Genomic DNA, 117,514 nt, shown 5'->3' with positions numbered 1-117,514 from the left:
GAGTGTTCTACTACTCCTCAGACACTCAACCTTTGCAGAAGATACACGTATCTTCTATTTAATGTGTGCTTTCACTTTCCTTATTTGCAGCTTTTCACAGGGAAAGTTCATTGCTGCCTTCCATCTTTGCACAGCTTTTTTTTTTTCTGTTTTGTCACAACTTTTTAGTCATAACTCTTTAATACTATTATCATGTTAAGTAATTCAACCTGACTCTACCTCTGCCATGAGCAGCTCCATGGCAGGGTCTTGCCTTGAGATGTAGGACAAAATAATGGCTCCGGAGTCAGAGAGACTCTAGCTCAAATCCTTCCTCAGCTACTTACTATCCTGTATGACCTTAGACAGGTCACCAACCTTTCTGTGTGTCAATTTCTTTGTAAAATGAGAATAATAAGAGTGTCTACCTAATGATACTGTAGCGAGCATTCAATAAACTAATCTGTGCAAAAAGCATAGTGCCTGGCACAACAGAAGTACCCTATGTAGTAAACAACTACAGAGTTTTGCTGTTATGATTATCATTATATTTCTCTGTGAACAGAGTATAAGCACCATGATTGAGATAAATCCTTGTCGAATTAATAACTTTGTTTTATTAGGATACAGGTGTGGTTACTCTTACAAAGAAACCCAAAAATGTACTGGTTTAAATGAGATACAAGTGTATGTCTCATGCAACACCCTGAACATTTACATTCCAGAGCTGATATAGTATCTCCACAGGGTCTGTTACCCAGGCTCCTGAGATTTGGATGAAAGGCCATATCTAGAGTGTTGCCCTGGTCCACACAGTTTAAGAATCCTCACCACCAAATCTGATATAATTGCATTCTGGCCAGCAATATCAGGAAAAAGGAGTCGCAGAAGGTTTAAAAACAAAATCCACAAGTTGTACACGTCACTTCTGCTCACATTCCACTGCCTAAAAGATAATCACAAGGTCACAGCCAGGTGCCAGGGAGATTAGGAAATGTAGGGTTTATTCTGGTCAGCCCAGCTAACATCTGAGTATCTCAAGGCAGGAGGGAATGAATATTGAGAGAGCCAGCAGTCTTTGCCATAATATGCTTTCTTTATGCTTCTAAACTTTGTCTTATAAGCAGGAATTACTCTTTAAATTGGAAAAAATAGATCATATTTTTTAAATATATACAATTTCATGGTAAAGGCTATAAAAAAGGATACGGTTTCAGAGGAGTAGGAGGTGCGCAGACCCAGATTCTGACCTACAAACTCCAGTGATCTGGATGTGGAATAAATAAGAGATGCACTCAAGCCAACAGCCAATGAAATCAGAATGTTAAAGGGCAGGGGTTTGGAGGAGGAACACATAACAAAGGAAAATACTAAAAAGGGCCACGGATATGAAAGGGGAGATTCAGTAAGTCTATAGCACACAATACAGTCAGGTTTAATATCGAAAGGGGCTTTTATTTTTTATTGGTGGAGGGGGTATTTTAATGCTCAATATTAAGAGCTAGAAGAAAAGGAAAGATAATCCCACTGCTTGAGACCACATGATATGACATGATATGATCAGACAACTGAAAGAAAACAGAAATTCCCAATGTCTATTTTGCTTGCATTTTCTCTATCAAAGAAAATGATCCTCAAGCTGTAAAGAATAAAAAAAGAAAGAAAATAACAGTAAAAAGAAATTAAAGCCAAGATAGGTGCAGTGGTAGAAATTACCAAGTTGCCCTAAGTGGATTAAAAATGTTTAGACTCAGATAGCATACTGAAAGTGCTTTAGATTATGACCCCAAAGCCTTTCTTAAGAATCTTTGAGAAAATATGTTGGAAGAGATGACATAAGACTAAATATGAATAGTTACTATCTTCAGTTTCATAAAAGGAAAAATACATATATTCTAGACACTATACCCTGATGAATTTGATGTCTATTCCCAGGCTGATTTGTGACCATGAAAAAAAGGTGATTATTTAGAGGCCTCTACTGGTTTGCCAAGCCCACTTCAAGCCAGATGAACCTCATTTCATGCTGTTGGAAGAATTAATTGATCATTAGAATAGGATTATAGCACAAACAATATAATTTGATTCTAACAAAGCAGCTGTCCCAGTTGCAGTAGTCATGACTCAATCAGTTAAAAGTCAAGGCAAGAGAGGCTGTTTATTAGCCCGTTGAACAGGAAGGACACTGAAGCGGCTCTCACAGTTAAAGGATGAGCTGCAGAAACCAGGATCTCAAGGGACCAGAAGCAGAACTCACTTCCCCAGGCCTTCTCGCTCCCCGTCTCTGCTTCTCAGTGGTTGGCTTCATTCTGTGACTTCACTGCTTGCTGTGGGAGGATGGCCACTGGCAGCCCCATATTTATATTTTCCAGGCTTGGCAACCCTAGTGGAAACAGAAAACTTTTTCCTCATGGCAATCACACAGAGTGACTTGTATCTTTATTTTTTACATTTCCCACTGCTTAAATTTTTCACATGGGTCACTTTCTAATAACGAATCTTTTATGAAACATTTCTAAAAAATCAAATTTATCAACATCAATATAAAAAGCTACATGGACAGACTATTGCTTACCTATCTTTTTCCCAACTGTTTTACATTTAGTTTGTTTTCAGATCCTACTATTATAAATAAAGGTGCAATTAACATCTTTGTACATAAATCTTGGTCCATGCCTCTGATTATTTTTGTTTGGAGGGAATCCTAGAAGTGGAATTCCTGGGCCAAAGGTTTTAAATATTTTCCAGGTCTCTTGATACATGTTGCTATATTGTTTTTAAGAAACAAGCCTATATTCCTCAATATCACATTGAGTATTGTTATTAAAAAACAAAAATATAGGCAAAACAAAACTGGCATTCCCATTGTTATTTTATTTTCCACTTATCTGATTACCAGTTTCCTGTGTTAAAGGGATAATTTCAACATAAAGCAGTAAATGCTAAGGCAGCAATGTGCTGTGTGAGCTCTAGGGGTGGGGGTAAGCATCTCATCATTCAGGGTAGGGAGCTGGGCTGGGTTGGAACACAATACTGTTATTACTAATCTTACTTAGAATGGGGTGAGAGGGAGGCAATAGTCCCAGGGCCCATGCCTGTGGTATTAGACTCAGGGCTATGTACCACACCTTACATGGGAAAATTGATAAACACAAGTATATTCAGGGGAGGCTGATGAAGAGGTACAGTCTGAAAACCCCATCATAAAATTATGTTGTGTCTTCCCGGCTCACTTCCTATGCCCACACATCCCCCCCTCCTAGTCCTCCATCCTCCAGATCTGATAGGGGTATCTGTCTCACACGGCAGTGTCCGTTATAGGAAACCAGTGGTGAGGGACTTCCCTGGCGGTCCAGTGGTTAACATTCCACACTTTAATTGCAGGGGGCACAGGTCTGATCCTTGGTCGGGGAGCTAAGATCCTGAATACCACCAAAACAAAACAAAAAAGGAAACCACTGGTAAAATTCCCTTTTCTAATCTGAAACCTCTATACCAGATAGACTTCTTGGCTGCAAAAAAAACCAGAAACCATCTGTGGCTAACTTAAACAGGAAGTCAAATTTACTAAAAGAATGGGGAAGGCGGAGGTTGGGTGGGACTTGGAGGGGAGAAAGCACAGCCAGGTCACACTGATAAAATGCTCTAAGAATCCAAAAACCAGCTAGTGAGAATGCCACCATTAAATGCCCCTGCCTCTGTACCCTCTGCTGCTGTTACCATGAATAATCTCTGCCGCTGCATCTTTGGGTCACTTCTTCAAGATGTAATGAATGTCCCAGGTGGGAGCAACCTACTGATTTGAGGTGAGGTAACATGCCTGAGCCCTAGTTGCCAGATTAACAGGGAAATTAAGTGTCTGCCCCTGTAGGATTTCCACTGAAAGAGGTGGGCCCTGCCTAACCGAAACCCACTCCAAGAGAACATCTCTCAAGTAGGAGCGGTGTCTGTTTAAATTTGGAGTAGCTGAAAATGGAAAATGTCAACTATGACCCCCCTCCACCTCCCTGTAATTAATGATTTTCTCCTCTTTTGTGGGAAATCAATGAGAGTAGCTATCAAATTTAAGTAAGGTCAGATATACAACATTCTTGAAAGAAATCCCTGTTCAAACTGATGTTTACTTTCTAACTTTGTTACTAAGGAACAGAAAGGAACCCACCTATGACTTCATCTCAAATGAGGTAATGGAATTGTGATTAGCTGTTACTTCAGCCCTTTTTTCTGTCACATGTGAGGTAAGAACACTTGACCCTCTTTAGGAAGCCACAGGGTATGGAAAAGAACCTCACTTTCTACTGCCCCTCTTTTCCTAAATCAAGACATTCCTATCAACACTAGCTGAGACTTCAGCAAAAGAAAGAAACATGACTTGCCAAAGACCAATTCCAGACCAATTCTATACTTTTCCTAAGGCTGCTGTAACAAAGTACCACAAATTTGGTGGCTTAAACACACACACACACACACACACACACACACACACACACACACACAGAAATTTATTATCTCACAGAAATTCAGGAGGCCAGAAGCCTGAAATCAAGGTGTCAGCAGGGTTGGTTTCATCTGGAGCCTCTGAGGGAGAATGTTCCATACTTCTCTCCAAGCTCCTGGTGGTACCTGGCAATCCCCAGTGTTCCTTGGCTTACAGGTGCATCACTCCAATTTCTGCCTCCATCTTCACGTCACCTTCTTCTCTGTGAGTCTGTGTGTCAAATCTTCCTCTCCTTAAAGCAATTATATTCCAATTAAAAAAAATTTTTTTTAAACCTTCCTCTCCTTTCTATTATGACACCAGACTTGGATTTAGGGTCCACCATATATCCAGGATGATCTCATTTCAAAATCCGAATTACATCTTCAAAGGCCCTATTTCAAATTAGGTCACGTTTACAGGTGCCAGAGTTCAGGACTTGAAGGTATCCTGTTGGGGTACACAGATCAACCTACTACAACAACTACAGGCTAAAGCAAGTGTGGTAATTCTTAATGTTGTTTGAGAGAGAATAAAGGAACAGAGAAAACCATTTGGCTGGCTCTGTCTCTTGGTGTTCTGAAATCTCTATTTCTTTGCTTATTAAAAAAAAACTAAAATGACAGCTATAACTTCTGCAGAGGTCAATTTGGTAATATCTAACAAAATCACAAATACATATGCCTTTTAGGTAGAAGTTCTTTTTATAAATGTTTATAGACATAATATACATAAAGAAAATTATGATATACATATCATAATGGCAGACTATGCTACTTTAAATATTCTTCTTTCTGCTTTCATTTATTTTGGGTAAACAAGCATCTTAAAGCTTTTTTTTTCCTATTGTAGAAGTAATACATATTTAGCACAAAAAAAAAATCAGAAAAATTGAGAAAAGTACAAAGTAACTACATAACAACCATAATATTACCATCCAGAAATTAACCATTAACATTTAGTTTCTTTTGGGCTTTTTCCAATGCAAGTATACACATACACTTTTTTTAAACAAAGATGGAACTATATGGTACCTATTTCTCTGTGCATTCCTAAGTTACAATGCACTGTGCACAACTTTCCATATAATTAAATTAACACAGAGTTGCATCCTAATTTTTAATGACTGTGTTCTTCTTAAGGTCCCACTGAGGGACATTCAAGCTGTTTTCAGCTTTTTGACATAAATAATGCTGTGGTAAATATTATTAAAAACTCTTAAAAGGCCAAATTTTAAGGGCTGAATATATAATAACTTCTGTATCTTAAATGTGCATGGAAAGGAATTCCTGATATTCCCTCCAAACTTGCTTTAGCCATAACCTTCTCTGTCTAAGTTAGGTACAGCTTCATCTTGCCATTAGCTCAAGCAAACAAACAAGCAACGAAATTTTGGAGTCATCTTCGACTCCTTTCTTTCCCTCTTGCCTAAATCAAATTAATTAGCAAATTCATGTGGCTCTTTTGTCCAGTTATACCTAGTATTTGACCATTTCTCATTACCTCCACATCTCTCATACTGGTCTGTGTCACGTCATCTCTTCCCTGGATACCTGTAGTGACCTCCTAACTACAGTTGCCAGATTTAGTAAATAAAAATACAGGACACCTAGTTAAAATTGAATTTCAGATTAACAACATTTTTTTAGCATAAGTTTGTCCCCAATATTGCATTCTTCATGCAGCAGCCAGAGGGATTCTTTCAAAAAGTCAGAATAAGTCACTCGTCTGTTCAAAACCCTGTGATGCCTTTTCATCTCACTTATAATAAAAAGCAAAAACCTGAAAGCTGAGGCCTTGCAGGATCTGCTCCTAGCAGCTTTTTCCTCTTTGATCTCATCGGCCCACTGTCCTCCTCTTCCCTCTGCCTGCATCTCTTTTCTCCCGGGTATATCTAACCTCCTTTAGGTCTTTGCTTACACTTCGTGAGACCTTCCCTAATCGCCGTTTAAAACTGCACGCTTCCCTTCAACTTCCCTACTCTATTATTTCTCTGTGACACTTACTACCTTTTAACAAACATATTTATTTAGTCTTTTTCCTTTTACCAGAATTTAAGTTCCACGAGGACATTTTTTGCTCTTTTTGTTCACAGCTGTATCCCCAGTGCTTAGACGACTACCTGGCACATAATAGATGCTGAATAAATATGTAATACATGTCGAATTAAGGAAATGTAGTTATCCAAATCAATAAATAGCTTTTGTTTCTGTTTCACTAGGACTCCTCTCACATTCTGATCATTCAGCATGTTACCTATTTCAAAGTAGTCACGTAACTGTTTTAATTTTAGAGAAGCCATTGTCTGTAATTCTCTACGAGTGGCAAACATTTATGTGTGCAGAAGGTATAACAATATCTTAGAACCTTAGGTATTATAATTAGAGTTAATTTACAGATTAGGAAATGAAGACCGGGCGAGGTGAATCATTTGCTCAAGATCGCGGGATCGGGTGGCGCTGGGTACAGAACCTGCATCTTTATAATACTCTCTGCCCGCTCTCTTTTAGCTCTCTTTCTCTTAGCTTGTTTGGGTTAGCTCTTAAGAACCAAAGTCAAAACCTGTCAAAAGCCAAGTGCTTTCCCCGCCTCCAGTCAAACCCTCGGCATTCTGCGTTTGAATCCCGCGTGGCGGGAAGCAGGAGGCAGGTGTCGGGAGGGGCGGGGAGGAGCCGCCAGGCCCCGCGAGCCAATCACAGCGGCCGGGAGCCTCCCTTCCCCCTCCTGCGTCCACGCGCCAAAATTCCAAACGGGACCTCGTGCCGCTATCCGCCGTCTCCCTCCGCCGAGCTCAGCGAGCCGGAACTATCTAAGAAAAAGGAGTGAGCGCGCTCACGTCCCTGTGCGTTCGGGTCCTCGACATTTGTCGGTGTGGGTTCTCCTCAAGTTCGGCGCTAAATCCGTCGCTCTACAGATGGGAGGAAAGTTTCGAGCCCGCTGTGGTAGGGTGGCGGCGTGGGCGGGACAGGCGGCGGAGGGATTCCGGGCGCGCGCGCTGCGGCGGTCGGCGCGGAGCTTGTGGCGCCAGAATTCGGAGCGCGGAAGAGCCTGAGCGGCTGCGGCCGGGCCTCGGGTGCGTCTGCCGCCGCGGACGCCCGGGCGAGGAGGGAGAGAAGATGGTGGTCCTCCGCAGCAGCCTGGAGCTGCACAGCCACTCTGGCGCCTCGGCCACGGACTCTCTGGACCTGTCCAACGAGTTCCTCAGTCTGGAGCAGATCGGCCGGAGGCGGCTCCGCTCTGCCGGCGCCGCTGAACAGTCCGCCGCCACCGCGGCCGCCGCGGGCGTGAGTACCGGCCTGGGGCGGGCCCCGCGGGCCGGGCCTGGGGGACTGCCGGCGGCCCTCTGCCCGGTGGGGCCTGGGCGGGGGGTGGGGCGGGCGGGCGGTCCGGGTGACAGTGGCGGGGGGGGAGGGGGGAGAGGAGCGAGTAGGTTGGGAGGAGTATTGCCGACAAGTAAAATGGAAGGCTTCTCGGTATCGGAGCCCGAAGGGGTGTGCGTCGTGTGGAGAGACGGACTGCCTGCGGGAGGGCGCGCGGTGTGTCACCACGTACTTTAACTCGAGGGGAAACCGCAGCCCTGGGCAGCAGAAGTGCGGTTGGAGGCCGAGCCTTCGCTTGAGGCTGCCCCGCCCCCCACCTCACACACCTCCCTGTCCAGCCGCCCAGGCTCCCGCCCTAGGTTTACAGCGATCAGGAGCCACACGCATTTACTGAGCGCTTGCTGTATGCACAACAAGTGTTTTAGGGGCCGCGGGGGGTAGACAGATTGTAACTCAGGTTCCCTGACCCTCATGTACGATCCAGAGAGGTTCGGTAATCAGAACGCAGTGAATAATATCAGGTTGCATAAGGTGGAGGGAATGGAGAGCAACGTTTCTTGTACGTCCTATTCACTTCACCTCATGACAGCTCCATGAGAGTGGATAGTTACGAAATGTATCTTACAAATAAAAAAACAGATTCAAGAAGGTAACCAGTAAGCGGCAGATCGGAAATTGGAACTTGGATTTTCTGCCTCCACCTTTCCGTTTCTTCATGCTACAGTTTACAAACAAGGTCTATAGGCTTCCAAGGAGGTGGAGCAGTACTAAAGTCTCCTAGAAAAAAGTGCTGGGCCTGAAGTACAGATAGGATGTTGGATTGGTAGATTTAAGGCACCCCAGCTGCTGAAAGAGATTAGGGTGGAGGAGACAGCGTTAACAAAAGGTTAGAGAAATTGAGGAAGCAACATTAGTAAAGTTAAGGCAGCAGGAAGTAGTTTAGCTCTGTTGAAGGGAGGGTAGGCATGGGGGTGGGAAAAATAGAACCAGAGAGAGGGTTAGAACTGGGAAGTCAGAATGAGAGGCCAAGGGGAGGTACGTGCGGTGGGAGAGAGTGAGGGAGAGATCACGATATGAAATTCGTTGTCAGTATCTTTTGTAGAGGCCCCATATGAGCTGCTGCTCTACTGAGAGGGTCCAGTCAGTCTCTGAAATTGTGATTCTGAATTGAAAAAAACAATTTCCTGACTTTTAGGATCTGTTTCTCAATCACAGGCAGAAGCTGTTAGCGATCTGGGAAGGCTGAACACTTCTTCAATGAACTCGGTTACTTGACTTATTAACCTATGTTCAGGAAAGCTAATTGTTTTAGTAAATGTGTATTGAGTGTTTATTATTTTCAGGACAGTGCTAGTTCCTGTGACTGTAATGATGTTTTGAATACTGGTTAAATAACATAGGCGCTTAAAACAGCTGTTAGTTCTTCCTGTGATAAACCATAGTGGAAAAGAGTATGAAAAAGAATTTGTATATGTATGTATAACTGAGTCACGTTGCTGTACAGCAGTAATTAACACATTATAAATCAACTATACTTCAATAAAAAACGAATTAATTAAAAAAACCAACTGTTCTGAATTTCAGCTTACCAGTATTAGCAGGTTTCTAATACATACATTTGATTGATTGATTGATTGGCTGCATTGGGTCTAGCTTCGTGCTGGCTGTCTCTAGTTGCCGCGAGCGGCGGCTACTCTTCGTTGTGGTGCGCAGGCTTCTCATTGCGGTGGCTTCTCTTGTTGCGGAGCACAGGGTCTAAGCGCTCCGGCTTTAGTAGTTGTGGCGTGCGGGCTTACTTGTTCTGTGGCATGTGGGATCTTCCGGGAGCAGGGATCGAACCCGTTTCCCCTGCATTGGCAGGTGGATTCTTAACCACTGTGCCATCGGGGAAGTCCCTCATCAGGTTTCTATACTTGTTAAAAGGGAGTGATACCCACCATGTGAGTAGTGAGAATTAAATGTTATCATGCATGTAAGGAGATTACCTGAACACTTGGCTGATAGTTAAGACTCAGTCATTGTCAGATGTTAGGACAGCAGTTAATTTTAATAGCCACTCCCTCTTTTAAGTTTCTCAGGCTAAAAACCTTAGAGTCATCCATGCCCCTTCTCTCAGTTCATATTAGCAAATTCTGTTAGCTTTACTTTCAGAATATATTCAGAATCCAGCTGCTCAGCTGTTCCATTGTTGCCATGCTGGTTCAAGCCATCATCTCTTGCCTGGATTGTTAAAATAATGTTTTGCTTTTGTGTGTGTGTTTTTGTTTTGTTTTTTTTGGTTGCACAGCATGAATTGTGGGGTCTTAGTTCGCCAGCTAGGGTTTGAACCCAGGTCCTGGCAGTGAAAGCTTGGAGTACTAACCACTGGACCACCAAGGAATTCCCATGGGTTATTAAAATAGATTCTTGACTAGCCTCCCTGTTTGCTACCTTTATATGTAATGCCCTCCTTGAAAGTCAGTTCTCAGTATAGGTTACAGAGTGATCTTTTAAAAAGTCAAAACAGTTGATCACTCCTCTGCTCAAAAATCCTTGAGAGTAAAAGTTTAAAAGTTGAGAAGCAGCCCTGTACCTCCTTGCCCACTTCCCTTTATGATGACATCCTCTTCCATTCTCCCTTTTGCAAAACCCAGTTTATTTCAGTCACTCTGGCCTAGCTGCTCCTTGAATCCCAGGGCCTTTGCTCCTGCTCTACCTTCTAGTGGGAATACTCTTTCCCTGGGTATCTGCATGAGCTATTCCTTTACCTTTTACATTTTTTAAAATAAAAAAATAAAAAACAAAATCTCAGAACTCATAATGCTTAATGTGTTCCAAGAATTTTATGAACATTAACTCAATCCTTATAACTTTGTAAGTAGGTGTGATTATCTTTGTTTTGCATGTAAGAGGACTGAGGCACAGAGACTTAAATAACTTGCTCAGTTCACCTTTATAGTAAGCAACAGAGCTGTGAGTCCTACCTAGGAGAACCTACGAAACACTTTCAGATGTTTGCTAAAATTTTACCTTTTCAGTGATGCTTATCCTAACCACCCTGTTTAAAATTAAAACCACTCATTGACAGGCCCCTTTGCTCTGTTTTATGTTCCCCAGCACTTATCACCTTCTAAATATTGTATAATTTCCTACTTTTAAAATATTTTTCTCTCTCCCCAAATCAGAATGTAACGCCATAGGGATTTGGATTTTGACCTTCTGTTCAGCTGTGTATTCCTGGTACCTAAAGCATAGTTGGTGCATAATAAATATTTTGTTGTTGATTGTCTTATTATATCACTGGTATGTGGTGGTTGAGCAGTTAGCACTCAGCTGGCTGTTGTAGGGTAGAAAAGGTTTTTTTTCCAGGCTAGGATTTCCAGAAAATTGTTCCTTTTTGAGACATAGTACTCCTCTCTAAAATCCTCCATAGAACAAATTGTAATCGAGGGTTATTAGTGAGCATGGGATTGGGTCTTGGGGGTAACGTATGCATGCTGACAAAGTCTGCCAGTACCAAAAATGAAACACATGTTTGTGATTGGAATGTTTTCTAATTAGGGGCTTTTACATTCAATACATTTGATTTATTATAACTTACTTTTTTTACATCAGTCATGCATTTCAGAAACTTAACTCCTTGATCCACCCTCATTGTATTTGGGTATTTCCTAGTCAGATTCACACATTTATTGACAGAGCATTTCTTAGGGGAGGTTCCTTTTAAAGATGGTTGGATTTATTCATATTAATTTGTTAACTTGTATTTTTCTTCATCTAATCTTGGAGGCTGACCTTCAAGTTCTGAAGATACCTACAGTTCCCTACTTAATAACTACATTTTACTTTTTGTTGTTGTTTGTTTGTTTGTTTTTAACTTTTTGGCTGCACCAAGTGGCATCTGGGGTCTTAGTTCCCTGACCAGGGATCAAACCTGCGCCCCCTGCAGTGGAAGCACAGAGTCTTAACTGCTGGACTGCTGGGAAGTCCCAACCACATTTTACTTTCACATTTTGAATATGATCTTACTCAACTTAAGGATTTTTCCCCCCTGACTTGTAGGTGTTTCCTGAAAATATTTTGTTGTTGTTTTAAATCTGTTTCTTTGGTTTTTTAAGGTTTTATTTTCTTCCTACTTTATAAGTTTGGATATCTGTTTCCTCTGGAGTCATGCTAGCCATTGTCTATTTCTGTGCTTTCAAAAGTCTGAGGCTCTTTGATTCATTAAATTTAGGGTTGTTTCTCATGCTGAAGAGACACTTAAGGATGGGTGGTAGGGATTTCCTTGGTGATGATTGTATGTTGCTCTTGGGTTGTGTTATGTACGTTTTTATTCTTCTGTATGTTTTTAGGTAAAATAAAACACACTGTAGTATGTAGAAGATACTGTTTTTGTTTTGTTTTATTTTTTAATTGTGTATTTAGTCTGGAAAGATATCCCAAACTCAACACTGATATGTACAGCCTATGGGAGATTTTTTAAAACTTGAAGCGTATCACAACACAAAAATGAAAAGTGTACAACTCAGTGAAGTATCTCAAAGCATGGATAGGGAGATTTTGACTTGTGGCGATGAATGTTGCTCCCTGGAGTTGGCTGCTCAGCATTTGAGAGAGTGTACTTATTTTGTGACAATAAAAGATAGTCCATTTTTGTCAATTTGTGTTAGTCTGGCCCTTGATTTTAAGCTTAGAAGTCGCAACTTTTAGAACTGGGATCTGATGAGATAGTGTTTAGAATGGATTATAGTCAACAAATCCGGAGTTTGGAAGACCACTTAAAAGATTGTAATACTGATAGCTACAACTTGCTGTGTGCCAGGCAAGGTACCTAGTATGCACGCACACATTTCCCCTGTAAAGTAACTGTTATTATTTTGTTTGTTTTTCTCAAATTATTATTTTTTAATTTTTAAATTGAAGTGTAGTAATTTAAAAGCCTACAAGTAAAGTAATTATTATTATTATCGTCATTACAGATACAGAAACTAAGGTCTCTATGCAACTTGGAGAAGATTATACAGTTCTGACTGACTTGCCAAGAATCAATCCTAGGCAGTCTATCTTTAAGAGGTTGGGCTCTTAATTAGTACATTATTATCACAATAGACCAAAGCAGAGAAAACTAGAGCCTAAATTAAGGTGGTACTAGGAGGGACGGAAAGAAAAAGTCCAAAAGTACTGCAAGGAGTCTGAGAGTTGTTCAGATAGAGGAAGGAAAGGCAGTGTTGTTTCCAGCCAAAGAGGTAAGCTGAACATTTTTGGGAATATGATGCCAGAGTTTGGTGAGAGATTAGGAGGTTAGGACTATTTTTCTTTGTGACTCACCTGTATAGAGTTGATAGTTGAATCCTTGAAGGTGAATGAAAACATAGCAAAACACAAAAATATTTAAGAAGATATGGAGCAATGGCTTTATTTTAAGGGTGGAAAGAGTGTAAATTAGGTTAAAAAAAAAAGTATCATGTAAACAAAGGATCAAAGCAAAGAACAGAGTGATCAACTCCATAGAGGTGAATGAGGTAGAGAAGGCCATTGCATTTAGCTATTGAGAGGTAGTTTTAGATCTACTGAAAGAGCTGTAGTGTGAGAAACCAAATTGCTGGAACTTGTGGAATAGATCCATGGCGAGTAATTGACCACACCAGTGTTTAAAGATGAAGCTAAGGAGAGCTATCACAACTATATAATGTGGGTATAATGTGTATATCTTTGTACATTAGAATATACTGCTTTTCAGGCTTTCAAGAAGCCCTAAGTCTGGATGACTATATTTTTTGTCAGTATTATAACTGTGATTTTAAAAATCCGTTTAAACCTCATTTGTTGAATTGATACTTGAATGAACTCAACCAATATGACTCCCACACATATTTTTTACAAATTTAAAACTTTACTAAGCTTGATCTTTTGTGGAAAAATAACATCTTTTTGAATTTTGTCTACTTTGGGGGAAAACTTTTCTTATTGTTGCATGCTCCCTGTTCTAACTTACTGATTCTGCAGTATTATAATAGACTTAAAATCTAACAAAATGTATTTTTTTCTCCTTTTAAAACTTCACTTTTCAGAACTGTCAGTGCTCTCAATATTGAAGTAAATTTTAGCAAAAGAATAAATGAGGACACTACATCTCTAGGTTTAGTTTTCAGACTAAGTATGTTTTCTGTTTTTCACTTCTTAGGAAAATTTTTTCTGGTAATACGTGCTGCAAAAATGTAAAAAATAAATAGTGAAGGTCCCCATTTCTATCATCCAGTGTTAATTACTGTTAATAGTTGGTGTTTAACTTACCTCCTGAGAGTTCTTTTAACTACATTAAAATGTGATTTTGATATAATAACTGTATTAGGTTCCTTAGGAAACCAGATGTATGAAAAATATTCATCTAGAGGTATTTATAACAAAAATTATAGATAACCTAAACATGATACATTAAGCAGTTTGTTAAGTAGATTCATGTAATGGCTGGAATACTATTCATTCATTTAAAAAGATTTTCAGAATAACATTTCATAACATGGGAAAATGGTTGTATTACTAGAAAAAAGTTACAAAACATAAATAATATTATCCCAATTTTTAAATTGTATGAATATGTTTGCATAAGAAAAGCATGGTTTATGCACAGAAAGGTTATCTGTGGGTAGATGGAATTAAGAGTGACAGTTTCATCTTTGTACATTTCTTCATTTTTCTGATTATAATGGGCACATATTGCTTTTATAAAAAACATTTTTGAAAGTTATATTTTTAAATTCCCAGTATGTGCCTGTGTAATTCTCAAAACGCTGTTTTGTGTGTAGGTAATTCCCAAAAACCCTGTTTTGTTTTTTTCTCCATGCTGTTAAGGAGATGCTTAATGCTTATTTAGGGACTATGAACTAAGCCACTCACTATGCAAATCAAAGTTTCACTTATATCATTTATAAGATTAAATCTTCCAAGTTTCTCAGGAAATCTTTTCCCCAGTGTTTAGCAACCCCCTCCTTTCTTTTTTGCTATGGAAACAAAACTTTTTTTTTTTTATCCCCAGGAATATGGTGACATTTATTTTCTTTTTTTTTATTGTGATAAAATATAGATAACATAAAATTATCATTTTAACCATTTTTAATTGTATAGTTTTGTAACATTAAGTACATTCACATTGTTCTGCAACCATCACCACCCATCTCTAGAATTTTTCGTCTTCCAAAACTGAAACTCTGTACCTGTTAAACACTAACTCCCGTGGAAATTCCCTGGCAATCCAGTGGTTAGGACTCAGTGCTTTCACTGCCATGGCCCAGGTTCAATCCCTAGTCAGGGAACTGAGATCCTGCCAAAAAAAGTAAAACAAACTCCCTCACAAACTCCCTGTTTTCCCTCCTCCCAGACCCTAGCAAGAAGCCTCATAGGAAACCTACACTATTTGGTCTTCTGTGATTTACTTATTTCATTTAACATAATGTATTCAAGGTTCATTTGTGTTATTTCAGTGTGTTAAAAATTTCCTTTATTTTTAAGACTGAATAATATTCCATCGTATGTAGTGTGTGTGTATATATATATATACACACACACATATATATACACAGGTATATATATTTTTAATCCATTTATTTGTTGTTGAACACTGGAATTGCTTCCACCTTTTGGCTATTGTGAGTATGCTGCTGTGAACATGAGCGTTCAAATGTCTGTTCAGGTCCCTTCTTTCACTTCTTTTGATATACACCCAACAAGCAGCATTGCTGGATCATGTGGTAATTCTATGTTTAATTTTTTGAGGAATTGACATATCATTTTCCACAGTGTACACAAGGGTTCTGGTTTCTTCACATCCTTGCCAACACTTATTTTCTTTTTCTTTCTTTTCTTTTCTTTCTTTCTTTTTCTTTCTTTTTTTTTTTTTTTTTTTTTTTTGATAATAACAATCCTAATGAGTGTGAAGTGGTATCTCATTGGGTTTGATTTGCATTTCCTTATGACTGGTTATGTTGAGCATGTTTTCATGTGTGTATTGGCCATTCGTGTATATTCTTTGGAGAAACGTCTATTCAAATCCTTTGCCCATTTTTAACTTTTGTTGTTATTGTTAAAATATAGGTGTTCTTTATATATTGTGGGTATCTGTCCTTTGTACAAAAGTTTTTTAATTTTGATGAGTCCAACTTATCTATTTTTTCTTTTGTTGTCTGTGCTTTTGGTATCCTAAGAAATCATTGACAAGTCCAATGTCATTAAAGTTTTCCCGTGTTTTCTTCTGAGTTTCTAAAATTTTTTTATCTCTATAATCTCTTTCACATTTTTTAAAAATCTTTATTGAATTTGTTACAATATTGCTGCTGTTTTATGTTTTGGTTTTTTTGGCCCCGAGGCATGTAGGATCTTAGCTCCCTGATCAGGGATCGAACCCACAGCCCATGCCTTGCAAGGCAAAGTCTTAACCACTGGGCTGCCAGGGAAGTCCCCTCTTTTACATTTTTAAGCTGACCTTAGATGTAAAGTCTCCCCGGTCCTCCTCATTGGTTTAAGTACTTATAAAGGAGATCATTTCTGTCACCTTTTAAAGTTGACATTAAAAAATATATCACACTTTTGTAAGTATCCACTGGAATCTAAAAATTATAGTTATTTGATACCTTTCTTGAAACATTAAAAATTAATACATGAACAAGTTCTTTTAGCAGTCAGAAATTTTACCTTGATTCTTTTTTTTCTTATTTTAATTTGTATTTCCAATCCACTTAACCCACAGTATTTTATCTTTATATATTTTCATGCTTGAAAGTCATTTATTAATTATCTTTCATATTCCTAAAACAAAATTTGCATTTTTTCCACTTTTGCATGATGACAAAACTCTAAGAAATAAAATGTTTGTGTATTGAATTATCATAATTATTGATATTCAGTTGATCAAAACAACAAAAAAGTGTCTATTTTGATTAAAAATGATTAAACATAGGAAGTAATATTTTATTAAGATTTCATGTGGTTGAAGTCTCCCTACCCACCGAGTTAGTTTGTGTATTTGTGGATGAATCTTATTTATTGCTGAAGAGTGTTTTGGCATAAGTTTCATTGTTTTTATAACGATAAGCACTGAGAAACATTGTTCATATAAATAAGTAGATAGTAATGAAAGGAGTTTTGTTTGCATTACCACTCAGTTTTTCTGGCTTATATACAGAAAATCACTTGCCAAACATTTTTAATGGTCTCTTAGCTTGATTAGGTCTCCTTTCAATTTTGTTGAAAGCAAAGAATTGGAAACCACCTAACAAAGGAAAGGATTTGTTACCTAACTTAGTCATTCATTTTCTTAACACCTACATTAGTGTTTTTCTTTGTTTGGCTTTACGGAGGTTTTTAATGTCTTGAAGCAACCCACATTAGTAAGATTCAGAATGAGTGAGAGATATGACTTTCTTTTGTAAAATGGGAGAAAGGTAAATGAAAGAGGCTGCCTTGTGTTAAGATGCCTTCTTAGGTCTGTTTTAAGAAAAAGTACATATGGAAGTTGAGAAATTAGAAATAGATACCCTTACAATTTTCCTTGGAAAGTCTTATGTTACACTACATGCATCTAAGATGTAGGTATTCATTTAAAAAATAATACAGCTACCTAAATGTATAGGTCTTCTTTTCTGAAACATCCTGAAATATAGGTACACTGATAAAAGTGTATCAAACAGATTATACATATCACTTAATATGAAGAACGTGTCTAATTTTTTTTTAATTGTCTTCTCCTGCCTGTAAGAACCTGTTTAATTCTTACACAGATCCTCATGGTATAAATATCCTTACTTGTGAACCAATCAAATATTCTTCCTGAAACAAAATTAAGTGACAAAATATCCTAGTAAAACATAATGAAATGACCAGGTAAAGCCAGCCTAAGGAGCATGGTGGGGGGGGGGGGGGGGGACTGATATTTCATTTTTTAAAAAGAAAAACAAAACACGGCCTGTTTTTCTGAAGTTATAAATTTTTTGTTAGGTACATCTGCCTTCTCTTCTAATATAAAAGTATCCTGTATATGATTTTTAAGAGGCATATATGAAATTTTGAATACTTTATGACAGAACCTCTGTAGCTCATAAAGCAACCCTCTAACCTAGAGAGCCTGTAGTCCATTATTTCTCAAAGTTAATTAGAGCTCTGTGGTATTTACAAGAAATTAATGTGCCTAAACAGTCTCTAAATTCATTTTTTACATTATCTGGGTGAAATTATGTGAGATAGTAATAACTCCTTTTTGTCATCCAAGACAAAATTGTAATTCAGATTGTCCAGTTACTTTAAGGTTGCTGCCAGTGGTTCCATGCTGCCAGTGGTTCCATGGTGTATGTGTGTGTATCTTTCTAATTTCTGTAGCCTTAAAATAAAGTACTTACTGTTATGAACTGTTGCAACTTTTTATCAGTGGTAAAATTTCACTAGACTAGAATTTCACTTGTTACGAAATAGAACTATAAATTATTAATAAATCTTATATTAGCCACCTCATAGACATTGCTCATATTTGTTTATTATAAAATGATTATTCTAGATATTAACAGCTTTAGTTTCTTGGGGAGATGCAAAAGTGATATTGCACCAAAAGCAGTTGTTACAAACTTTTAATCAGAGAGAAATCTTAGGAGTTTAACTTGGGGATTTGCCCAAAGGAAAACTTAAATGGCTTTCTTAATTTTTTTTAAAGGATAGGTCTTCAGTTAAGGAAGTTGAAACCTACCACCGGACACGTACTTTAAGGTCCTTGAGAAAAAATGCACAAAATTCTTCAGATTCTAGTTTTGATAAGAACATGGAAATAACGGAGAAACATGCTAATGGCAGGCATTTTACAAGGTAATACAAGATGTTTAAATGCTAATTCAAAGTAGTTTTAAAGTAATAATTTAGGATTTGCATTTAATTTTTAAGTGTGTTGTTACTGGTTATCAAGAGTCCAGGTTTTAAAATGTAATTTGTTTGAAATGAAATTGCACTAAATGAATGTTATTTATTTTTAATAAATGGATGTTATTGAATTAAAAATTTAATTTGTACTCAGCCAGGTTTGTTTTTATTTTCTTGTTCAAAGGCAGTATCTGTGATATGTGTGAGTGCAGCTGACAAGGTTGGTTGTTACAGGATCAGTTCTGGGTACTTGAGTAATCTAAAGAGACTTTATAACTGTAACTTGCTTATGATATGTGGTTCTGCTTCATAGTCTATAAAAAGCCTTTATTCAGAGTAGTATTTTGATTGCTTGCTATCAAGTTTTTCCTCAATTCTAAGTCATTTACGAATATCTCTGTTGGTACGCTTCTGAAGCCGTCTTCATATAGGCAGAACATGGTTGGGGTTTTTTGTTTTTGTTTTTTGACTTGTTCAGTGGGACTAGGTGCTTTATACATATTTAAATTTTGTTTCTGAAGAACCCTGAGGTAGATGGCATGAATCACATTTTAATACTCAAAGAATTAGTTTCAGTGAATTAGGAAGTATGTACTTCATGGAACTTGGGTTTATTTGGGCCAGGGCAAATTTAAATCTAACTCTAATTAGCTCAGAACCTTCATTTTTCTCCCCATTTTGATGGGCTTAGCATGAATTGAGGGGGAGTGCCAATTATAAAAAAATTTGATAAAATAATTGTTTTTACATTAATTCTTCTCATAAAGAATTTAATCACAATGACTTAGAAAACTAGAATCCTCTTACTCTCAAATAGAATTTTGATTCTTATTTTGTGTAGCGGATTTTCCAGGTAAGTGAGGTTGTACCCTTTTAACTTTGTTTTTTGTTACTGTTATTTTTTTCAATTATTTACTTGGTATTTTATTATATGTATTTAAATCTGCATCTTATTTAATCCACTATTCATGGAACACGTACTGCTGTATTTCATGGAATCCAAGGTAGCAACAATTGAAAAATACAGCATTATTTTCTGACACAGTAAGAAAAAAAAAAAACACTGAAAGTTAAACTATGATCTACCATCAGTTGTAAGATACATCCCAATTTCAGAAATGTTAAAATGGTGGTGGGGGGTGGTGGAATATACAGTTTTTAGAATCAGTGAAATACAGTTTAAGCTGCCCCAGTATTTCTGAAACTTGAAGTCTTCTTGGGGTGGGGTTGGTGGGGTCCATGAATTCTCTATGAGAATTTTAAGATTTATTTCGTGATCTGAAGAAAAAATATTCTGAGTCATCTAAATTGCTACCTTATAGAGAATAGCCATAATTTCAGGCCCTACATTTATGTTTATAGTTTTCGCTAAGTAGTACTGCTCTGGTTATCCCAGGTTCATGAGATAATAACTGAGTCTGGCCTTAGTACATAAAGGATGCATCTACTTCCAAGAGACAGCCACGTGATGTGAGGTCATGACATGCCATTCAAATGAAGGTTTGGAACACTTCAAATAAAGAGAAATGGATGAATTGAATCATCCTGATACACAACAAACATGATACATAACGTGCCAAACTCAAGAGAAACCCATAGTAGTCTGAACCACATTCACACAGCAAATGGCTGATTTGTTTCAGCAAAACCTACAGTTTATCCTGTTAGTATTTTTTTTGGTAATTGTTTTTATAGTTTCATTTGTATAAAACTTAAATTTATATCTAGTTTGGCTTATACATAATCATGAAAAACTTAGTATTGGAAATCCTCAAAGTCTTTTAAAAGGTTCTGTGTGTTACTCAGGTTTGCAAAACATTGTGCTAGGTAATAAAGGGATATATTAAAATAAGTGCTTTTTTAATCCTGATTTAAAGATGAGTAACTTGGTATTTTTAAATTAGAGTCCTTCTAAAATTTATTGAATTCCTATCTTTATATTAATTATTTTAAAATAACTTATTGAAATATAATTCACATACCATAAAATTCATGACTTTAAAGTGTATAATTCAATGATTTTAGAATATTCACAGTATTGTGCAAGTTGCTACTATCTAATTTTAGGACTTTTTCATCACCACAAAAAGTAGCCCCATACCTATTATCCCCCCATCCCCAGCCCCTGAGAACCACAAATCTACTTTCTATCTCTGTGGATTTACATATTCTGGATTTTTTATACAAGTGGAATCATACGATATATGGGCTTTTGTGTCTGGCTTCTTTTACTTGGTATAATGTTTTGAAGGTTCATTTATATTGTAGTTTATCAGCACTTCATTCTTTTTATTGCCGAATTCGATTCTGTTATATGAATATATTACATTTTGTTTATCCACTCATTAGTTGATGAACACTGGTGTACAAATTTTTGTGTGAACATAGGGTTTTGGTTCTTTTGAGTATATACCTAGGAGTGAATTGTTGGGTTAAATGGTAACTGTTTTAACGTTGTCCAAAACAGTTGTACCATTTTACATTCCCACCAGCAGTGTATGAGGATTCCAGTTTGTCTGTATCCTCCCTAACACTTGCCATAGTTCGTCTTTTTGGTTTTAGCCATTTTAGTGGGTATGAAGTATCTCATCGTAGTTCTCATTTGCATTTCTTTGATGGTTAATAATGTTGAATGGTTTTTTCATGTGCTTATTGGCTGGCCATTTATATGTCTTCCTATCCTTAAAAGAAGAATTCCTATCTTTAAAAAAGCTCCCTGTATTCAGATCATTATTACAAAGATTATAATTTTTTATAGTGATAACATCGAGATCTGTTTGTATAAGACATATAAAGTGGCCTATAGTATTTTTTTTATTTAATTTTTAAAAAATTTTTAAAGAACTTTTATTGAGATATAATTGACATACAATAAACTGTATATATTTGAAGTGTACAATTTGATATTTTTTTCTTATAAGTACTGTATATATGGCAGTTCTAATCTCCAAATTCCTTCCACTCCAACTCCGACCCCTGCTTTCCCCCGTTGGTGTCCATATGTTTGTTCTCTACGTCTGTGTCTCTATTTCTGTCTTGCAAACCGGTTGATCTGTACCATTTTTCTGTACAATAGTATTTTTGAATTCTGCTTTATGTAGTTTTCCTATTTCTTATGGTGACCCTTTTTGCTGTTGCCAGTTTGACTACAGTAATCTCTTTACTTACTTCCTTTCTGTGTTTTTTTTTTTATCCCCCACCCCTTTGTTTTCAATCTGTTTGGAACTCAAAGACCAGGGGACCAAGACTGTTACGGTAGTATAGAAGGATTTTAGTAACTGTGCCTTGGGGGCAGGATATGTATTTGTTTGGTCCTGGAGTTCTTAACTAGGGTCCAGTAATCATGGTTTTCAGGGGGCATATGAAGCCTCTGAAATAATGTCTAAAGTTATTTATATATATGCAGTTTTCTAGGGAGAAAAAAATCCATAGCTTTCATCAGATTCACAGGAATTGACAAAAGTCCAGGCACCTGTTTTCGTAAATAGTTTCATTGGAACACAGTCATGCCCATTCATTCTATCTATGGCTGCATTCCTGCTTCAGTGTTAGAGTTGTGCAAGGAGTTATGACAGAAATTGACAAGCTGAAAATATTTATTATCTAGCTGTTTAAGAAAAAATATAGCAACCCCTGCAAGGGGGAAAAGTGCTCCTCTTCCCTTCAAGCAAAAAAACAAAACAAAAAAACAAAAGAACATTGCTTTAGTCTTTGTATACCTAGCATCTAATAGGCGGTCTGAGTTATAAAAGTATAGACCTACATGGTGTGGGGGGAGGCGGTCCTCTATGAGAAAAGTCTGTGAACAAACTAGTCCTTGATCTATAGATGGATTGCTGAAAGCTTTTTTATTTTGTTCTTGGTTCTTACCTGTGTTCCAAAAGAGGTAAGGAATCAATGATGACTTACATTGTTATGAGGACACGAGTTAGCTCTTCTGGGTAAGATGGTTTTGTTTTTAAAGTGTCACATTTGAAAGTCCATGGGCATAACCAGCCCACTTGCAAATATTGCTTGATTCATAGGTTGATTAATAGATGTAGCTTATGCAAATATGGGAAATTGAGTCTCTAAAAATAAGAAATACTGCTTTGTTGCTCAGTGGATTTGGGGAAAAAGATGAGAGGAAGATACTTTTTTTAAGCTTTGGAAGGTGTTCTTTGCAGTTAACAGATTTTGTATACCAGTTTGTGGGTGGGATATCTGATTCACAAATGTGACTGTTTCTTCATGTGAATGATATGCGTGTCATGTAAAGATTGTAGACAGCAAATGTTCTTAGAAGGAAATTAACATGTCGCTAAATTCTGTGACATGTTTATAGGTCCTCAAGAATGTGGGACCACTATATCCCTGTGGTATAAAACACATTGTCCTGTTTTTACTCAATGCTTATTAGTTCAGTTATACCTAAATACTTAGGCCAAGGATTTCATTTCTTGTTTTAAGTAAGATACTTTGATCTGATTAATTCTGTTTAGCTAAGAGTTAATGCGTACAATTGGCCCTCTGTATCCACTGGTTCTGCATGTACAGATTCAACCAACTGTGGATCGAAAATATCCTCCCCCCCCCCCAAAATTCCAGTAAGTTCCAAAAAGCAAAATTTGAATTTACCACTCATCAACAGCTGTTTACATAGTATTTATATTGTATTAGGTATTATAAGTAATCTAGAGATGATTTAAAGTATACAAGAGAATGGGCATAGGTTATATGCAAATACTATGCCATTTTATGTAAGAGACTTGCGCAAACTTGGATTTTGGTATCCATGGGGTAGGGGGGTGCAGTCCTGGTACCAATCCCCTGCTGATAGTGGGAGACAACTGTATATCATTGAATTTCACAACAGGGTTCTCAGCCTTTGTTTAGCCATAACATAATATATAAGCATAGATAACCTCAAGCTATTTTTTCACTGGTTTTTAGGTAGCTATAAGTATTTACCCTCCAAGCTGATTTAATTTTTGGTCCTAGTTTGCAGTATTATGAAATATAGGATTTAAAATTGTGTCAATTATTTTGAATTATTTACTGTATTTTTTTCATATAGGCAGTTGGCCAGACAGCAGGCTAATAAAAAAAAAGATGAGTGCAAAGAAGGTAAGTAATGTTAAAGGCATGTAAAATTTTTAAAACATGTAATTAATATTTTTACAGGCGCGTTGCACATACAATAAACTCTCCATATATAAAGTGTACAGTTGGGGGAGTCAAGGGAGGGAGGGAATACGGGGATATGTGTATAAAAACAGATGATTGAACTTGGTGTACCCCCCCCAAAATAATAAATAAATAAATAAATAAAATTTAAAAAAATAATAAAGTGTACAGTTGTTCTTAGTATAAGTGCCTGCTGTCAAACAATCACTACAATAAGGTAGTAAAGATAACTGTTACTGGCCAGAATTTCCTTAGGCCCCTTTGGAATTGCTCCTGGCTCCCCTAGCTCCTCTTCATGCCCTCCATGCCCCAAGATTCCTGGGCAGCCACCAGTCTGCTTGCTGTCACTATAGAGTAGTTTGTATTTTCTAGAGATTTATATCAGTGGAATTATACGGTATGCATTCTTTTTTGTCTGGCTTCTTTCACTCTGCACAATTACTTTGAGTATCATCCATGTTGTTGCTTTTTATTGCTGAGTAGTATTCCGTTATATGGATATACCACAATTTTTTTCCTTAACTTTATTTTAATAGCATTGACATATAACAATGTATTAATTTAAGGAGTACAAGGAATGTTGATTTGATACTTACGAACTGCAAAATGATTACTACCATGGCTTTAGTGAACACCTGCATCATGTCACATAATCAGCATTTCTTTTTCCTGCTGAGAACATTCAAGATCCACTCTCCTAGCAGCTGTCAAGTATACAATACAGTATTATTAATTTTAACTACTCTGCTATACATTAGAGTCCCAGAACTTACTCATTTTATGGCTGAAAATTTGTACTCTGACTAACAATCTCCCCCTTTCTCTCACTCTCCAGTACTTTGTAACCATCATTCTAGTCTCTGTTTCTAAGAGTTTGGTTTTTCTAGATTGAACATGTAAGTGATATCATTCAGTAGTTGTTATTCTCTGACTTACTGCACTTAGCATAATGCCTTCAAGGTCCATCCATACCACTGCAAATGGCAGGATGTCCTTTCTCATGGCTGAGTAATCTATTGTGTGTGTATTCCACATCTTCTTTATGCATTCACCTATTGATGGACACTTAGGTTGTTTCCCACAATTTGTTTATTCATCTTTAGATGGACATTTGGGTTGTTTCCATTTGGGGGGCTGTCAGAACTGCTTTGAACATTGTGTACAAATCTTTGTATTGTGTGTATATATATATATATATATATATATATGAAGACATCTATATATCTTTTCTCTTGAGAGTGGTATGACTGGATATATGGTAGGTGTATGTTGTAACTTTATTTTTTGTTTTCTAGTATTATTAAGAAGGGTAAGTTCAAGTAACGAAAATTTTATGTGAAAGTGTAGCTATTCAGTTGTTCATTTTAGAATTATTTTGTAAATGCTGTTATTTCACATCTTTCTGTTTGCTTTTTTGTACACGTCTATGAAGACAAAGTGATTCCAGTTACTCGGTCATTGAGGACTAGAAACATAGTTCAAAAAACAGAACACTTGCATGAAGAGAATGGTGATGTTGAAGTTCGCCGAAGTTGTAGAATTAGAAGTCGTTATGGTAGTGTGAACCAGTCTGTACTATTTGACAAACTTATAACAAAGTAAGTAAAAATTATTTAGATCAAGATGATTAACTGGCAAAAACTTTTTGTTGGGGACTAAATTTTGACTCGCAGGAATATTTAATGCATTCGGTTTATGTAAAGTATAAAGGAGAGTGATTATTAGAGGACTTTGTAATAATTCTGTATGTGTATTTAAATTCTTATAAAGAATATCAAATATTTTTACACTCATAAATCAGTGCTTCTTATAAAGATATTTAAAATCTCAGCACTCAAAGAATACAATGGAAGAACAATTAAGTTTTTGAAAATATACTATTTTACAATTTTAGCTTATATTTATGTCATTTCTTTTAAAGCACTGCTGAAGCTGTACTTCAAAAAATGGATGATATGAAGAAGATGCGTAGACAGCGAATGAGAGAACTTGGAGACTTGGGAGTATTTAATGAAACAGAAGAAGTAAATATGTTCTTCCATTAAGGGGATGATTTAATAATCTCCAGTTTAACCTTTTTTCTGTGGTACCTATCCATTTTTTGGTTAAGTTATTCATCATTTTGTTCAGCATTTGTTTGATCAGTCACTAGTTATTGCTGGAGTTTTAAAAGTTTATAGCTGAATATATCTTCATTTTAAGTAATACTGGAAGGTCGTACTGAATTTTTTAAAATAAACATACTAAACGTTAATGGATTTTATTTAAATATTTTTAGGGGAATCTTAATATGTACACAAGAGGAAAACAAAAAGGTATTCAAAGAACTGATGAAGAAACAACTGACAATCAAGAAGGCAGCGTGGGTTAGTCTTCTCTTGTTCTATCTTCTGGGTTTGAATTTCAGTACTTTTTATTTAGTAGGATATAGCCTTTTTATTCAGAAGCTATGACATTTATGGTAGTTTGTGATAAATTAAAGGGTTGGTCATAACTTCAAAGGAAAAAGGAAGGCAGGGAGATAAAAAGGATATGTTTCGTTGGGAAAGTACTTGAGATAAACAATTCAAAAACAAAACTGGTTTGCTTGTATAGTACATCTACAGACAGCATATCTCTACCTGTTTTAGTTAAAAGTTAATTAAAGTTAAATTTTGCGATTCTGTTTAGGACTTATTGCTGCAGTTTCTTAGAACTTTTCTTGAGTGAAAATCAGTTTTCTGAAATACGTTTTAAATGTTTGGTGAGGGTGTTTTACATTATCTTAAGTAGATTATTTGAGTTATACTGTATGTAACTCAATGACAGCCAGAAGTCCACTCTATTAATGAAATTAGCAATAATACTATAAACTTTAGTTTGGTACTTACTGACAGTAGCCTTTAAGCTATTTTTTTCCTTCCTCTAGTTGTTTTTAGTTCTATAGTTTTTTACTTCATTTTTTAAAAAATCTTCATTTAATGTTGCAGAATTACAGATTCTTTCTATGAACAATATAGAAGTAAAAACATTTTTTTAAATTTTATTTATTTACTTATATATTTATTTAGGTTGCATTATGTCTTCATTACTGCTTGTGGGCTTCTTCTAGTTGTAGCGAGTGGGGGCTACTCTTTCATTGTGGTGCGTGGGCCTCTTAGTGAGGTGGCTTCTCTTGTTGTGGAGCATGGGCTCTAGGTACGCAGGCTTCAGTAGTTGCAGTACGTGGGCTCAGTAGTTGTGGCTAATGGGCTCTAGAGCGTAGGCTCAGTAATTGTGGCACATGGGCTTAGTTGCTCTGGGGCATGTGGGATCTTCCCAGACCAGCGCTCAAACCTGTGTCCCCTGCACTGGCAGGCGGATTCTTAACCACTGCACCACAGGGGAAGTCCTGAAGTAAATAAATTTTAAAAGGAGGGTCTTTTTCTATTCCCGTACGTTAAAAATTGTTAGTATTTGGGTGAGAAGCCTGAAAGTTAATGTTTCTTAATTGTAGAGTCATCTGAAGAGGGTGAAGACCAAGAAGATGAAGATGATGGTGAAGATGAAGATGATGATGAAGATGAAGAGGATGGAGAAGAAGATAATCAGAAGCGATATTATCTTAGACAGAGAAAAGCTACTGTTTACTATCAGGCTCCGTTGGAAAGTAAGTGCTGTCTATTTCCAGGAGAAGATGTAATTAGGTTTCCTTTATCTTTACTGCCTTTCCACTGTTATTCTTATTTTTCATGTTTTCGTTTTGCAGAATACTCATGGCTGTTGTCTTCCATAACTTCCCCAAGATGTGCACGAAGTTATTTCTTCTAAAGAAAGTTAAATGTTAGCCTTGACCAAAGCAGATAATTGGGTTGTTTTGAAATTCCATGTCTGTTTTTAATTATTTTAGCTTTCACAGCTTTGTACTTAATTTATTTTATAAGTTTGTATAAATAGGACCTCTTCTGATTTATGTTAGTTGTACCTTGGTACTTATGAGCATATACACATGCAAAGCTGATTATCAACTATTATGTATCAGTATAATCATGATGGTTATTTATGGCCAGCATGTGTTTTGGTTGGTTGTTGTCTGTGCTACACGTATATATTCAACAGCAACCTTGTAGGCATAAATGATTTAAAACATGAACAGCAAAATATTCTACAGTAGGTATGTACTAGTATTTTCATGGAAGGTAGCACCTTTGTAAGTATTTAGATGAAGAGCACAATTATCTTTATACATATTTATATGTTACATACATATAATTTTTTTTCTTAGAACCTCGTCATCAGAGAAAACCCAACATATTTTATAGTGGCCCAGCTTCTCCTGCAAGACCAAGATATCGATTATCTTCTGCGGGACCAAGAAGTCCTTATTGTAAACGAATAAACAGGTTTGGTTCTGCAATAGTGATTGATTTATGACAACATAATTGTGGCTACTTAAGGTAGGATTCTAGAGTCTTAGAGTTGGGTGTATCAGGATAGAATTCTAAAATTGTATATTTGGAAGAGTTAGCTCTATGCCTTTAATGCTCTAATTCCCACTACCACTGACTAGTTTTTGGTTTTGCTTCCACTAGTAGGAATTGTTAACTACTATCATGGTAAGGTAGTTTATTCCACTGTTCCACACTAATAATAGAGAACTAGCTTTGCTTCAGTGTTTACTGTATTCCTGGCTTGGTGTTAAGCATTTTACATAGACTGTTTCATTTAATTTTCACATTGTTACAGTATAGGTTTAGTCTTGTCTTCACTTACTATCCTAGACCTATTTTCTTACCATGACAAATTCTGTTACTTAGCTTCTAGACTTCTTATGACTCTGACCATGTTTTTTGGATCTATTTTTCCCATTTGTTTTTCTTACATAATAGGAAACATAATTTTCTTTGAATATTCTTATTATTTGTGGGTTTCTTGTTGCCTGTCGGTTTTACTTAAGTCCAAAGAGGTAATTCTTGTTATTTCTTCATTCTCCTGAGTGATAAAAGGTTTTCTGATGCATTAGAATTTTCTGGGTAATAGTAGTTATACTATATTACAGTAGTTCATGAATGAGAAACTTATAGGGTGAAGACTAAAAAGGCAGAAAAAAATGACATTGATGTGGGGAATGGTGCTTTTTTCCTAACATTATTAATCTGCTCAGAAGTAAGACTGAAGTCCTGTGAGACTTCAACTATTCGAATAGTTTTTAGAAGCCTCCTCATAGAAGCAGACTATACCTGATTATGTTTTGGCCATGGAAGGCAACACCTCTGTAGATACTAACAGATTCCTCTCTTCTAGGAAAAAGATGAACTCCTACTTGTGTCCCAGGGTCTTCTAATTTCATTTTCAGAGTCTCAAAGTCACAAGTGTGTACATTCTAGCTTTCTCCTTTCATCATCCCTTTTCACACAGCCAGAGCTCAGAAGGGTAGAGGATCAGAAAGACAACCTGTCGGGGCTACCCAAGATAAATTGCGCTTGAAAGGAGGCCAGGGACTTCCCTGGTGGTCCAGTGGGTTAAGAGTCGACACTTCCAATACAGGGGGCCAAAGTTCGATACCTGGTAGGGGAACTAGATCTCACATGCATGCCACGACTAAAGAGTTTGCATGTCACAACTAAGAAGTCTGCATGCCACAATGAAGATCCTATGTGCCACAACTAAGACCTGGCGCAGCCTAAACAAATAAATATTTAAAAGAAAAGAAAGAGAAGAAGAGAAGGAGGCCACACTGTCAGTACTTTTCATAGGCCCCATGGAATATTGTTAAAGACCAATATTTTGATAGTGAAATTTAATAATCTTCAGAAAAGGAGAGTAAGGTGTAGTGCTTCCTGGAGTCACCATCAAGCATAGGGCACAGGGCAGCTGTCTTGGTTGCCTGACTTATAAGACAGGCCTATGTTGGATCCCACAGAAGTGAGAGGCTGGCAGTTACTTTGAAATTTAATTTCTTCTCCCATATTTAATGGGTTTATATTTCTGGAGGTAACATGCTTGTTGATTGACTACCTCTTTAATCACTTATACCGTGTATCTTGCAATGGATAGGAATTTCTTTGCCACTTTGTTGCTTAAGTTCCCATCTTTGGTTCACAGGCTATACTCTTTTTCTATGAGGAGTGTCTCGTTACTGCATAGCTCCTGGGGTATGGGATTTTTCCCACCTCCTATTATTTAACAAATGTGTGAGTACTACTATGTGACAAGCACTGTGGATATAAAAATGACAAAGTCACAATTCCTGCCCTTGGATCTTAGATTAGTGGAGGATTCTGACTCATTTAAAGTATGAACCAAGAGATTTAGGCTGTCCCCTGGGTCACATTATTTGACTTAATGACCTTGGTGTTGGTTTTGATAATTCCCTTTAAACTTTTTCTTTTTGATAACAACTTTATTGTAATATAATTCACATACCAAAGAATTCACCCACTTAAAGTGTACAATTCAGTGGTTTTTTTATTATATTCACTGAATTGTGCAACTGTCACCACAATCAGTTTTATTTATTTTTTATTTTATTTTTTAAATTTATTAATTTATTTATTGGCTTCATTGAGTCTTCATTGCTGCATATGGGCTTTCTCTAGTTGCGGCGAGTGGGGTCTACTCTTCCGTTGTAGTGTTCGGGCTCCTCGTTGCGGTGGCTTCTCTTGCTGTGGAGCACAAGCTGTAGGGTCATGGACTTCAGCAGTTGTGGCACACAGGCTCAGTAGTTGTGGTTCATGGGCTTTAGAGTGCAGGCTCAATAGTTGTGGCACATGGGCTTAGTTGCTCCACGGCATGTGGGATCTTCCTGGACCAGGGCTCGAACCCGTGTCACCTGCACTGGCAGGCAGATTCTTAACCACTGCACCACCTAGGAAGTCCCACCACAATCAATTTTAGAACATTTTTCTTGCCTCAGAAAGTAACCCTGGGGACTTTGCTGGTGGTTCAGTGGTTAAGATTCTGTGCTCCCAGTGCAGGGGGCATGGGTTTGATCCCTGGTCGGGGAACTAAGATCCCATATGCCACACAAGGTAGCAGAAAAAAAAAAAAAAGTAACCCTGTACTCTTTATCACTCCCTAATCCCTCCAGCCCTAAGCTACCACTAATCTACTTTCTGTCCCTGTAGATTCTGGATATTTCACATAAGTGGAATTTTTTGTGACTGGCTTCTTTCACTTGGTATAACATTTTCAGGGTTCATCCACATTGTAGACTGTATCAGTACTTCATTCCTTTTTATTGCCAAATAAGATTCCATTGTATAAATATACCACACTTTGTTTATCTCTTTATTAGTTGATGGACATTTGGGTGGGTGGCTTTTGCTTTTTGACGGTTATGAGTAATGCCATTATGAAAATTCATGTACAACTTTTTGTGTGAACAAATGTTTTCATTTCTCTTCGGTATATACCTAAAAGTGGAATTGCTGGATCAAATGCCAACTATGTTTATTGTTTTCAGGAATTATCAGGTTGTTTTTCCAAAATGGCTGCTGCACTTTACACTCCCACAAGCAATGTAATAGAGGTCCAATTTCTCTGCACGTTTGCTAACAGTTGCTATTACCTGATCTTTTGAATGTAGCCCTTTAAACCTTTTCTTTTTCCCCCAATTTTCTTCACCAAGGTGGAGTTAACATCTCATTCCTTCTAACAACTTTAATGGTAGCCATTTTGCTTGTTAGCCTTTTTACTTTTTCTTGAAGAGACCAGCTTCTGTTTATACTTTATTTTCTACTTAGGCAAGGGAACAAAGCACACATCCAAAGAATTGTTTGAACATTACTCTTAGTGAAACTTGCAGCCACAATGTAGGATCTTGGAAGGGTCTTTGGCATACTTACAAAGCAGAGCTTCAAAAATGCCTGCCTTTAAGTAGGATTTTCTTTCTTTCTTGTGATTGCTAACCTCTAGTGATCTAAGGGTTATTCTTTAGCTTCAGTTTGCAGTTTCCAGAACAAGCCTAGCCCCTTTCAAACAAGAAGGTAGGGCTTCCTAGGTGGCGCAGTGGTTAAGAATCCGCCTGCCAATGCAGAGGACACGGGTTCGAGCCCTGCTCCAGGAAAATCCCACATGCTGCGGAGTAACTAAGCCCATGCGCCACAACTATTGAGCCTGCGCTTTAGAGCCCATGAGCCACAACTGTTGAGCCCATGTGCTGCAACTGCTGAAGCCCACGCGCCTAGAGCCAGTGCTCCGCAACAAGAGAAAGCCACAGCGAGCCCGTGCACCACAACAGAGAGTAGCCCCCACTCACCGCAACTAAAAAGAAAGCCTGCGCACATCAAAAAAGACCCAACACAGCCAATATAATTAATTAATTTTTAAAAAAAACAGAAAAACAAGAAGGTAACATAAACAGCACAGTTGCTTCTCCAGTATTACAAAGTACACCATACTGGTTGTCAAGGAACTAGAACTGGCAACTCTAGACACTCTGATTAGGTTCAAAGTGCTGGTCCAGGGCTGTCTGTGCCAAATTTTTCAAAAGTTTTTAGTAAGATGGAAAAAAAAAAGTGAATGTAGGTATATGTTTAGATTTTTTTTTTTTAACCGAAAAATGACCTTTCTACAGTGTAATTTTTCCCACAAAGATTTGGGGATTTTTAAAAATTACTTATTAATTTTTGGCTGTGTTGGATCTTAGTTGCTGCGCATGGGCTTTCTCTAGTGTGATAAGCGGGGGCTACTCTTCGTTGTGGTGTGCAGGCTTCTCATTGTGGTGGCTTCCCTTGTTGGGAGCACGGGCTCTAGGTGCACGGGCTTCAGTAGTTGTGGCTCTCGGGCTCTGGAGCACAGGCTCAGTAGTTGTGGCACATGGGCTTGGTTGCTCTGCGGCATGTGGGATCTTCCTGGACCAGGGATCGAACCCGTGTCCCCTGCATTGGAAGGCGGGTTCTTAATCATTGGACCACCAGGAAAGTCCAGATACATTAATTTTATAGCAAAACATATGAATAATCATAGTAAGCAGGTCAAATAGAGATTATGAATTGCCTTTTACGACATTTCAGGTCATGTTTTGCTGCTGAGTAAATAAGGGAAAAACTTGTTTTCAGAGGTGTTTTTAGGTACAAGATTCTGGACCTCAATTTTGCAGATAATAGATTGTGAACCTTTTATATTTTTGGACATACCTAGTTAACCATGATTATACTCTGACTCAGGAAATGCTCTAGACCCTGAGCCAATAGAATGATTAAAGGTTTTCCCAGTCAGATTATTTGTTTTTATTCTGTGGGTCTTTTACAGCTGTCCAAAGGTTGAAGTGATTTTAAAACTTTTTGAGTATTTGCTACACTTAGCATCTTATTTGATACTATCAACCAGCCTAAGATTGTGGTTATTTTTATCTTGTTTGTGTGCGTGTGAGTGGGAAAATTGAGGCTTGTATGGGTTGAGTAACTCATCCACATTTACACAACTGTTAAATAGCAGTTGTGAATTTAGAGTTGAGGATATACTATAGATAAAAAACCATCTCATTTCTCACTTGTTTCTTAGCATTTTTTAACCCTTCTTGATCCCCTGTGGTTTACATAAAAATTGTCTTGTTCTCCTTTTAAGGTTGTTTGATATTTCAAAATAGGTGATTCCCTTCCAAATGTAAATTATGTGTAGTATAATATTGAAAATACTTTCTAAAATTACAGTCCCAAAGATTCTAGAACCCTCTTTATCCTGCCTTTCTCTGAGGATAACTGATTTATATTAAGACTAAAAAGTCACTCTGCCTGGACCATGTTTTATCTTAATGAAGATTTGATTGTCAGCTCTACCACAGCCTCCTATCTTTTTTTCCCTTTTCAGTTATCCAAGTCTTTTATTCCCTTCAAAAGTTTCAACCAGCAAAGCTTTACTTCATTGATTCGGCAAATGTATTAATTTTATAATAAACATTTTTGGATTATTAGGCAGTTCTGATGTTTTCACCCTATAAGATGCCCTTTTTCTTCTGCCTTCATCATGATTTCAGTTTTCCTCTTTACTTTAGGCGCAGGCATGCAATCCACAGTAGTGACTCTACTTCATCTTCCTCTTCTGAAGATGAACAACACTTTGAGAGGCGAAGAAAAAGGAGTCGTAATAGAGCTATCAACAGGTAAGTGCATATTGATCCCTTTAAAACTACCAGCTTTATTTTTTTTAAGTGGAAAGGAAGATGAATAACTTGGGAATAGGTGCAACTTGGCTCAGTTAAAAGATTATATGCCAGGCTAACATATAAACCAGAATGCCATCTTGTTTGAAATATCTGCTGTTGAAACTAATAACAGATCAGAGCACATGTTTTCTTGTAAAACCAAAATGGTGCTTGGTAAGCACTGACTTGAGGAAATAACTTTTTTTTTCATTGAAAATATATTTTTTTCTGTTTATAATGATAATAAATTCTTATTGTAGAACTCTTAAGGGAAATTGAAATGTTAACTCATTTCACCACTCCTAGTAGTATAAGTTCATTTATACTAAATCAACTCATCTGATTTTCATAATAATTATAGAAGCAGATAGGGCAAGGATTATTCCCATTTTACAGACATGGATGGATAAATGAAAAATGCAATGCTTGGATTCTAATAATATAATTTTAGGGTAGAAAACAATGCTTGATAAAGCAATTGGAACATAATAATTGAAGGGGAATGCAAACCAACCATTCCTTATATCCTAAGTTCTATGGTATTTTAATCACGTTAGCTCTGCCCCATTCAGTATGGTGGCTGCTAGCCACATGTGGCTATTGACCTGAAATGTAGCTCATCTGAATTAAGATATGCTATCAGTGTTTGTAAAAAATGCATTCTTGGATTTCAGAGACTTAGTACAAAAAAAAGAGAATGTGAAATGTCTCAATTTTTTAAATATTGATTTTGCATGATGAAATGATAATATTTTGGATATGTTGGGATATATAAAATACATTATTAAAATTAATTTTACTCTTTTTCATTGTTTAGTGTGGTTAATAGAAAATTTTAAATTACATTTTGTCTTGCATTTCATTTCTGTTGGAGAGCAATGAGTTAGATCATTCAAAAGCTGTATACGTCACCTTCATTTCATAGAAATGTGCATCTAATCCTATGGTTTTTAGAATATGCAGTTCTGTTAAGAATTATTTAAGGGACTTCCTAGGAGGCGCAGTGGTTAAGAATCCGCCTGCCAATACAAGGGACGTGGGTTCGATCCCTGCTCCAGGAAGATACCACATGCCACAGAGCAACTAAGCCCATGCACCACAACTACTCAGCCTGTGCTCTAGAGCCCATGAGCCACAACTGTTGAGCCCATGTGCCGCAACTACTGAAGCCCACATGACTAGAGCCCATGCTCTGCAACAACAGAAACCACCACAGTGAGGAACCTGTGCACCGTAATGAATAGTAGCCCCCACTCACTGCAACTAGAGAAAGCCTGTGTGCAGCAACGAAGACCCAACACAGCCATTTAAAAAAATTAATTAGTTAATTAATTTAAAAAATTATTTAAGAATAATGTTGGGTCTTGATTGCTGCGCTCGGGCTTTCTCTGGTTGTGATGAGCAAGGGCTATTCTTTGATGAGTTGCACAGGCTTCTCATTGCAGTGGCTTCTCTTGTTGTGGAGCACAGGCTCTAGGCATGCAGGCTTCAGTAGTTGTGGCTTGCATTCTCAGTAGTTGTGGCGCATGGACTTAGTTACTCCATGGCATGTGGGATTTTCCCAGGCCAGGGATCAAACCCATGTCTCATGCATTGGCAGGTGGATTCTTAACCACTGCGCCACAAGGGAAGTCCCTAAGAAACACCTTTTCAAAGTCACAATTGAAAACTTTTCCATCTTAGACTTTGCAGTATAAATTCCTTGTGGAGTTTGAGACTAGCAAGAATTATCACTTAGAGTGAGCATGGTGTGCTTTTACTTGTGTTCAATTGCAGCAGGCATTTTTTGCTTAGGTATTCTGGTACAAGTATTTTAACTTTTAACGTGTTTTCATTCTTCCATCTATAAAACAAGCAGGTTTTTCTAGGTACATTTTTTTGTAACCTACTATAACTGTTTTTGAAAGTAATTAGAAAAGTAGTGATTCACTCTTGCTTGAAAGGACTGATATGGATCCAGGGGCTGGCGGACTATGAATATTTTTCCGAGAGGTATAGTAGCAGAGTTGTTGCAGATCTGGAGACATGTTGCTTGGATGTGACTCCTAGATTTGCCACTTACTAGTTGTGTGACCTTGGGCATTACAATTAACCTTTCTGTGTCATGGTTTTCTTTTAAAATAGGGGAAATAATAATACCTACTTCATGAGAGTATTGTGAGGATTTAATGAATTTATACATATAAAGCACCTAAACTAAAACAGGGTTCAGCAAGTGGTAAACTCTCTGTAGGTCAGATCATTATAATGTATATTGGCACTTTCTGAATCCTCAACCATGAATTACTTTATGTTGCTATGGTATCTTGAAAAGTGGTGTTTTCATTTGATTATACATCTTTAATAATAAAGCTTCAGATGTAAGTATTTCTAACACTTAAGTTCTCAACCTCTAAAGAAAATGAGGAACTTGAAACATATAATCTCATGATGGCTCCATTTGGAATTTTTTTAATTCTTAAGAAAAATGTCTATATTCTAACGTGGAATTTGGGGGAGGAAGGTGGGTTGATGAATGTTTGGGTGTTTTTTTTTTTTTTAATCTTATTTAAAATAGGTGCCTCCCACTAAATTTTCGGAAAGATGAATTAAAAGGAATTTATAAAGATCGAATGAAAATTGGAGCAAGCCTTGCTGATGTTGATCCAATGCAACTAGATTCTTCAGTGAGTACAGTCTGAAATGTGTTGTTTTTTGTTTCATTTTAAAGTTAAAAAAGAAAACACTTTTTTTTAATCAGAAATTTTAATCTTTATAGATGCTTTTCTTTCTTTTTTTATTCTTTAGGCCACAACTAAGATACTGTTACTCAGTTGACTGTGTGTGGCTTGGGTATAGTTTGGGAATGGAGTAAGATTTTAATTTTGATTCCACATTTAAGGATGTCAATGTTTCCCTTCTATTACCAGGTACGATTTGATAGTGTTGGTGGTTTGTCTAATCATATTTCAGCTCTAAAAGAGATGGTGGTGTTTCCATTACTTTATCCAGAAGTCTTTGAAAAATTCAAGATTCAACCTCCAAGGTAACTTAATTACACATTCTATTTTAGCCAAAATCAGTGCTCTGCTATGTCCAGAGAGATAATGCTTCTCTGTTGAAAATTTTCAGGTCTATAGTAATTTGTTATGCTTGCCCTGCAATGTCCTGGGTGTTTCTTATATTTTTACTTTCTTAATGTTTAACATGAAAAATGGTTTCAAAATCAATGCTCCATTTAAAAAGAAATCATTTTCCATGGCTTTTTATACATTTAGTAAATAAAATTCCTCTCGTGCCTACGCTTTAGTTTTTTCTTTCAGTTTTGTAATTTAGTTTTAAATTTATATCAAAGTAATACATGTACATAATTTTTTAAAATAAATTTATTTATTTATTGGCTGTGTTGGGTCCTCGTTGCTGTGCTTGGGCTTTCTCTAGTTGCGGCAAGTGGGGGCTCCTCTTCGTTGCAGTGTGCAGGCTTCTCATTGCAGTGGCTTCTCCTGTTGCACAGCACAGGCTCTAAGTGCACAGGCTTCTGTAGTTGTGGCATGAGGGCTCAGTAATTGTGGCTTGCAGGCTCTAGATCACAGGCTCAGTAGTTGTAGCACACAGGCTTAGTTGCTCTGCGGCATGTGGGATCTTCCCAAACCAGGGATCAAAGCGGTGTCCCCTGCATTGGCAGGCGGATTCTTAAGCACTGCGCCACCAGGGAAGTCCCCATAATTTTTAATAAATTTTTGTTTTACTTTATATTGAAGTATAGTTGATTATATGTACATAATTTTTAAAGTGAAATAGTACTGTAAGTTTTACAAAGAAAAAATAGTAGTAATCCCTTCTATATTTTTTCTATTTTAGACATAAGATATAGACTTCTAACTATGAACAGTGACTATTTGGCTCTTTTACTTTCCCCACTCTCCACACATAGACATTTTGCGCGTTTCCTCAGTACTTCCAATAGTTTATTTATACACATGTAAACTTGTTGAATCAACTTTCAGTGTTTGCTTTATGACTGCTGTATATAAATATTTCTTGCAGTTGAGCCATATACAGTATAACTGTATTTCCTCTTTTACAGCTCTCCTCTCCCCACCAACTTTAATATTTGCCATTTTGAAGGCTGGGAGGTAGGGGGTTGATAATTAGTTTTATATATACTTATCCTTTCACCCACAGAGTCATTGTTACTAGAGCTGTAAAACTCTTGTCAGTACAGTTAAAGATATCAAGTAATTATTGGCTCCTCCTTACTTTTCTAAGCACATTTTTCTGGAACCTTTGTTCTCTTCCTTCCGTCTAGACTGGTTGCTTTTAGTCTTATAGCACAACTAAGTCTTGGAACTTCCCCATTACTATCGTCATGGGATTTCCTTTGTGTTTCTCACAGTGCTGGGTTCCCAGCTTCCTGGTTTATAGCTGTGTTTTGGTAGAGCACATTCTGGACTAGCCTGAGGAAAAGACTGCATGGGAGATTATTTTTATTTATTTTATTTTTGAGAATGGTCATGTAACCCACACTCTTGTTGATGTTCCCCACCCGCATTCGTTGTGCTGTACCTTTGTGATCTGGAAACGTGACTTTGATTTCTGGGAAAGTTTGTTGTTGTTTACTTCTTTCATAATTTTTTCACTCCAGTTTTTCCTCTCTCATCAATTCATGTCAGTTTAGTGTTAGACCTTCTAGGTTAATCTGCTTTTCTTACCTTTTTTCCCTGATTTTGGTTTGTCTTGATGTTAGAGGCTTTCCTTAAGTCTCTAGTAATCTTTAGCTCTCTGTTGATATTTAAGAGTGAAGCATATTTTTAAAAGCTCACTAGTCAGGCTTAACTTCTAGGGCTCTCCATAGGGTAGTTGGTGGGGATGTTTCTTTTACCAAAAGTTCTGTATCTAGGAGGGTCCCCCGCCTCCCCGCAGCCAAGAGATGAATCTTCCAGTTTTCTGTCTGACGCCTGGCTGCCAGCATTTTAGCAGTAGACCCAAGCACAGTAGTTAGGAGTCTCTACCATTAAGTATGGAGTTTTACACTTAATTCCTGCAGTAGCTTATCTTGTCCTCTGCTGGAAGGTAAATCATCCAAGCAAGTTGCCTGCACAGGGTAGGGAAAAAGGGGATCAGGGTGGTCTCACTGTTCTTTAATAATGTTTTACTCTATCCTGTTTTCACCCCCACCTTTTACTCCTGCCTTGAGATAAATTGCATCAAAATTGTGAAAGGGGTTTTGCAAATTAGCTTTCTTATTGCGTGCTTCTTTAATTTAGATTTTTAGCTTTTTCACGTCTTTAATGTCATCTGCATTCTGACTTGCAAAATTTTGTTGGGGTGTCTCAAGTACTATCCATCTCTTTTGGTTGCTCACTTTGTTTTATGCACTTTAGCAGAATTAATGGAGAGAGCACAGATAAAACCATGTGGTCATTCTGTCATGTTTAACTGGAAGTCCACTCCTGAACTTTTTATATCACCGTGCTTTTTTATCCTCTTCCTTTTTCTTCTAGTTTTTATACCTTACTTATCAACCAATTTTTAAACCCTAGCTCCTGATTTCCTTTTCCTTATGTAAAGAAAAGGAATCACCCTGAATGATTCCTTTTTTCTCCCTGAATCACCCTCTATGGAAACATTGATTTAAGTAAACTTTTTTAAATTAGTAGGCTTTTCCCCCTTTTCCATTATAAAAGTTATGTACCATAAATTCAATTACAGTTAAACATTAGTGAATTCAAAAAAATTTTTCTAACTCAAAAAGATATGAATATTAAATAATAGAATTTACTTCTTACAGGAGGTGTTGAAAGTACCTAGTTAAAGAGATTTAATGAATTTTAAGGAATTCCCTGGCAGTCCTGTGGTTAGGACTCTGAGCTCTCAGTGCCCAGGGCCCGGGTTCAATCCCTGGTTGGAGAGCTAAGATCCCACAAGCTGTGGCTTGTGGCCAAAAAAAAAAAAAGTGATCTAATGAATTTTAAAAGAAACAACAAATTAGAACATTCTCTAATATCATATACAAAAATAAACTCAAAATAGACTAAAGACATAAATGTAAGACCAAAAACCATAAAACTCCTAGAGGAAAACATAGGCAGAACACTCTTTGACATAAGTCATAGCAATATTTTTTTGGATCTGTCTCCTAAAAAAAGGAAATAAAAACAAAAGCAAATGAGACCTAATTATATTAAAAGCTTTTGCACAGCAAAGGAAACCATTGCCAAAAAAAAAGACAACATATGGGAGAAAATATTTGCAGTTGATATGACTGATAAGGGGTAAATATCCAACATATATAAACAGCTTATACAGCTCAACATCAAAACAACAAACAACCTGATTAAAAAATGGGCAGAAAAACTGAATAGACATTTTTCCAAAGGGGGTATGCAGATGGCCAACAGGCACATGAAAAGGTGCTCAGCATCACTAATCGTCAGGGAACTGCAAATCAGAACCACAATGAGATATTACCTCACACTTATCAGAATGGCTATTATCAAAAAGAACACAAATAACAAATGTTGGTGAGGATGTGGAGAAAAGGGAACCTTCATACAGTGTTGGTGGGAGCGTAAATTGGCACAGCCACTGTGGAAAACAGTATGGATGTTTCTCAAATGAAAAATAGAACTACCATCATTATGCCCCAGTAATTCCACTCATGGGTATATATCTGAAAAAAACAAGCACATTAATTCAAAAAGACATGTGCAACCCAATGTTCATAGCAGCATTATTTGCAGTAGCCAAGATATGGAAGTAACCTAAGTGTCCATCAACAGATGAATGGATAAAGAAGATGTGGTGTATATATACACAATGGAATACTACTCAGCCGTAGAAAAAGAATGAAATTTTGCCATTTGTAGCAACATGGATGGACTTGGAGGGCATTATGCTGAGTGAAATAAGTCAGGCAGAGAGAGGCAAATACTATATGATATCACTTATATGTGGAATCTAAAAATACAATAAACTAGTGAATATAAGAAAAAAGAAGCAGACTCACAGATATGGAGAACAAACTAATGGTTACCAGTGGGGAGAGGGAACTGGGGAGGGGCAGTATAGGCATAGGGGATTAAGAGGTACGAACTATTAGGTATAAAATATAAGGATATATTGTACAACATGGGGAATAGAGCATATATTTTATAATAACTGTAAATGGAATATAACCTTTAAAGATTGAGAACCACTATATTGTACACCTGTAATTTAGTTAATATTATGTATCAGCTATACTTCAATTTTTGTTGTTGTTGTTGTTGTAGCGCACAGGCTTAGTTGCTCCGTGGCATGTGGGATCTTCCTGGAGCAGGGATCGAACCTATGTCCCCTGCATTGGCAGGTGGATTCTTAACCACTGCGCCACCTAGGAAGCCCCTGTACTTCAATTTTAAAAATTAAAGTAAAAAAATTAAAGAAACAACAAATTTCTTCCATTTTTTTCTTTTCATTTTCCCTTCCTTACATTTCTGCTCATAAAAAAATCAATATATGATTACGTTAAACTATTTTCATACGGTATGTTCTCTTTCCATTTTAATGGCTGAATAATATTCCTTTTTGTGGATGTGTCACATTTTATTTAATTGATTCTGCTATTTCTGGCTATTTTGTTTTCTCCTGTTTTCATTATCACAGATGTCAATATCATGAACATCTCACTGCTTCCTCTTTATGGGAATCACTGATTTTTTTCTTAAAGATACAGTCTCACAAACAAGATTATTAGCTGAAGAGATATATTTTTTTTTAATTGATCTGTTATTTTTTATTGAATGTAATTTGTGCAGTCTTCTTGGAATGTAAGATCACTTTTCTTTTAGATCCTAAGAGTAATTAGAGATTCCACTGTGAATGTATTATACTTGGCTTTTGAAGTTAGGAAATTTAATGAAAGCTCAGTGATATTAAATTTTCATTTCTTTTGTGGTAATAAAATATATTAATTAGTGTGTAAGGGACCTTTTAGGTACTTTTTAGCTTTAATATAAAAAAATCAAATGTGCAGTATTCTTGACTATGTAATCATCCACACTCTAATTATTCACATCCATAGCTCTGTAAGGCAGCCGGTATCTTTGCAAACTCTGATGGTTAGGAAACACTTCTGTATGTTGCCTGCCTTACTCTTACCTGTTGATCTGTATTTTCTCTCCTGGAGCAGCACAGTGCTAGCTCTGCCCGCTTCTACATCGAGATATATTTTTTAAAAATCTGTTTCTGTCTTGGCTTTGTACATTGAAATCACTTGTTTATTCCACTTATTTGCCTGATTGTTTTCTTAACAATTGCTTTGTTTTTTTTCCTATCTGCATTTGATTATGTTCGTTTCTTATTATTTTTCTTTCTCTTTTGCTTGTGCCCTGTGTGGCTTGTGGGATACTAGTTCTCTGACCAGGGATTGAACCTAGGCCCCAGCAGTGAAAGTGCCAGGTCGTAACCACTGGACCACCAGGGAATTCCCTTATTTTTCTTTTATATTTTATTTTTGACTTTGAGTAGATTTTATCCATCACTTGTGTGTTTTTTTGGTGTTTTTTGTTTTATTTTGTTTTGTTTTGCCATTCTTATTTTGTCATTTCTGTTTTTCTGGTATCTTCCTTAATTTTTCAAGAGCAGTTATTTGATGATCATTTCTACTAAGATTATGAGTGTAACCCATTTTCTCAGAATAATGAATAACTTTGGAAATATGTGAAAAAGCTGTACATTACCCAATGACAGTGCAGTGATGTCACCAAAAATTATTTTGAATTCATTGTGTTGTCCTAGTCTCTGTCACCCAGCCACTGCTTCAAGTTCTCTCTTTTATCTTACTTTCTTTCATATTCATTCCCACCATTTGCTTGCAAAACTTTTGCTGTTGTGTTACTAGTATTCAGACCAAAGATTATACATGAAATCTGCTATTCTTTCCCCTGATATGTTATAAAAGTAAACTGTCAAGTCTCTTCACTCATAACTTTTAAGCAGGGTAAGATAATAGGATGAGCGTGATGAACGAATACGAGAGAATGTGTCTCACATACAGGGTTTATGTAGTTTCAATATTAATTTTGTAGTATGAATATTAATTCCCAGGCTTTTAAGTTGTGCTTTGTGAATTGAAATGATATTTAAGTTGTCATATTTACTTTGTTATTCATTAAGTGTATTCATGAAATTGGTTTCTAATTTTGTTTAGTCTATTTTTTAATGTAGTACTAAAATAATATTTTTTTACAGAGGTTGTTTGTTTTACGGTCCACCTGGAACTGGAAAAACTCTGGTTGCTAGAGCACTTGCCAATGAGTGCAGTCAAGGGGATAAAAGAGTAGCATTTTTCATGAGGAAAGGTGCTGATTGTCTGAGTAAGTGGGTAGGAGAATCTGAAAGACAGCTGCGGTTGCTATTTGATCAGGTATGATATTAAAATTTACCTTATAGATCTGTAATCAGTACAGATTAAGTATGTAAGGATTGGATAAACCTTGCATTTAATCACTTTTCATAGAAATAAACTCATAATTATACCAAATATATAATCTTTCTAGATTATTTTCATTTGTATGTTGTGATTACACCAACATATTATGAATAGCTTTATAGTAAAAAGGTGAAAGAATAATTGGGTCAAAGTTGTTTCGAGTCTTAGGTCTCATGTCTAGAGACCGAGTGGTAGTCTCATACTTAAAGAGACAACAGGAGTGAGTTATGTTTGAGTATGCGAGCTGAAGGTTAGCTCTGCCCTAGAGTGGCTTTCAGTTTCATATCCCAATTGTATTGACAGTAAGTTGTGAGATAATAATACATTCTTATCTACTGAGGCATATTGCTGCAAATGCTTTTACATCTCTTTGTAGAATTCACTGAGGTTTTTTATTTTAACTTTACTGAAATAGATTTTAAACTATGGCATCTTGTTAAATGTTTTTTTCACCCTGACACGGAGGAAGGCTGTCATGTCTTCTGTTCTTTGTCTTGTTTTGACAGTTGGTCTTCAATAGGTGTTTTTTGTTTCCCAATAATTATAGATATATGAAATCTAAGGGATATAACCAGTGGAGTATGTATTTTTAATATTTCCAGCTGAAAATGTGAATAAACTTAAACTGTATGCTGTTGTAATTTAGCTAGAATCCTTAAAACATAGTTCTTGAATTTACATTTAGATTTTTAAAAACTTCTTACAAGCAAGTAGGAATGAAAATGGATTAAAATGGTTTATATTAAGGCTGCATATTTGAAGTTTTCCATAACATGCAATCACTGGACCTGCTTTCTAGGCCTATCAGATGCGCCCATCAATTATTTTCTTTGATGAAATTGATGGCTTGGCTCCAGTACGATCAAGCAGGCAAGATCAAATTCACAGGTAAAACTTGGTTGATGGTATTTCTGCCTTTTTTCCTATATTCTGAGCAGTGTTGATGTTGCATGAGGGATAGAATGTTAAATGGTGAAAGAAATTTTATAAACCAGTTGTTTGGCAGTAGCAACCAATGTATAGTACAAAGAAAAAAGTGAACCTGTTCTATCTAAATGGTAGGGTGTTCTCAAGCACAGTATTGGTTATAGATTTGACTTGTGATACAGACTTAAATGCCCACTGGCCAGTGAGGTAAGGCAAATAAAATGAGTGAAGCAGGCCAGTGATGAGAGTGGGTTGGGAAATGTTGGCTGTGTCCAATCATAAGAGCATAGCCCGTTGTTTTTAGCTCTAGCCTGTTGAAGTGCAGAAGTTAACTCAGACTTGGAAAAAAATTTTCTGTTTCTTAAATTTTATATTCAAATTTTTGTGTTAAGTATCTTTTAGATGTTGCCAACTAATTCAGATGCTTTTTTTTTTTCTAATATTAGCCCAACTTCCTCATTTTCAGAATGGGAAAATTGCATCTCCCCTGTGATAACTGCTTACCCAAGGGAGCAGTTTTCATTACTGCCACTGCCTCAACTTTAAATTACTTTAGTCCTAGTTCATCTTCAGTTTTTCAGAGCTTCTTTTTAAATATCACTTCTTAATTCATTTGGGATACCCAAAAGCAAATGTTTGCATGCCTTCATTTTGCCAGTATTGGGGTTTTTTGGTTTGTTTTCTTGTTTGTTTTAGGAAAAAATTTTTAAACTTTTCATAATTTGTTTGTTTGTTTGTTTTTGGCTGAGTTGGGTCTTCACTGCTGCACACAGGCTTTCTCCAGTTGCGGCAAGTGGGGGCTACTCTTGGTTGCAGTGTGCGGGCTTCTCATTGTGGTGGCTTCTCTTGTTGTGGAACACAGGCTCTAGGTGCAACAGCTTCAGTAGTTGCAGCATGTGGGCTCAGTAGTTGGGGTCAGTGGGCTCTAGAGCACAGGCTCAGTTGTTGTGGTGCACGGGCTTAGTTGCTCCATGGCATGTAGGATCTTCCTGGAGCAGGGATCAAACCCATGTCCCCTGCATTGGTAGACGGATTCTTAACCACTGTGCCACCAGAGAAGTTCCACCAGTATTGTTTTTTATTGTAGATAATGTAAAAGAGGAACAAGACATAAAAATATGAGTGATAGGTAGGTTTTGGCTTTTCTAACACCTAGCAATATTTACTATATCCTGGCCCCATTCTTTGACTTGATACTATAAAAAATTTTATTTGTTGCTCTGGGTAAATTAAAATGTTCGCTCCTATATGATAAAAACAGTTGTGTGTGCACATACCCTACCAATAATCATACACACTTTTTATATATGACATATTTCATTATCAGCCATACTGCATTCATTGTGTTAATAGGGAGAAATATAACAGTACTGCCATCATTTTGCAATCAAGTAATTTATGTAACTGTATTTTGGAACAGTTCTAAAAGCAATTGGAGAAATTTTAGACAACAAATATAGAATAATTTCAGCAAGCACTTAGCATTTCAAATATGTATTTTTAAGAGAAATTTAGTGTACAAGTTTTTTGTTTTTTCCAAAGACTTAGAAAATCTGAGAGAAAAACATTTTTGTTAAAGTAAGCTTCTTTAGAAGTTAGTACATTGAACATGATTAAGCTATATTCTTTATCTTATTGTTGCTAATAATACTGTAGGGTAGTGCACATAAGTAACTGTGTGAATGCATTAGAAAATAAGAATTTTAGCTTAAGAGAAAGAGGATACAAATATAAGTTAAATTAAAACCCTCAAATCTTTACTTGAATTGGAAATAGCAGTATGAACTCATAATGAATTTTATTTTTAAAGAAAAAATGATTCTTATTTCCGGGCACAAAAAAGGCCTAGAAACAATCACAATCCAGTAGCAATTCATACCCCTAGCACTCAGAGTGTGATCTCTAAATACTAGGATTCTTTAGGAGAGGTGGTGGATAGCAGAACTGAGCAAGACAAGCCTGAAACATACTATGATGCCTGGAAGTGAAGAAGCAATCAAAGACTACCGGGGTCATATCAGAATGACATAGCCAATTTTGAAGTGGTTTCCATTGGCCAAAGACAGGACAGTTTGAGACTCAATATATTGAGTCTCTTAAACATACACAAAAATCGTCAGTTTTTAATGATCTTTTAAAAAAAAAAAAAAGACTTAAATGGTCACTCCAGAGGTTGCTAAGACTATGACTCATTACTCTGGAAATTGATGAAGAGAATAAATCAAGCATTTCTTTTTCCCGGCCTATAACCATGATTCAGAGGAATTTAACAGTATTGATAAAGAGAGCTTTGTTCTCTATAGAAAAATCACAGTTAATAAATGCAAAGGAAATTATTGAATTAGAAAAATTACCATTTTGCAGCCCCTTATGAAATAGTGGATCAAGACCTGTGATTTTCAGCTGGGAGTGATTTTGCCCACCAAGGGAACACATGTCTGGATGGAGTTTTATATATATATACATACACGTATGTATACATACACATATATATACTCACACACACATATATATGTATATATATAATATATAAAATATTTATTTATTTATTTGCACTGGGTCTTAGTTGCAGCAGGTGGGCTCCTTAGTTGCAGCATGCATGCAGGATCTAGTTCCCTGAGCAGGGATCGAACCTGGGCCCCCAGCATTGGGAGTGTGGAGTCTTGTAACCACTGCACCACCAGGGAAGTCCCTGGATATATTTTTGATTGTCACAACTGGAAAGGAGGGGTGCTCTACTGGCATCAAGTGGGTGAGGACCATAGATGCTATTAAATATTCTACAGTGGATAGACAGCTTTCCACAACAAAGAATTATCTGGCCCAAAATGTCAGTGATGCCAAGATTGAGAAAACTTGATCTAAGTAATAATCAGTGGCTGCTAAAACAGCAAATAAGGTGGAAAGGTTGATAATAAAGTTTATGATGAGTGGAGTAAGCTAACACCTGAACTAAACCCAACCCACTGATCTTAAAAATGAAAATATGGTGTTATTTGTCTTGTGAGGTATACAATAGGAAATACATGGTATCTTTCTGTGAAATATGCTATCCCAAATAGTTTAATCTGCATTTATTAAGCTTCTAGATTTAATTACCAGTTTACAGGAGATACGAAAGCTAGAGGACAAGTTGAATCAGCTCAGTCCAGAGGTGGGAAGGAAATTCTACAAAACAAATAAACCAGTTTCTTCAAAAAATAAATGATGTGGAGGAAGAAAAAAAAAAAGTGAGGGAAATGTGATGGGAACTGTTATGGATTTGAGGAATGTTTGACCAAGTGCAGTGTGTGTAGATCTTGGCTTGAACAAATCAGATGTAAAAAGATATTTTGAGACAATCAGGGAAATTGGATATTAGGTGATATTAAGGAATTTTTGTCATTTACATTGGTGTTGTAGTGTTGTGGGAGTTTTAAAAAGTCTTATGCTCAGAAATACATATGTGAAGCACTTAACATGAAATATTTATGGGTTAAATGATCTGAGCTTTTTTTGTTAAGTTTTTTAAAAAACTGTTGGGTGAAGACATAAAAAAGGAATAGTGATAATTGTTGAAACTGAGTGATGAAGATGTGGAGATTGTTTTACTCTTCTCTCTCCATAATAAAAAGTTTAAAATGTAATTAAAATCCTGTGTTCTTATGCTTTATGTATATTCTCTTTTATTTTGGGGTCCTTTGTTAATGTATACACAGTGAAACATTTTATGATTTTTAGCTTCTGTCTGCCTAGTACTTACTTGTATATTTTTGATGTTGTATCCTTGTTTGAGAACACTAAAGTTCCTATGTGAAATTATGCTTTTTCAAATGGCTTCCAGGATCCATTTGTGGCATTCTATAAGCTGTGTTTTCCATTGATTTTAAATGTCTTTGTGCCGTGTAGTATGTCATACTTTACAGATTTTCTTTTTAAAATCTATTGAAAGTAGTGGAATGCGCTGAGAAAATTCATTCACACGTGGAATGCTCTGAGAAAATTCATTCACACGTTTAATGTATTAAGTCTTAGCAAAAAAAGAAGTGATGTATTCAGCTTCCATACAATTAATCTCTTCTCTCTTATTTTTAAATTTAGTTCAATTGTTTCCACCCTTCTAGCGCTTATGGATGGATTGGACAGCAGAGGAGAAATTGTGGTCATTGGCGCTACCAACAGACTGGATTCTATTGATCCTGCTTTACGAAGGCCTGGTCGTTTTGATAGAGAATTCCTTTTTAGCCTACCTGATAAAGATGTAAGAATTTAACATCACTTAAATTTTGACAAAATTGATTGCCTTTATTATGAACAAGTCTTGGTGTAGTGAAAAATTGAAGGCTGAGTTTTGTATGTTCTGAAGCAAGGTTATATGATTAACATTCAAATATGCATGTATGTATTTTTAGGAAGGCATTATTTTATTTAAAGAAAAGAACTTGGATAATTTTTTATTCCTTTTTTTTGCCCGCACGGCTTTTGGGATCCTAGTTCCCCAACCAGGGATGAACCTAGGCCCATGGCAGTGAAAGTGCTGAGTCCTAACCCCTGGACCACCAGGGCCCCCTACCTCCCCTGCCTTTTTTTTTTTTTTTTTTAATAAAACAGTGACTTTATTAGAAATATTCTTAAAATTCTTGGAATTTGAGCACAACCTTTGCATGTTAATTTTACAACTTTATTTTGATTCAGAACTCGTGGCCTAACAGTCAGTCCTTAGCCAGTTCATTAGCCTTGGCTTTTTCATGGATACAACCACATAATCCTACCCAGTTATTTTAAAGCTGCCTAATATTTTGAGAACCAAGTAAGAAAATAGGGGTAGAGCTGTCAGTACTCTTAAAAACAATTCTTAATATGTACCAGAATAAACAATATCCAGTAGTTACTTAATTTCTCTCATACACATTTATGATGACTAGAACTTGGGCACTACAATGCAGATGTTTAACATAAAATCCTCAAGCTCTTATGAATTCATCTTTTTTTTTAATTTTTATTGTTTCATATTTCTGTTTATATTAGGTATTGATATCTTTAAAATTTTAGATAATCAAATTATTTTAAATTGAAATTAATCTGAACAGTACTTTATTATTATAGAAAAATTAAATTGTTTTTATTTGTAGGCTCGAAAAGAAATTCTAAAGATTCACACAAGGGATTGGAATCCTAAACCACTGGACATATTTCTGGAAGAACTAGCAGAAAACTGTGTTGGTAAACATTGCTTTAAGCATTAAAAGAAATATTACATTCATTTCAAAGATGAAACAAGTTGTAGTTTTGCCAAGGTTATGTTTAAAGAAACACAAGGTTATATTTGTTTCTTATTTATAGTTTGTGGCATGTTTTCTTCTTATGAAGTCCTAGATATTATATAGAGATAGTTGACAGTTTGGGTGTCAGGGAATTTGAGAATGAAGTTAGATCTTTTGCTAACTGTTTACATTTGTCTAATTATCCTGTGAAGCATTCTACATATATTATTTCAGGTAATTCTCACATTAGTCCTGTGAAGTAGGTAGCTTTATCCCCATTTTACAGATGTAGAAATGGCTGAGAGACCGTAAATGAATATAGAGAGTATAAATCTCTAAGGATCACACATCTAATAAATGACAGATTGGAATTTGAACCAGATTGTCTGATTTCAAAACTCATGCTCTTGACCCCTGCGCTCTACTTAATGCTTGCATATGTCATTCTCAAAAGTTGATTGATTTGTTATTATCAACCATTAAGTTCACTGGGAGAATGAGAGACATTTTCTCCTAAATGTTACTCCTAAATGACATTACTCCTAAATGTTTTGCTGCTATATTGCTAGGCTGATTTTTAATTTTCTTTTAACCTTGGTCATGTTAATAGGATAGTGGTTTACTTTGAAAATTTTTTTTTGGTTGCCTTGGATAGGATACTGTGGTGCAGATATTAAGTCAATATGTTCTGAGGCTGCTTTATGCGCTCTGCGTCGACGCTACCCACAGATCTATATCACTAGTGAGAAACTACAGTTGGATCTCTCTTCAATTAATATCTCAGCTAAGGACTTTGAGGTAGCTATGCAAAAGATGATACCAGCCTCCCAAAGAGCTGTGACATCACCTGGACAGGCACTGTCCACCATTGTGAAGCCACTCCTGCAAAGCACTGTTCACAAGATCTTAGAAGCCCTGCAGAGAGTATTTCCACATGCGGAAATCAGAACAAATAAGGCATTAGACTCAGGTATGAAACTTGATTGACCATTTAGTTTTCATAATCAGTAAAACGAAATGTTTTCTACATCCCAGTACAGTAATGTTTGTTTATAAAAGAGCCTTTTGGAAGGAATTTGGTCATGCTTTGCCTAGATATTTGAAGGAAATTTACTTCACAGATTGCCCTAGACTTAATCTGTTTTAAGTTTGGAATGCATTTTTTTACTTTACTTGTTATTTATATCTACACAAACATTTTTGATTCTTAAAAAATTTCATTGAAGTTCCTTGATTTGCTAACTGAAGCATTACATGAAGATTTGGTTTGTAATTCAGAAAAGTTACTAATGCACACTTTTTTTGTTTGCTTTATAGATATTTCTTGTCCTCTTTTAGAAAGTGACTTGGCATACAGTGATGATGATGTTCCATCAGTATATGAAAATGGACTTTCTCAGAAATCCTTTAATAAGGCAAAAGAAAATTTTAATTTTCTTCATTTGAATAGGTACATTTCCCTTGAAAATTAATATATATTAATATATATTTTTTCTTGTGTAAATTTCCTAAAACTAAGTGAAATGATATTTGCAAAGATAAAAGATGCCAGCTAATTTACTTCTTTTAAAAGTTAAAATATTAGAAAATTTTTTGTTGTTACAGTTGTCATGATGGTAGAAATTATACTGTGTAAAGCATTCCTAAAAATCTGTAGAGGTTGATTGCTTCCAAAAACCACATGAACCATGCTATTATGATTGTCCATATTGTCAAAACTTTTGACTTCTAAAGTTTGTAATTGGTAATTTAAACTTTTTTTCCTAAAACATAGGTTATTACTCATTTCTTTCAGAAATGCTTGTTATCAACCTATGTCTTTTCGACCAAGAATATTGATAGTGGGAGAACCAGGATTTGGGCAAGGTTCTCATTTAGCACCAGCTGTCATCCATGCTTTGGAAAAATTTGCAGTATACACATTAGACATTCCTGTTCTTTTTGGAGTCAGTGCTACATCTCCTGAAGAAACATGTGCCCAGGTAATTCATTGTTGCCCCGACAAATAAGCTGTAAGACAAAGTAGTCTTCCAAAGACAAAATCTAGAATTGCCCCATTCTTTTCTTATTGTGTTTTTTGTCTTTCTAACTTCAGGTTTTCAAAATAGAACTGTGCATAATTGCTTAGTTATTAAAGAGTATGGGTTTAAATCCCTTTTCCACCACTTACTTGCTGTGAGACTTAGGAAGGTTATTAGACCTCTCTGCCCCATTTTCCCCATTTGCAAAATGGAGATAGTAACAGTACTTACCTTGTATGGCTGTTGTGAGAAATGAGTAAAGTACTTAAAACAGTCACGGCTATGCAGATATTCTGCAGCTTCTGTTTTTGCTATAATCAAAGTTTTAAAATGTAAAAGTGTTTTATATTTGTATTTTTATATTTAACCTTGGTTGCCATAACAGAAAAGTTTTCTAGATTTCTTGAGCTGTTTTCTAGTTGCTTGAAGCAATTATGTTTTTCTAAAAATGAGACTTTTATAAAACATTTAAAAACAAGATTGTGGGGTTGGGGGAAGAATTTGTAAAACTTGAGGGTTTTATATGGCAATTCCAGGAAGTTAAACATTGTCCCAAATTAATAAAGCACATTGCTAATGTGCTGACTCTCTTATTGAATGTAATTTTTTTATCTCTTTACTAGATGATTCGTGAAGCTAAGAGAACAGCACCCAGTATAGTGTATGTTCCTCATATTCACTTGTGGTGGGAAATAGTTGGACCAACACTCAAAGCCACATTTACCACGTTATTACAGAATATTCCTTCTTTTGCTCCAGTTTTACTACTTGCAACTTCCGACAAACCCCATTCCACTCTACCAGAAGAGGTAATTTGTGGGAGAAATCATTATACTTTAAACAGAGATACTCATACTAAAGTAATAAGAATTTATGGAAAAAATTCCAAGTGCTACAGAGGTGAATAAAATTATAAGGAAAAGTTTTCCTATTAAAGATACCACTGTTAGCTGTTTGATACATGTGCTTGTTGGGCAGGATGGTATGTATATGTGTATAGTAAGACCACATTCTAAATTTTTTTTTCTCTAAATGGAATGTGATGCATACCATTCTGTAACTTACTTTATATATCTTATGTATTTTTTAATACGTAAGTCTTCTTTTAAGAGCATCATAGCTTTTTCCGTTGTCTTGATGTACCATAATTTATTTATCCAAATTCTTATTAATAGTATTTTAGTCATTTTCCAACTTTTTTTCTATTGAACTGTTACAGCGAGCATTCTTGGGTTTTAAATTGTGTGAGCATTACTATGTGGATTTTTTAGCATGAATTCCTAAAAGTGGAATAACTTAGCCAAAGAGTACAGACATTTGACATTTTTGATAGCACCAAATTGCTATCCTTCAAATTTGTGCAAATTTAGACAACTGCCAGTACAAAGTTCATTCTGCTTCTGCTTGTAATACTCTTCTTCCAGATATATAAAAAATAAAGGCGTGATCCTTTATTTTTCTTGGATCTCTGACTAAATATCACCTCAGAGGTCTTCCTGATCAGTTTCTCAATTATAACAGTAACACATCTGCCCATCACTTCCCTTATTCTGCTTTGTTTTTATTACTACTTGACTTAAATATTAATTTGTTTGACTCTGTCTTTTCTAGCAGAATGTAAAATACTTGAAATCAGGGACATTTTTTCCACCCCTCTCTCTCCAGAGCACATAACAAGCATATTGTAGTCATGTGTGTGTGTGTTAGTGAATTAATTTAATAACTTTTTCCATACCTTTGATAGAATTGGCGTATAGTTTTTAGAACATTAGTAGGAAGATAAATTCAAATATTTTATTTAAAAAATGTTTATTGAGCACTTACTCTGTGACAGACATGATTATAGGCATTGGGAATATAGCACTGAACAATGTAGACAAAAATCTGTATCCTCTTAGGGCTTACATTTTAGTTGAGGGAGAGACAAACAAATAAAATATAATACTAATCTACCGCTATGGAGAAAAATTTAGCTAAGCAGTGACAAAAGAGTATGATAGGGCTACAGTGTTAAATCTGCTAGGTTGGCCTCACCAAGAAGATGACAGTTGAGCAGATACCTGGAAAAGGTAAGGTAGTGACCCATTTGAGTATCTGAGGGACAAAGGTTCCTGGCAGAGGAAAAGCAAGTACAAAAGTCCCGAAGCAAAAGTGTGATGTGTTGGAAAAATCGCAAAAAGTCTAGGTTGGCCAGAGCAGAGTGAGTGAAAGGCAGAGTAGAAGGAAATGATATCAGTGAGTTATCAAAGAGCCAGATTATGTCTCTGATGGCAGTTTTTGTAGTTGTGAATTCAACTAAAAAATGAATAAGCTGAGAAATGAACATTAAGTATGTGTTAGTTGTAGATTCTTAGGGTAGAAAGAGTCCTTAAAGGTTTCTGATTTAATCATCTAGTTCTGGACTCTAAAGCCTGTCCTTCGTTACTTCTGACTCCTAAAAAAAAATCAGCTTATTTTGAGAGGCTTCCATTTCTTAATCTCCATTTGTTTCCCAGGTACGGTAGAGAACCCGCCTAATCTGTCTTCATAATGACAATCTGTTTGTATGTTTGAATATGATTTTGTGTTAATTTCTATCTCCTCACTCTGACACAGGCTTCTTCACACTAAACATTTCTTCTTCTGTGATAAGGTATATTCCTTAGGATTATTAAATACAGTAGAAGTTTGTTTCTTGCTCACTTAACAACCCCAGGAAGATGACTAGATTGGTGGGTCCACCCTCCCCCATGTTATCATTCCAGATACTCAGGCTGAGAGAGCTTTCTCATTTTCATCACGTGGCTTTCCAAGTTACTTTCATTCCACCCAGCTGAAAAGGATTGGCCCCTTCTTGTTTCTGGTCTGAAAGTGATACATATCATTTCCTTTCACATTCCATTGGCTAAAACTCACATAGCTGTACCTAACTGCAGGGGAGACTAGGAAATACGACATAGCACTGTGCCCAAAAGGAAGAAAACATGGACTGTGATAATAGCAGGCTGTGCTACATACACATCACACGTATTTTTAGTTTCTTCAAAATTCTAGTCACTCTCCTGAATGTCTTTCTCTTTATATTCCTTTTGAAAGGCTGTACCCAGAATGAATTAAGTACTCTAGCAGTGTTCTGATTAACAGAGTAAAGAATTGCTATTTAGTAGCCACATTAACCATTGATATATTGTACTCACTGTCAATTAAAACTTTGTTAATTATTTCAAAGTTTAAAACAAAGATAAGTTTATACTCTTGGTAATAAGGCAAACTAGCTAAACTTTATAAGGATGTAGGGAGGTTGAAAAGCTGTAATCAATTTATTCTGAGATAACTATATCAAGAATGTGGGAATTCTGTACTTTAAAAATATTTTTTTAATGATAGCTTCTTTGTTTTCTTATGATTGTATTTCCTAAGCACATCATTGTAAACTGGGTAAAGTATCCCATTATCACACTGTACAGTAGGGTGGAATGGGCATTGAACCAGGAATTGCTCATTTTATAAAATGAATAATCTAGTCTATATGGATACAAATAAGCAAGTCCACTTTGAGCCCTGTATAGTCTATATAGTCCTTAGTGATCCCGTGATATTGTCTATATAGCATTAGACTATAATATACGAGAAGTACTATGTATACCATTATTAGCTACATCAAAGTTTGTCTATCTCAAAACTGCAGTCAGAGTACCTGTACACGTGAGCACTAGTAGACCTTAACAACTCAGCAGTATGAAAAAGTGAGAAAGAATGTCATCAGTGGATTAGAAACTTTGATGAATCGTGAAAGACAAGCAGTAGGGATGAGATTGCTGTGGGTAATCACATTTCAAAGCATGTGCATGAAAGGACTGATTTGAAAGATGGGAGTGGTTTCTAGCTCTGGGTCAGTGCTAGGAGGGAACTGAAAGAGTCTTTGGACAACTTTGGATTTTTTGGCTTTCTGCACTTCTGGCCATGCCAGACAGCAGTCAGCAGAGTTGTTTGTCCTCAGCTAGAGCAGTGAAGGTGGGCCCAAGGACTAGTGTGGCAGTGGCAGAGCAGTGACTTATGTATAGGTACTGAATGGGAGGAGTGGGGAGACCCTATGCCCAGAATTACAGGCCCATTCTGTTTCTAATATAGGCTAGCTTCTTCATAGTCACTGAAAGTAGAAGCTAGAATAAACAGAAAAAGCATCTATGGACAGTCAAAGATTTCAAAGGCAAAGATGAACTTATAAATAAGCATTTGAGGAAGGACAGCTCCATGGAAAATCATATCCATGTATCAGCAACAGATTGTTGTGGAAAAGACCAATTGAAGACATTATAAATGAAATAACTCCCCCAAAATAAAAAACCCCACAGAGCTAAAAAGAAGCAGACACAGATGAAGAGTGCATTAGCAAGATGGAAGATCATGAGATCAGGAATTCTTACAAGTATATAACACAAAAGGACAAAGATTTGAAAAATGAGGAAAAGTTAAAGGAAATGGAGGACGTAGGTTCAGCTCTAACACCTATTTAATGGGTTTTATCGGAGGGGAAAAGAAATGCAGAAGAGAAAAATAGTCACATAATAGAACATTTAAGAGAATTAAAGAATACCATAATCTTCAGGTTTAAAAGGTCCCCTATTCTAACTAATAGATATAAAAAGGTCCATATCTAGATAAAAATTTCAGTTTAGAGAAGTATACTGAAGAAGTATACTTTTTATCTATACAAAAGTATAGAGAAAAATCTGAAAATCTTCCAAGAGAATAAAACATTACTAGGAAGAACTAAAAATAAAATTGCTGCTACATTCTCATTGGTAACACCAGCTACTAAGAAGGCAACTGAGCAATATTTTCGAAGTTAGAAGGAAAATAATTTTGAATCCGTAATTTTCTTCCCAAGAAAGTTAGCATTTGCGTGAAAGAGCAAAAAATATATTTTTGAACATGCAGTGCTTAAGAAACTATTACCCATAAACCCCTGACTGAAAGAATTATTAAAAGATAATAATAATAATCCTCTTGGATTTTTTTTTATTTTGCGGAAGTGGCGTATAAGAAGCAGTGAGCAAAGAAAACAGTAAAACTCATCACAAAACTGTGCTAGTAATATTTTTTTAAGGACTGAAAGTAAATCTAAGTTGATCTTGGTTCATGAACTCAAAGTGACAGGAAGGACATAGTGAAGGAGAATGAGGAAGTAAAAGCACATTCAGATTTATATCTGACAAGTAGGTATTGATTATCTTTACAGCTTGGTAGAAAAAGAAGCTTAGAGATATGTCTGTTAAAACTTACAACAATAAAAGAATAGAAATACAGCATACAACTTACAGGTCACCAGAAAGGGGGAAAAGCTACAAATTGCAATAGAAATATCAACATAATAGATTCTAAAATTTAGTGTAGAAGAAAAAACTGCTTGAGGGACTTTCCTGGTGGTCCAGGGGAAACCCCCACCCCCAAAAGTGCTTGAATTTCCAAGAAAATTTTGAAAAAGCCCACCAAATATGGTTAAGCATACCACAAAGTTGGCCATTAAAACTGTGAATTTGGGTGAGAAATGACAAATTAATTGAAATACAGTTCATTAGTAGACTCTATATGAATAGTAGTTTTGGAGCATGGAAGACCCTATAAAGCAGAAAATGCAGAAGCTGTGAATGTAAATTTCTCTGTATCAAAGATACACTAAACAAAGTACACAAACATCACAAGGAATAAACATTATTATCCTCTAATAATTCTTGGCAAAATCTAGAGGTTTGTTTAGAAACATCCTTCTAAGATGTGTTTTGCCTTTATTCTTTCTTTGGTGGTAAAATATACATAATATACAATTTACCATTGTAACTAACCATTTTTAAGTGTACAGTTCAGTGACATCAAGTACATTGCATTTAAGTTCATTCACTGTGTTGTGCAACCATCACCACCATCCATTTCCAGAACTTTTTCATCATCCCAAACAGAATCTCTGTACACATTAAACAATTACTCCCCATTCCTTCTTCTCCCAGCCCTTGGAAACCTCTAATAACTTTCTGTCTCTTTGAATTTACCTATTCTGGGTATCCTTATATAAGTAGAACATAAAGCATCTGTCCTTTTGTGACTGGCTTATTTCACTTAGCGTAATGTTTTCAGTGTTCATCCATGTTGTAGCTCTGTGTTTGAATTTCATTCCTTTTTAGGCTGATAATATTCCATTATATGTACATACCACATTTTGTTTATCTGTTCATCTGGTGATGAACATTTGGATTGTCTCTATCTCCTGCCTACTGTGAATAATCCTGCTATGATTGTTGATATACAAGTATCTGTTGAGTCTTTTTTTTTTTTCTTGCAGTTTTTTTGGATATGTATACTGGGTTACATGATAATTCTGTGTTTCACTTTTTGAGGAACCACCATACTGTTCCACAGTGACTGCATGCACCCTTTTACATTCCTAAGAGCACAGGAGGTCTAACTTCTCCACATCCTTACCAATAGTTGCCTTTATTCCTATTGTATAACCAGTCGTTCTTATATCTCACTTTGGGTTGTGAAGGTGAATTAATCAACCTCAATAAAACCCTTTAAGTAAAGTATCACCATGTCAGTTACTGTATGAATTATAGTTTGGAGTCTTGAGTTCTAAAGAAGATGCCATGTTTTTCTTTCCTTATCTATTGCATACATGGTTTATATAATACGTAAGTCCAGTATAAGTAGATTAGGGAATAATCTCTTTTATACAATGTAGATTGTCATTAAAAATATGTACAGTAACCTACTATTTCGTTGAATGATTGATACATAGTATTTGTGTGTATACATACATATGTATATGAAATGCATCTGTTTTCTTTTTTAAGGTACAAGAATTATTTATCCATGATTATGGAGAAATTTTTAATGTCCAGTTACCTAGTAAAGAAGAACGGACACAATTTTTTGAAGATTTAATTCTAAAGCAAGCTGCTAAGCCTCCTATATCAAAAAAGAAAGCAGGTTAGTTCCTGTATCAAAGTTAATATAGAATAATTTTGAGAAAGTGGAAATAAAATATCAGTTAATGGCATTACCATCTTCTAACATCACAAGCTCAAAACTTCAGTTGATACCTCTTCTTAAAATCCCTATTTCCCATTAAAATAGACTAAAAGTTCATTTTTAAAATTCATTCGTTTATTTGTTTGTTTAGGCTGCACAGGGTCTCAGTGCCAGGTCTTAGTTGTGGCACATGGGATCTTTCAGTTGTGGCATGTGGACTCTTTTTTTTTTTTTTTTTTAAAGTTGCAGCATGTGTGCAGATCTTGTTCCCCAACCAGAGATGAACCCTGAGCCCCCTGCGTTGGGAGCTCAGAGTCTTACCCACTGAATCACCAGGGAAGTGCTTAGACTAAAGTTCTTAAAACATACAAGGCCTTTCATAGTATAGCCCTAATCTGTGAGTAATTTGTGCTGGAATTCATAGGATAGCCCCAATCTGTCTTTCCAAGCCCATTTTTGGCACTTTCTCTCCCCTGCTTTTTCCTTCCAAAGCACTCTATCTTTAAACCATACACAGCATATTTGTGTCTTTTCAGAAGTTCATTCATGCTTGCTTTCTGTCAGTAACGCTTCTATCTCCAACCCTGTCTCTACCTAAGGAACTACTTTTTCTTCTAGTATAACTTATTTTTTCTTCCCTAACACCTAGACAAAATTAACTTGCTACCTTTGTGATGCACTGTACTTTTTCATACTACCAATAGGGTATTACAGTGTGTTGTATGTCTCCTACTCCCTCATAGATTGCCAGCACTCTCATATTCCCTCTTCTGTCCTGAGTATTTATTTGTGCATGTCTGATCAAACAAAATTAAACTTTTGTTATATTTCAAACATACCACCATTTTTCATTAGTTCAAAAATTAACTAATAAAAATGACTTTAAAAAATAATTAGAATATTCTTCTGGAAATATGCATTTTCAAAATTTTAATAGCCTCTTAAATGATCTTAAGATAGTAATGATTTAGGAATTAGCATTCCAAATTACAAGTTAAGATTCTTGCTGCAGGGGATGTAGAGGTCAAGATTATGGTAGCTCTTTAGTATTCCAAATCCTCTGATTCCTGGCAGATATGAGGAGGATAATCCCTGAAAGCTTGTCTACCTTGTGTACTGAATTATTTGTCACCCTTGATATGGTGGGAGAGTGGTAACTAAAATTTTCCGTTTATGTAAAGTTTTGCAGGCCTTGGAGGTACTTCCTGTAGCACCACCACCTGAGCCAAGACCGTTGACAGCAGAAGAAGTAAAACGACTAGAAGAACAAGAAGAAGATACCTTTAGAGAACTGAGGATTTTTTTAAGAAATGTTACACATAGGCTTGCTAGTGACAAGCGATTCAGAGTATTTACTAAACCTGTTGACCCTGATGAGGTATTAATTTAATCTTTGGATCAAAATGCTTTAGAATTAGAGAATATTTGAATAGTTTATGTGGTTCCCTCTGTACACTCTGAACTTGTTTTCTTTCTATATTTGGAAACGTACCAAATAGTGTCCTAAGCACATAGAGGCTTCAAGAGCTGTATAAAGCATTTTCCTTTCCTGTAAAGCATAGACAATTAACTCAAATGTTCTAGAAGTAATTTGAGAATGTCTTAATGCTACAGGATATTACTTTGACCATCACAGTTAAGAATGAGGTCCTAAGTTAACATTGAAAGGGTGACATTTGGATGAGAAAAGAGGTTTAGGATGTTACTGTAAATATAGGTGTCCAAGAATAAGAATGAATACAAGACAAAACCCACCTTAAATAGAGTCATAGTTTCATATTAATATATTTTCATTATCTCTTACATATTTATTCTCTCTCCCCGATTTTGCCTAGAAAAACCTGACTCAGATTTTTTAGTGTTCAGAGTTAATGTAGTGACTTGGTCATTTGCTTGAATTTTAGGTTCCTGATTATGTCACTGTAATAAAGCAGCCAATGGACCTGTCATCTGTAATCAGTAAAATTGATCTCCACAAGTATCTGACTGTGAAAGACTATTTGAGTGACATTGATCTAATCTGTAGTAATGCTTTAGAATACAACCCAGATAGAGATCCTGGAGGTGAGCATTAGTGGGTTTTTTTTTCCTCAGTGGGTGGAATGGGGGCTGCTGACTCTTAATGATGGTGATTTCATACTAGGTGCTGTGTTATAAGCATTTTACATTCACAGTGCCATTCAGTCCTCAAATACATCCTCATTTTGTAGTTGAGAAAAATGGAAGTTTAGAGAGGTTAAAAAACTTACTCAAGGTCATACTACCAGGAAGTGGCAGAGACAGAATTCAAATGCAGGTTTCTTTCACTCCAAAACAATTATATGATATAGCCTCTTATGAAACGCAAAATTGCATATAACAGCTTAGCTTGTTTCCTTTGTCAGTGTTCTTTCTCAAAGTAGAAAAATTAAAACTCTGTATAATAAAATGTTTGAAAGAATTTTCTAGTTAGGACCATTATCATTTTTATTACAAAAGTAATATAGTGTAATACTTGCTAATAATAATACTTAAAAAACTAAGTCCCCCATTACGTATCTCCAAAGATGGACACTGTTAAGTTTGGGGATATTTTTCCAGACCTTTTCTGTGCATAGAATGCATTCAGATTCTACCTCACCTACGCAGTCTATTAAATGTATAAAGTAAGGGATTTTTAAGTGATATGTGTGTTCATATGTATAATGATATATTCAGATATCTATATATTTGTTATAAACTTGTTCATTTCCAAAAAATATTCTCGGGACTTCCTAGGTGGCGCAGTGGGTAAGAATCCGCCTGCCAATGCAGGGGACACGGGTTCGATCCCTGCCCCAGGAAGATACCACATGCCGCGGAGCAAGTAAGCCCGAGCGCCACAACTATTGAGGCTGCGCTCTAGAGCCCGTGAGCCACAACTGTTGAGCCCATGTGCCACAACTGCTGAAGTCCAGGCACCTAGAGCCCGTGCTGCGCAACAAGAGAGGCCACTGCAATGAGAAGCCCGCGCACCACAACAAAGAGTAGCCCCCACTCACCACAACTAGAGAAAGCCCGTGTGTAGCAACGAAGACTCAACACAGCCAATAAAATAAATAAATAAATTTATTTAAAAAAAAAAAAATTCTCTCAGGTGCTTTTTCCTAGCTTCTTATTCTTGCTTTATGGATGCCATGTCCTTAACTGTCTTAGTGGATAATTTTTTTTAAATGTTCTATTTCCTGCGTTGGCTCTCTTCTCCAGTACATTGGCATTCTGTTTTTAAATTTATAGTGCTTATAAATTAGATTGATTTGCACCACTGAGAGATTCCTCAGCAATTTAAAAGCTCATTGTTCTCCCCTTCCCAGTCTTCTACCCCTGCCTTCCCTAGACTGTATCGCATGGTTCAGAGTTCTGGAGGTAAGCAGTGGGAAACAGGCTACCAGGTTGGGAACACTCAATTGTAGAAAGAAGGAAGCATTTATCCTGCAGGAAGGGGGCTTTTTCTGTTTCAGTGCAGTTATACTGCTGCTGCTCTCTTTTCTGTCCATTGTGATAATCTAAAATTACTTTACAGCAATAGTGTTCACACTTCAGCTAGCATCAGCATCTCCTACAGGGCATATTAAGATGCAGCTTGCTGGGTCCCACCTCTGCAGTTTCTGATTCTGTAGATGCAAGGCCTGAGAATGTACATTCTGACAGATTCCCACATGGTGCCAATGCTACCACACTCCAGGAACGAATGAACTTTGCCCAGCCTTTCTTCAGGCCATGTTAGAAGCCCCCAGCAACATCCCTTCTGTTATTATAGCTGTTCCTGTCAACTATAAACTGAATATTGTGTGAATATTGCAGCCTACTGCCCTGTGAGGAGGACTGATCCAGCCATTCAAGCAAAGTTACATTCACTTATTATCTGCCTGTTGCCTCAAGGCCTATTCCGGTTTACAGTGCTTAGACTCCGTTTTGGATTTTTCCTAGTGTTTCCTATGTAGGGTTGCTGTTCCATTGTCTTTGTTTAGTTTCTCTGTCAGTGTAGTAGCATCCCCTATATCGCTTCCAAAATTGTTTTACATCCCTGGTTCACTCAATGACACTGATAGCCTTCCTTGCTGTTTTGGTGTCATTATGTTGTTTAATTTTGCTATTGGTTGATTCTTATATTTTCTCTGGTATTTCAAAGGGATCTGGATAGGACAGGACAATGAAATTAGGTTTAGTCTACCATGTTGAATCAGATGCCCAGAACATTAACATCAAAAACAGAAATAACACAGTTCCGGTAACTAATACTATTCATGGTGGAAGTAAAAAAGGAATTGTAATGGCTATAATCTTAGCCCAACATATGGAGTTAATTTTTGTTAAATTATCAAAAGGAAAACATTTAAAAATTCTTTATTCATTCCATAGATCGTCTTATTAGGCATAGAGCCTGTGCTTTAAGAGACACTGCCTATGCAATAATTAAAGAAGAACTTGATGAAGACTTTGAGCAGCTTTGTGAAGAAATTCAGGAATCTAGAAAGAAGAGAGGTAGGAAAATGATTTGATATCAGAAAAAGATGCTTTAGTTATATTAAGCCCTTTTAGTTAATTCTTCATGTAATTTTCAAATCTGGAAATTTGATTTGCTGTTCCACCTGTCTGTTTATAAGGTTGTAGCTCTTCCAAATATGCCCCATCTTACTACCATGTAATGCCAAAACAAAATTCCACTCCTGCTGGTGATAAAAGATCAGATCCAGAGCAAAATGAAAAGCTGAAGACCTCCAGTACTCCTATGGCTTGCAGCACTCCTGGTAAGTGCGCTTAGGTAACTATTACTTATGAAACTATAGCCTTTGTTCTCTTCTAATGCTGTTTACTTTTTCCCTCAGTTTTCTTTGTCTATATTGATGCAGAGAATTATGTTGATTTCATTAATATGAAGGCAGTTTTGCATTCTTGAAATAAATCCAGGCTTGCAATGAGGTACCACTTGCAATCCCAGTTCACCTTTCAGTTCAGTCTAACTGTGGTTTGACTTGATTTGAAACTGATTTTTATTTCCTATACATCCTAGTCTGTTTCCTCTTCCTCTTTATTCTTAGGGTATAACTCCATAGAGTACCAGTTCAAATCCTGTGGGATTCCCAAGGCCTCTCTTCTGTGGAAGCTCCTAATTTCAGTTTTTGCTCTTTAAGCTCCAGGAATGTCAGACTGTCCTCAGCTTCTTAGCCTCTCAGCTATTCTTTTGTTTTCCCGGATTTTGGTGCCATAATTCCTCAATACTTTTACACAGAATGTTCATAGATACAATAGTCATAATAGCCCAATGGGAGCAACCTAAATGCTGATCAACAGTAGAATGGAAAAATACGAATTATTATACAAAAGTGAGAATTATTAAACTTCACGTACATACAACAGTATGGATGAGTCTCCCAAAGATAAGGTTGCAGTGTGGTTATTACTGCATCTAGTCTGGGCAGAATGTTTAATCTCTCTATACCATAGTTTCTGTAAATGATATTGATAAATGGTAGCAAACCTGGTCAGGTTAAAGTGGAATTTCAGTAAGTTAGTACATATAAAGGCCTTGGAAGAGTTCCATATGGTAAGCATTTGGTAAATGTAAGCTATTTTTAGTCTTGCCCTTCCTTCAGTTCATTCCTTATATTACTGCCATAGTTACCTTTGTAATATATGCATCAAACAGTTCATGTCATTACCCTCCTTAAAATTATTCAGTTTTTTTAAAATTTATCAAGATAAAGTCCAAATTCCTTAGAATGACAGGTCATTGCCCACTTTCTACCTTCTCACAGTACTCTACTTTTGTTTGTATATTCCAACCCTACAGTACCGTGGTAATATCTCATTCACCCTTAATATCGCAGGAGGTATTTTTCCCCCTTCTTACTTAGACTTTAAAAAGTTGTTAAATGTTCTCTTACCCTTTTTCTTTAAATTATTTGAAGCTCAGTTGAAGAGAAAAATCCGCAGAAGGTCAAAGTGGTACTTAGGCACCATAACAAAACGAAGGAGGATTTCACAGGCAAAAGATGATGGCCAAAATGTCACAGATGACAAAATTGAGAGTGATACAGAGGAAAATCAAGATACGAGTGTAGACCACAATGAGACTGGAAACACAGGGGAGTCTTCAGTGGAGGAAAATGAAAAGCAGCAGAATACCTCTGAAAACAAAATAGAATTGGGAAATAATAATTCGAGTACTTGTATTGAAAATCAACTTGAAGAATCTGGAAAGAGTACAGCATGTACAGAATTGAGGAAAGACAAGATAGCTTGCAATGGAGATGCTTCTAGCTCTCAGATAATAGGTATTTCTGATGAAAATGAAGCAAAAGGTAAGTCTCAGTTAAGCGATTTAGTAATTTTAAAAGATGTTTCATTCAAAGTTCATAAACAGTTAATTACCATCTCAGTTTACTCTTTTTCCCTTGTCTTTCAGAGTACAAGAGTTAATTAGGGAAAATAGCATTATCTTTAATAACTGTTGAGCTAGTAAATCACTGTTGTTAAAAGCACACTACAGCGTCAAAGAGACCTGGATTTGAGCCTTTAGTCCACTGCTTAGTAGCTTGTGACCTCAGTCAAGATTCTTGACCTATCAGCCTCAGTTTTCTCATTTGCAAAATTGGGGTAGATAGTTGCTAGGTAATAAGATATTCTGAGGATTGAATACAGTAATCCACCTAAAGCACGTAGCAAAGTGCTTGGCTGTACAATTTTTAAAAGCTGGCAGGATACCCTTTCATTTTTAAGCAAGATAAGCAGTTTCCTGTGATTTCCTGCTGAGTGATGTAGAACATCTGTTACTCACCCCCATCATTCCTCTATCCCTACTGTAGGTTTAGTCCCAGGTTATTTATATTTATTCTAATGATTCTGCTCCCAAAGTTTTTCAGGTAGAATTGTTCTTTCTGCACCTTTTTGGATCTTTAGCATTAGGTTTGTTTGGTTTTTGGAAAAGCCAAACATCATTTAGTCTTACAAAGCAAAACAAGGGGAACAGGGTCAAAATTTTATTTTGGTCAAAAACAAGTACTAAGTTAATGAAACTGCTTTTCTTCAGTGGTTTATATGCTGTAGGTAAATCTTTTTCAAGGACTTCCTTGAAATGAGTTCTAGTGTGTTTGAGTAATCTCAGAATAGCCTTTCCAATGTGGATATTAAATGTTAATCCTCTGGCTGTATAATTTAGTATGTTTTGTTTAGGTTTAAAGTTTATTTTTTTCTCTTATCATTACCTTTTCTTTTTCTTTTCTTTTTTAAACTTTATTTATTTGCCGAGTTGGGTCTTTGTTGCTGCTCGTGGGCTTCCTCTAGTTGCCAGTGGGGGGCACTAATCTTCGTTGCAGTGCTGGGGCCTCTCACTGCAATGGCTTCTCTTGTTGCAGAGCATGGGCTCTAGGAACACGGGCTTGAGTGCTTGTGACACAAGGGTTTCAGTAGTTGTGGTTTGTGGGCTCTAGAGCACAGGCTCAGTAGTTGTGGCACATGGGCTTAGTTGCTCTGCGGCATGTGGGATTTTCCCAGACCAGGAATTGAACCCCTGCCCCCTGCATTAGCAGGCAAATTCTTAACCACTGCACCAGCAGGGAGGTCCCTATCATTATCTTTTCTAACAGAACACTGTTGAGTGAGATAGGTACCCGTTTACATGTCAGGAGATTTGGATTCTAGTCGTGGCTCTTAGAACAGTTAAGTATGGTAACCATAGAAAAGTCTTCTCAACTTTCTTTGGCCTCATTTTTTGCTCATCTCTCAGTGAGTAGATTGTTCTAGATTAGATATAGGTAAACTTTATCTGTAAAGGACCAGATAGTCACAACTTCTCAACCCTGCTGGAAAAGCCACATTGACACACGTGTGAAATGGGCATGTTTGTGTTCTAATAAAACTTTAACTATGGTGGTAGACCAGATTTAGCCTGTGCATAGTAGTTTTCAACTCCTATTCTAGATTACTGAAGCCCCTTCCAGCTCTTAAATTCTGAGTCTTATGCCTAAGTAGGAGACAGTCTAATCTGTTGAGGATCCCCTGAAATATTCTAGTTGAGAAAATAGTTCTCAAATGTCCTTTTTTTTTTTTTTGCCACGCCACACTGCACAGCGTGCAGGATCTTAGTTCCCCTGCCAGGGATTGAACCTGTGCCCACTGCAGTGGAAGCTCAGACTCCTAACCACTGGACTGCCAGGGAATTCCCTCTGCTTAATTTTTGAGTGTGTAAATGCCAGTATCTTAATCTTACAGCTGAGTCAATAAACCAAAACAGGGGTTTGTGTGTAAGTAAATATGTCCTGCTATTTACTGTTAGGCAGTATTTATTTTAGACATTATAAAATGTCTGTGAATCAAATAATATTTATTTTTTCCTTCTAGAAATGTGTATCCTGCGAATGACTCGAGCTAGACGTTCCCAAGTAGAGCAACAGCAGCTCATCAGTGTTGAAAAGGCTTTGGCAATTCTTTCTCAGCCTACACCCTCACTTGTTGTGGACCATGAGCGATTAAAAGTATGTAAATTGAAATCATAATACTTTCATTGTCCAGATTAGAAACAAAACCCACCAAAAGAGGGATTGTAATAGTACATTGTATCACTTTGGCATGTAATAAATAATGATCTTTCATGAAAGGATAAACCTGGTGTAGAGTAACTTTCATAAAGGCAGTGGTTAGAGATGGCTAGTGTGTTGATAGTATTTTTTAACATACTCATCTATATCACTGATCCTATACATTGTTTTTATGACCATTACCTGTGACCATTTTAGTTGGTTTTTACTTAACTATAACATGCAACCATGGTTAACTATGAGGTAATGGAATATCATGGTAGGACTAGAAGAATCACAGAAATTTATCAATAGTAAGTCAGTTTCAGCCATGAGAAAAAACACTGAGCAGATGGAAATTCCTTTTTGTAAGAAAAGAACCCTGAACTGGTGAGGTAGTTCATATTTATATACTGTCTCTTTTTGTTTCACATAACAGAATGAATTATAATGTACTCATAGTGCCATAAAATAGTCTGCAAATATGTTGCCTTTTTTCCTGTTAGTCTGTAGTTTGAGATTATTTTTTAATTTGTAGTGATTTATGGCTAGAATTGAAATTGACAACCTCCTCAGCTGTAGTTTTCAGGATGAGAGGCCAGAGTCATAGAATGTTGATAAAGTTAACTTACAGCTGAAAGAGCCACTGTCAGAGGCTGCAGTGTCTCATCAGATGACTTGGTGAGCCTTCTCTCTGGCTTGTATGCTAAAAATGCCCCCAAATCTTCAAAATTAAAATATCTCAGGGAATTTCTCTCACGTATGTAACACGTTTTCTTTTAGAATCTTTTGAAGACTGTTGTTAAAAAAAGTCAAGAATATAATATTTTTCAGTTGGAAAATCTGTATGCTGTAATCAGTCAATGTATTTATCAGCATCGTGGGGATTATGACAAAACAGCACTTATTCAGGTAAACTGATAAAGATGAGAAGTTAACTGTTTATAAAAATTTCTAAATACCATCTTTTAATTTGTGGATTGTAGATTATTTCTAGGTGCAACTGTGTTCTGTGCTTTTTTAAATCTAGCACTTAAATTAGTTTGTGTTCCTTTAATAAGCAGTGGAACACCGTAGTATCTAAACTATGAAAAATCTATTTTGTGTGTATATTTTAATGAAGATATATAGTTCCTTTTTAAGACAGACTTAAGATAGACCTATTTGTCCTTACTTAATCTTGCTTTATAGTGGGCATTCAAGTACTAATGTTTAAAAGTAGATTTTGGCTGATACCTATATACTATATACCTACTAGTATGTAATACATATAGTATTTAGTATATCTAATAAAGTATACTACACAGAATAATATATTTGTAACAGTAGTACCTACAGAATATAAACTATTAATATCTATTTGTACACCAGTGCCTTAATGACTATATGAATTTAATATAAGATGACAGCATCTCAGACTTACTTCAAAGGAATTTAAATAATGAAGTCCCATTAGTCATATCAGTCTATGTGAGTCATAAATACTGAATAAAGTTTGTGTTTCACTATCAGATATATACATGGATAATAGTATCCTTAAGGTTGTTTATTGCCAAAAAAACCAAAAACCCCAGCAGTGGAGTGATGTTTCTTTAGTTTTTTCCATATTGAAACTTACCATTTTTCTTCCTATCCTTTATCTAGAAAATGGAGCAAGAGGTAGAAAACTTCAGTTGTTGTGGATCATGATGTCATGGCACCACATCCTCTTCCTGTGCAGTTCCTATTTAATTCACCGTTGTCATGGTGACATAACTGATGCAAGATGAAATCCTGCATCTTATAAGGAAAAGATTAAGATAGTAAATAAAAATATTTAAACTTTTCTGGTATTTATGTACATGTGTAAGATAAATTACAGAGACAACTGATAAATATTGGAAGTTTGATTGAACAAGTCACTGTAGTAATAGTATTGCTGTGGTTATCAGTAGTTAAAATGTGGCCAACTCTTAATAAAGTTATTTTGATAACTAATGTTTATGGCACTTAAGAGTAATTAGTTACATTAACTTTTTTTTGTTTTAAGCACTTTTAATTTTATCCTTCCTAAAAATAGTTTGTGTCATATTAGAAACTTACTTAACCATTGTGTCTTTGCCATCCTTTTTGTTGTCTTCGTTTTCTTCAGTGCCCATCTCCCATCTGCCTTTAGCTTCCCCTGCCTGTTCATTTAAAAGCTAGTGTTCAAGTCATGATTTGCAGGAGGCACTTGAACAACTTCTGGCTTCACCACAATTCTGTACTTGAATGCCAAAATTAATGCTTTTTAGATAAACATTTTTTATAATTCTAATTTGGGTTAATAAACATTTTAAATATTTTTTGGTTTACTTTTATGATTATACATACAGCAAATGTATTAATGACTACTTTGTTAAACATCTTTTTAATAGCACAAAGTTTTTATATTTGAAAACTATTTATATCCTTCTAAATGTGTTTAGGTTGTATTCTATATATACCTTTTATATACAATTATATAAATATTATAAATTTTGTATTAATGATACCAAAAATACATTTCTTTCTTAAAGCAATAAAAACATTCACCACCATGTATATTCTCCCCCTTCCCTGCCCTGTTTTGTTTTTTTTTTTTTAGGAATAGGGAATAATCTCATATGAGAGATTCTGGATTCTGATAGTTTCTGAGTTAAACTGACTTTTGTTGTCATTTTATCTGGATATTGTATTTAAAGCCTTCTAAAACTCAATTCAGATACCTTAATTAGTAGATACTGTCTTATGTAATGCATAATGCAATGCCAGTAGATGTGTATTCCTGGACTCACATACACACACATACTCATTTTTAGTGAAGTTTATTATAACTTATTCTAGATGCATCTTTTATAACTAGGATTTTATTTTGTACATATAGCTTCTGTAATAAATTTTAAGGGTGAAAATTGCTTCTCAATTTTGTTTCTATTTCTTAATTGTTTTAAAATAATTCAGCGCAAAACATGCAAAAATCTGCTTTATTACTGTGCATAATTTAAAATGCTATTGACACTGGAATGTGTATTTAGCTACAAAAACTAATCCACTTCCTGACATACTGTATACAGACATGGGAAGTAACATATCTACATTCCTACGTAGCCATGCTGAAATTACAAACCTAGAATTTTTTTCTCATTTTTCTGCTTAAAAGTGCAATAAGGCTAATTAGGCAAGAAAAAGAAATAAAAAGCATATTCACAAATGATCTTATATATAGAAAATCCTAAAGAATATTTAAAATCTAACCACAAAATATCAGTGAGAGCTAATAAATACGGCAAAGTTGCAGGATAGAAGATCAACATAAAAATCAGTTGTTACTGTATACCAGCAATGAACAATCCAAAAAAGGAAACTAAGAAAGCAGTTCCATTTACGGTAACATCTAATAGAACACATAGGAGTAAATTTAACCAAGGAGGTGCAAACTTGTACACTGATAACTACTAAATGTTGCTGAAAGAAATTAAATAAGGCCTAAATAAATGAAAAGAGGTCCTGTATTCATGTATTGGAAGACTTAATGTTAAAATGGCAGTTTTCCCCAAAGCAGTCTGCAGATTCAGTGCAATACCCTTCAAAGTCCCAGTGGCCTTTTTTTGCAGAAATGGGAAGGTCAGTTCTAAATTCATAATGGAACTGCAAGGGACCCTGAATAGCTAAAACAATCTTGAAAAAGAAGAGAAAGTTGGAAGACATACTTTTTTATTCTGAAACTTACATGAAGTTACATTAATAAAACTGTGGTACTGGCATAAAGGATAGATGTAAATTTAAAAGCTAAAATTAAAATTCTTAGAAGAAAACATGACCTTGAATTTGGCTATGATTTCTTAAATCAGAAAATCAGAAAATACTCTAGCAACTAAAGGAAAATTGGGTAGATTGTATTTCATCAAAATTAAAACCCTTCGGGATTTCCCTGGTAGTCCAGTGGTTAAGAATCTGCCTTCCAGTGCAGGGCACGCGGATTCGATCCCTGTTCTGGGAACTGAGATCCCACATGCCACAGGGCAACTAAGCCGGCATGCCACAACCAGAGAGAAGCCCGCGCCACAGCAAAGATTCCACGTGTCACAACTAAGACCCAACACAAGCCAAAAATAATTATTTTTAAAAGTTCATGCTGCTTCTACAGATAATATCCATACTGTAATTATTATAATTATGTAATTTAATATACTATCTTAAAATTCAACAAGAAAAAGACAATCCAGTAATGGATTTTTCTGATGAGTTAACAGTTTTGAGGAGTACCGGTCAGGTATTTTGGAAGATGTCCCTCTGTTGGAATTAGTCTTTTTCTCACAGACTGGGATTATGGGTTTGGGGGAGGAAGATCACAGAAGTAAAGTGATCATATCAAGGTTACCTACTATCATTGTGAGTTACAACTGTTGATTGACCTTGATCACTTGGCAGAAGTAGTGTTTCTCAGGTTTCTCTATTGTAAAATTACTCTTTGGGTACTGTGCTCTGGAAGATCACTATGTATAGCCTAGTCTTAAGGAATGAGAAGTTATGCTCCCCCTTTGGCCTTTTTTTTGTTTGTTTTAACTGTTTCTATCAGAGATCCCTATAAGTGTGCACCATGGGATCAATTGAGATTATTTCAGTCTCACTTCTTTTCGGTACCACCCCCCGCCACATAACACACAGAATACATTTTTGCTCAAAATAATGGAATTGAGAGACTGCCCCATAATAAAAGGGACTTCAATAGGACTTGAGTATAAGGTAACTACTAGCTGAGGGATATTATATGTGGGAGTAAAACCTCTTTATTTTTTATTGACATAGTTGATTTACAATGCTGTGTTACTTTCTGGTGTACAGCAAAGTGATTCAGTTATACATGTATGTTTCTGTGCATTTGTGTTTCCTTTTACCTGCTGCCTGGAAAATATATATTTATAGTTTTTAGAAATATATATATTATTATAGGTATTAAATGTATATATAAGCAGAGAAGGGCAGAAAGTGCTCTCACCCGTTCCCTTCCAAAGACCTTTCCTAGAAATTGTGCACACTTCCCTTTTTTATCTCACTGTCTGGAACTTAGTCACATGGCCACGTTTTGTTGCGAGAGAGAGAGAGAGAGAATAGCTGGAATTCCAGAAACTATCTTAAACTGTGAGGTGACCTTAAAGATGGAAAGTTTCAGGGACAATGATATTTTTAAATTCAGGACTTGTTGCTTACAGGAAGTAAAAGCTGAAAAAGTAAGGCGCCACTGAGTCCTTGAGCACACAAGTGGCATGGTCAAATGGACTTGAAAGCTTTTCTTGGTGTAGAAAAGTGACAGGCTAGAGGCAGGAGGGTCAAAAGAAAGACTTATGAGGCATATTTGTAAAGGCTTAGTAAGACCTTGCTTAGTAATACAGTGCATATTAAAGATAATTCCATAGTTGTATAAATAAACCCCCTGGGGACTGGTGGGGATATTCACAGTAATACATAAAAGTTGCCAGTTTCAGTGATGAGTTGAATACAATTGGAAACATTTTGATTTCAGGTAATATTGGGAGGCAGAAGAGAGTAGTCTTTGTAGTCCATATTTTGAACGGTAACTTTTGTGGTAGGCTGGAAAATGGCCAACAGAAAGATCTTCATCCTAATCCCTGAAACCTGGGAATGTTTCCTTCTATGGCAAGACAAAAAAAGGAAAGGCTTCTTTAGATAGAATTCAGGATCTTGAGACAGAATTAAGGATCTTGAGACGGGGAGATTATTCTGGATTGTGTGGAACCTAAATGCAATTATGTATCATGATGAAAGGGAGACGGAGGTTTTAAAGAGAAGGCAGTGTGACCAGCAAGTCAAAGACTGACATCACGTGGCCACAAGCAAGAAAATGCTGGCAGCTAGCCACCAGGAGCTAGACAATGCAAGGGACAGAGTCTCGCCTTGTTCCTCTACAGGAGTGCAGCCCTGCCAACACTTTGGTTTTGGCCTAGCGATACTGATTTTGGACATCTGGCCTCCAGAACTGGAGGAGTTATGATTATAAGTAAATCATGGTGAGAAAGAACAACCATTTTAAGCCCCTCCCCTTGAGATGAGTCTTCCTCAGAAGATGAGGTGGTCATATGAGAGTAAGATGAGGAAGGAAATTAAAGAGGTTCTGAATCAGTTTTGTATGAAAGGGAATTTCTCACCTTGAAGTAGTGCTACAGGTTTCAAAGCAAAAGGAAGGGGGGTTTTGCTTTTTAAAAAATTTTTGTTCAGGGAGAAAGGCATGATTGGAATAGGGCATAGCTGGTTGCTAAAATACTTACTCAAACTGCATGTACTAAGGGAACCGGTAACTGCCTTTTTGCTGAATAAAATGTGTACTTAGTCTTTTTCTTTCTCTACCACTCAGCACCATTCTATGTGGTAGAGCACATGTATGTTTTGGAACAATTTTCTTCCTCATGCCTGTTGAACACTACACCCATGTGGTTTTCTTTCCAGATTCTCCTTTCTTTGGTTTGTTTTGTTTCGGTGGCTTCCTTTCTCTTCATGGTGGCCTTAGTCTTCATGTTGTTCTCTAGAGCTTGGTCCCAGGCTCCCTTTTCACTCTGCACTTTCTCCACATGGTGTTCCTTGCTCTTAAGGCTTTAAATACCACCTGTATTCTACCAACTACTCCCAAATTTATATCTCCAGGCCATATCACTTTTCTGGACTAAAGACCAATATATCTTGATCTTTCCCTGAAACCTGCTGTTCTTGTAGAGTTCCTCTTATCAATAAATGCCACTACCATCCATCCAAATGTTAGAGCCAGAAACCTCAAGCTTGCCTCCCCCCTCAGCTTCCAATCCATTGCCAAATCCTGATTTTCTGCCTCCCAAATACCTCTCAGTTCTTTCCACTTCCTCCACTAGCTCTCTCAACTCACTGAATCACATGCCTATACTACTGCAAGAGCTTCCTAATTGGTTTAGTTTCTATTCTTGCCCCCTGCCATCCATTCTTCACTCAGTAGCCAAAATATTCTTTAAGGAACTCATATCTGATGCCATCATTTTTTCATATTTAGTGTTTCCCATTGCAGATCCTTGTCATGACTCCTGCCTACCTCTCAGCTTCCTCTCCGCACTCTTCTCCTGGTTCACAACACTCTGGCCACACTTAAGAATTTTTAAAGTCAGGAGCTAAGTTTGTTTCATTTTCATGATTATAGATCTAGCACTTACATAATAGGTTCATAGTTGACACTAAATAATAGGTTCATAGTTGACTCAATGATTGCATAATGGATAAGGAAAGCAAAAGATGAAGGAGCAGAATAGGAAGATATGAAGTTATTAGAAATAGAGGCCCATTGGGGGCGCTACGGTAAGGGGAAGCCTGTACTTCAGAAAAGGAAAGGGATCTAGCTAATAGCATCTAATTTTTAAAAAGATACAAAATCATGCCATTTATATTTTTAGAAGCTGCTTCTGTTAGATGTATCCAATTTCAAGGCTATAAAAAGAACAAATTTTCACTTCAATTTGCTAATAGTTAATTGTCTACATATTGGGCATCCTCATGAGATTGAAACCCATCTAATTAATGATTGTATATTCTTAGCTTTGCATAGTCAGAATAAAGAAACTAGATAAAGAAGTAGGCTTACATTAGGTAATGTATTCAGTTTCACATGTAAGTGGCAGAAGCAAGACTCTACTAGGCCTGTGTGATCGAAATCCATGTTCTTAATCACCTCCCCTGAACACACACTGTAGGTGCCTGACTCATAGGCTCTTGGCAGTTCAACATTCTTTGATGTACCATTGTTGGCAATTTGCAAATATCTATAACCCCACCTGAGGGTGTTCTCATGATCCATGCTGAATGTAGGCTGGAAGTGACAGGATGTTAACACGTTAACATCCCTGGAAAGAGCTGCCAACCAGACAAAGGTAGGAGTCAGTGAGTAATACCCCAGCTCCCTTGCCCCTTGGGTGGGACAACTCTGAGGCGTGTTCTACAATTTGTCTCTAAGTTCTCCATGGGGGTTGAGCCCTAGGTCTCAGAGCAAGAATCTGCTTGAAACTGACTCTATTAGCTTTCTTCCGTTCTCTGTCTCACTTCACTCCCCTGCCTGTACTTCTTGTCATCCACCTCCCAAATAACCACTTGTATCCTTTACTCCACGTCTGCTTCAGAAAGAACTCAACCTAAGACACTTGCCCCTTTATAAAGTAAAAGTAGAAAAATGTGAAATGCCCCAATAGCTATAAAGTTTTTTTAGTTTGTTCAACTGTTATTGAAACTCACAAACCAACAATAACTTTCGCAATATTTATTGTGGTAGGCTAACAATTTTATTTTCAAATTCCTTCCCAGTTTAAAGATTGTCTTAATTATCTTGTAGCAATGTTAAATTGTGTTTTATTCTGTTTTTAAGAGGAAAAATCTGGAAGCTTTGTGTTTAGGCTATGTAATTTTTAGTATGCAAAGGTTGGAATTGAAATCACTATATTTGAGCAATCAACCCTGCCAACATCTGAGCTCTGGCTGGGAGTCAGAGAATAGCACTTAACATGCAGTGAGAGGGCTCTTGGAATACTACTACCTTCAGAGCACACGCCAAATCAAAATGATTTAAATGTCCAAAAGATATGGGATTAAAACATGTAATGGATCAAAGAGTGCCAAACGTGGGTACCCTGGACACGCAGACCTTGTGAGCTGCGAGTACCACTGTGAAACTTCAACTGGCTTAAAGACTGACTTGGGGAGAAGGGGAGGGGGTTGCTCATTGCAATAGATAATGTATTCACGAAATAATTTGGAAACTGATTACGTGTGATGAATCCTAATTATAGCTATTTACTGTGGTGAATATTTAGGAAAATCAGGGTCTTAAAAAAATACTAGCGTCTGCTTTAATTATTTAGGAAGAAAAATAAGTTACCCCAATCTTATGTTTTGTAATTATTTTTTACATTCAGTTCACATGTTTTATATTTAGGACCACAGCATATGTCTCTTTTCTGTTTCTTCCTTAAATTTTTCTTAAGACTCCTTCCCCAACTCACCAAGGAGAAAATGTAAATTACCACCATCACTCAAATAAATTCCCTGGTTTCTTCTGAACCTTCACCTCACAGCTGTTGCATGAAGTATAATCACTAAAGTACTAGCTAAATGAAAATGTCTATCCAAAATGACAGTTTTCTAATATTCTTACACTAAATAACTTTGCAGGAGAAGAAACAGAGATAATTAAACACATTTTTTTTCCATCTAAAAATAGCTAATCTGGAAATACACCAAAATGCTAATGCTGGTTAGGAAGAGAGAAGCATGAATGAATTCTTATCTCTATTTTTTAAGTTTCTGTAAAGTGATTATATTCCTTTAGCAACAAAAATACTTATAAAAATGTAAAAGTTGCTCTTAAGCTATAATTATTTTAACTGTGAAATCAAATATCTAATGGAAGGCAAAAAAGATCAGGGGGGAAAAAAACGTGTATTTAAACTGAAAAATTATTATATTTTTACATTGTCCCACTACTGTCTTTGGGCAAATGTTTCTCAAAAAAGTTTTTAAAAGTCTGCAAATCTTAACCTGTGTGATCAGAAAGGAGGTATTCAACCTTTGGGTACATACATAATATAAGCATAGCATTATAAACCTTGCTGGCTGCAAACTGTATACATCTCATCCAGCAATGAAAAAGGAGGGACATAAATATGTAAGAAGGAAGTAAATTACAAAATACCTGAGCTACAAAATAACTGAAAAATTAACAATGAGAAGCCCAAGCCAATTGGTCTATATTTTCAATTTTTAACATAATTAAAATGAGATAATGATAAACTACATTACAAATGACAAGACACAACATGAAAATGTTATTAGGATATTTTAATTATAGTCATGAGGGTAGAGACTGTGTGTCTTGTACAATTAATATTTGCTGAATTTATGTATCTATATAAACTATATATTTATAGAAATTAAAGTCTCTCCAAGAGACTTTTTTTTAAGAAGAATGAGATATGGTCCCTGCCCCCTAAGGAATGTGTAATATGGTAAAATTACATGTTAAGGCACCTAAATTGCCTCATACCTCAATAAAAAGTATGGGTTTGCCTTTATCATCCATGGCACAGGAGGACAGACTATAGACTTCACTGTGCAGTGGAGAAGCAGAGCCTGTGGAGTTAAACATGGCTTCAATCTTCTTGAACATGTTCTCCAAAAAAGATGCCTTTCGTTACAGTAATATGGCAGAGACATTTACCGCTCACCAAAATGTCCCTTTGCTCCCCCACATTTCCTGTGACGAGGGCTGATCAAAGAGCTCTAAGCAGAAGTGCCATGTGTCACTTCTAAGCCAAAGCATTTAATAGCTGGCAGAAATCTCTCTTCCCTCTGTCTCGGCAACCTAGAGGACGTGTATTCCAAATGATATAGCCGAAGAGAGGAATCAGCCTGGATCCCTGAGTCACCATTTGGTAGGAGTTGCCCCAGAGAGTCACTAAGAGCTATAAGAAAACTTGATGAATATAAATCACTATATGTTAAACAGAGGGTATTTGGGTTTGTTACAGCAGCATAGCCTAGTCTGTTCTAATAAATAGTTAATATATTCACTTGATGATTGTTGAGCCCGTGATGGAAGAATCAGTATGAAGACAGAACTATGAGATCTGCTTTTTAAAGTAGGCAAAAATTGATCTGTCTTTTTGTGCTGATTCACTTCACAAACAGTGTGAAAGACTTGACCAACCTCCAGACCTAGCCAGGCTCCTGGTACCTAGTATTTAAACCCAAATAACCTTTTGCCTCCACAACCTGTGGGACTTGATCAAAGCAATCTTCTTGAACCTCAGTTTCTTGGTCTATAAAATGGGTCATGTAGTACTAGTACTCATATGATTGTTCTGAAAATAAATTACATAATAAAGCATTTTAGCTCAGGGCCTTACTTCCTAAGAGCTGTTTGCCTCCCCTATCCTTTATCTGAGGCCAGTGGTTCTCAACACTGACTGCATTTTAAAATCGTTTGGGAAGATTAAAAAAAAAAAAAAATTGATAAACCTGTATTCTACCCTAAACCAAATAATCAGAATCTGTGGAGGTAAGGCTGAGGCATAGATGTTTTTTAAAAGCACCAGGTGATTCTGTTGTCCAGTCAGGGTTGAGAACCATTGCCTTAAGCAACGTGTAAACAAAATATTTGATTACACATAACTGAAAATAAAACCTTCATTTAAGAAAAAAAAAAACCTTCCAACAATACACAGGATGGCCACTTTTTCACAGACTTGGAGCTTTAAAAAAGTCTTATTTGTAAATGACAGACACGGAGTCAATAAGTAGTTACTAGATGCTCTCAGGGACTGCAGGACATTCCAATAAGCCCAATGATGTTGCAATGGAAAGAACAGGCTCAGATACCATTTACGTTGTTTCTCGTGATCACCCTTTTTCTGTTGTTATGGGCTGAATTGTGTCTCTCTCTGAGTTTATATGTTGAAGTCCTAACGCCAGTACCTCTGAATTTGTATGTGGAGATAGTCTTTGCAGAAGCAATTAAATTAAAATGAGGTCAATAGGGTGGGCCTAATCCTACATGATTAGTGTCCTTATAAGAGGAATTTGAACACAGACGTGTACAGATGGAAGATGATGTGAAGACTCTGGGAGAAGATAGCCATCTGCAAGTCAAGGAGAGAGAGCTGCAACAAATCCTTCCCTCACAGCCCTCAGAAGGAACCACCCCTGCCAACACCTTGATCTCGGACTTACAGCCTCTAGAACTGTGAGAAAAATAAATTTCTGTTGTTTAAGCCACCCAGTCTGTAGTACTTTGTTACAGCAGTGCTAGCAAACTAATATACCTGTATTACAGTTAAAGCATGTGGTAGGTTTTTGGTGAGTGGGTGGGAGAAATAGCCACCCTGCCTCTGTTTTATTAAGAGATGCTCTGAGAGAAGATGGGGTTTTTGTAAGGTCCTTGAAGTTGAGTACTTCGACTATTTGATAGGAAGGTAATTTAAAATGATAGAGAAGGTCGGGAAATGTGAATCATTGTGTTTTCTGGCTCACAGCCATGTCCTAAAGGGACTGCTCTTACAGCCTCTGTTGCCCACATAAGCTGCCCTTCCCACCGCCCACCCCCCGCCCCCCGCAACTAGAGTGTCTACCCCTCCTGCCATGGCAGATTGGACTAAGCTGACCTTCCAAGAAAAGATGTGCTGGACCAATCAGATTCTTTCTTTAGATTTTGGAATTGGAACACTGAGAACCAGACCATTTAGCTCTAATGAACAGAGTTGAACAGTCATATTGGACTCCTTGGCCAAGGCCACTTGGCTGAGCCATGTTCTAGAGGAGTCTTAAAAGGCAAGTCGAGGGAGAAGAGGATTAAGTAGACATGCAGGCACAAACAGTAGGTGTGACTTCTTTAATGGAGCTAGCTTGAATGAGTTTCTGTACCACAACCAGAAGAGTGTTAACTGGAACAGCATGAAATCAAGAGTGAGAACCTTGAGGCCAAAGACCTGCCCTGAGGTGCCACTAAAAAATCAGCCTTATCTCTCTTCCATGCACACAGAAGACCTTCAGGCTGGAAGAAAACCTTAGAGGACAGCATCAGCAGCATCATGGCTAATATTTTCTGAGAAATTAAGATAAGCCAGGCCCTTTGCATGAACTATCAAGCCTTCGGACAGGGCATAACAACAGATGAGGAAAAACAAAGAGGTTACAAAACCTGCCCTTAGATGTATAGTTATCGTGGTAAATCAATTACAAATATGGTCACAATTATTTGCCCTTCCTGTACCTCCCTCTTTGCAATGTGACTATATAGCTGCTCCCATCAAGAGGTGGAATCTGGGCTGGCCCAGCGACTTGCTTTGGCCAATAGAATGTGGCATAACTGACACTGTCAGTTCTGAGGCTACGCTTAAGAGGTCTTAACGCTGCTTCTTGATTTCTTAGAACCCTGTGCGTGTGAAGGAGTCCAAGCTACTCTAATGAAAGATGAGACACATGTGGTCCAGTAACCCCTGTGATTAATAGCCAGCCAGCCACTGGAGGTGTGACTGAGGCCATCCTAGATGAGTCAGCCTCTAGATGATCCCCTGACACTCAGCCAACTGCCGGATATATGAATGAGTCCATCCTGGACCGGGCAGCTCCCAGACAATGCACCTGCTGACCACGGATGCATGAGTGAATCCAGCCAAGATCAGCCAAACCACCCAGCCAACTCACAGAGTTATGAGCTAAATAATTACCCTAGACTTTCAAGCCACTAAGTTTTTGTGGGTTTGTTATGCAGCAATGACTGTTGGTGCCGAGAGTCTGGGACCTGAACAGAAAAGCATCTGACTTCCACACCAGTGAATGCTCTCAAATCCTGCATACACTATAGCCTGGCCAATGAAATACCTTCCTTCTGAGAAGCCCTATATGTAGCATCTTCATTAGATTGTAGGATTGGTCTGGGTGAGTTCAAAACCCACTTTACTTTGCAGGTTACTGAGCAACTGACTGGGCAGGTTAGCTTGTCCAAAACTTGGCTTCCTCATTATGTCAACTGCAAACAATATCAACTACCTCACAGAGACACCAGGAAGGTAAAATGAGATAGCACATCTAAAGTGTCCAGAGTATAGCAGGCCGTGAGGTTTCCTAGAAGATGGAAGTTTCAATGGCTCCAAAATTTCTTAATAACTGAAATAGAATTTCACTTTCAGTGTCACTGTTCAACCAACTGACAGTTTTAGGAATGAAAATCTCTTCTTAGAGATATTGACTTTTGGGATGGGGGTACTTCCCTGGTGGTCCAGTGGTTAAGAATCCGAGCTTCCCCTGCAGGGGGCACACGTTCAATCCCTAGTTGGGGAATTAAGATCGCGCATGCCATGTGGTGTGGCCAAAACAAACAAACAAATGAACAAACAAAAAAACCCAAACTTAGAGATACTGACTTTCATATAGCTTGTAACCCTTAATTCTATAAGAATGCAGTAAGTTTTTTCCCAATTATAAGCTTTCTAGATCAGTATTTCTCAAAGTCTACAGGTCACTCGTGAAAGAGTCACCAGCTCACTGTCAAATGCAGATTCATGGCCTCATCTCAGACCTACTGAATGAGACACTCCTGGGAGCAGGGTCTGAGAACCTACATTTTAAATAAAGTTCCCCAATAATTTCCATGCACATTAAATTTCCTCTGCTAAGACTTTAAAAACAGGGACACACTGCATTTTCTCACTCTAGTATTGCTTTCTAGTTGGGTGTTCCCCGAGGGTTATTTGTGTCCGAAGATTTTAGGTCAAAAAAGATACACTAGCACCTTTTTTTCAGAAGTAGTGTTACATACAGACATAGCCACTAAGTTTTTGGTGGAAACAGAGTACACACCAACGAATGAACCAAACCAGATGACACCATGATTTTTTTAAGAGTATCAATATATTATTCTTTGCATAAATACTGGGAAATCAGTTTTTCCTGTTTCTGTTGTTTTGCATCTATAATCTATATATACAGACTTATGCTAGATACAGAAATAGGGGAGGAGAAGAGTGGGGAGGGCATTTAACAAAATATTAACTTTTTTTTCTGTTGTTATAAATAACATCATTTTCACAAAGCAAGCACGAATAAGGATAGGAAATGACTTGACCCTAAATTGACTTTGAAAGTTTGTTCAGTCTAAACTAGCTTTAAGCAGGCATGTTTTTGTTCACCTCCTGAAATAGCCATTAGAGAGAATAGTGGGAGTATTTTACTCGGGCTAAATTCTCAGGTTCACCTAGCTCTAGTTAAAAGTGTCTTAGTTTGATGTCTTTTTGGTCAATCTGTTTCATAGAATCATGTTTTTTAGAAGACTTTTTCACCAACAGTAGAAAAAAGAAAAATAATAACAGAAGGAAACTACTTCAAAAAGTAGTGTTGGAAGTCTATTCCTCTTCAGATGATACCAGTGCTTAGAACTTCTGATTCAAAGCTTTTCATTTCCTACAAATATATTTTTTTCACTGTTCCAAAGGTGGAAAAGGCTCTGAATGGCAAAAACTCTGTGCTTTTTAAAACCTGCTGGACAACTTCTCATCTCTAAGAGTACTGAAGTTTTGCCATACCAGACTGTCTATGACAAATAACAAAACATATGCATAAAGAAATCGACTCTTCTAAATTGTGCCAATCTGTGGGTAAAAAAACTTACTTCTGGAGCCACACAGCTGTTGAAATCAGTCATATTTACAATTTTTACAAATGAGTTTATTTTAATAAAAACAAGTTACTCTGTGAACATGATCTCTAAACAGATTTATGTGGGCTGGCACAATCTGCTATGCTAAACATATATTCATATTGCTTAGGTCTGCAACCAGGTTTTTTTTGGGGGGGGGGGGCGGTGATGATAACAGCCTTGCTTTGTACAAGGATACCAAATAATTGGCATCAATTATCAATTCAGCTAAGGACACTGTTCTCAGTACTGAGCTATTGAAATTGTTTTCCTGGACAGAACTGCCCTCTGGGCATGGCCCTAAATTGGGAGGACTCTGGGCTGCTGGCACTGGGCAGTGAACCAGGCAGACAGCTTATAGAGAGAAGAAGGTGACTACAAACTGATGCTAAAGATGAGGAGGAGGAGGAGGAAGAAGAGGATAGGTGGGAGAAAAGGAAGAAATGAAAAAAGGGAGGGAGAGAGACAGAGAGAGAGAGGTGAGATTTACATTCACTAGTCGGTACCCTTAAAGGGGTCTCTTTATTTATTTCTCCTTGATCTTTCTGACTGCTCACCTTGCTTCTTGTTTTTATGCTCAGGTTACTTGCTTGGTTACAGACTATAATCTCCTTGAAGACAGAAATATCGCCAGACTCAGCTGTGTATCTTCCACAGTGCCTAGCATACACTGGTGCCCCAAAAACTAGTTGTTAAATGCATGAACAAAAGAATGAATTTCCGTATCTGAAGCATTTCCTTTTTTCAGAGATTCTGTTCTCAGTGGGCACAGTACTGCCCCCTAGGGGGCATACTGAAATTTTGTGGGGGCAGTTTTTGTACTGCAGTTCTTGTATAGTGCCAGTTTTTCCATAGTGAAAAATATTTTATTATTTCTATTGATACTAGAATAGTATTTTAAAATACATTACTTTCGCTTATTTCACCTTTGTATTATTAGAATATTACAATGGTTTCTTGTAGATAGTTTACATTATCAGTAAATTTAATTCCAGGAGGATAAAGTTGTTAAATTTTTGTTGTGTTGGGTAATATACAGGGTTTTGAGTATGGCAGGATTGAATACCTACGTTTACAAGATTAAGCTTTGCTTGCTTCTGCTGCCACAATTTCCAGGATTCCAGGACGAAACATACAAGTAAAAAGAAGCTTGTGTACATTGATTTCAACCATCAGGCTTTCACTTTAAGCAACTGCGTGCTTTAGGATTAAGGCGGCTCAGTGGAGCGCTGCTGTCGAAGCACAGAGGGTCCAAGACTGGGATGAGGGTGGGGAACGAACATCAAGGCACCGGAGAGTTCCCATACGTCTTGGCCCGCGACTCTGTGCAGAGTAGCTTGGAGGGTGAGCCGTTTCTCTTTGCTTTGGTCTGTGCTTTTCTCCACTTTAAAAAGGATGGGGGCGGGGGTGGCGGAGGGAAGGAGAGAGGTGGGGAGGGGCCGTTTCCCCAAAGCCGGGGTCCTCCGCCGGCCCCCCTCTGTGGGGCTGGTTCACATTGAAGCTGTCTGGATTTGACGAGCACAGGTTGGAAAGAAAGCCCTACAGAAGAGTGACTCGTAGGCGGGAAAAGGAGGGTTTTCGGGGAGCAGAGGGTGGCTCCTTCTTGCACGGCAGTTCGAAGTGAGGTTGAACCGAACTTTTGGTCTCAGTGAATGGAGGGGCGGCTTCTGGTGGAGTAGGAGGCAAGAGGAGGCGGGGCGGCAGTTGACAGGAGGTGGGGCTTCGGGCTAGAATCGAGAGGGGCCTCAGGAAGGCGGGGCTCCTATCGACAGTAGGAGAGGCTCCCGCCTAAAGGGGCGGGGCTTGGATAGTACTGCCACCAAATGGGGCTTATGATGACAAGAGGCTTTTCTCACGATCCAGAGGTGACACTAGGAAGGCGCTCGGAGCGCCCAGAGGGCGGGGCCACAACTGATACAAGGCCGGGTGCCTTCTGGATTGACTTTAGTGAAGACCAGGCTTCTGCCTTTAGTGGGCGGAGCTACCACCGGCAGGGGGCGGCGCCGCTTCGCGACCTGGAGAAGGCGGGGCTTCTGTTGACAGAGGGCGGGGCTTCCGCAGACTGGGGCGGGGCTTCTGTTGACAGAGGGGCGGGGCGGCTCCTTACCTCCCGGCGTGCGCCAATCCAGGGGGGCAGAGGCCCGGGTCGCGCCCCAGGGGAGCAGCAGAGTCCGGGAGAGGAGAGCCAGGCGCGGAGCGGGGTGGGGGCGCGCGGAGGGCGCGCGCGTGGGAGGGCCCCGCCTCGGCCGGCTCTTCCCCTTCCCCCCTCCCGCCCCCGGTCGGCTGCTGGGGCGCGCGCCTCGCCTCGCACCCCCACCCCCGACTCTCCACGCTCCGCCGGGTCCGCGGAGCTTCCGAAGCCGTGAGCAGGCCCGCCGAGCGGTTCCGGGTGTAGGGTTCACAGGTCAGAGTTGACTCCCTGAAAAGTGCAGCCGGTTTGAAATGCAAGATGGCGGCGGCGGGGCGCTGAGAGGCGCGGCGGCCCCTGCAGGTAGCTGCGCGAGCGGGCTCCGCAACAAGCGGCCCAGGGCGTCCGGGGCTACGGGTGCGAAGCGGCGGTGCGGAGCCCGCGGCCGGCGCGGCGGGCCGGGAAGGCACGCTGGCCGGACGGAGGAGGGCGGCCCCGGGGCAGAGACCCTGGGGGGCTGAGAGCGCTCGGCGCGGCGGGTGGCTGGGCGGACCGGCGCGGGGCGTCCGAGGGGGAGGGACCGGGCCTGCCTGGGCCGGGATCGCCGCTGGGGCGCAGACCCGGAGCCGCGTCTGCGCTCTCGGGGTCGCTGCGCTCGCGGAAGGAGCTGGGGGTGGGCTCTTAGCCCCCCTGCCTGCAGGAGGACTCAGCAACTTGGGATTGTTGGAGGGAGTGAGGGCTGGGTCTCTCAAGAAGGGGGGCAGGCGCCGCGGGGATGGAGACCCCAGCAGTGTTGAGGGTCCTCGGGGAGGTCGGGAGCCCTGCCCTGCCGGGGCGTGTGGCCTCGTGGGGGCTCAGTCTCCCGGAGAGTCAGGAGAGAGTCTCTTGCTGGAGCTGAGCGCACTGGCATAGGGGTTGGAGCCCCGAGAAACCCTTCGGGGAGAGGCTGTACCCCACTTCGGGGAAGGCTGGGCACCCACTTCGGGGCCGGACTCACAGTTGAGTCCTTAAGAACTGAGTTCTTAAGAGGAAGCCCTGGGACTTACGGAGAAGTTGATTAGGAAGAATGGAAATGTTATCCTTGCCTTTCAGGAGGGAGACTGGGAGGCTGACCAGGGACTGCTCCAAGCCTTACTTAGGGCCTGAAGGGAACAACCTCCTGATCTTTGCGGGGAATGAAGGGCTAGGAAGGAGCTGTGAGAGGAAGGGGATCTAAGGGAAGGAAAGAAGAGCCCTGGCGATGCCCTTTCTTTGTGTATTTACACCAAAGTTCTAGGGAAAGGGATTTGAAATTCTTTGTTTCAGACGTCCCTCCCCACCTCTCTGTGGGTAACAGTAAGGGAAGAGCAAAATCCCGGAGAAGAAAAAGGTTCCGTTGGATATCCTCAGCTTAGGTTAGCGAAGGATCAAGCTCTCTGGCAGGGCTTCCATGAGACACTCGGGATAGGAGAATTAGGAAGCGGGAAAGGGGATGGATAAGAGGAGGCATAGGGGGGAAGAGACTGGGCAAAGCGGGAATTCCACAGCGCTTTTCTGTCATCTCACCCTAGCTCTAAAGATTAGCCTCGGCTCCAAACATAAGAGGAGGCTAATCTTTGCGGGGAGAAAAAAATGTCAGGAAAACTAACTGATAGAGAATTTGTAATGTGTTCAGGTTGGGTTCCACTCAGGCAACTTGAAGAGAAGCAATTCTCTTAGAGAGTGAGAGGATAGCAAAAAAGAGAAAATCACAGGATTGGGGAATAGAGTGGTTCCCGTTTAGGGAGGAGGAAGCAGCTTTATCGCAGGAATAATGACTGTTTGGGTCGGAGTGTGTGTGTGTGCATAACCCACACGAGTGCACCTTAAGGTTGGTCGGTATCGGTCATTGTTTCTCAGTCTTTGTCTGAAAGCTTTAACTTGTGTTATATGGTGCTATGTGGATTATCCTTGCTTCTGAAAAATTATCCTGAAAAAGCCGTTTGTTTTTATGCCAATGGTGAGGATGAACGGGATTTGGTTTTAATAGGGATATTGACCTTAGTATATCCATAGACTTTTTAAAAAATTTCTTAAGTAGCAATTCTGACTCTTGATTTTAAGCAAAAGAAATGTGAGTGCTGCCAAAAAAAAATAATGCTGTAACAGGATGTAAAAGAAAAAAGGGATTTCATGAATATTTTTTCTCTTAGCTTTTCCCTCCTTACTCTAAGAATTTTAGGGCTAAGCAGACTAATTTTGTGCAGAATAACTTGTGCAACCTCGGGTCCTTTCAATATAGAAATGAGAACATTTCATTTATCAATGACTCTTCTGTAGAAGAATCTCTGCAAATGCTTTATTTAGTGATCAGGATTAAAATCAGAAAAAAAGAATTAAAGTAATACTTGGGTAACTGATGACAGCTATGATTCATACAGATTTCTTGAACCATTCTAGTATTTTTAAAAGAGCTTTAACGTCTTCAATAGAAATGTTTTTAAAAACACATTTCAAGTATAAACTAGTTTAGAGCTGCACGTTTGAAACATTATTATTCATGTGTGGTGTTCTTTGGTTTCCCCAAAGTGCATGTAGATCTAGTTTTATATTCAATTTTGAACAGATTAGGCTGGGTGAACCAGAAAGGCATTGCTGCCAGATGGTTTGAAAATATGCTAAGGCTGAAAACATAAATGTGCCTGTGCTGGTGAGCGCTCATTAGTTCATGTCTTCCTTATAGCGAGCTGATTATTTCACTGAATTGGAGGACAGTTCATGAATGATGTAGCAATTATCTCACCATTAATGATACTTGTGTTATAAGTTCCTTTTTTCAATAAATGTGAATAAAGTTTCACAATTATTTTATTAATAAACTTGATAGCACAGGTGAGGTGGCTCATTTTGGACATTTTCTCCCTTATTGTATTTCACATTGAGACCGAAAGGTGATGTTACGATGTACTATACATTTTCTTTCTTGTAATGTTAAATAGGCACAAAAATGTGATATTTGGGACTTACTTTGCTCTCAATTATCACTTTATACTTAAATGGAAGTGCTCTTAAAATTACTAAAATGATTACAAGTGTAGCTGAGGAAATAACCTTTTTGCATACATTGCAGTATTGTGGATTTGGGCTTAAAAGACTACTTATTTGAATATTAACGTGTTGAAATTTCAGTGCCTAGGCTTGTTTTTAATCTAATATGACATTCAATCAATTCAGAGAGGTGTTCAGAAATATTTATTGCACTGTTTGTGGTAATAGTGTAGCACATTCACTTTTATGTCTAAAATTTTTCTAATTTAAAATCCTCGTAAATCATCCTATGTAATTTCAAAAGTAATTTAAATTACATTTATTTGAAGGGAAAAATAACTACTGGCACTAGCCTTTGAATAATAACCAGTGTTTCCTAATATTATTGTATCCTCTTTCTCCAATGTGTTAATAGTTGTAGTCTGTGAGTAACAGATTTGCATTACTGAGCTGCTGATTTAGGTTACTAATCAGGATACACATTTGCGTTTACATTTTGGAGATCTGTATTTTATACAATTAATTTTTAAAGTAAATATTTATGTAAATTTTTATGTAGGTTGTCAAATTTTGGTCTTAATGGGTACTTAATCTTTGCAGTTTATATAATCAGTATCCCATAATGTATATAAAAGGTATAAAGATAGTCTTATGTACCTTTGGTCTAAACAAATGTGATGATATACTTTGGAAAAGAAATACATATGAGCAGTTTAAGAATGACATTTACTCGGGGGGTCAAAATTGAGTAAATCATTTTTATGCAGGAATTTTGTTTTCAGCTTTTAAATTTAGCTTTTAAAAAATTATGTTTTCAAAGCTTATCTAAAAAATTAAACTGTTAAAGTGGTAGACATATCATATACATATTTATCATTTAAAATAAAATAACTTTGTCATTAAATTTTCATGATTTAATATTTCCCTTAGGATTTCTGACTCCCTTTTTCCCCTTCCTAAAGGTCTTTCTCTTTTTTCGGTTGTTGTGAGGAATGAAAGGACATAGGAATATTCTGATATTTCTAAGCACTTCACTCATAATTATGTTTTTCTTCTTTACTAAGTTTATTCCCTTTTACCTTTTACGGGGGGGCGGGGGGGTTGGTGAGAAAAGAACAATTTCTCTTTATTACTGATAAGATTATTTATATCAGAAGTCTGTTAGGTCTATGAAATAGCCTTAAAATGTGTCATATGTTAATGATTCGTCTTGAAGCTAAGGTCAGAGAAAGTATGTATATGTTGGGGTGGGGGGTATAATTATGATTGATTAATGTCTACCTGTCAAAGCCAGCTTATTCTAGCATTGCTTAATATGCTCAAAGGTATGAAATGGAAAATAAAATTGATTGTTTTGAGGACTTGAAAAATATTTTATAATGTTTCAACATTTAGCAAATTGTGTGTGTGTGATGAGAAGTCTTAGGATTTAGTCTTTTGACAGCTTTCATATGTTATGCACAGCAGTGTTAATTATATTTATCATGTTGTACAGTACATCCTTAGTACTTATTTATCTTATAACTGCAAGTTTGTACCTTTTGACCACCTTCATCCAATTCCCCCTCCCCCTAGTCCCCTACCCTGCCTCAGTAACCACAAATCTGATCTCTTTTTCTGTGAGTTTGTTTTCTGAAGTCTAACCCATAACACTATGCTAGTTCTCAGCATTTAGCAAAATTTAAACAAAGACTTCCTTTGTTGTATAAGTTAGTTAGTACCTTGAATAAGAGTCAGAAAAATCTAATTGTGGACATACCATGTGCCAGGAAATATTCCAGGCACTTTATGTGTGTTATTTCTTTCAGTACTTACAGCAACCCTATTAAATAGGTACTGTCATAAGCCCTGTTTTACAGATGAGGGGGCTGTGGCACAGTCAGGCTAAGTGGCTTATCCAGGACCACACAGCTAGTAAGTGACAGAGCTGGGACTTGAACCCATGCTCTCCGGTTCCACAGCCCAAATTCCTCATCTTTATTTCCAGTCCATCCTCTACTGCCAAAATAACTGATCTGTTTTGTTACATAATGCATATGGTTGAGATGACTTCTTTAATTTTTTTTTTTTGACTTTTTTAATTTTTGAAGTTCAGTCTAATCCTAAACTTTTAAAAGATACTTTGAATTAGAGAGGTGTCCTAAAGTAATCCCAGTATCAGGAACTGAAATAACATCAGGCAAGTATCTTTTCGTCCAGAAATACTGAGGAGCACATTCGTTGCTCCTCTGGTTGCCTCGTGCCTTTACATGTCTTGGCAGCTCTTCTCAAGAGACTCTTGTTTGGTAAAGTATCTTGCAATTACTGTGTGATTTAAGAATGGATTCAAATAGGTTACCAATTTCCTATAATATTAATAATTCATTTTGGAAAATAACCTCCCCGCTTTGGCAGCTGTTTCCTATCCTCTCCTCTAGTCCACATCCTGTGGATGGATGGCTGAGGAGTGTCTGAACAAGGAGATACCAGGAAATGAAATTGTAGAATCCTAGGCTGCAGACAGAACAGGATGCTCTGCTTGGCCGACAAAGACAATGCTCTTTTGCTTTTCATGAAAATAATGTAACTATTCAGCCTAAGCTTTAACTTACCCTATAAGTATTTTACTAAAGACTGGTGTATTTACATGATTTCTTAAGAGGGCTTTTCATAAAGTTATATGGAATAATAGCAGGAATCAAAAGATAAGGTACTGAGGGAAATCATCTTCCTTAATGTTCATTCACTATGGTTTACAGAGTTTCAAGTGCTTGAAGAACAATAACAAAAATGCTTCAACCCTTCAAAAGCATTATTTACTGTTATTTAATAAGACAAACAAGTATAGTTTTTATTTAATTTTCCTGATTGGTTTACCTACTATGATTAATATACCACAACATTTTTAGACACAAGTCTGAATTTTCAAAGAATGATTTTCAGTTTGCTTGATTGTACCACCTAATGCTTCGCAATGCACTGATTGAAAACCATTTAGTAGTAGCTTTCTTGCAAAAATGAAATAAACACCGGTCATTCTATTAGCTATCCCATATGTTTAGGGGTAGAGTACCATTAGTTTATTTAAGTAGTATTGGCTCGTCCCCAGCATTAATGATTCATTTTATTCCAATTAATATATAGTAAGTTAGGATATAAATATCACCTGGCTCATATATAAACATATAAACACACACCTCCTCCCAACTGTTAGTTTAAATTGTCTTTCATAACTTTTGTGTACTAATTTTTTTACAATTCCCAATTTCTTCATCTCAGCTTTCATATTAGTCTGCATATATTCACATTTTGAAAAATTTTGTTGAAAATCATATAATAGTGACTTGGTTATTTTATAAAATATAAATATATTTTTAAGTGTAGTTTTCAATTTTGCATATCTTACTAATATTGAGTTTGGCATTTTGATGATTCTTTTAAAATTTCTGTGAGGAAATTAATTTAATTACATTTATTTTTAAAAAGCCAAGGCATAAGCTTAAAGTCTCCTAATAAGACTGAATCGTATCTAGAATAATAAAGCAATGATTCTTTTTTTGTAGGACATGGCAGATAGGTACTTTGGACCTGTTGGCAATGATGGCCTGAGCTAAACACCTCCTGGTTTGAAGGGACGCCCTTCCGTGTCAAAGGCCAGAATGCGGAGGAAGCTGTGGCAAGTAGGTGTTTCGTCGTTTTGATGTCGTTTTGATGTGGTAGAACTCAGATACTGACTGTGCTCACTTAATATAGTGATACTATATTTGGCTAAAGTTTTAAAAGCTTTTCTTAAAAAAGCAGCAGATATCTTCTTAACTCTTTTTTAAGAAACGTACTTTCAAACTTTAAAAATATAGGAGTATTGGCTATATTTCAAAGGATACAGCATCACACTTCTTAATAAATCTATGTGGTATATTTAGAATTGATTTTTCAGTTAACATTTGCTGAAATCCACTGTGTATCAGGCACTGTACCAGGTGCTGTGGTAATAACAGTGGTAAACCAGACAGATGAAGGTCATGAGGGTAGAGACCTCCTGTGTGGGGAGATTGGTTCAGAAATTTTACTGTGTTTTTGCCTATATCTAGAAAATGCTTTAAGAGGTACAAGAACAATTCTTGCAAATATGTTTTCAGTATACAGTCCTCTAATAATAGTTAATTACAATGATACAATGTAAGATATTAATAATTAAATACTTTGATTTAGTTAAGCATACCACTGTTTAAATATTTGAATATATTTGTACATAATTACTTTTTTATTTACCTGATATAAATTGGCTTGTATAAGAAGCATTAGATTACTTACTATACTGTTGGGTTTTTTTAATATTTATTTATTTATTTTGGCTGCACTGGGTCTTAGTTGCAGCACGCGGGATCTTTTTCAGTTGCAGCGTGCATGCAGGATCTAGTTCCCTGACCAGGGATCAAACCTGGGCCCTCTGCACTGGGAGGGCGGAGTCTTACCCACTGGCCCCCCAGGGAAGTCCCCATACTGTACAGTTTGAAATATTTATACTTTAGTCCAATTGTTATTGTAGATGATTCCAGAAGGTATACTGAGAAAGATTCCATAACTATTAATGTGGGGGTTCACTTTCATTTTTTTGTGTTCTTACAAGTTGACATTACCAATACTAATTACTATTATCCTTCAAAGTGTTTTTTTTAATTGAATGATTATATCCTAAGTGAAATAGGTAACAGTTACTTATTTTATAAACGGGGGGGAAGATAATGGACAGATGAATGGCTTTCAACCTTTCAATGGTAATCTGACTTGGAATCAAGAATAGCATTCTTGTGTTAAACTTCTATGAAAGACTTAATACACTTCCTTGAGAAAAGCAGGGGAAAATTATTTTCAGCCAAAAATTACTTTTGGATCATATTCACATGCTCTAATAATAAAGATAGGAGATTTCATGATAGGGCTGGTTTGTGTATCACTCTCACTATGTTACATACCTACCTACATGCTAGCAGAAGGTATAACATCAGAATGTTAGTGTCCTAGAGAGCGTTCTAAATCTGGGGTCAGAGCTTGCCAGGAGAAATCTGTCCAGCTTAGATTCCTCTTTTAATCTTTAGCAGCATTAAAGTCAGCAAAAACAGGCAGAAAAGATAGAGTTTCTAAACCTTTAAGCCTTAATTAGCATTAGCAAAGGGATCTTCTGAAATTAGATTATCTTTGGCCACAGTTTCTTAGATGCTCTTACTTGGATCATATTCACAATTGTCTGTATTCACCTTGATACTTGAATTCTTTATTATCTTGAGACCATTTTGGCAATTTTCTTGAGATCTCTCTCTTAGGGAATGATTCTAGGTTTCAGTAATTTTTACAAATGTTCGTTGTTGGGTACAGATTTGGGTTGTCAAGTTTCTCATTTAATTTTTTTAAGAACTTGACTATTGCTTCTAAATATTTTTACATTTAAGCTTTGAAAAATGCCTCAATTGTGTAAAGAGCAAAAAAAAAAATTTGAAATTAAAAAAGTATCCTCTTGGACATTTAAAAAAAAACATGGTAGATATCCTTTATTTTAATTTGAGTCCATTATTCTTTGTTCCTACTATTATTTCAAGCATTCTGTGATTTTGGTGAATTTGTAACTTTTAGTTTGAATACAAACATATAAAAATAAGTATTTTCAGCTGGCTAAACAGAACTCTGACTCAGAGAGGGAGAAATGAAACTAAATAGAATACAGTCCTAAGAGTTCTCAGTGTATGGATGAATACAGATTTCAAAGGCTTCTCAGTTTGTATATTTCAGCTGCCCTAAGAACAGTTTTATTTAGTTGGTACTAAGTCAAAACTAACACTATGCTTAAAAATTATAGTTATCGTCTAAATGTTCTTATTTAACCTAGAATTGGCATAAAAAACAAAGTTTGTTTTTATTCACATAAAATCTTACCAAAATAACATGCTTTTGTGGCTAACTAGGCCAATAAACTGTTAATCACTTAATTTAAAGTACAAGACAGCCAAAAAAAACAGAGGCTTGGAAATTCACTGTAGCTGTGGCCCTGCTTAATTATGAAAATTTTTAGACTTTTTTTTTTTAGCACTAAGCATAGAGTTTGAAACAATCCACTAACTTTTTATAGTGTGTTACATTGAGAACCTGTTTTTAACTCTCTTTAAAAATATAGAACATCGTTAAAATATAGTTTTCTCTTATAGAAAAATAATGATTCTAAGTTCAAATTTGCACTTGCTGTCTTTACAAGAACTATGCCCTTTTCTTCTGAATTCTACTACAGGACTAATTCTTTGAATTAATTTATCATCCTTGTTTCATTTTTATGTAGTCTACAAATTTAGATATACACTATTCATACATAAAACTGATTTGTTACAATAGAATTATAGATATTGGTAAATATTTGTTGGATATGTATTGCTGTATTTTAATAAATACAATGTTATATTTGAGCATGTTTTAATATTCTGACTAAGGTAATTTTACTAGTAAGGATTTTACCAGTGACAGTACTGTAAAGCGAGCACAGTTGTTCTTTATAGCTCCTCTGTAAATAAGTGCTTAATGAAGTAAAATGTGTGTTATAATACACAATGCAGATATATTTTAAAGCTTTTTCTTTCCCCCGGCAAATATTATTGGGCCTTAATAGGCACTGTGTTTGGCCCTGAGAATGTAGTGGAGAGCTAAACAGATACTCTCTCTGATCATGTAAGAACTACTTTTAGAACTGCCCAGAATTTTTATACTGTGATGAAATAAATTTTGCTTTCATTAAATGCTTTTCTGCAGAGAAAATTTGATGTAATTGTTTTGGTGAGTTGATTAAGGAACATCCTACCCTCAGGAGAAGAGCCAGTACACAGATAGAACCATGGAAGTTGGCTTGGCCTAGATCCACACCCTGGAGATTATGAATACTCTTGAGGGCTCTTAGAACCAGTCTGACTTCTCTACCACGGGGCAGCAGCCCCCCAAAAATGTCTGGAATACACCTGAATGCTATACATACTCAGAGATTCCTCCTCCCCCTGAAAAAACCTTTATGTAACACATGTTTTTGCTTTAAAAATAGAAAGTAAACTTTGTTTCCAGCTTGACACAAATGACCATGGAAATATTTCAGTCTATTTGCAATTTTAAGACCTTGAAACTGTTGTTTGTTGTATTTTATAATAAAGCAATGTCATAAGACTTTTAAAGAAAACTTGTAAATACCACACACAAAAATTTCACCCACAATCGCATGTGAAAATTTCATTTTTTTGATGTTCTCAGCTAGTCTTTGTCCACATGCATACGTATTTTCCCATAGTTATTTTATAATCACTGTTCAAATTTTATTCTGATTTTTAAAAATTTAACAGTAAATGGATACTTTGCCATATTCCTTAATTACTTTTTTGAAGATCATTTTTAATGGCAGTATAATTTATTTGATTATTTGTTTTAGCGTATTTCTCTACTGAAAGATTAACTGAGAATAATGTTCAAACATAATTATATTTACAGTACTGGATGCATTTAGAGCATTTTTTTTTTTTATTGGCAGACTTCACATTAATTATGTTTTAACTGCAGAGCCACCTAGCTCCTCAGTTGTGCAACTGAACTCTAACCCTCTTTTACAGGTAAATAGTGCAAGGTTCCCCAAATTGATTTTAAGCTGTTTTGAGTTGACCTTCAAAGAGAGGATGAGATGCCTGTCAGCTAATAGTGATTTCTATATGGCAATTTTCCTGTCTCAGCGCAGTTGCACAGTTAATGACAAAAGGAGATGAACTGTAACCACACCATAGAAATTCTTATTTATTTTTTTACCCCTTTTGCTTTTTCATTTACCTTGTGTGTCTTGTCAGCTGGTTAAGTTGCTTGACAGATAGAAATAGAATAATAGTAAACAAATGGTATTTATTAATTCCCAAAAGAATTTTTCAGGGACTGGAAAATGGTATTAATTAGGCCCCTACTGTATATCAGAGTGTGGGAAGCATTTTTATTTCATCAGCCTCTGAGGCAGGGTACTGCTGTTCTTATTTTCTCCAGAGCAGCCTTCTCTGCTGCTTTTCCAGACGCCTCCTGTAATGTGCTTGTGTAGTTTCTCGTACTTCCTCTCTTGTTACATCCATCATAGTCACTCTAAGAAATTGTTTACTGCCTGTTTTCCTTGCTCAGCTGCTAGAAGCTGGCAGACCAGAGATGATCTGACCTGGTCACTGCTATAATCCAAGTACCCAACACAGTGCCTGGCACATGGTTGACCTTCAGTCAATAGGTGTTCAGCGGATTTGTTGAACTGAAGAATCTTGTTTTTATCAGTGAGAAAACCAAGGTTGATATTGGGTAACTTTTCCAGTCACCTAACTACTAAATGACAGAGGAGACTCTAAAACCTGTGGTTTTACCCTATACCACAAAGCCTCTGTGAATTTATTCCCCTAGGCCTGGGTTTCTTCTTCCATACAAAATGGGACGATTGTACTGAGGTCCCTGCTTCCCCCCAAATTATGACTTTTACATAGTAAGGAGCACGAGGATGCCTTTGTTTGTGCTTTGATTTATTTTTAGATTATATACATAATAATAAAATTGAGCCATCGGACCAAATCTTGAGGCTTTTTTGGGAATTCTTAGTCTCCCTTTGGAAATATGTTAAATAATATACTGACTCTGGTTTTGTTAGCAAAATGTGAGCAAACGGTTTTAGGAGTAAAGAGGAAAGAGTATGTCTCAGGTCTATGTAGTTGAGTATAGAAGTAACCCAGGGGACTTCCCTGGTAGTCCACTGGTTAAGAATCTGCCTTCCAATGCAGGGGACGTGGGTTCAATCCCCTGGCTGGGGAACTAAGATCTCACATGCCATGGGGCAACTAAGCCCATGCACCACAACTGCTGAGCCCAAGCACCACAATTAGAGAGAAGCCTGAGTGCCACAGCTAAGACCTGATGCAGACAAGTAAATAAATAAATAAATAAATAGAAGTAACCCAGGTTGAGGTAACCTAGGATACCCAAGATAATCATATTTTTTTTAGTCTTTTGCATTACTAAAGAATTTTAAAAGGCTTTAAGTAGCTTATTTAAATGTAATTAGAATTTTTTAATTATAAATTTAATTTTTAAATTTCCACTTAAATAAATTTAATTTATAATTTACAATTTTCAAATTCCTTTCAAAGACCAATTTACTTTCAAAGGAAAAAGCACAATTGTGTATATATATCATTAGATTATAATATGTGAATATTTTGTAATTTTCATGACTAGCAAAAAATGTTTAAGCTTTTAAAATTTCATATCTGTTTCAGTTCTTACAAACTGACCATTTTGAGCTAGTGAGCTATAAGGGAAAGAAATAAAAGTAAAAACTTGATAGGATATTCCTATTTTTATACTAGATAGGATAAAAAGTAAGAAGTTTAACCCAAGAGCTAGAGAACCAGAATAATAAATGGATCTTAGCTCCTCAAGTTTCTCTTCTGTATCTCTTACTAGTACTGGCTACTGTGTTCTACCCCTGTGTGCCCTAGGCCTGCCTTTTACAGTGAAGCAACCTGAAAGGACACATTAAATTCACTTTAGCTTTCACATTTCCTGGCTTAGCACTGGCAAGCTGAGGATTTTTGATGAAAATGATATATTGTCAAAGGCTTCAGACACATTCTCAGAACCCATCAGAAATGGAAGTAGGGATTGTGGAATCCGTGGGATGGGGTCAGGAAGTATGAAGTATTATAGTTTAGCTTCTACACTTCTCTGGCCAGATAGCTATATTCTTTAATCAGTTTTGCACTTGGGCTTCTCATAGAATTTTGTTTGAAGAAAGGACTCTCCTGCTTACAACAAAAAGTTTGAAAACCACCACTTTAAGGAAATCTGGTTTCAAGAAAAACCCATCTATCTTTGCCTTTTAGCTCTTAATATACCCCAACTAAATATAATCTAAGATTCTACGAGAATAATAGTCACAAAATAGCTTACTCCCCTGCCTTTTAGCAGTTCTCGTTCGGTCAGAAATGCAGGTGCTGCTCATTTGTTACTCTTCAGCTTACTTATTTAAAGCTATTTGAGGAATTCCCTGTTTCTAATGAGAAAAAAATGATCAAAAATAGTGGTGTTCCCTGTTGAATTGGAGAGATGGCATTATCTTAGTTTATAACATTTAGTTAAGAAATTATTTAAAATTTCAGTGACTTCTTTATGTTCCCTTAGAAATCAAAGACTTTACAGAAAAAAAAAGAGTGACACTTTTGAGAGTGGGGTTTGGACTGTTGATACTACTGTTATTACTAAGCTGATGCTCTTTATGATATGGGAAATCAGAGAACAAGGGACATTTAGTCCAGCGTTCCATCTGTTGCTTGAAGCCATCCAATGGATATGTAGTATGTATTTGAAAAATCCCAGTGAGGAGGGTCTTGCCACCTTCAAAGGCAGGACGTTCTCTCTTTGGACAGCTCTGTTTCCTAAAAATGTTTTTCCCTTTACAGAGCCATGGAGACCTGGTTTTGCTTTATAATCTTTGAAATAAACTCTTTCTCCTTAGTTCAGCTAGGACAAGGATTATGCTAGTAAATGAAAATAGTTCCAATTTGTGGTAGAGAATAAGTGATACCACTTGTATTCATTTTCATTTGGTTTAGACTTTTAGAAGCACATAGACTTTAGAACTTTAACTGATTTAGCATCAAAATTGTATTTTAACTATTTTGGGTGCAAAAGAATTAAAACGTATTTGTATGAACATAATTCACTTTTTCTTGATGATTCAAGGTCATTCTTGTGAATTTCAGTGACATTCTCTATGGTGATGCCCTTAAGGCATTCCAGTTCAGGTTGGAGGTAGCTTTTTTTTTTTTTTTTTTTTTTTTTTTTTGCTGCACTGTGCAGCTTGTGGGATCTTAGTTCCCCAACCAGGGATTGAACCTGGGCCACGAGAGTGAAAGCACCAAATCCTAACCACTAGGCACCAGGGAACTTCCCTAGTTCAGGTTAATAAACATTTAATGAGTCCCTACTTCCAGGCTTCTTGCAAACAAAAGGGGATACAGAAATGAAAGAGGTCAGCCAAGATAACTCAGCTGGGAGAGCTTAGATCGAAGATATAAAGGAAATTGGCCCCATCCAGAGTGTCAGGAGCTTTGTTATGTCTCAATAAAGCTATTACTTTAAAAAAGAAGAAGAAAAAGAATAAGGAGACTAGGGGGTTTGGGACAGAAGTGTAATATTCCTCTGGTACAATACAGTAAGTGCTAGACTAGAAAATAAACCAGGGAAGAGGTCGGGCCAAGCTAAAGGGAGAAGGTGATCTATAGGACAGATCTATAGAGAGATCATCACACCCAGTTCACAAACAAGTGTCCTGGCACAAGGAATGGCCTACATTGAGAGTCCCTGGAACAGCAATCATTTCTGCTTTGTGCCTAAAACATAAAGAAATGGGAGTCAGAAGAGAGATGGTAGGAAATTGAAGTTGCAGCCAGGTTGTGAAGAGAACTACATGTGGCTTAAAGAGTTTGAACTTCATTCTTTCAGCATTGAGGACCCATCATAAGCTTTAAGTCAGGAGACTGATATGATTAGATATGTTTTACAAATTCTGATAGCATTGTGGAGAATGATTAAGAATAACGTTTCTGAAACTTTTATCATTTGCTGCTTTTGCTATACTTGGGCATGCTTTTGGGATGATAAGACAGACCAGGAAGAAGAAGAGGGCATGACGGATGGATTGAATTTCTTACACACTTAGTGGTCATAGTCTTGAGTATCTGTGACTGCTTTTTATAGTTTTAAAGTCCTTCCCTGTTAACAGATTATCATTTCACATTGATCTTAGTGTGCCTGCCAAAGCAGACTCTTTCTCCCCTTTCCCTTCCAATATGTAGCTGGCTGGCTGAAAAATCTAAATAAACAAGCCTACGGGCTGACCCATGAGGTACAGTACGTGACCTTCAGTGAGTTGGCCTGGAGACATCTATTTTGATTGTTAGAGGATTTTTTTTCCTGGTTCTGGTCTTACTCTACATCTTTATAACTGGACTCTCCAACAACTTCACGTAAGTGAAATATAACTATAATTTGTTTAAAAGATCATAATCACTCATTTTAAAACATTTTTAAATTTATCTTAATGTAGGTGATTGGAGTTGTGCTTCAAAAATTTCAGCAGTTCAACAGTATTTTATTTGCCAACCATAAGCTCTTTACTTGATTGCACCATGAAAAAGCTGCTAATGAGACTTGTTGAGCACAAAGACAGACTTGAAGAACCAAAAGCCATTGTTTTCAAATGAAGAATACGGAATGGTTTTCAGCCCCAATGCTTTTTAATCACCACTGAGGTTTTCCCCATAACATCAGAATGGCAAGCAGGCGAAAATCTACAACACCCTGCATGGTCCTTGCCAGTGAACAGGATCCAGACCTCGAGTTGATATCGGATTTAGATGAAGGTCCTCCTGTACTTACACCTGTAGAAAACACCAGAGCAGAGAGTATCTCAAGTGATGAAGAAGTTCATGAATCCGTGGATTCTGACAATCAGCAAAATAAAAAAGTTGAAGGTGGCTATGAATGTAAATACTGTACTTTTCAAACTCCAGATCTAAATATGTTTACTTTTCATGTGGATTCAGAACATCCCAATGTAGTGCTAAATTCATCCTACGTTTGTGTTGAATGCAATTTTCTTACCAAAAGGTATGATGCACTTTCTGAGCATAATCTGAAATATCACCCAGGAGAAGAGAATTTCAAGTTGACTATGGTGAAACGAAATAACCAGACAATCTTTGAACAAACAATAAATGATCTGACTTTTGATGGTAGTTTTGTTAAAGAGGAGAATTCAGAGCAAGCTGAATCTACAGAAGTTTCTTCTTCGGGAATATCTATCAGTAAAACTCCTATCATGAAAATGATGAAAAATAAAGTGGAGAACAAACGGATTACAGTTCATCATAACTCAGCTGAGGACATTCCAGAAGAGAAAGAGAATGAAATCAAACCAGACCGTGAAGAAACTGTGGAAAATCCAAGTTCTTCAGCTTCTGAATCGAACACAAGTACTTCCATTGTAAACAGAATACATCCAAATACTGCCAGCACAGTTGTGACCCCGGCAGCAGTTCTTCCTGGGTTAGCACAGGTGATCACCGCTGTATCAGCTCAGCAGAATTCCAATTTGATTCCCAAAGTCCTAATCCCTGTTAATAGCATTCCTACCTACAATGCTGCATTGGATAACAACCCCCTTTTACTTAACACCTACAACAAATTCCCTTATCCAACAATGTCAGAAATTACTGTCCTTTCTGCTCAAGCAAAATATACAGAAGAACAGATCAAGATATGGTTTTCAGCCCAACGTCTAAAACATGGCGTTAGCTGGACTCCTGAGGAAGTAGAGGAGGCGAGAAGAAAACAATTCAACGGAACAGTACACACTGTACCTCAGACCATAACTGTCATCCCTACCCACATTTCCACAGGGAGTAATGGTTTACCATCCATCTTACAGACATGCCAAATAGTCGGCCAGCCAGGCCTGGTCCTTACACAGGTGGCTGGCACAAATACCTTGCCAGTAACAGCACCTATAGCCTTGACAGTGGCAGGGGTTCCAAATCAAACCAACGTACAGAAAAGTCAGGTCCCTGCTGCTCAGCCTATTGCAGAAACCAAGCCAGCAACAGCAGCAGTTCCATCCTCTCAGCTTGTGAAACACGAAACCACGCTGGCAAACCCTGATTCGTTTGGCATTCGGGCAAAAAAGACTAAAGAGCAACTGGCAGAATTAAAAGTTAGCTACCTGAAGAATCAGTTTCCCCATGATTCCGAAATTATCAGACTTATGAAAATCACAGGCCTGACAAAAGGAGAGATTAAAAAATGGTTTAGTGACACACGGTACAACCAGAGAAATTCAAAGAGTAATCAGTGCTTACATCTCAACAATGATTCCTCCACCACTATTATCATAGACTCCAGTGATGAAACCACAGAATCCCCCACTGTTGTTACTTCACAGCAGAAACAATCCTGGAATCCTTTTCCTGACTTCGCTCCCCAGAAGTTTAAAGAGAAGACAGCAGAGCAGCTTCGTGTCCTTCAGGCAAGTTTTCTCAACAGCTCCGTACTTACAGAAGAAGAATTAAATAGGTTAAGAGCGCAAACCAAACTTACCAGAAGGGAAATTGACGCTTGGTTTACAGAGAAGAAGAAATCTAAAGCTTTAAAGGAAGAGAAAGTGGAAATGGAGGAAAGCAATGCAGGTAGTTCCAAAGAAGAAGCTGGAGAAACTTCTCCCGGAGATGAGTCTAGTGCACCTAAGTCAGGGAGTACCGGCAAGATATGTAAAAAAACACCCGAGCAGTTGCACATGCTTAAAAGCGCATTTGTCCGAACACAGTGGCCATCGCCAGAAGAGTATGACAAGTTGGCCGAAGAAAGCGGGCTTGCTAGAACAGACATAGTTAGTTGGTTTGGGGACACCCGTTATGCTTGGAAAAATGGAAACTTAAAATGGTACTACTACTATCAAAGCGCTAATTCAAGTAGTATGAATGGTCTGTCTTCTCTTAGGAAAAGGGGGAGAGGGAGACCCAAAGGAAGGGGAAGAGGAAGACCTCGAGGGAGGCCCAGAGGAAGCAAGAGAATGAACAACTGGGACAGGGGACCGTCCCTCATCAAATTTAAAACTGGAACTGCAATACTTAAGGATTATTACCTGAAGCACAAATTTCTTAATGAGCAAGACCTCGACGAACTTGTTAACAAATCACATATGGGCTACGAGCAGGTCAGAGAATGGTTTGCCGAAAGACAGAGAAGATCAGAGTTAGGGATAGAATTATTTGAGGAAAATGAGGAAGAAGATGAAGTTATTGATGATCAGGAAGAGGATGAAGAAGAAACAGATGATAGTGACACTTGGGAACCCCCACGACATGTGAAGCGGAAGCTTTCTAAATCAGATGACTGAAATGTAAGTTTTTAATCTGAGCGTGTATTCACCAACCACATACATTTAGAACAGTCACCTTGTATCTGTCATCCTCACTTTTGACAGTTTTTTCCAAAATAGCTTCTCCTATGCCAAATAAGAGGATTAGGTGCCATGAGTATAGCCAAGGGATATATGATTATCATGTGTAGTCTGATTTTCATGATGATTATGTTTATGACGTAGAGTTTAACGTTGCCTTAATTATTTTTTATGTGAAATGTTTTTTTACCTTGTTTTAAGGGAAAGTTACCCATTCTCTAAGAAGGAAGTCTGGTGGGCAGGTTGGGAATTCACAAATATCAATACTAAAGATAACTAAAATGTATTTCTTGCAACCCTCCTTCACTAAATTAAAGCTTTGTTTTTTGCCTATTTAAGGAAAGAATTCAAAAATGAAAACTAAAAAGAAGGGGAAAAGTATACTGAAGGAAAGACTTACCACAGGGGTGAGGATTGCTCAGTTTTAGGAAACTAGGTGACAATGGATATCTATCTGTTTTTATTCATTGTGTTGCCCCCCAAACTATTAGATCTTTAACTGGAGTTTAAAATGCTTTATGTATTAAACTTATTCAATTTTTTTCCTCCTAAAAGCCAAAGGTCTGTTTTAAGCTATATATAAATTCCTGTTGGCTTAGATGGCATTTGGCATCTGTCTTTGAAAACTGTGATATAAATTATTTGTTTTAGAGATCAGTGGTAAATAACAGATTTGATATGAAATTAACTCAGTTGCCTAAAATGTCTTTTCATTATTTGATGTAAAACAAACCTGCTACCAGCAGAAACACATTAAGTTAAAAATTTCTCTGTAGGCATAAAAGTGCAAGTAAATATGCTTTAAATTTGAAAGGTTTGGCATGTTCCTTAAATTTTAATTATTTTATAGATTGGTTTAATTAAAATTTCACCATAGTTGCAAATCGGAAACCTGATTTGGAGTTAGAACTTCAATTCTTAATACTTTTGGAATTCAGTAGCATAGTTTGCTTCTTTTCTACTCTCTGTTTTGGAGTGTTCTAGCATAAGACTATACTTTTTTAAAAACAGTATGGTTGTCATGAAGTGTCTGTATCTGTCCACCAGTAGTCCAAAAGCATCTTGTTAGAAATCACTGCAGTGTTCTCAAACAGCCTGGGAGGAAAAGAGGCTTAGACCCTCAACATGTGAGCATATCTGCTTATTTCCATAGCTTTTTGCATCCCTACCCCATCCTCGACTTTTATGCTCTCTTTTTCTGCACAGGATTTCGTTAATTCCCCCGAGTCTTCCTCCCTGGTTTTATTTATTTTGTTTTAACAATTATTTATAGAGAGCTTAATATGTACCAGGCACTCTTCTTATTGCTTAGTAGCCTTTTTCCAGATTTTCTTTTCATTAACAGGTTTTTTTTTTTCAGGCAGAAAAACAGATGAAACTAAAAATGCTCCTATTTTAGAATGAATCTCAGTCTGGGTTATAGAGCATAATGTATCCTTGTGAGTCACAAGAAGTTAAACAATCTTATATGGCTTTATCCTGAAATGCAGCCCTCCATTTCCTTATGTCAGAAATCTTCAGGACAGGCTTTCTTCTGACCCAGATGCAGAAAATATTTTTAACAGGCTTTGTTGTTGTTGTTGTTGTTGTTGTTGTTGTTGTTGTTGCTAAACACAAGAATGTGCACTCAGCCAAGATTAAATCAACAAATTTGTTGCTGTAGTGAACTGTTATTGTTGTTGTTGTAGTAACCTCTGCAGTGATTTTGGCCAGACTATTTTTTTTTTTTTTTTTTTTTTTGGCGCACCGGCTTAGTTGCTCCATGGCATATGGGATCTTCCTGGAGCAGGGATCGAACCCGTGTCCTCTGCATTGGCAGGCGGATTCTCAACCACTGCGCCACCTAGGAAGCCCTCTGCAGTGATTTTGAGGGGAGTTGTAATCTTAGTCTAAAAATAATGTGAACTTTTTTGTACAGCTTAGTTTGACCTTACTTTAAGTTTGTGTGGATAATTCTTGTTATATATGAATACGCTAATGGACCCTATGGTCAGAACATTCACACAAAGCCATGGTTTTCAGAAAATTGTATCGTATATGTTATACATGCACTTTTGTGGTATTTATATGGGCATGCTCCACTTTTAAAATATACAAAAGTCTAAAATTATAAAACCCATTAATTACTAAGTTACCATTGGCTTAACAAAATAATTTTTCATCTTATAAAAAGATTCACCATAAACTTCCTCTAGTTTCTTCTTCATTTAAATATGGTTTAATTTACCAAAAAAAAAATAACCAAAACCTTTCCAAAATAGTTACTGCAAAAACTGATAAACATATATATCATTTGCACAAGCTAGCCTGTGTATAAATAGAAAAAAATACGAGTCTTTAGATTTCATAGTCTGTTTATTATAAATACGATGAAATATATACTTCCTACTAACAATTTTTTTAAATAAATTATTACATGTAGGTAAAAAATATCTATAAGCAAACCTGGTATATGCAGGACATATACACTGGAGTTGCACACAAAACCTAGTGCATTATATAAAAGACATGGGGCAAGTGATCTCAGGATTAGTAAGTGAATATTTACTTAGTATTTTTACTTATACATTCACTTAAATGTATTTTTGTGGCTAATTTATATCATTTTTGTTTCTAAAAGAGGTAAATGTTAAAATATGGTTATCTTCAAAATTTTAGTTTTTTATTATGTTTTTCTTTTATAGCTTCCTAAAATGGTGGAGGAGAATCAGTTCTTCAACTCCAGATGTCTGATTTACTGTGAATGGGTCCAGTCTTTGATGACACTGAAAACGTTTGGGGGCATACACAATCTCAAAAAACAGGATCCAATACCCAAAAGAAATGGAACTCCATGTTGTGCCAAAGTTAAGCTACTGCAGATGGCAGAAGTCCTGCAATGTACATAGAACACTAATTAAAAAACAACTTGTAAAAATTGAGATTTTAATACAGTACATTTTTATTCTGATATGATAGAGACATTCTGATTCTTAGACTTTCTGAGGGGGTTTAATGACCACTAGAGCTTGTCCTCATATTTTGTTCAGCTTAATACTGTATGTCTCATAAGATGGGCCTTATTGCCTATATTCTTTGATATGGAATTAAGCTTATAGCTTTGAGTGACCAAACATTTTACAGAGTAAAAATTGTTAGAAGCAGGAAAAAGAAGAATCCGATTTATTTCTCTGTCTCATTTTTCAGGCCCTGCACTAAGATTAAAAGTTGTGCATGGGTTTGTATAATTTCAATGTAAGTGAAAAAACAGCCTGTTGACACATGTTGGAGCAAGAAGGTTTTGTAGTATCATTGGCGCTTAATGATTGGATCTTTCATTGAACACATTATGGATACCACTATTACTACTTGTAATACTCTGTTACTTTTTTTTCATTAGAAACTGAATTAGCTTTTTATTAAACCGAACATAATCAGTACTGAAGAAGGGAAAGAAACTGGCATAAGAATTTGGATACGATGAAACTCTGAAATAAATATTGTACCAAAAATGTGGAAAAAAAATCACATAGTAAATATTAACTTAGTGTTTTCTTACAATCGTATAGAAATCAGAAATGTTTGTACAGGTGTCAGATCAGAATTTTCAAAAATTGTCTTTTGGTGAAATTCTACTTTGTGTAACAATTTCAGTGAAGAGAGAAAAAAATTCTGAGCTGATCAGAATGAGTAAAAACTTAGCTTTTCACTTATGAATGATGGGAGTGTTAACTGTTAACTCTTGCCATTTCAGGAGACTGAAAGTTCCTCCTAACTCATACACTTTGTAAAGACCGGTGCTGTTCATTCGTGTTGAGAAGGACCCTTTCCTTTGTGACTATAGGACCATTTTTCAAAATGTGCTTTCTTCATAGAAGAAATGTTCAGTTTCATTAGCTTTGGATTTTAAAATGTTTTTCTGAATGACCAGATGTAGTGGGCTTGGCCAGTTTATTTTGTCTAATTTAATGAATAATAAATATTAAGCTCTTGTTTTTACCTTAATGTTTGTCGGCTAATGAAAATGATATGAGAAAGCCTGGACTGTGCATGCTGCTTTCATTTTTATAAACTTTTCATTTTTTAACTATAGCTTTATTAGTAATTCCAAAATGCTGCAATTTAGCTGATTTCTTCACTCAGACAGCTGGCTTTGTGGGTGGCTTTTTCATACTACTGTTAACTTTTTTAAGAGAAGCAATGTAAAGACTGTAACAATTTAATGCACTAAACTGTTCTTTCTTTTACACATTTAAAAACTTCTTAAAGCACTCTGTATTATAATGATTAAATTGCTCCCTTTTTTAAACCGTTGCTAATGTGGTCTGAGTTTTGTTTGACAATAATTTTAATGTTTTCAAGATTTGAAATGTCAAGTATTGGAGATGAAACCTTTGAATATATTTATATTATGTTTCCCTTGCAATATGTTAACTTTGTATAGCTGTAAATAACTATTAGTAATTTTCCCCCTGTCTCTTTTATAGACTTGGCATTTAATTCTGCTCTGATGTTTGCTAGCTTTTAAATATATTTATTTGACAGAGCAAGGAACCCTCCTCTCCTGGTTGACTGTGTCCTTGAATACAAAATAAAAGTTAGCAGTGATTAGTAGTTTTCAGTGATTTTTTTTTCATTTTATTAACTGAACTTTCAAAAAATTGTGGTAAAATATAGTAACAAAATTTGCCATTATATCCATTTTTAAGTGTACAGTTCAGAGGCATCAATTATCTACAGTGTTGGGCAACCATCACCACTATTTCCAAAACTTTTCATCATCCCAAACAGAACCCTGTAACTGTTAAGCAATAACTCTCCATTGCCCCCTCCCCACAACCCCTGGTAACTTTTCATCTACTTTCTGTTTCTATGAATTTACCTATTCTTGATATTTCAAATAAGTGGAATTATACAATCCTTGTCCTTTTGTGTCTGAATTACTTCATTTAGTATAACATTTTCAAAGTTCATTTGTATTGTAGCATATATCAGAATTTTATTCCTTTTTTATGGCTGAATGCTATTCCAGTGTATGCACTCGTGTGTGTGTGTGTGTGTGTGTGTGTGTGTGTGTGTTCATCTGTTTATGGATGGACACTTGGGTTGTTTCCACCTTTTGGCTAGAAAAATGCTACAATGAACAACATACAACTCACAATGTGAGTCCCTATTTTCAGTTCTTTTGGGTATGTATCTAGGAGTGGAATTGTTGTCTTATGGTAATTCTATGTTTAACTTTTTGAGAAACCATCAAACTGTCTTCCACAATTGTCTGTAGCCATTTTACATTCCACCAGCAATGTACAAGGGCTCTAATTTCTCAGCATCCTCACCAACACCTTTTACTTTCAGTTTTTAAGATTGTTGTTATTACCATCCTAGTAGGTATGAAGTGATATCTCACTTTGGTTTTGATTTGTGTTTCTCTAACGACTAATGATGTTGAGCATCTTTTATGTGGTCATTGACCATTTGTGTATCTTCTTTAGAAAAATGTCTATTCAAGTCCTTTGCGAAGTTTTTTTTTTAATTCAGTTGCCTTTTTGTTGTTGAGTTTCAGGAGTTTTTCATATATTCTGGATTTTACACTCCTAACAGATATATGATTCGTAAATACAGTCAATTCTCATCCACAGTCCCTGTTTATGCAAATTTGACTGCTCATTAAAATTTAATTAAAACCCTGAAATTAATATTCATGGCACTTTTGCAAAATTTCAGTTGCTCAATGTGTACATTCCCAGCTGAGGTAAATAAAAGGTGATGCTTTGCCTCTTGTTTTATTTATTTATTTATTGCTTAAACATCTGTCCAAAAACTAGTTTATTTCTTTTTTTCGTCTTTAAGAACTTTTATTGAGATATAATTGACATACAACAAATTGCATATATTTAAAGTATACAACTTGATATTTTTTTCTCATTAGTAATCTATATATGGCAATCCCAATCTCCCAATTCATCCCACCTCGACCCCCTGCCCCTGCTTTTGCCTCTTATTTTAGCTCAGACTGTAAAGAAGCATCCTTTTTGTAATCTGTTTAGTGCCACTTTTTAAATATTTTTGTATTTTTTTGTTGGTGATTTCACTGTTTTAAATGACCTGCAAGTGTAGTGCCAAAGTGTTGTCTGGTATTCCTAAATGCAAGAAGGCTGTGGGGTGCCTTATGGAGAAAATGTGTGTTAGATAAGCTTCATCCAGACATGAGGAATAGTGCTATTGGCCATGAATTCAACGTTAATGAACAAACAATATATATCAATATATATTAAATAAAGCATCTTTAAGAAAAACACATAAAACAAGGTTATGTATTGGTTGACTGATGAAACTTATGACCAGAAGATCCCAGGATCTTAACGCTAGGAGCATTTGTTCAGTATTTGTGATAACTTTGTAGAACGTAACTACTGTGAATAATGAGAATTGACTGTATTTTATCCCCTTCTGTGGGTTGTTTTTTTTCACTCTATTGATAATGCACACAAAAAAATGATGCACACACAATTTCAATTTTGGTGAAGTCCAGTTTATTTTATTGTTGTTGCTCATGCTCATGCTTTTGATGTCATATCTAAGAATCCGTTGCCAAATCCAAGGTCATGAAGATTGACCCCTACATTTTCTTTTAAGAGTTTATGGTTGTAGCTCTTATATTTAGGTCATTAATCCATTTTGAGTAAATTTTTATATACGCTGTGAGGTAGAGTGTCCAACTTCATTCTTTGCATGTGGCAATCCAGTTATCCCAGCATCATCTGTCGAGGCAACTATCTTTCCCCTTTTGAATGGACCTGGCACCCTTGTCAAAAACCAGTTGGCCATGGCATTCTCGTTTAAATATAAGCTTTAGGAGCTTGGTCATTGTGATTCTACCTCCTGAGAACTTCATCTAACCTGAGTGTGCTAATCAATAAAAAATTTGAGCCTGCAAAAAAAACCCCACAAAAAAACAAAAACAAAAAAAAACAATTGGCCATATGTGTGAAGGTTTATTTCTGGGCTCTCAGTTCTATTCCATTGGTCTATATGTCTAGCCTTATGCCAGTACCTAACTGTTTTGACTGTTGTAGGTTTGTAGTACATTTTTTAATCAGGAGTACGAGTCCCTCCACTTTCTTGTTTTTCAAGATTGTTTTGTCTATTTGGGGTCCCTAGCAATTCCATATGAATTTGAGGATTGCATTTTCCATTTATGCAAAAAAAAGTTGTTGGAAGTTTCAATTATGAATTATGGAAGGAATTATATTGAATCTTTAGATTGCTTTGGGTAGTACTGACATCTTGACAATATTAAGTATTCCTATATATGAACACAAGATGTCTTTCCATTTATTTAGGTCTTTTTTAATTTCTTTCAGCAATGTTTTGTAGTTTTAAGTGTACAAGTCTTTCTTTCACTTCCTTGGTTACATTTATTCATAGGTGTTTTATTCTTTTTTTTTTTTTTTTTTTTGATATCAATCACTTATATTTATTTCAGGACATAATGTACTATTAGACTCATGGATGATACTAAATTATAACCTTGTTAAATATCTCTAGGGTATTTTATTTTTGCAAAGATAGGTCCTTAAAAAAACAAACAAAAACAAAAAAACTGGACAGATTAATAATATAACATCAAAATTAGATTAAAAATATAGGTCACTGCTCTCATTCACTCTCAGTGTTAAAGATGTTACAAAGATACAGAGAATATCACCTTGCTGTTCTCTTTTGGGGAGGCTATATTCAAGTTGACAAAAACTACCCCTAGATTTACAGGCACAGGTGTTGTCAAAGGGGTCTTTCTCTGATTTTAGCAAAGAAAAGAAGTCCAAGTTGTATTCTTTATACTATGTGATTTAACTACATCATGTTTGGCACATGGTACTATTATTTCTCCTAGTGGAGCAAGTTCTCATTTTCTCAAAGCCTCTCCCCCAACTTCTCTAGAAATAAAGCTTAAACATCATTTATTTCAAGCCTTCAAAATAAAATGTTATCCTCATATACATTTACCAGGTTGATATATTCATATATATCTTTTCCAATTACAGGTTAAGCAAAGATATGCATTTAGAGCTGTATTAATGTATTAAAGCAAAAGACAACCCACTTAATATCAAAAGAGACTGTGACCTTCCATCTAGTGTTTGACAGAGAAAACACAGATTTTGACACACTGTCTTATTTTATTCAAATAGCCGTCTGCTCACACGTGGTCCAAGGACACCCACATAATAAAGCAAATATAATACATGTTAAAGATTGGTCTTCAAACATCATAGCCAATGATGCCACGCTTGCCTATGATCTCGCCAACATAAAACCACATCCACACCTCAGTAGCCACCAAACCATTCAGAAGAGCTTCCTTAACTGTAAGCTGTTTGAAGCTACCAGTTTGAGCACTATTGATAATTTTTTTCAAGCTCTGAATAGCTGTAGGGATCTCAGCAGGGGTTGGAGGAACCAGCTCAACCTTGGCATAGTGCCAAAATGTCGCCAATCTGGGCTTCAAGTAAGTCACAGCAGCGTTCACCAGCGCCGGGGCCTTCTCCGCGAGGTTACGGACAAACTGGGCCATGGTTGTCGGACGGAAAGTCCGTCGCCCCGACTGGCCGGCTGAATGTCACCCGCCCGGAAGCTGTTTTATTCTTTTAAGATGTTATTGTTATTGGAACTGCTCTCTTAATTTCCTTTTTAGATTGTTCATTGCTGGTGTACAGAAACACAACAAATTTGTTTGTTGATCCTGTAACTTGCAACTTTGCTGAATTTGTTTATTAGACCTAGTAGTTTCTTGTGGATTCTTTAGAATTTTCTGTGTAAAGGATCATGTCATCCATAAATAGATGTAGTTTTACTCCTTTCCAATTTGGATGCCTATTATTCTTTTTCTTGTCTGATGGTTCTGGCTAGAACTCCTAATGCTTTGTTGAGTAGCCATGGTGAAAGAGGGCATCCTTGTCTTGATAATAAGAAAGCTTTCAGTCTCACCATCAAAAATGATGTTACCTGTGGGTTTTTATCAAATGCCCTTTATCATGTTGAGGAAGTTCTACTCCTAGTTTTCTACGAGGTTTTATCATGAAAGGGTTTTGGCTTTTGTCAAATGACTTTTCTGCATCAACTGAAATGATCTTATGTTTTTTCCCTTCATTCTATTAACATGAGGTATTACATTGATTAGTTTCCTTTTGTTGAACCACTTTTATATTCCTAGGACCAATGCCACCTGGTTATGGTATGTCATACTTTTAATATGCTGTTGTATTCCATTTGCTAGTACTTTGTTGAGGATTGTTTCACTTATATTTATAAAGGATACTGGTCTATATGTATCTCTTCTTGTGATGTCTTTATGTCATATGGTAAAATTATGTTTAGTTTTGTAAGAGACTGCCAAACTTTCCTCCAAAGTGGTTATACCATTTTGCATTCCCACTAGCGATGAATGAGAGTTCCTCTTGCTCCACATTCTCATGAGTATTTGGTGTTGTCAGTGTTCTGCATTTGGGCCATTCTAATAGGTGTGTAGTGGTATCTCACCGTTGTTTTAATTTGCATTTCCTTGATGACCTATAGTGTTGAGCATCTTTTCATGTGCTTACTTGCCATCTGTATATCTTCTTTGGTGAGATTCCTTTTAAGGTCTTTGACCTATTTTTTTAATCAGGTTGTTTGTTTTCTTATTGAGTTTTAAGAGTTCTTTCTATATGTTGGATAACAGTCCTTTATCAGATTTGACTTTTGCAAATATTTTCACCCAGGCTATGGCTTGTCTTCTTATCCTTTTGAAACTGTCTTTTGCAGAGCAGAAGTTTTTAATTTTAACGAAGTCCAGTTTATCAATTATTTCTTTCATGGATTGTGCCGTTGGTGTTATATCTAAAAAGTCATAGCCATACCAAAGGTCATATCGGTTTTCCCCACCTTATTTCCTAATTTTCTAGGAGTTTTATTGTTTTGCGCTTTACATTTAGATCTATGATCCATTTTGAGTTACTTTTTGTGAAGGATATGAGGTCTGTGTCTATATTCTTTTTTTTTCCCATGTGGATGTCCAGCTATTCCAGCACCATTTGTTGAAAAGACTGTCTTTAAATACAAAGTACCTTATTGGAATTAAGCTCTCTTTCTTTTAGACTTCCTTTGCACTTTATATTTCTCCTAAGGGGTTCATTACTTTCCACCTTGTATTATATTCAGTCCCTTGTTCATTAACTGCATTTTTTACATAGTAGGTACACAGCTGCTTTGACTGAAGTAATACATGAATGTTATTCCCTCTGTCTGGGTTGTCCTTCTGACGTCACCACCACAGTTGTTGGCTCCCCTGAGGCCTCCCTCATTCCCCTCCTGCTCTAGTCAGTACTGACTGCTCCCCCCACATCTACCCAACAGGTCTTGGTTGGCTCTGTATGTACATCTATTTCACTAGCTTACAGCACTCTGAAGGCAGAAACCACATTCAAAAAGATTTTTTAAGCTAATATTTACTGAACACTGTGTCAAGCACTGGATTGAGACAGTTACATGAATTATCTCAATCCCCGTGGAAGATCCAGGAGGTAGATATTATTATTACCCCCATGGTATAGATAAGGAAAGTGAGCCTCACAGAGGTTCAAATTCACACACCTAGTTAAGTGCTGGAGGCGCCAAACCTGAACTGTCTCCAGAGCGCTCACCCTTAACCACTGCCTCTAGTGCCTAGCCGTGTCTTCACAAAAGTGTTGCTCAGGAAATCTTAATCCAATTGAACTGAAGATGGTGAGTTTGGGAGGCAGGAGAGGAAAAAGCAGTGCCGGCTGACTGTGCACATAACCAGGGTTGGCAGGCAGGGTTTGTCTTTGGGACAGCAGCCTGTGATACTGGAATGAAATGATCTCAGCAAGAGACAGTACACTCCACAAGTCCTGAGAAAATTTCGTTTGGCTCGAGAGTTGCTGACCTGAATAAAAGGGCATGAAATTGAGTTTTGTAGAGGGAAAGAGGAAAGAGGCCAAAATTCAGCTACAGAGTCAGATCAGAAGACAAACAACAGAGTGATGGCAAAATAATGCAACATCAGAGGCACCAGACACAGTAAATACAATAAAATACAGCCAAGAAGCTGGTAAGATACAATAATTGAAGTTTGGGGTCATGAGATCATTCATTCATTCAATAAACGTGTTGAGCACACGATTTTCTCCCTGCCTGGCTACTCGCTCTCCTGTCTCAGGCCACACAGCAAGCTCTCCCGCACACTTGCTTGGCCTCAGCACTGCGGCTCGCTTCCCACTCCTCAGTCTTGCCTTGCAGTTTTTCAGATGCTCTTGCTCCAGATGTCCTCTTGGCCAGCTCCTTCTCTTCACTGCAGGCTCAGCCAGAGGTACCTTCCCTGGCCACCCTACCTGAAGGAGTCCCTTATATATCATCCCTCAAATTTTCTTTGTAGTACTTACAATGGTCCACAACTACCTTGTTATTTATTTACTTTGGAGCCCTGTACCAAGGTCACAGGACAAGATTCCAGAGTTAGCCCAACCCTCATAGGAAACAGATTCCAGAATTATCTCGACCCTCATAGCAATCTGTGACTCATGACTTGGGCCAGCCAACCCCATATTAGGGAAGGTAGTCACCATATAGGACCCTAGCTTATCACCTAACCATACCTATCACCTTTGGTGCACTGACCAATCAATTAGCGCCATTTTCTTAACAGGAATTTTCCTTGTCTTGGGATTATAAAAGTTGGCTGCGAGCCCACCAGAGGGTCGGCTTCCCCTGGTCTGCCAGGAGGTCGGCCCGCTGCTTTCCCAGCGCCCTTCCTGCCACCTCTGTTCTCTGCTCTCAATAAACTTGCTCTTTGCGACACTGCTTTGGGTCTGGAGATTCTTTTCCAGCCCTTGTCTCGAGCCACGACGTTTTGGTGGCCCACATGGGGATCTCTCTCCGGGGCCACCCCCGGTGTGTTCTGAAGGCTCGGCCTCCACAGCTCACTTCGCCCCAGTAACTGCTGCCCAGATTGGGTGGGAGTCCCTCTGTCTTCCTTATAGCTGAGGACGAGGCCAACTGACAGTGTGCGGGCACGGGTCAGGCACTGAAAAGCCATCAGGGCGCCCGCCGCTTGAAGACTCCCGTGAGAGGATGAGGGGGCCACGGACAGACCAGGCTGTTAGAGCATCCGCCCCCAGCAAGACAACGTCTGTGCAACGAGGCAAACATTGGTACAAGCAAAACACTGAGCCCCCTTCCCTTGGCCGCCGCCTTCCCGACAGGATTACAAGGCGGATTCCTCAGCCTGTCTTCTCTGTTACTTTCACCTTTTTTTTTTCCCTCAGTCCGGTTTGAATTACAGGAGCCTAAGTGTTGCCTCTGAGCCATCCCAGAAGTGCCTTCTCAGGTCTCAGGGAATCGCTAAACGGTGAGTCTCTGGGTTGTTCCCCCAGCATCTCTTCTCTATCCTGTCTTTTCCCAGCCCGAGACACATGGTGCCTTGCCGCACGGTTTTTGTTTGTGTGTCTCAGCCGCACGCTCAGGGGTCACCTCTGTCGGACGCGATTGTTGGGACGGTGGGCCATTTCTGTGCCTCAGTCGCACAGAGGGTTCACTGGGACAAAAGGGATGCCTTTCTGTGGCCGGTGACTCTCAGTGTCCCCATTCTACGGCATAAGGCGAAGGATGGGTTCTGGTACGTCTCGGGAGCCTCCTTCAGACTCACCTTTTGGCTGTATTCTCAGGAACTGGAAAACATTTGACCCTGACAATCTCAAAAAGAATAGGCTTATTTTCTTTTGTAACACGGCTTGGCCCCAAGAACGATGGCCTCTTAATGGCACACTAAATTCTCCAACTCGATTTCTTTTGTCAAAAGCAAGGGAAGGACTCAGAGGTTCCTTATGTCCAGACTTTTATGGCTCTAGTCAGAATCCAGATCTGAGGGACTCATGCCACATGTCTTTCTGTTTCTGCCCATCCCCGTCTTACTTATCATTTGTCTACCTGCTACAACTGCACTTCCATGAGAGCGAGGATCTCATCTGTCTTATCCCTGTATCCTCCACTCTTAAAACAGTCCTCGCTTATAGCAGGTACTCAATAAATTTTAGTTGAATCAATGAATGCACCTACTATAAAAATTTACGGAATACGGGAAATAGATGAGCAAGATTAATGGATTATAAATTAATAAATACTCAAGAATTAGTGGGCTGGAACTCATGACAGTAATGGAAGGGTGTGCTTTGCTCCAAAGAAACAAAAAGAGATGGAAGAAGAGAAAAAGCAATATTGACAAATATCCATGGAAGCTGAGGAAGGGAGGTCAGAGGTAAACTGCTTGGGTAAGGAAGGAGAGGACGAGATGTGATTTCAGCATGGAAGATGTTTTACGCCTGCTAAGCCCTGTTATTCTCCATCCTAGCACTTTGCCACAACCTGTGATTAAATAATTTGCTTGCTTACATGTTTATCACCTGCCTTCTCCACTTTAATTTCGGTTCCTTGAGAGCAGGGACCATGAGTGGTATCCTCAGCCCCCGGCACAGAGTAGACCCTCAACAATACACTGGGCTATATATACACAGAATGCAGAAGTGAATACTGTGGACCGAGTGTTGTCCTAGGGGAGGAGGGGACAGAGTGCAGGGGAGAGGATTCTGTGCAAGCATCTAATGATTAATCCATTCAACAAACACGGAGGGAGGACCTACTGGGTGCCAGACACTGCTCGGTGCTACGCAGAGAATGACCCAGTCCTGCACAGAATGAGCTCACCGTCTCCTGCGGGTGATGGACAAGTGAGCAGGGGCCGAAAAGCTAACATGGACAAGAGCTCTCCGGGATGAGAAGCACCCCGTGAGAGGAACGTATGTGGCACTATGTGAACCCAGACAGGGGCCATGTAGCCCAGACTAGGGAATCAGGAAAGGCTGCTGGAGAGTCAGCCAGATGGAGGGTGCTGGGAGGGGCTTTCCTGACAAAGGAAATGGTGAGCTGGGACCTGGTAAGCAGGGAAGGTTGCAGGGTGAGGGAAAGACTCAGGGGGAAGAACGTGGCAGGCAGATCCTGGAGAGGACCAGCCTGGCTGGAGAGCAAGGATTCAGTTAAGGGGATAGGGAAGGGGGGGGCGGAGGTAAAAGTCTCAGGGGTGATGCACATGTTCACCATCTTCACTTCGGAGAAGGTTGCACAGGTGTATACTAACTCCTCACTTTCAATGTGTGAACTTCAATGATCCTCAATTACATCTCAATAAAGTTGTAAAAACTGAAACACTAAAATAATAGTAATAATGAAACAGTACTGGTTAGGTTGGCAACAGGTGGCACCGGATGGCTTTGATTGCCTAGCACCTCCAACATCTTCCTTGGGCCAGGGAGGAAAGTGGAAATCTCTGACGCCCGTCCTTGAGGGCTGGATAAGAACCTCCTCTGGCTTCCTCTTGCCTCCCAGAAGGTATTTCTCGGCAACTGCAGAAATGCTCTGAAGACAACCAGTCTTCCCACCTTTGATTAAAGTCTACGGTCAAAGACGATATTTTGATGTTCTGGAGGGGAGTGCCTTTGAGCGGCCGAGGTGGAAATTGAGAGATGCCTGGTACTGGGAGGGGCGAGGAGGGCTGCAGTTTCTAAGTATAGTGAGAACAGTCCTATCCCTGGAAGCACCCCCAAGAGTGGTGTACTCAGGGGCTCCCAGCCAAGGCCAAGGCAAAGATCCCAGTGTAAATCCTATAGACTAGACATATATTTCTATTCAGCTTCCCTGTCACCTCCCAGGCTCACAGCCTCTTCTGAGCAACCAGAAAAGCACCACAGCCTTCAGCTTTTTGAATGGGGATAATAATGTCTAATTCAGAGTGAGAGAGAGAGAGTGTGAGAATTAATCAAAATAAAGATAATAGGTCACCCATAGCACAACCTAGTTCATAATAGATGCTCAATAAATGCTCTCCCCTCCCCCACTGATAGAGAGGACATGAACATGTGACTTACAACTGAGAAGTGCTCCTGTCTGCTGTTCCTGCCACTTTTGTCCACGCAACAGGCATTGAGCTGCTCATGGCC

General features: G+C 37.3%; 3 protein-coding genes across 8 annotated transcripts; 2 read left to right on the top strand and 1 right to left on the bottom strand.

Moving 5' to 3' along the window:
• Nucleotides 1-7,270: 7,270 nt before the first annotated feature.
• ATAD2 (ATPase family AAA domain containing 2) lies at nucleotides 7,271-69,778 on the top strand. 2 transcript variants are annotated; one of them, XM_057734191.1, is made up of 28 exons: nucleotides 7,271-7,740; nucleotides 18,452-18,600; nucleotides 23,708-23,757; nucleotides 25,250-25,415; nucleotides 25,739-25,841; nucleotides 26,096-26,183; nucleotides 27,293-27,445; nucleotides 28,061-28,178; nucleotides 33,773-33,880; nucleotides 36,480-36,588; nucleotides 36,832-36,947; nucleotides 43,136-43,310; nucleotides 44,176-44,264; nucleotides 48,384-48,543; nucleotides 49,415-49,505; nucleotides 50,202-50,516; nucleotides 50,864-50,996; nucleotides 51,342-51,528; nucleotides 52,191-52,376; nucleotides 58,398-58,533; nucleotides 59,757-59,953; nucleotides 60,480-60,639; nucleotides 62,956-63,078; nucleotides 63,201-63,344; nucleotides 64,506-64,898; nucleotides 66,937-67,070; nucleotides 67,896-68,024; nucleotides 68,757-69,778. In XM_057734191.1, exons 1-28 carry the CDS (start codon nucleotides 7,573-7,575, stop codon nucleotides 68,799-68,801), a joined length of 4,125 nt encoding a protein of 1,374 aa, XP_057590174.1. In that variant the 5' UTR covers nucleotides 7,271-7,572; the 3' UTR covers nucleotides 68,802-69,778. The 2 variants fall into 2 exon arrangements, with proteins under 2 accessions (XP_057590174.1, XP_057590175.1); XM_057734192.1 differs by having other exon boundaries at nucleotides 7,632-7,740; nucleotides 18,457-18,600.
• Nucleotides 69,779-84,605: 14,827 nt separating this feature from the next.
• ZHX1 (zinc fingers and homeoboxes 1) lies at nucleotides 84,606-106,781 on the top strand. 5 transcript variants are annotated; one of them, XR_009053656.1, is made up of 5 exons: nucleotides 84,696-84,817; nucleotides 91,003-91,119; nucleotides 99,579-102,428; nucleotides 102,828-102,895; nucleotides 105,173-106,781. XR_009053656.1 is itself a non-coding variant. In XM_057734194.1 (4 exons), the coding sequence occupies exon 3, from the start codon at nucleotides 99,804-99,806 to the stop codon at nucleotides 102,423-102,425; it is 2,622 nt and encodes an 873-aa protein (XP_057590177.1). In that variant the 5' UTR covers nucleotides 84,606-84,730; nucleotides 91,003-91,119; nucleotides 99,579-99,803; the 3' UTR covers nucleotides 102,426-102,428; nucleotides 105,173-106,781. The 5 variants fall into 5 exon arrangements, 4 of the variants coding, with proteins under 4 accessions (XP_057590177.1, XP_057590176.1, XP_057590179.1 ...); XM_057734194.1 differs by lacking the exon at nucleotides 102,828-102,895 and having other exon boundaries at nucleotides 84,606-84,730; XM_057734193.1 differs by lacking the exon at nucleotides 102,828-102,895.
• A 3,844-nt stretch (nucleotides 106,782-110,625) lies between these two features.
• On the bottom strand, nucleotides 110,626-111,095 carry LOC130853646 (ATP synthase subunit g, mitochondrial-like). Its single transcript, XM_057735846.1, has one exon. The coding sequence runs from the start codon at nucleotides 111,040-111,042 to the stop codon at nucleotides 110,731-110,733; it is 312 nt and encodes a 103-aa protein (XP_057591829.1). The 5' UTR covers nucleotides 111,043-111,095; the 3' UTR covers nucleotides 110,626-110,730.
• Between the last annotated feature and the right edge of the window lie 6,419 nt (nucleotides 111,096-117,514).

The sequence above is a fragment of the Hippopotamus amphibius genome, chromosome 5, assembly GCF_030028045.1.
Source record: "Hippopotamus amphibius kiboko isolate mHipAmp2 chromosome 5, mHipAmp2.hap2, whole genome shotgun sequence".
NCBI classification, from domain to species: domain Eukaryota; kingdom Metazoa; phylum Chordata; class Mammalia; order Artiodactyla; family Hippopotamidae; genus Hippopotamus; species Hippopotamus amphibius.
Note: the sequence above shows the minus strand (reverse complement) of the source record. Positions and strands in the feature narration are given on the sequence as shown.

Coding starts and splice junctions, on each gene's coding strand:
- ZHX1 (XM_057734194.1), top strand. CDS start 99,804: ATGGCAAGCAGGCGAAAATCTACAACACCCTGCATGGTCCTTGCCAGT.
- ATAD2 (XM_057734191.1), top strand. CDS start 7,573: ATGGTGGTCCTCCGCAGCAGCCTGGAGCTGCACAGCCACTCTGGCGCC. Junction 60,640..62,955: donor CCCAGATAGAGATCCTGGAG/GTGAGCATTAGT, acceptor TTCATTCCATAG/ATCGTCTTATTAGGCATAGA. Junction 64,899..66,936: donor TGATGAAAATGAAGCAAAAG/GTAAGTCTCAGT, acceptor TTTTCCTTCTAG/AAATGTGTATCCTGCGAATG.
- LOC130853646 (XM_057735846.1), bottom strand. CDS start 111,042: ATGGCCCAGTTTGTCCGTAACCTCGCGGAGAAGGCCCCGGCGCTGGTG.